The 135,827-nt window shown below is 48.5% G+C and overlaps 5 protein-coding genes across 17 annotated transcripts; 4 read left to right on the forward strand and 1 right to left on the reverse strand.

The window, feature by feature from the left end:
• Positions 1–11,594: 11,594 nt before the first annotated feature.
• RETREG2 (reticulophagy regulator family member 2) lies at positions 11,595–16,952 on the reverse strand. The gene is made up of 9 exons (XM_046643509.1): positions 16,578–16,952; positions 16,181–16,287; positions 15,457–15,487; positions 14,967–15,102; positions 14,496–14,580; positions 14,083–14,226; positions 13,832–13,926; positions 13,539–13,674; positions 11,595–13,339 (listed from the first exon to the last, which is right to left on the reverse strand). Exons 1-9 carry the CDS (start codon positions 16,850–16,852, stop codon positions 12,714–12,716), a joined length of 1,635 nt encoding a protein of 544 aa, XP_046499465.1. The 5' UTR covers positions 16,853–16,952; the 3' UTR covers positions 11,595–12,713.
• A 459-nt stretch (positions 16,953–17,411) lies between these two features.
• On the forward strand, positions 17,412–22,806 carry CNPPD1 (cyclin Pas1/PHO80 domain containing 1). 2 transcript variants are annotated; one of them, XM_046643510.1, is made up of 10 exons: positions 17,412–17,567; positions 17,914–18,206; positions 18,441–18,528; positions 18,960–19,068; positions 19,605–19,686; positions 19,851–19,971; positions 20,057–20,185; positions 20,753–20,814; positions 21,183–21,300; positions 21,536–22,806. In XM_046643510.1, the coding sequence occupies exons 3-10, from the start codon at positions 18,460–18,462 to the stop codon at positions 22,079–22,081; spliced, it is 1,236 nt and encodes a 411-aa protein (XP_046499466.1). In that variant the 5' UTR covers positions 17,412–17,567; positions 17,914–18,206; positions 18,441–18,459; the 3' UTR covers positions 22,082–22,806. The 2 variants fall into 2 exon arrangements, with proteins under 2 accessions (XP_046499466.1, XP_046499467.1); XM_046643511.1 differs by lacking the exon at positions 17,412–17,567 and having other exon boundaries at positions 17,720–18,206.
• Positions 22,807–22,952: 146 nt separating this feature from the next.
• SLC23A3 (solute carrier family 23 member 3) lies at positions 22,953–30,613 on the forward strand. Of its 6 annotated transcripts, XR_006885772.1 has the most exons (13): positions 22,953–24,568; positions 24,706–24,863; positions 24,979–25,076; positions 25,265–25,338; positions 25,530–25,711; positions 26,037–26,160; positions 26,312–26,426; positions 27,428–27,681; positions 28,173–28,278; positions 28,571–28,738; positions 29,222–29,416; positions 29,722–29,817; positions 29,912–29,931. XR_006885772.1 is itself a non-coding variant. In XM_046643504.1 (12 exons), the coding sequence occupies exons 1-12, from the start codon at positions 24,395–24,397 to the stop codon at positions 30,199–30,201; spliced, it is 1,839 nt and encodes a 612-aa protein (XP_046499460.1). In that variant the 5' UTR covers positions 22,953–24,394; the 3' UTR covers positions 30,202–30,613. The 6 variants fall into 6 exon arrangements, 5 of the variants coding, with proteins under 5 accessions (XP_046499460.1, XP_046499461.1, XP_046499462.1 ...); XM_046643504.1 differs by lacking the exon at positions 29,222–29,416 and having other exon boundaries at positions 29,912–30,613; XM_046643505.1 differs by lacking the exons at positions 29,222–29,416; positions 29,722–29,817 and having other exon boundaries at positions 29,912–30,613.
• A 686-nt stretch (positions 30,614–31,299) lies between these two features.
• On the forward strand, positions 31,300–107,281 carry NHEJ1 (non-homologous end joining factor 1). 7 transcript variants are annotated; one of them, XM_046644919.1, is made up of 8 exons: positions 31,300–31,402; positions 33,798–33,977; positions 34,409–34,621; positions 41,329–41,467; positions 42,061–42,119; positions 105,273–105,390; positions 105,972–106,090; positions 106,573–107,280. In XM_046644919.1, exons 2-8 carry the CDS (start codon positions 33,798–33,800, stop codon positions 106,645–106,647), a joined length of 903 nt encoding a protein of 300 aa, XP_046500875.1. In that variant the 5' UTR covers positions 31,300–31,402; the 3' UTR covers positions 106,648–107,280. The 7 variants fall into 7 exon arrangements, with proteins under 7 accessions (XP_046500875.1, XP_046500872.1, XP_046500871.1 ...); XM_046644916.1 differs by having other exon boundaries at positions 33,694–33,977; positions 106,573–107,278; XM_046644915.1 differs by having other exon boundaries at positions 33,751–33,977; positions 106,573–107,277.
• A 12,429-nt stretch (positions 107,282–119,710) lies between these two features.
• IHH (Indian hedgehog signaling molecule) lies at positions 119,711–126,194 on the forward strand. Its single transcript, XM_046644506.1, has 3 exons — positions 119,711–120,396; positions 122,855–123,116; positions 124,843–126,194. The coding sequence occupies exons 1-3, from the start codon at positions 120,085–120,087 to the stop codon at positions 125,499–125,501; spliced, it is 1,233 nt and encodes a 410-aa protein (XP_046500462.1). The 5' UTR covers positions 119,711–120,084; the 3' UTR covers positions 125,502–126,194.
• Positions 126,195–135,827: the final 9,633 nt, after the last annotated feature.

The following is a 135,827-nucleotide window of genomic DNA, read 5'->3' on the forward strand; positions in this document are numbered from 1 at the left end:
TGTTTTTAATTTTAAATTACCTTCAGGGCTTTATAAATGCTTTGATTTTGTCTTAATATACAACTGTCAGATTTTAAATCATTCTTTTCATGTGAAACCATAATCATTTAGTTTCAAGAATTTTATTTATTCATTTTTTTCTCTCTCTACATTCATCTGTGGCTTTAGAATTGTAGGCTTCCAGTTTGGGGAACCTTGTCTGGAGCAGACTAAACAAAGATAAATACTGCCTCTCTCCCCACGCCCACTCCACGGATGCTCAGATGACCAAAGGCTTAGAGCACCATAAAAATAGTCTTTGGAGCTGTCTCTTGAGCATGAGCCAGAACGTTTGAACTGCCGTAACAGGCTTGCCTCAGAGACCCCCGGACCACTAGAGAGAGTGAAGCCCTCACAGTCTCTCTTTTCTCACACAAAACATTTCCTGACTGATGGGTTATAGTCCTGTGTGGATCGACAGCCCAGGAGCTTCCCAAAAGTTAAAAAGGGTGACAAACGACCCAAGTCACCACTCCCTCATAGGCAGTTTGGATGTAGGTTTCCTACTTCCTGAATAATGGATTAAGGAGAACACCAAGAGAAATCCAATAACATTTTCCACCTTAAACGAGCTGTGTCAGAAGATACCAATTAACAATTGAGCATTCTCTAGTCTCTCTTATTGTAGACCGAGAAAGTCTACGCAGACCTGCTGAGCAGCTTTGGGCTTTAGCAGTGGGTAACTGAGCAGCAGCCTCTCATTGGAACAGCAGAAATCGGCTCCTCTACAAATTAGCAGGTGCAATCACGGCCAGACACCTCTTATTTCAGCATCAGCAGGTTTGAAGCAGCAAGGATGCCAGCAAGGGCATCTTGGGCCCAGTTCTACTCGGATGTTTGTTTAGTGGTTTTTCTCCCCCCCAATCAACGCTATGAGACACAGTGCACACAGAAAGAGAAAGAAAAAACTGTTTTGTTAACTGTCCTGTCCTGCTCCTACTCATGTCTTAGTTTATTTAATCCCTCATGAAAACCTTTTGAAGTAGATACTATCTATTCCCATTTTGCAGAGAAGAAAACTGAGATGGAGAGAGATTCAGTTGCTTGCTTACAGAAATGGGATCTGGACTCAGATTTTTGTATTGCCTTAAGTCCCTTGTTCTTTCATTGTGCAACACAGCCTTCCCAAATTCTACTCTATAACCTCTTTAACAACTGGGAAGAGGAATTTAAGTGGTGGTTTTCTCAGAGGGATAGTGGAAAACCCCAAATCTCTCTGTGGGTTATCCATAACTGAACACCCCATCAGAGCAAGGTATTTCAATATCTGAGTGAGATGACCAGGGTGGGGAAGTTCTTTCTCTGGAGCTGGCTTCAGGTCTCAGGAGACAAGCACGGCTCTGCCTTCACTGAGGTCTGCCTTGCTCTCGCAGGTGTGTGATATGCAATCTCTGTGACAATACTCAGTCACTTGTCCTGGCTCTCCTGTGACCTAATTATAGACTCCTAGTTTGGACACATAGTTCAAATTCGTATGACTTCACAGGTTACACAGTGATTCCATATATATTTGGTTCAATTTGCTAAACATGAACCAAGCCTTGTCAGATCTTATGCTAGGGCCTGGGCACAGAGAGGGTGAATAGAGTGTGTTCTCTCCCCTCAAGTTGTTCAATGTCTAGTCCTGATGACACATAAACAACTAATTCAAAGTGAAAAGTGGCCTAATATAGTGGCTTTCAAACTTATTCAGCCTTGACTCACAGTGAGAAATATATCTTATTCTCACCGCAGTATACATATAAATGTAAAATAAATGCTATTTAAGGTCCACAAAATTGATTTCATGACCCACTAGTTTCATGACTCCCAGTTTGCAAACCACACTGTAATGGATGTATAGAGGCCAAGGGAACACAGAGAAGGGAGCCAGTAATGCCCAGGAGTGAGGCTGGGAGGGATAGTGAGAGTTCTCCAGGCAGACAAGATGCCGCAGGTGTTCCAGCCACAGGAAGGGCATGGCCAGAGCGCTGGAAATGTTCCAGATTATCCTTCCAAGTAGAACACAGAGGAGGTTGAGCGCCCAAGAGGCTAGGAGGGTGGAAAGGGACTTGCTGTTCAATATGGAGATCGAACACACTCATTTTATGTTTGCTCCCTTCTCAAACTCCACTAAAATAACCACAAAAAATAAAGAGAACAGAAGAAGAAAGAATACAAGGAGATATGACAAAAATGCTTTGGAAAATGGAAAGCTAAAGGGAGAGAGATGACTGGGGATCTGAGAAAGCTGAAACCTAAGTGGTAAACAACAAGGAGCAAGCCAGGTTGGACCACAGATGCTTGGAAAGGCTCAGGATGGAAGAAACAAGTACCTCTGAAGGTGGAATGGGAGGATGGGGCTGCAAACAGAAGGATGAACTTAAAATCTATAGAAGGAGCAGCTAGATTCCCAGACTCCTTCCTCTAACCTGGGCAGCCAGGTGACTGCCCTTCTCTCACCCCGGCAGAAGGCAGGAGGTGTACTCTCCAGGGAGTGAACCGGAGGGACTCTGGGTTTAGGGTCACCAGACGCAGCTGAAGGTGGAGAGGAGGAGGAAGCACAGCCTTGTGTCATCTGGCTGCTGGAGCCCTGGTAGCCGAGTTTATGCTCCCTGGGCTGGAGACGGCAGGATTCTTCTCGAGGGGAACAACCAGCCTGAGAGAAAACATCCATGGATATTGGCATTTGGGGTTCCCAACAAAATGATTGTCTCTGCCAAATTACCCTACAGGGAAGATGCCAACCAATGAGTCCCACCTGTGTCTAGAGACCATTCAATTGGACTTTAAGAGCTTCTGCTCAAATATGAAGGAGCAAACCAGGATTTGAGGGGAAGACCCTACCACAAAAGACAGAGACCAAAATAAAGTAACAAACGCAGGGTTGGGGAAGAACATGGACAATGCAGGGAACATAAAAATATAATTAATCAAACTATATTAATAATAATATAATAAATATAATGTATTAATGATGTTAATACAATATCTTCAGAGAGCAGATTTTTCATCTAACACACAAGAACAAGAAACTATAAAAAGGGATGGTCAGAAAACAAAGTGCTTAGAAATAAAAAGTAGAATCACAGAAATAAAAAATTCAGAAGAATGGTTGCAATGTAAAGTTGAGAAAATATTTTAGAAAATAGAACAAAAAAGACAAATAAGTGGAAAAATAGGAAAGAAAACATCAGAAAACTAACTTAGTCTTGAAGAAACACTAGTATTTGAAACACCAGTGGCTCAACTGGTTTCACCAGAGTGGAAAGTAGGGAAAAGTGTTCTTGGCTGAGAGAGATGCAAATGCAAAAGAATGATGGATGAGAATGGACAATTACAGGGGCTGGCCCCGTGGCCAAGTGGTTAAGTTCACACGCTCCACTTTGGCTGCCCAGGGTTTCAGGGGTTCGGATCCTGGGTGTGGACATGGCACCGCTTGTCAGGCCACGTTGAGGAGGCATCCCACATAGCACAACTAGCAGGACCCACAACTAAGATATACAACTATGTACTGGAGGGATTTGGGGAGATAAAGCAGAAAAAAAAAGAAGTTTGGCAACAGTTCTTAGCTCAGATGCCTGTCTTAAAAAAGAATGGACAATTACAAATACTTGTTGTCCTGTGATTGGAATATCAAATTAGAGGGGGGAAATGGGCAGAAACTGAACAGCCAGGTAACTTTTGTATTATTTTGAAACCTGTGCTTATAAATATCTATGTGGACGTAGTAAAGCTAGGATTCAAACTCAAGTCTTGATTCCAATTTTAGTATTATTTCCATATAGCCAGAAGGCAGTATAATTTAGATCGATAGTTCTCAACTAGGTGCAATCCTGCTTTGAGGGTAGATGGGAGTGTGCTACTGGCATCTAATGGGTAGGGGCCAAGGATGCTGCTAAACATTCTACAATAAACAGGACCGTCCTTATTGCCATCAACAAAGAATAATCTGGCTCATGATGTCAATAGTACATATAGTCACTCAATAGTTGAGAAACCCTGATGTAGATGAAATGTAAAACTGGAACTATTCTGAGTTCAAATCCCAGTGCCAATAATTACTAGCTGTTAGAGATTGACAGATCAGAGCAAGTGACTTCACCGGTGTTTCAGTATTTATTTTACATAAAACAATAATTTCTCTTTCAAGCAAAATGCTGAACATTTTAAAAAGTAAAATTTCCTACTATGTTTGAAAGACAAACATATTTGTATTAAATATATATACACATGTAACTAAATGTAAAAATGTAGGTTTCAAAAATGTGGTTGTTAAATATACGTTATTTTAATGTAAACTATTAGCATATAAAATTAATAACATATATTAAAGCAAAAAACTAAACACCAATGAAAATTAAAATGTAATAATAAATAATTGAAAATAAAATTATTTGCTCTTTTTAAAAATAGTGATTTAAAGAAAATATATAAAGGTGTCACTGTTAAGTTGTAAGTGTATTTTTTGTGCAGATTTTTCTAGCTACTGATAAAGTGCTTTCTGGTGTTACACTACTTAAGAATGTGAGATGGTTATAAATTTAACTGCAAGTGTAGTTTTCTGACTCTTTCTTGTTCGAATAATCTCATCTCTTATTTGATAACTATGAGATCTTTTTAAACAAACATTTTTGTTTCTCTAGGTGAATGTGATTTTTCTTCTTTAAATTTCTAGCAAGCTCTAGCTTTTATTTCAAATGGAACATTTCTGATTTGTTTCCACCTTCTTTAATTTCACTGAATATAGATTGAGATTCTGACGCAGAGAATCTATGTTAATTTTAATGTTGCCCTGTTCCTGAGTCTACTTGTTTAAAGTGTATTAGACTAGAGTAATTATTCTTGTAATAGAAGCTTGTTTTGTCTATTGACATTTTTCCCTCCTCTTGAAGTCTGTGGAATGCAACAATACTTTCTAAACAAATAAACTTTTGTGTGTTCAAACTTTGAATGCAGGGCCTGGCCCCATGGCCAAGTGGTTAAGTTCGTGCGCTCCGCTTTGGTGGCCCCGGGTTTTGCGGGTTCAGATCCTGGGTGTGAACATGGCACCACTCATCAGGCCATGCTGAGGTGGCGTCCCACATAGCACAAGCAGAGGCACTCACAACTAGAATATACAACTATGAACTGGGGGGCTTTGGGGAGAAAAAGAAGAAGAAAAAAGAAGAGGAAGAAGAAGATTTGCAACAGATGTTAGCTCAGGTGCCAATCTTTAAAGAAATTAAAAAATAAAAATAAAAAAATAAAAAATTTTGAATGCAGCTATGCCTCATTTATAGATGATTCAGAATTCAGATTTCTTTTCCTAATGCTGAAAGAACGGTTTTACCTCAACTAAAATTCTATTTTTGGTACTCTAAAATATGAGGATATGTGGGAATACCAGAATATTGGAAAACAGTACTGTAATTACAACCAGTCGTGTAACTCTGGCCAAGCCATTTTACCACACTAAACCTCAATTTCCTCATCTGTAAAATGGGTGGAAAAATGGGTTCCCACATCAAAGCATGGTAGTGAGATGACATAAAAAGGTGCAGGTAAAGCACTTAGATCTGTGACTGACATTCACTAAATAAACAAATGCATATTATTAGTTGTGCATATTATTAGTTATTACTAAATGCGTTCATTCCTCATGTGTTGATACATTATTTTTTCAAATATGTAGATTGTCAGTCCAAATCCTTTAATATAATTTCCGGATAAGCTTGATGTGATGGTTTTAAAACATGCCCACAAATTCTTTGCTACTTCTCCCTTCCAATGTGGGCTGGACTCAGTGACTTGCTTCTAATGAAGAAAACATGGTAGAAGTAATAGCATGTGACTTTTAATGCTAGGTCGTATGAAGAATTGACTTCCTTCTCGCTCTCTCTTGAATCGCCTGCTCTAGGGACGGTCGTTGTCGTTTTGTGATGACACTCAAGCAGCCACGGGGAGAGGTCAGTCTGATGACGAACAGGGCCCTTTTGCCAAGTGAGGAGTTGAGGCTTCTAGCCAGCTGCATGTGAGTGCGCCATTGTGGAAGCAGCTCCTCCGGCCCTGGTCAAGCCTTCAGATGGCTGCTGCCAGCCCCTGCTGATGTCTTCACTGCAGCCTCGTGGGAGGCCTCGGCCAGAAGAAGCACCCAGCTAAGCTGCTCCCAGATTCGATCCTCAGAAATAGTGTGGGATAATTGTTGTTTTAGGCTGCTAAGTTTTGGAGTAGTTTGTTATGCAGAAATAGATAATCAATACACTTTGGTATCAACACTTTTTATTGGTGTATAACACACATACAGAAATGTATACAGGTCAACAAATTTTCACAAATTCAACATTTCCAGATAACCAGCACCTAGATCAAGAAATGAAACATTACTAACCCCAGGAGACCCCTCCAGCCACTGCTTCCCCGCCACTATCTTGCCTTCTAACAATGTACTTTATACACACGGAATCATACATCATTTATTCTTTTGTGCCTAGTTTCTTTTAAGCAATATTTCTTGATGAGATTCATCCATATTTTTGTGCTTAACTGTAGTTTGTTCGTTCAATTTAGTTGTCTGAATATATTACAATGCATTTATCCCTTGAATAGCAAACTTCTGTGTGTTATATTTATTATATGTATTTCTTCCCAACATTTTGCCACATTTGCTTTACCATTCTCTCTCTCTCCACACACACACATCATATATTCACATACTCATTCTTATTTATTTACATTTCCAAACCATTTGACATAATTTGCAGAGAATATAACCTTTCACCTCTAAAATCTTCAGAATGTGTATCCTAAAAAAAATAAGGCTATTATATAACCAAAGTGAAATGATCAAATTAAAAAAATTGATCTTGATACGATCTTTTATCTAATACACAATCCATATTCAAATTTTACCAGTTGTCCCAATAGTGTCCTTTATAGTAACTTTTTTGTCCCACCCAGGATCCAATCCAACATCAAACCTTGTATTGATTGTCATGTCTCTTTGGTTTCCTTTTTTTTTTTTTTTAAAGATTTTATTTTTTCCTTTTTTCTCCCCAAAGCCCCCCAGTACATATTGTATATTCTTTGTTGCGGGTCCTTCTAGTTGTGGCATGTGGGACGCTGCCTCAGCGTGCTTTGATGAGCGGTGCCATGTCCGCGCCCAGGATTCGTACCAACGAAACACTGGGCCACCTGCAGCGCAGCGCGCGAACTTAACCACTCCACCACGGGGCCAGCCCCTGGTTTCCTTTTTAATCTTGAATAGTTCCTCAGCTTTTCATTATATTTTATGAAATTGATATTTTTGAAGTGCAGTCAACTTATTTTTTATACTTAAAAAGAAAAAACCCAGGGGCTGGCCCCGTGGCCGAGTGGTTAAGTTCGCACGCTCCGCTGCAGGCGTCCCAGTGTTTCATTGGTTCGAATCCTGGGCGCGGACATGGCACTGCTCGTCAGCCCACGCTGAGGCAGCGTCCCACATACCACAACTAGAAGAACCCACAACGAGAAATATACAACTATGTACTGGGGGGCTTTGGGGAGAAAAAGGAAAAAATAAAATCTTTAAAAAAAAAGAAAAAAAGAAAAAACCCAGGGGGCCGGCCCCGTGGCTGAGTGGTTAAGTTCGCATGCTCCACTGTGGCAGCCCAGGGTTTTGCTAGTTCAGATCCTGGGTGCAGACATGGCACCGCTCATCAGGCCATGCTGAGGCAGCGTCCCACATGCCACTACTAGAAGGACCAGCAACTAAAATATACAACTATGGGGGCTGTCCCGGTGATGCAGTGGTTAAGTGCACACGTTCCGCTTCGGCATCCCGGGGTTAGCCTGTTCCCATCCTGGGTGCAGATATGGCACCGCTTGGCAAGCTGTGCTGTGGCAGGCATCCCACATATTAAGTGGAGGAAGATGGGCATGGATGTTGGCTCAGGGCCAGTCTTCCTCAGCAAAAAGAGGAGGATTGGCAGCAGATGTTAGCTCAGGGCTAATCTTCCTAAAATAAATTAAATAAATAAATAAATAAAATATACAACTATGTACTGGGAAGATTTGTGGAGAAAAAGCGGAAAGAAAAAAAAAAGATTGGCAACAGTTATTAGGTGCCAATCTTTAAAAAAAAAGAAAAAGAAAAAAACCCAGACTTCTGTTAACATTATTCCATTTCTGCAGTCACAGTTTTTCCAAGCAAGCACTAATACACGTAATTGGATTTTTGATCAAACTATTTAGTTTAGTCTCCTTTAGTTCCCAAACCAGCAAATATGAACCTCCAAATCTAGATCATTTTCATCGCCTTTCATCCAGTCTCGGAACAAAGAGCTCACAAGTCTACCTGTGGGTTATTTTAGCTTAGCTGCCATCCACACTAGAACAACACCAAAGGCAAGATGTTTACTGTCAACAAGTACGTACCATCACCAAAATCTATTTACATTGGCTGCTTCGAAAGTTAGGACTGGTTACTCTAGTCCACCAATTCAGTTAGTCCAACAAACAGTTCTTGAGCATCTACTATGGGCCAGGCACTGTGCTGGCTCTGGGAATATTAAGATGATTAAGACATAGTCCCTGCCCTCAAGGATAAACAGGATAGTGGAGGCTATCCATATACACATACACAATACTTATATAGAGAGAATAAGATTCTAAGTGACACGTGGAAGAATAGAAGTATTGAGGGAGCTCTAGCAGAGCAGGTCTGATATGAGACGGGGCACAGGACATCAGGGAAACTTTTGTAGGTGAGGTGTGGCCTGAAGTCATGCTAAAAGACAAGTGAAGTGTTTGCCAAGTGGAGGGGTAGGGCATGCGTGTGGGGGTAGAGCAGGGGTGGGGAAGGGCGGCACAGCTGAGCAGAAGGAAGGACAAGCTGTTTAGGGTTTAATGCTGTAAAGAGCAAGATAGGGCAGGGCAGAGCTCAGAAGCTTTCTTTTTTTTCTTTTTTAAAGATTGGCACCTGAGCTAACAATTGCTGCCAATCTTCTTTTTTTTTTTCTCTTTCTGCTTTTTCTCCCCAAATCCCCCCAGTACATAGTTGTTTATTTTAGTTGTGCGTCCTTCTAGTTGTGTCATGTGGGATGCCGCCTCAACGTGCGTGGCCTGATGAGTGGTGCCATGTCCACGCCCAGGATCCGAACCAGTGAAACCCTGGGCTGCCATAATGGAGCGTGCGAACTTAACCACTCCGCCCCGGGGGTCAGCCTCTTAGAAGGCTTCTTAATCATATCAGGGAGCTCGAATGATGTCTTGTAGGAGGAGAGCCTTTGATTAATATTAAATAGCAGAAAGGTTATCAAATTTATAATTTTTAAATAATCTAACCAATTTGTCAGGCATGAATTTTATGTGGGGGCCAAGAATGTGGATGGGGAAACTGTTGCAGTGGGCCAGGTGACAGATGAGGAGGATGTGAATCAGGGCTGTGCTGGAGGTAATGGAATCAAAAAATAATTAGGACATCAAATTAGCAGAAGCTGGTGATTGGGTGTGGGATGAGGGAGACGCAGGCCTTCATAGCTGGTGGCGCCAGCAAGCAAGATGGAAAATACAGCAAAGAGCCTATCTGTTTAGGGGACGTAGGGGGTGGACTGCAGAGGTGGAAAGAGGGTGTGTTCAGTTTTTGGTGTGTTGAGCAGAAGGTACCCATGAGACATTCAAGTGGAAATGCCTACTTGGAAGTTCCGGGGAAGAAGCTAAGATTGAGAAGTCATTGGCATGTGAGTGGAAACTAAATGGGTGAACACATGAAATTGCCCAGGCAGAGTGTGAAGACAAGCGAGCCAGTGACAGACCCAGTGAAAAACCCACAGTAAAGGGAGCAGGTGGAGGTAGCCCATGGGGACTTTAGTTGGACACTAAAAGCAAAACAACATGGTCATATATTGTCCTTCCATGATGGAATTAACGATTCTTAGACTATGTCTTTGATCTTTGTACTTCTAAAGATCATTTAAGTCTACTCTGTTTTGCAACATCCCTTGACCAGAAAAATAATTTCTGCCTAGAACTATTAACCAAACTCTTAAAGATTTAACTTCTGTCCTCTGAAGTCCTAAAGATAAACTTCCAAAGTTTGAAGGGAGCTAATGTGACCCAACTTGGCTCTCTCTTCTTGGCTTAAACATCCTCAGTTCCTTCAACAGTTCCCCATATGACAATTTTCAGCCTTCATCCCTGGCGATCTTCTCCTGCGCACACTGCAATTTGTCACTTTGCCCACAAGCGTGGCAGGTCACCCTCTGGCAGTATTCTAACTTGTGCACAGTACGCTACAAGGATTAGCTTCCTTATTTTGGAAACTATTTCCAGTAATGCAGCCTGAAGTTAAGCTTATGGCAGCCACATCACACTATTATCTATCTGAGCATACAGTTAACTCCGGTGCACTGCCCTCTCCCCAACACACACATGTAACCAGCTCTTCTTCCCCCAGCCTGTACTTCTACAGTGGTTTTTGTTCAGCCTAAATGTAGGTTTCACATTTCTGCTCATTTTTCTTTCACTCATATGAAAAGCTTCCTTCACGTCCCTTTTATCGTGGGGTAGGAAATGGCCAGGACACCTGACACTGAAAAAAATTGTAGACAAACATGTAGGGACCATCAGACCAGGGTGAATGTCAAGAATGGACACTTATGGAACTCTAAACCTATTGTGAATGTTTTGATCCAACTACAGGCTTCTGGCTCTAGCTTCAAACTGCAAATTTAACAGATGAACTAAAGGTGGGGCACATGGCAGCCATTGTCTTTCTGATTGGTCAGTTTTACTGTTCTTGAGTAGCCTGTTTGTTTAGAACTGTTTTTCCATTCTCTTCTGAAGTCTCTAGATGATTAAAAGTTCATGCTTCTTTTCGGCAAAGGACAAGGCTTCAATCAACCCTGAAAGATCATCTCTAAGGCAAAGGTGAAACAAATGGAAAGGAAAACAACTCTCCCATGCTTAGGAAGGACGTGGCATAGAAGTCAGGCTCAAAGTCAGGTAGCATCACCATATGGTACGTCCGCCTGAAGGCCAAGGACATGAACTCATAAAGGAGCTCATCTGCTCAGTTCTGGGTTTTCTCTAATGTTGTTTTCCCCTAAAGAGCAAGGATTGCTGAGTCTACTTTGTGAAACTGAGATATAACTTGGTTCCCTATAGTTCCCACGTCCTTGAGCATCTTCCCATTTGTGCCCTATTAAGGGACAGAGGCTTCCTATTCCAGCGCAATTGCTGGAGCCAAACCACTTGAGTTTGGATATCAGCTCCACCATCCACTAGGACTGCGGCTTTCAGGAGAGTAAGCCTGTCTGTAAACTGGAGTTAACAGCATACACCTCAAGGTTGTGAGGGAAACATGAGTTAATAAATCACAATGTACTATGCATTCAGTGTTAGAGACTATTTCTTTAGCGTTTCTTGGCCCGAAATCAGTTCCGATTCAGGTATGGGTCCCACCTATTTGGTTCCCTCAGTACAGATAAACCAGGGCTGAGCGAGCTGTTAGCACACAGATGGCTAGGGACTTCTTAAGACAGTGTTAAGGTTGTAGGCAACATAGTAGAAACAATTGTTATGGCCCCAAATTTCTATTGATTGGGAAGACAAGGCAATTTCCTCCTGCATACACTTTATTCACACATGCTAAGTCTCACTAAACATATCACACTGTCAGGGAAGATGACTAAGGGGAGGTTAGGGCTATCAGGGCAATCCCTGCTTCTGGCCTTGTTTTGCACCAAGGTAAATCAACAGCCGGAGCAAGACTGGGAACAAGGAGGTAAGTCAGAGTGAGGGAGGACAGAGCAGTGTAGGGGCAGCTCGCAGTGAGGCAGGCAGGCAGGCAGGCAGCATTTCTAGCCAATCAACACTTTATTTTTCCAGTCAACACCTGCAGACATTACTGTCCACTCCCTGACCCTAGTAGGGGGTCCCACCACACTCGGAGCACCCACGGCCCAGAGAAGCGGGTCTCCTTATTCCTCCCTAAGATAGTAAGAAAGCCTCTCATCCCAACAAGGCAGAACTCCTGCTCACTGACGCAGTGCTGGTGCACGTGCTGTGGGATCCCTGCTCTTCTCCTGTATCATGAAAGGCAGGGATGAACTAGGGCAGGGTGCAGCGGAGGTTACACGGGCTACAGCGACCTAAGTGCGTAACTTTTGGCCTGACCCATCACCCCAGGTTTAGTCTGTACCTCCCAGGCAGGAGCCTCCCTAAAGCTCAGCCACAGCTGTGGAGGAGGGGCTGGCCAAGCATGGGGATTGAGCTGCTAAGGACAGGACACAGCAGGGAAATAAAGCAGAGAAGCGTGGGACAGGAGAGAAAAATGATAAAGTGCCTGAACTAAACAACCAAGTGGGACATGAGGACACAGCAGCACAGGTCCCTGAGGATAGGAGGAAAAAGAAAGGGATAGACCATCAGGACTTGGGACATAGTGGAATGAGAATAGAGATGAGGCAGGGAGGCAAGTGCAGGCCATGGGAAGGACTTCCGTAGCCCTGTTCACATCCACTAACCCAAACGTAAAATTATTTACAAACTTAAAACCAATCCCAGGTACTGTAGCAGGCCCGGGACAGCAGGCAGGCAGGCAGAGGGTGGACTGGCTACCCTGTGACAGCCAGCGTCCCCACATATTGTCCCTCCCAGTGTAGTAGGGAAAGAAGCAAACAGTGACAGCCCTAGCCAGGAAGCCCTCCTGTGCCTGCAACTCCTTCCCCCAGGGCTCACGGCTCTGCCACGGCCTGAGCCTCTTGGTCTGACTGTACCAGAGACAGGGTGTCGGGCCCCAGGGGTGGAGGGGGTGGAGCATCAGGGGGCTCTGGGGATGTCTCTGGCCCCAACCCCAGCTCCGCATTCAGCTGCTCCAGCTCCCCCTGATCCAGCAACTCGAAGTCCTCAGTGGTGAGTGCCTCTTCCTCCTCAGGGGCAGGCAGCGGCTGGGGCGAGTCCTGGGGAAGAGGTGGGAGCACTGAGGGGGAGGGGACCGGGTCACTTTCAGCAAGGCGAAGTAGGGGTGAGAGGGTGCTGGGCGGAGGGGTGAGGTCACCACCGGCTGCTTCGGGGCTCAGTGTCTCCACTGGTCCTCCAGGGGAGAGCTTCACTCCATCTGTGGGAGACCCTGCCCCATTGAAGTGCGTGTTCACAAAGTGAAGAGGGGACGAGAGCCGAAGCAAGGTTTCCTTGGCTGCCACATCTTCTTCCTCCTCCTCGGAGTCTAGGTCTTGCCTTGAGATGGCCTGAGGGGAGCCCAGCAGGTCTTCAGGAGGGGCCAGCTCTGTCTCCTCTCCCTCCCCCAGCTCACGGCTCAGGGCCTCCTCTGGCTCACTTGGCAAGCTCTGCTGGTCCAAATCTGTGCAGAAAACAGAGTCAGGAATAGGCCTGTTCTGAACATCCACAACAGGTCGATCAGTTCAAGGATGAGAACTCAGGATGTGGAATACTGGGCCAGGCCTCAGGTGTTATCTTTCAGGATGGGGGCAAGAACCAAAGAGCCCAGCCAGCACCCCACGACAGGAAACAGGAAGATCAAGAGGGGCTAAGGGACATACCCTCAGAGACATCAGTTAGTTGTGGAGTGGTGGCCCGGGATACAGAGAAGCCGCCACTCTCCAAAATAGAAGCCTCCTCATCAGACAGCTCGGAGTCTGTAATGGCCAAAGCCAATGCTGTTTTCTTCACATCCACCTGCAGGAAAAGCAGGACAGACACAACAGGCGAGGGGATAAGAGAACCCAGTTTCCAGAAGCCCCCCCCCCGCCGCCTCCTGCCCCTTGAGAACCTCTAAAGCACAGAGGTTCTCCCCCCACCTTCCACTTGACACCCCATCTCCCTTGGACCTCACCACCGGGGAGAAGCCAGCCAGCTCTGCCTCGCTTTCACTCTCTGTCTCCGCCAGTGGCTCATCACCTCCAGGGGGTGCATTCTTGCCCTGCCGTTCTAGAGAAGCAAGAGTGGCAGGGCAGTGACCAAGCAGGGACTGGGGTGGGGGTGCAAACATGGGCAAAGGACTGGAGAGTATCTAAGTTCCAGCGCATTGCATGAGCCATAAGCCAAGCCCCCCTCCCCTCACCCCCCATTACGGGAGCCCCTTACTTTTCTTGTCGTGTTTGTGATGTAGGGCATCAGCTTCCGCCTTCATGCTGTAGTCCAGCTGCATGAGCAGGGGCTCAAGGCGAGTGTACATCCGCTGGATGAGCTCATGATACACCACCAGGGGCCACAGCAGGATACTCAGCACTAGGGGTTAGAGGGGCCACTCAGAGCTCCGTATGCCTATTTCTTAAGAACCCTCATTCAACTGGTCCCTAAATAGGGCTGAAGGAAGACGAAGTCCTTTCTGGAGGCTGTGTCAACCTCCTCCCTCCACATCCACTGCCCTCCTCCCCAAAAAACCTCCCTAAATGGGTAACTGAGCAGAGAGAGAACTCTGCCCTCCCTTTGGTTCGGTCCAGGGAAAAGAGACAAGAACAGGGCTTTGGGAAGGGCAGGGGTTAGACCTTACTCACACACAATGTAGGAAATCATAATCCCCGGAACATAGTGTCCCAGCACAGCCAGCACAGCACAGGCAGAGCAGACGCGAGCACAGAACTGCAGAGAAGAGCAAAGGGTCTAAGAAGAACTGTGGGCTGAAGTATGCAGCCCACTCGGCTGGGTACGCCCTCCAGGAATGCAATGCCCAGTCTAGGCAAGAGAATGCTCAAGACCACCAGTTCAGGAAGTCTACAGCTGACACTGCCAAACACCTATAATTCACACTAGTCTGCCTTATCAGGAAACAGTGTAACAACATCAGAAGCTTATGCCCTGAGGTGAGCCTGCCTTCTGTCCCAGGCTACTAGCTATCAATGTGGCCTCAAGACAGCAGTAGGCCTTTTCCTTCGCTGTCTCCAACAAGGGAGTTCACACCACTGCCCCCACCCCCGACCTCTACTCCCCACAGTGCAGGAACTGTTGTACGACTCGGGGGAGGTTACCTGAGCCGGATTCTGCCTCTTGTACTGCAGCAGCTCCTGCAGGTGAATCTGGAAGGTGAGCCAGCTCTCAGCCAGGTATCTGCACAACTCGGGCACACTCAGCAGGTGCGGCCGGGCGCCTGACCCCGCACCCTCACTGGGGAGACATGACATGACCCCTGGAGGCCTCAGACACCAGCTTCCTAGGCATTCAAATCCCTCTTGAGAATGCCAATGAGATCTGCAGTCTAAGGAAGTGGACAACCCCACCTCCCAAAGGGAGGCTGTCCTGGTGCTGGGATGCAAAGCCCAGAGCTCCCAACCCTCTGCCCGCAAAGGAGCAGGCACACAGACACCTACACGGAACCTAGGACCAAGCTTGGCACCAGCCCACTCATACGCTGGAGTCTGTGCCTGCAGAAGCTGCAATGCTGCCCTGCACCGCGGTGACATCAGCACCAAAGCGAGACAGGGTTTGGGCATTCGTCTTCAAGAGGTGGCCTGCACTCACCTGTCAGAGTGTGGCTCCTCTGGGGTTGATGCTATAGAAAGAGAAGGGGTACACGTTACTGAGCGGTAGGGGTTCTGGGAGACAATCCCCAAGGCAGAAATAGGTGCTCCTCCTCGGTAGTCCCAGAGCACTTTCTTCAGATGCCAATCCCAGGAAACATTACGTTGTTACTGTTCCCTGGACAACTGTCTCCTTCTTTGGACTTTAGCCTTTTCAAACACAGGAACCACATCTTATCCACGTTTACATCCTAAACAACTCACACACAGCCTGCACCTAGTTGCTCCAAAACACCTATTCAGCAAATATACAGATAACAAGAAAAACAGCAAGAAGAGCTAATGTTCCCATCACATGTGAAGCCCCATCGTAACCACATAACGTGTGTTAACTCATTTAATCTCCACCTCCCTACGAAGTTAAGTTCTATTACCCTTGTTTTATAGATGAAGAAACCGAGGCAGAGACTGAGCGACTTTTACAAGCTCACACAGGTGGTAAGTGGCACAGCAGACAATGGAACCCAGACGATCTGGCTGCAGAGTTTCACAGTCACATTAATTTTGAGAAAGGGGCAATTCTCGATTTCCTAACTGGGAGAGTGGTGGTGCCTGGGAGGCAGGGGGCCTGCTGTCCACGCCCCTCGCCATTCAACCCAGCCAGTGGGGTCAGGCACAACGCAGGCGCACGATGGGACTTGCTGGATGAAGGAAATCGCACTCACCTGAGACATCAGGGAGGAAGCGAGGCTGCCAGAGATCCAGCAGAAAATAGGCCAAAAGGGAGATGCTGAGTAGGAAGATGGGCCGGAGGCACGATGAAGACAGCAACCTTCGGGAGAGACCGGGACCTCAGCGGGGAGTGGGTGAGACAGGATCCCGCATCCACCGCAAAAGGGGGAATAGCGCCCACGGATGGCGGAACGGGAACCTCCAGGCCGAACTCGGGGTCGAAAGTAGGCGAATGGGGCAAGCCAGGGGGAAAACAGCCTTTACAAACTGGGCGATGGGACCTTCCCCCAAGGCAGGTGTCAACTCCAGAAAGGGGACCGGGGCTCCCGGCCCCTCCCGCCCCCGCTCTCCCGCGCAGCCCGGCCCCGCCCCCTCCTCCGCGGCCGTTACCAGAAGAGGCCGTTGAGCGCGGCCGCCGTGACCAGGCTGTGCAGCGGCTTCTCCCACACCAGCAACCGCTGAGCCGCCGCCAGCACGGCCTCCCAGCCGCGGAGCCGCAGCCACAGCGCCGTGGCCAGGCGGCCCACCGCCTCGGCCGTGGCCGCCTCCTCCTCCGCCTCGCCGGTGGCCTCACTCATGCCGAGGCTCAAGCCCAGGCCCAGGCCGAGGCCCAGCCCCGGGCCCCCAGCTGCACCGCTGTTACCACCGCCACCGCCGCTCGCCATAGCCCCGCCGCAGCCGCCGCCCGAGCCCGCGAGGAGCCAGGGCTGCGCGGCCGCCGCCGGGGGCGCGTCAGGCGGAAGGGGGCGCACGCCGCGGAGAGCGCCGGCGAGGCAGCGGACGCGCGTCACGTGACGGCGGGGCGCCGACCCCGTCACGTGACGCGGCCCAACCGCCGGGATTGGGAGGCCCGCGCCTGCGCGCTGGGGGCTGCCAGGGACCTCCCCCCCGCTTCTACGCAGGTGTGTGTCCGGGCTGTTGAAGTAGTGACCCACGTCGGCGGCTGGGCTGTGTCTGGGTCAGCCTGGCGGAGGGATTGTGTCTCCGCGTTTCCCCACCCCAACCCGTTTTCTTCTCCCTGGATAGGCAGGGCGGCTAGGGAGTCTAGTGCTGGCCCGGTGTTCCCGGTGTGAATCGGACCCAAGGGGCTGGAAGGGGGCTTCCAGATGCCCAGTATCCCCGGTAGGATCGGCTTCTGCTCTGGAAGGGCGGCGGCCGTCCTATTACTCAACCCTCGACATACTGGTCCTCCCAGTTCCCTCCCCTCCGCGGATAAACAAACACCAGCGCGTGACTCGACAGACTCCAAAACAGCTTCGCAACTCAGAAAAACAACTTGGAAAAGTTGTTTGCTCCCCATCTCTTTTTGTAAACTTTACCGCCTCCACGTATCGGCGCTCCTTCCAATCCCTTGTTCCATCAGGAAATTGGGGTCGAGGGGTGAGTTTAAAAATAAAACCCTGCGTGTTTACTCTTTGCGGCGCATGTTAACACCATTTATTGAGGCTTACAACGTACCAGGCCCTTAATACTTTCTTGAGATCGTTTAATTTTTGCAATAACCCTACAAAATACGTAATTAGGTTTACATTTTCAAACTATACTAAAAGGAAGGTATACAGCCAAAAGTAAGTTTCCCTGCCACCTTGTCCACAGTTCACCCACTGTTAAGTTTCTCGTGTATCCTTTCCAAGGCTTTTTATGGACATTGCTCTGTGTGTGTTTATTGTTTATCTCCAACTCGCTGTCCGGCGTCTTTGTCTTACTGATATTAACATCTACACAGGTACGAAAGGTCAGCCCGGCTCGTTCGTCCTCAGTGCGGCATGGTCCCCTAGGAATCGTCCCCGTTTCGCAGACGAGGGCGCGGCGGGGCTCAGCTCCGTGACTCGCTGGGCTCAGGGCGGCCAGGAATTCGCGCGCGGCGCCTTCCCGGCGGTCGGGGCCGGCGGGCGGCAGGAAGTGCCGGGCGCTGACTCGCCGGCGACACCTCCGCGGCTTGTAAACGCGGGGCGGACGCGCGGCGCCGCATCCACACGGCCGGCGCCTTGCAGCCGGGTCTCCTCTCCACTCCGCGAGGTGAGCGCCCAGGCCTTCGAGCCCCACACCCGAAGCCCGGAGCCCCGCCCGGGGCGGAACAGGAAGAGGCGCCCGCCTGCTCGGGCCCCGCCTGCCGCCGCCGGCGCGAGGGGAGGGGGCTGCACTGGCCAGGGCGGCAGTGCGCGCGGGGAGGCCGGCGGGCAGGTGGACAGGCGGGCAGGAACGGCTCCGCGGTGCCCCTACAACTCCTTTCCCTCCCTTCCACCTTCGCAGGGCGGTGGCTGGCGGCACGATGGACCTGGCCGGGCTCCTGCTGGACGAAGAAGGCACCTTCTCCCTCACCGGCTTCCAGGACTTCACGGTGAGCGCGCGGCCCGGCCTCCCCGCGCTTGGAGCCGGGACCCCGGGCGCTCCCCTCGGGGCCCGATCGCGGCTGCGAGCTCGCCTGACGGTTTTGCCCGAGAGCCGGGCGGCAGCCGCTCGAGCCTTGCCTACTCGAGGCCCTGGCTGTTTGGGCCCTGGGCGAGGAGCCGCGGGGTACAGAAATGGGGGTACGGGTGGCCAGCCGGGGCCCTTCTGGGAGAACCTCTCCTGGGGAGCCCTCAGTGGAGGAGGATTCCTCCCCGTGTGGACAAGCCGACACTGGCGAACAATCCACAGATCGCGGGGCTGGGTGGGGCGCGGGCCGGACTAGCAGTGAGGCGGGCCTCCTGCCCCACACCCCTCTCCTAGCCCGGAGCCGGGATCTCCATCATGCCCTTCACCCTCTATCCCCCTCCTGCCCTGTTTCAGTTCCTCCCGGGACACCAGAAGCTGAGTGCCCGGATCCGAAGGAGACTCTACTATGGCTGGGACTGGGAAGCTGATTGTAGCCTGGAGGAGCTCTCCAGCCCCGTGGCAGGTCCGACAGTGTTGTGTCTCTGGGCACGTGAGAAGCGTGAAAATGGGGTTGTCAGCAGTCGCCGCACTGACTCTAGGTGTACCCTCCCTGGGCTGTGCAGTTTCCTTGTAGCTAGTTGATTGGTAGTTGGTGTAAGCACTAGGTTTATATGTCACATTTTTTTTTAAACCCAAATGAGTGAAAAACATTGCTGTCTTACAAATCTGTATCACTTTTGATTTGTATACTAGAAACTTTTTGTTTTCTGAGGCTGTCACGTGTTTTCCAAATAAACATAGCAAGTTTATTTTCTTAAACGAGTAAGAGTGGAAGACAAATCCAGATAATTTCAGGCAACAGGAAAATAAGGAAGGAGCTGAAAGTCAAACTCAGAAGGGGCTTTCTGTCTCAGCGTGGGAGAATCTGATCTGTATTTTGCTACTGTGGTCCTGTCCCCAAGGCCTCCGATGGTGTAGATCTGCGTCTTCTGTTGATAGCAGTGGGGACTAGCTGGGGAGGGTTGTTGACTCACTCTGCCTTCCTTCTGCCCCCTGCAGACATTGCTGTGGAACTGCTCCAGAAGGCGGCCCCCAGCCCTATCCGCCGACTCCAGAAGAAATATGTAGCTCATGTGTCACGGTGAGCCCGGAATTGAGGGAGACAGGATGAGAGGGTTCAGCCTCTAGGGAGAGGGAAATAGTTATCTCTGAAGAGAAGATGTAAAGCCACAGGGATGAGCACCAGAAGAGTTACAACAGCCGAAAGACCCTTGGGTTTAATTACTGATCCTTTCCGCCATCCAGGGAGGCATGCATCTCCCCGTGTGCCATGATGCTGGCTCTGGTGTACATTGAGCGGCTCCGGCACCGAAACCCCGACTACCTACAGCACGTGTCGTCCTCTGACTTGTTCCTGATCTCCATGGTAAGACGCCCCCTCCCCTTCATCTCCCTGGTGAGCCAGGAGCCGGGTGTGAGCTCTACAGACACCACTTCTGCCTCCTCTGCAGATGGTGGCCAGTAAGTACCTGTACGATGAAGGGGAGGAGGAAGAGGTCTTCAATGATGAATGGGGAGCAGCGGGGGGTGTGGCCGTGCCCACTCTCAATGCCCTGGAGAGGGGCTTCCTGAGTGCCATGGTGAGTAGCTGTCCTTTCTCTTGCTCTGTTTCTCTGGCCCATCTTTTTGTTCCTTTCGCCTTTTTCTTTTCTTTCTCAACCTTCTGTTTGTTCGTTTCTCTTTCTGCGTATCCTCCTTGTGTCTTTCCTTATTAGCGTCTTCCCTTCCTAGCCCTTCTGCACTAACCACAGACCTTGGAGGTTCCTAGTGCCGTGAAGCCAGAAGTGGAGCATCCCCCACATTCCTCCAGGCCCAACAGGGCACGCTCTGAGTCAGAGCTCATCTTACGGGGTTCTGCTTATTTGCTTCCTAACTTTCCTTGTCTCTAGACTCTGAGCTCCCTATGGGCTTGGACCATTCTCAGAATTATTTTTTCCCGTTGCCCTTAATGGAGAGTATAGTGTGAAACCCGATATGTGGAGAGTAAATGAGTTAATACGTCAAAGCTCTTGGAACAGTGTCTGGCACAGAGTATGTGCTAAGTGTTAGCCGTAGTGGTGGTTACAGTTGCTCCTGCAGCTCCGGTTATTAAATGACTGTGGCTCGTACCTGGACCCAGTTTGGTGCCCTTCTCTTCCTACCCACAGGATTGGCGACTCTACACTGACCCTCGGGAGATCTTTGAGGTGCTGAGCTGGCTGGAGAGCTGGTAGGTTCTAGGAGTTGGGAAGAGAGGCTTGAGTGACTTGGGGGCTGAGGCCTAAAAAGAGGAGCCAGACAGAGATGAGGGCCTGTGTAATTGGGAGGTGGGAGGAGACAGGAAAGAGAATCGCCCAAGGTAGTGGTTCCCAAGCCTGGTTGCCCTCTTCATACTCATCTTTGGGAGGGTGGGAGAAGCTTATGGAAAATACAGATCTTGGGCTCATCCTCAGTTTCTGGATCAACAGGTAGCCTGGGAATCTGTGTATTTAAAAAGCTCCCTAGTCCTTTTGGTGGGTTCCAGGGGGAATGAAGGTGTCGTTGGGCCAGCTGCAGGAGAGTGGCAGACACTCCCTGTCTTTTCTCCCCTTCCAACAGTGTGGCTGAGCAGCAGGGACGGCGGCGGGGCTGGTACACCTACACAGACCTGTGTGTGCTGCTGGAGCAGCCGGCCTGGCAGCTGGCCCTGGGCTCCCTCTGCCAGCGGCTGGCAAAGGTGAGGAGGGGACAGGAAGAACAGGGGGCTTGAGTGGGCTGGTGTGTAGGGTGGGACGATGGAAAGCAGATGCTGAAAGGCTTAGGAGAAGGGGTTTGGGAGTAGATGGTGACAGAGAGCTCTGACTTGAACGCAGGTTTCTAGTGACAAGGGATGGGTGTGTTAAAGACAGACAGCAGCAGGTTTAGGGGGAAGGGTATTTGGGTACTGACCTTTCTGACCCTCTCTGCTACAGCTCTCCTGCCTGTTAGCCATGGCATATGTGAGCAGTGTGGCCCTGGCTGTGGCATCGGTGGCTGTAATACACCAGTCCTTGGGGCTGTCCTGCAGCCCTCCACCTGGCCCCCCCGACCTTGGACTGGCCTCCAGGTGCCTCTTGGAACCCTGTGTACCTTCTCCTGTGCCACAGTGCCTGCCGTGTCCTGCTAACGTCTCCAGCTGCCTGGGAGGCGATGTAGGGCTCCGTTCACTCTGGGGCAGTCTTCTGGCCTCACTGACTCCCCCCCCACCACCTCCCCCTGACCCTCCTGCCCCTCCCACTCTTTTCCATAACTGCCCCCTTTGCCAGAAGCCCCGGAGAGACTCCCCAACCTGCCATGCCTGCCACCACCTCAACCATACGATCCCCACTGGGCCCCCCAGCCCTTGGTACCACTCCCATGGCCTGGCTCCCCCCTGGTCCTGGAGCCCAATGCTCCCTCTGCTCCCACAGCCCCAGCAGTGTTCCCTTCTCAGCATCATGGAGCTGGCCCGTCTCAAGTCTTTCATTTTCCCAGGCTAGATAGGGCTCCAAGGAATGCATGAAGAGGACTTGGGTGTCTCTGAGAACCTGGAGGAGCAAAGCTTGATTTAGATCTTCTCTACCTCTCTGGGTCCTTGGCTGGTCCCCAGTCCTCCTGGGTGATGGAGCTTAAGGGGTTGTGGGACAGAGGACTGAAGGTCACTCACTCTCCTGGACTCAGTGGCTGGCTCCTTGGCCAGGGCAGTGGTGGTGCCTGGGAAAGTAGCAGCTCAGTGATCAGGGGCATGTCACAGCTGGGCAAAGGAGAAGCTGTGCTCTCTCCACCTCCCCTGGGCTCTGCTAGACTTTTGTTTTTGAGCTGCCTAGGATGGAAGGGTAATGGTGGGAGATGGGAGAATTGGGGCTACAGCGGCAGGGGGCATGGGGCTGGGGCGCGGGACGGACATTGACTGGGGTCTGTGTGATGTCCCTGGAGCAGGAGAGCTAGGGACTGATCTGGCCAAGGTGGTAATTGCAGAGGGAAGGGGGGAAACCCTCTCCACATCCGTCCCTTGGATGTCGTCTAAAGGAGCCGGGGACTGCCGGGACTTTCAGCCTTGCCCTTTTGTCTTCCAGCCTTCTCTTCTTAGTACCCAGCTCCCAGGCTTCCCTCTTTTCCGGTTCCTCCTGGGTATTTTCTTCACAGGCCTCTCTGGCCGCCGCTTTGTATCTGGGTTTTTCACGCTTTTGTAGAACTGACGTTTCAATAAACAGTTTGAGTTGGATGGCCTGGCCTTTTGTTCCACGGCAGCCCCTGAAGACCCTTCCCCATGTCTGCCTCTTCCTCCCGCCTCATCCCATCATCTGCAGTTCATCTTCCCTGAACCCATTTCAGGACTGCCCTGATTGATGGTCATAGGCTCCCATGTCAGACTTCCCCTCATCCCTGCTCCCAGCACCTTGGGGCCCTTAGCACTGCTTGACTTGGCTGCCATGGGACATGGATGGTGATTGTCCCATGCCTGGGGTTGCCCTGTCTGTCACAAGTTCTGGGTGAGCCCCATGCTTGTGGATCCTGAAGAACATCTGGAGGAGAGGCCAAGCTGAGCGTCCAGCAGAGCCCCAGGAGCTCACTGAGGACAAGCCCTGGGATGCCTCTCTCTAGCCTGACTTCCAATCCCGTCTGACACGTGGCGGCAGTCATTGTTGTTGAGAGACATCCAAGGCTGAGTTATTGGAAGAAGGAAAACATCCCAGGCCGCTGGAGTGAGGGTATTTGGGACTGCTTACGATGATCCACAGCAGTGGTGGTACTGCCCCCTGGGGGGCAATTTGGAGATTTACAGGGCATTTTTTTACACAAATTTGAGGGGACACTACTGGCCTTTGGCCAGCCTGGGCAGGATGCTAGACATCCTGAAATGCTCAGGACCCCCCTTACTATGAAGAATTTCCAAGACATCTGAATGACCCGCTGGACATCATGTATATAAAAAACCTGTTCATTGGAGCCAAGAACGATCTAAATTTTCACATGTAAACACAAGATAGTTTTTGCACCTTTTGAAGAAGACTCAGTTCAAGAGGAGTAAACCCCCATGCAGATTAAAGCTGTCCCCACTTTGTTCAGCACTGTATCAAGAACTTGTCCACTATCTGGAGCATCGGGTCACCAATGGCAGCACTGCCTGTGGCACAGGAGCCGCCAGGAAAGACCAGTGTCAGTTGGCATTGTAGCTGTCACAACCATGATGATTCTACATGTGGGAGTGGGCACTGGACTGCTTCATTGTCTTCTGGTTTACTTGGGCCCGAGCTTTCACATATTGAAATACCTGTTGTTATAAATTACTTTGATTTCTCCTTGATGTGACAATGAGGACATTACAGCAGTTGTGGTCACTGCTATTGTCATGCACGATGTAGGGATGTGACCCTTGCATTGTCTTTTGAAGTGTTCTGGGGCCTTGACCCTGAAAGGGTTGAGAACTATGGTGTGGGAGTGATAGTTGGAAGAGGCGCTGCTGAGGAGGGAATACAGTCTGTCAGATCTCCCCAGGCTACTTTATGGATCTCCTCCCCGGCCCCCCTACCCTGCTTTCCAGAGCTTGGAACAGGGGATCTAGATGGAGATTCTTGGGGAAAAGTGTCCAGAACACGACTCCCTGGTTAATGGGTGATGGAATTTGCACAAGAGCTGGGCAAAGGTGAAAGGGCCCTGTCCTGACCCCAATCCTCATCCCTTCGCTCCGCTTCATTGACACCCCACCCCCTCCGCACTCCAGGCAGCTAACTTCACCCAGACTCTGACCTCTTACTCTCTCTACTTAACTCTGGCCCAGGGCAGCCAAGACAACACAAAGGCAGGGCAGCATGAGCCGACCAGGCCCCCATCCCACCCAGCTGTGCTCCGAGGGCTCCCAGGATGCTCCCCTGCCACCGCCACCACCGCCACCACCACCTGCTGTCCCAAAGCCCTCTTCTCACTCTGGGGCCTCTCTGGGCGGGCCTCCTCCTTGGGGCCTCAGCTGCCTTCTGGCTCTGCAGGTAGGAGGCAAAGGTGCAGGAGTTGGTGCTGACCGAAGGGAGTGTTTGGGAGAGTGGGTGTGGCATGAAAAACCTTGCAGAAATAGGTATTTTTGTCTGTTTCTGAAGATTGCCCCTTCCCATTCCTCCACCTACAGCATATCTTGGTCCTGGCTTCTCTGCTCTGTGCCTCCCACCTGCTCCTGCTTCGAAGTCTCCCCCAAGGAGGACTTTCTTACTCTCCTGCCCAGCTCCTGGCCTCCAGCCTTTTCTCATGCGGTGTGTCTACTACCCTGCAAACTTGGATGGGCAGCAGGTGAGGGAGAACTCTCTGGAGAGAGAGGGATGGGGTCCCGGGGGTAGGAGAGGCTGGGGGAGTCCTTTTGGCTGTCACAGTTTTCCAGACCTGGCGGGGCCTGCTGTTCCTACAGGCTGCCTCTTGTCCAGGCTCCATCTTTAGAGTTCCTTGTCCCCGCTCTGGTGCTGACCAGCCAGAAGCTACCTTTGGCCATCCAGACACCTGGAAACTGTGAGCACAGAGCTAGGACACGGGGTGAGGGTGGGGTTGGGAGCGTACAAGTATAGGTGGGCGTGGAATTGCGATTGGGCAATGATGGGATTGGTGGGCACTGTGGGGCCTGGAGCCGTGCCAGGCACCAGCTAGGACTGAAGAGCAATGGGTCTTCATTTCCCTCCCTTCTCTCCAACTTTTCCCAGCCTCCCTCGTGCTGCGCCTGTGTAGGGGGCCTGGCTGCCCTGGCCTGGAGCCCTGGAACGCCTCTCTCCGAGAGGTGCGTGCCTAGAGAAGGGGAGCAGGAGGGCTAAGGTGGTGCCAGGATTGGGGAGGTTCTTGTTTCCATTTTGCAGGGACTAAGATGCTCTGGAGGAGGGACCCACCCCTGGAAGTAGTTACGAAGTCCAGGCTGAGGTCAACTCGATTGAGCAGACTGTCTTCTCTTTGTCCTCTTCTCCACTCCACCAGGTGTCCGGGGCCGTGGTGGTGTCTGGGCTGCTGCAGGGCATGCTGGGACTGCTGGGGGGTCCTGGCCACTTGTTCCCCCACTGTGGGCCCCTCGTGCTGGCCCCCAGCCTGGTTGTGGCAGGGCTCTCTGCCCACAGGGAGGTGGCCCTGTTCTGCTCCACGCACTGGGGCCTGGCTTTGCTGTACGTAGGTCCTGAGAGGCGTGGGGTGGTGACCAGTGGGGTGTGTGGGACTGGGGGAGGGCAGAGCTGCTGGCCCTACCTGATTTGGCAGCGATCCCAGCACGGACGACACTTTGTAGACTTGGAATCCAGGGCTTTTGCTGAGTTTGTTCCTCCCCCCTGATCTTCACTATCTCCCACTCACCCCCAAGGTGCTCTCCTTCCCCCTTCCACAGGCACCTTCTCCTCTGGAACCCCCTTGTATGGTAGTTTGCCACCCCCACCTCCGTTACCCCCCTCAGGATGCCTGCTGCCCCTTGCTCCTAAAGCTCCTGCTCTCTCCTAGGCTTATCCTGCTCATGGTGGTCTGCTCTCAGCACCTGGGCTCCTGCCAGTTACCCCCATGCCCCTGGAGGCCAGCCTCAACCTCAGCACCTCACACCCGCATCCCTGCCTTCCGGCTCCTCTCGGTAGGTGGGGTCAGGGCAGGCGCAGTTGAGGGTAGAAGGGCTGGCATAGAACACTCGCTCAGCCCCTACATTTTGGCTTCTGTCCCCCATCTCAGGCTGGCTGGGAAGGTTCTGGGGGAGGGATTCCTTCCGTCTCAGTCTCGCCCCTCAGGTGCTGATCCCGGTGGCCTGTGGGTGGATCGTCGCTGCCCTTCTGGGTCTCAGCGTCATCCCCCTGGAGCTGTCTGCCCCCTCCAAGGCACCCTGGTTTTGGTTGCCTCACCCAGGTGGGTCTTCTCCTAGTCTTCCATCCTCTCACTCAAATAAAGGTGTCTATTTCTTTAAACTCAAGATTTAATGAATTTCATTTCTGAGTTAAATCCCGTGTTTTCGCAAAACACACAGGAGAGAAATTGCTAGTCTGAGGGGCAATGCCAGCCCCTTATCACAGGTGTTTTATTTAATGTTAACAGACAGCTGCAGGCCCCACCACTCCCAACTGTCCTCCTCACCCAGTTTACACATTTATGTTACCTACTCCCACAAGGCATTTGGGTTAGTGACCTATGTATGAAGACTGCTTTTGAGACATTGTATATGAAATGTACTCATTCATCCACTTAATAAAGGTCTGTTGAGTGCTGATTATATGCTAGACATGTGACAGGGGACATAGTGATGAACATGACAAACATAGCACCTGTCCTCATGAAGTTTATAATCTGCTGGGGAATACAGATACTAATTAAACAGTAACCCAAGTAAATGTAAAATTGCACATGGTAAATGTAACAAAGGGGAGGTACACTGTGTGATGAGAGCTTATAATGGGGACTCTGACTTTATCAGAGAGGTCAGGAAAGGTATTCTTGAGGAAGTGATCTCTGAGCTGAGATGTGAGAGATGAGTAGGAGCTAATTGGGTGAAGGCAAGAGAGAAGAGCATTCTAGGTGGACAGAACAGCATATGCAAAGGCTCTGTGGTAGCCAGCAGCTCAGCAAGTACATGGGTCTGAAACAAGGCTAGTATATCTGGAGTGAAGGCAGTGAGGCAGAGTGTGGTGGGAGATGAGGCTAGAGAGAGAGAGAGGTAGAGATCAGATCAAAGAGGCCCTTTTAGACCATGGTAAAGGGATGGCTCTTTATCCTGAGAGTTTGGTGGTTTTGTCTCAAGACATTATCTTCAAAGACAAAGGAGCCTCTAGGGTTCTAGTGGCATAGGCCTTTGGAAGCAAGGGGATGCTCCAGACTTGAGTCTGGCCCCAAGGCAGCTCTTTCTCCCTCCCCAGCTGAGTGGGACTGGCCCTTGCTGACACCCAGGGCTCTGGCTGCAGGCATCTCCATGGCCTTGGCAGCCTCCACCAGCTCCCTGGGCTGCTACGCCCTGTGTGGCCGGCTGCTGCAGTTGCCTTCTCCACCTCCGCATGCCTGCAGCCGAGGGCTGAGCCTGGAGGGGCTGGGCAGTGTGCTGGCCGGGCTGTTGGGGAGCCCCATAGGCATTGCATCCAGCTTCCCCAACGTGGGCACAGTGAGTCTTGTCCAGGTAGGTGGACGGGGCGCCCATGGGGGAGTGAGTGCTGCAGGAGAGGGAAGGGCACTCACACTCGCTGGCCGCCAGCTGTGCCCAGTGCTCTGTCATGCTCTCCACAACAATGATCTCATTTAGGGAGGTGCCTAGAAGTGGTGAAGGGGCTAGGGGTGTGAGGAAGACACTAAGTCACTACAGAACGCCTTCTGTGCCTCTGGACACTGGACCAGGGCTGGGGTTCCAGTGAAGAACAAGTCAGATCAAGTCCCTAATCTCTTGCGGACAATTTAAGAAAAGTAAACAAGATAATTTCAGAGTGATAAGTGCTATTAAGAAAGCAAAGCAGGGTAACGGGATACTGGTTGGTAAAGAGGCCCCTTTAGGTGCAGTACCCTTGGAAGGGTAACATGTGAGTTGGGATCCAAATGATGAGAACGGCCAGCCAGACTAAACCCTTCAACAGCCCAGGAGGTGGCTGCATCTTCCAGTGTCTCCTCTTCACCTAGGCTGGATCTCGGCGAGTGGCCCACTTGGTGGGGCTGCTCTGCATGGCGCTTGGGCTCTCCCCAAGGCTGGCCCAGCTCCTCACCACCATCCCGCTGTCTGTGCTTGGTGAGTGGATATATCAGCAGGACTGGTGTTGAACCAGTACCCGCCAGCATGACCAACTGGTTTGTTGTGGCTGGCACCCTTCTTTCTGAATAGCTTCCCCGAAACATGGATATAAGCATGGGTCAGCTGCCCTCATTTTCTCAGCCCCATATCTTGGCCTCTTGACTAGGCTTCTGGCAGAATCAGAAATAAGCCTTTTAGTGGTCTCTCCATCACAACCTACCCTGCCCTGCCACACTCCCTGCTGTACCAGCCTTCTCTCAACCCCTTTGATTACTTCCATATGAGACAGGTGGGGTGCTGGGGGTGACCCAGGCCGTGGTTCTGTCTACTGGATTCTCCAGCTTCCACCTGGCTGACATTGACTCCGGGCGGAATGTCTTCATTGTTGGCTTCTCCATCTTCATGGCCTTGCTGCTACCAAGATGGCTTCAGGAAGCCCCAGTCCTCCTGAGCACAGGTGGGAGGCGTGGGGAAGGGAGGTGGAGTTGCTCAGTAGCAGGAAAGCAAGGGCTTGAGCTTCAGGCTCTCTGGACTCCAGGCCCCACACCCGTCTCTGGGCTTTGGTGTAAACAGTTGGCCCCTTGGGATACAAAGGTGCCTCCAGATGTTACAGTCTAGTAATAAAGAGATGACGTGTGAAGGAACAAACAGAAAAGGTTCAGATGAAGAGCTGTGGTGCTCAGTAGCGAGAGAGATGGCTTCTGTCTGAGATAATCCCGGTAAGGTTTAGGGAGAAAGTAACGTTGAGCTGGTCTGGAAGGATGGCAAGATGTAAACATATTTGGTGAGATGAAGGTCATTCCTGGCGGAGGAACCATCATAAACAAAGATATAGAAGTCAGAAATCATAGGGTTTGTCCTGGGAGCAGCAACAGGTAGCCTGTTAGCTCAGCTTAGCAAATAGCAGTGGTTCTCAACTGAGGATGATTTTGCCCCACAGGGAACATTTGGCAATGTCTGGAGACATTTTTGGCTGTTACAAACAGGGGAGTGGGGATTGTCATTGGCATTTAGTGGGCAGAGAGATGCTGCTAAACATCCTGCAATGCACAGGACAGTCCCCTTCAAACAAAGAATTACCTGGTCCAAGATGTCATAGTACTAAGATTGAGAAACCCAGGCTAGAGCATGGAAGGTAAGAAGTGGGGAATAAGGTTGGGGCTTTTAATACCAAACTTTCCAGAGATGGAGCCTTGAACTATCAAAGCCTAACTGGAGGTGCATGTGGATGCTCAGAAGACTGAGAATTGAGCAGGGATCCTGTGGGAAGGGCCTGGGTGTGGGAAATGGAGAACAGAGGGACAAAGGTAGGGGGATGGAATGACAACTCAGAAAGATCTGTTTTTAGTCCAAGACGTAGATTTAGAGCTAGAAGTATGAGACCTCTTGGCCTTGCATAGGATCAGAGTTCCCTTCCCGCCTGGCCCCAACCCCCTGTAGGCTGGAGCCCCTTGGATGTGTTACTGCACTCGTTGCTCACAGAGCCCATCTTCCTGGCTGGACTTTTGGGCTTCCTCCTGGAGAACACCATTCCTGGTAAGCTGAGGCCAGGCTCCAGCAGACTGGGGAGTGGCCAGGAAGTCATCACTCCCCCGGTTGGGCAGTAGCCTGACCAGCCTCTCTTTTGCAGGCACACGGCTTGAACGAGGCCTAGGTCAAGAGCTGCCATCTCATTTCGCTGCCCAAGAGGCATGGATGCCTAAGAAGTGCAGGGAGAAGGCTGCTCAAGAGTACGAGCTTCCTTTCCCCATCCAAAACCTGTGTCCCTGCATCCCCCAGCCCCTCCGTTGCCTCTGTCCGCTGCCTGAAGTCCCCGCGAAGGAGGAAGGAGGGCCCTCTGAGCCAGGAGAGACAGCTGACTTGCTGCCTAGCTTTGGGGAGCAGTGCCCAGGGTCTAGCAGAGAACTTAGGTCCCAGTAATTACTAGGACTCCTACTTGTGTCCTAGTTACTTTAGCCCTATTTCCCAGCTTGCTGGAGAGTCACCTCCCAGGCTCTGCTTTCTCCTAAGGAAAGGGTGTGTGTGTGTGTGTAAAACGGGCCACCTAAAGGTCTCATTTCCCCATAGGTGTGTTGCCTTCTCTTAATTGAGCCTAATGGTTCCAGAGCAGGGGCCATGATTTGATGGACCATGAATGAATGAATGAGATTTTGCCTGTGAACTATCTATACTTGAACCCCAGCATCCACTTAACAAATATTTATTGAGCACCTCCCATCTGCAAGGTCCTGGAACTACAGATATGGATGTGACAGGGTCCCTGTCCTCTCAGGGGACTTACCGTTTAAAAAGACTTATGTAATTACTAACTAGAATCCAAACCAGAAGGCAGTCTGTAATAAAGATTAAAACAATGCAAAGAGGAAGAAACAATTCATTCTGATTGGGGATAGCGGGAAAGGCTTTATGAAAGCAGCAGCACGGAGACTGGCCCTGACAAGAGCAGGATTTTCAGTGGTGGAAAATGGATGGGAAGAATTCTTCAGGCTCAGGTATCCAGCCTTAGCAAAACTGTAGGTGGTACAAAGCACAGATGAGCTGAGGGATTTCAAGCTTCTCAGGAGCATAAGTACAGGAGTGGAAGGAGGGAGAAAGGAGACAGGAGAGGCAGAGGATGAGGTCAAACCGTGGGATTTATGCCTGGGAGACTCATCTCTTAAACAACTCGAGCGCTGGTGAGGACCTGAGACATTATCTAGTGAAGGTCAATCCTCTCGTTTTATTTGGAAAAAAAAAAAAAGAGGTTGGACAGGTAGGGGGAGGGAAGGGAAGGGATTTGAGTTTGCCAAGTCCAAATCTGGGGACCCCTCTCCTGCACCTCGTGCTGCATTCTTTCTCCTCCGCAAGAGTGACTCTAAGGAGCGCCACGCGCCTCCTCCCTACCGGCAGGTCGCCCAGGCTCTCGTCTGGCTCTCCTGGCCGCGATGCGCCTCCAGGTCCCAGCGCTCCTTTAATCAGCTCAGGGGGCGCAGATGCCCCGCCCACACCGGCCCGGGCCCCGCCCCTGTGCCCCAAGACCCCGCCCCCCGTGGCAGGGAAATGCCAGTACTCTAGGCCTTTCGGTTTGCGCGGGCGGGCGGGCCTGCTGCGGAGAGAGTGGGAGCTCTCGCAGCCGCTCACGGTAGGTGGGGTCGGGCTCGAATAGGGGCCGAGGTGGGGACCGGACGGCGAGGAGCTGCCCGAACCCTGCGGACTGGCCCGGGCAGGGCGCTATCCCCACGCAGAGACCCGCGCGCGCCCTGGGTCCTGGGGCAGGCCTCCGTGGGTGGGCGGGGCTGCAAGGCCGCGCGTGCGCAGCCCGCCTCCCGGCGGCGGGGCGGGGTTTGCAAGGATGCTCTTTGGCGGCAGCAAGGAAGGAGCTGCTTGTGCGGTTTGTTATCTCCTGAGGCGTCCCGAGGTGCGCCTCAGTGCAGCCGCTGCTGTAGCAATGGAAAGGCGGACGGCGAAGGCCCTTCTAGCGAGAGCGGGTGGGGACTGGACGCCAGGCGGGGCTGCTGGGGTGGGGCTGTGGTCAAGGGAGCGAGGGTTCGCCCTTTTCCAGAGGGACGGGGCGTGGCCCAGCCTGGATGGCCGCTGGGGCCTGGCTGCCCTCTGCAGGATGGCGGAGGAACTGCGCTGAGCGGGGCTCTCGGTCGAGGGGCGGGAATTGGTGCAGACGCCGGTTCTCAGCGACCTCACCCCGCTGTTGGCCCTCGGCGCTCCCCACCTCCATGCAGGAATAATAAACGGGTGAATCTAGTTAACGTGAAGGTTAAAGGCGGCCTCGAAGGGAAAAAGAAAAAAGTGGGCTATAGAGGCCTCAGAGTCGACAGGACGTGTGTGGTGGGAGCAGCTAACCCCAGGTCTGGTGCTGAATGTCACAGACCTTTTTCTAAAACTCCTGCCCCGCCCCCAAAACAAGACAAAACAAAGTACAACCATACAGTTTGAGAGTCTTGAGCCTCAGGGCTTTGATGTGACAGGCTAGGATAATTAACCCAATTTTGGTGACTCTTAGAGTGCACACTGGGGAGTGCCTAATAGAGAAGGGCTTGGCGACTTCGCTTGCGTTTTGACCTTTGGCAGTGTGGAGCTCTGGTCCGGTGAGGACTAGCTTAATCATTCCAAGATCCTCTCTTCCCCGTAGGAACAGCACATGAGACTTGTGGCTGGTGACTCAAGTACTGCCATCCAGCAAACAGAGTTTTCAGACAGCAGCAAAGGAAAATCACAAAATATATTTATATTTCACCTGTCTAGTGACTGTACAAATTAAGTTGTGTTACAAGACTGCGCTTCAGAAACTATAGTTGGAAAAATAATGGCTTAGACTCAGATGGAATTGACTGGAGGAACAGAACCCTGCTAACCGTGTTAATGAAATTCAAGGAATTTCGTTATTTTCTTTATATTCTAAGATTTCCCCCCCACCTTCACTTTGTATTTATAGACTGAAATAGTGAAGGAAATTATATCACCTTTTTTGTAACTCACAGGAAAAATGATCAAAGTTCCTGTAAAGTAGGCATAGTTACTGAACATCCACTGGGTTATGGCTACAAATGTAGCTGCTGCAGGAGGACAGGTGGTTTCCAGGAGCGTTAGGATGTGCAACAGGGTCTGCTGTCGTTGGTGGCAGGACCTCGGGGTGGGCATGTGGGGGAGGATGGGAGTGGGAGTTAATTCACCGCCTCTCCCTCTGCCGTGCTGTGCTTGTATTCATGACTTCTTAGTCGATCAGGCTCTTCTTGAAATGGGATTTGGGGCTCTTCTGTTTGCTTCTGGACACAGAGTTTATTAGCTGTTTATTTGTGTGTCATTGATCCCTTTGAGAGTTTGTCCATAGCTGTGGACCTCTTCCCCCCAAATGGGTATACACATGTTTGCACAAATTTTGCATGTAATTCCGGAGGATTCACATGCATAGACTCTAGATTAAGAATCCCTGTCTTAGAGAATATATATATATTTATATATTTGAAATTCTGAGAGCTTCTAGAGTTTTGCTTTTAGATAACGATCAAATAATTTGAATTTCCTGCCCATGACACTTATGACTTATGATGTTTTATAAGACAAGAACTATTTCTTCTCTTCTAGAAGTTCTGGTAAAGGACAGCATTGACGGATTTATTAGGAATGCGATAAAGATGCAAGAAGAATGGTTTAGGTTTCCACGTTAAGTTCTATTATTAGAAAGCAGAAGTACTGATATCAATATGCTGAGGCTTAAACTCTATAGAAGAAAGGTTTTTTTGTGTCCTCTAGAAACTTAATGTGGAAAAGAAAACCCCTCTCAAAGTTATAAATAGATTTTTAGTGGCCAAGAGGTAGTAAGGTTGGTACTCAGCTGGTTATATGTGGGAGTGGGGGCTGGGGGGTGGGAGATGGGGGAGAGGGGTAGAGTGTAAATCCTTGCCTTCTGTTTACTAGGGAGGATTTTCACAAGACTTGTTTGATATAGACTGTCTGCATGGTGCCCCTCCCCAGGCCTACACTACCCTAGGGCACTTTGCTGAATGAAGACTCTCGTGCAGATGGAGGAACTGGAGCGAGGCCTGTTGATGCAGCCGTGGGCGTGGCTACAGCTTGACCAGAACTCCCTCTTGGCCAAGGCTTATATCATCACTAAGCAGGGCTATGCCTTGCTGGTTTCAGATCTGCAACACGTGTGGCATGAACAGGTGGACACCAGTGTGGTCAGCCAGCGAGCCAAGGTAAGTGTGAAGAGAAGTCTTGCTGTGGAGTGGAAGTGGATATAATTTCTTTCCTGGTGAGGGTCAGGGGACATTAACATCCACCACCTTGCTTGGTGGCAACTGCTAGGTTGCCAAGGAAGGTCGGATCCAGTTGAGACAATTCCGGTTAATGCCCTGCACTTCTCCCTGTAGCCCTGGGATCATTCCGTGGTTGTGAGCGTGTATGTTAGTTTCTGTACTGCATACGGTACAAGGTGGAATTGTGAAGTAGACCAGTTGATCACTCTCTTTTTGTTTTCTTTTTCCTGTGTTGATGTTTTTATCTTCCCTTCCCTTCCTCTCATGCCCACTGTCTTCATGTTAACTGGGAGTTTTTCTTTGCTGTGACTTACGAGGGAGTCAGTTTCCTTTAGCACCCTCACCCTTTACAACTCCTGCTGTCTTTTTAGGAGCTGAACAAGCGCCTGACTGCTCCTCCTGAGGCTTTTCTCTGTCATTTGGATGATCTGCTTCTCCCGTTGTTGAAGGACACTGCTGGCCCTGGCAAAGCCACCTTCTCCTGCGATCGTGTGGCAGAGGCGCTGGTACTGCGCGTGCGGAGTGAGCTCTCTGGTCTTCCTTTCTATTGGAATTTCCACTGCATCCTAGCTAGTCCTTCCCTGGTAAGTGCAATTCCAACATGGAATGGGGAAGGGGAATGCCAGCTGCTTTGAGATGAAGCTTTAGGTGTTCTTGGTTTTTTTTGTAGACTCTGTTTGAAATTCTTCTCCAATTAGAAAACTTTCCTTGGCTAGACAGAGGGCAGAAAGGATTCTTGACTGCTGCGTCCTTTCCTTGCAAAGGAGCAGACTTTGGGTCTACACACTTCATAGGTGTCTTCATTCATTACTTTATTTGTTCAGCATTTATTAAGCATCTATTATGGGCTAATTGTTGCGTGTCCAGATCTAAAACAATATAGCCTGTTCCTGGAGTTCATCATCTAGTGAGAAGACAGACAGGAAACAGGATAAAGTCTGGTAATTCTTTGATTGAGGTAAGCCCAGGATGATTGAGGATCCGAAAGACCTTTTTGAAGAGAGTTTCTGAGCTGAGTTTTGAAGATGAGTAGGAACTAATTGGGAGAAAATAGAGGTCATTCTAGGCGAGAGTGCAATTTTGAGAGGCGTGAAGATGTCTAAGCGTGGGGCAAGTCGGGGGACTTCGTGACCGCAGGGAGTCATGAGAAATGAGGCAGGGAGTGGCCGGATCTTGAAGGATTCTAATGAGTTTGGGTTTTATTTCAAAGGCAACAGGGATTCCTTGAAAGACTTCAAGCAGGGGTTTAACTTGATCCACTTTGTCATTTATCAAGATCAGTCTGGCAACAGCATAGAGCACGGACGACGGTTAGGTATCTTTCTGAACATTATCTCGTCGTTTAATCCTCACAACCATCCTGCAAGATAAGTAGTCTTATCCCCGTTTTTCAGAGTAGGAAACTGAGGTTGAAGGTAATTTGTCCAAAGTCATCCAGCTTATAAATGGATGAACTGGGGTTCAACTCCCAGAGAGGTCTGATTCAAGAGCCATTTTCAGGGACTAGGAGGATAGTGTCCTTTGTTTGTTACTCATTCTTGTGATAGTTTTTATTTAATCTTTTTTGAATGAGTAATTCATGCAAAAAGTAAACATATCAAACGTCCTCTAGGAGGATAACGTCGTAGAAACGTGTAGTTTTCTAGGCCTCCAGAGCTTTTATTAGAAATTAGTTGAGGGGCTGGCCTGGTGGCATAGTGGTTAAGTTTGCGCACTCTGCTTCCATGGCCTGGGTTCACGGGTTCGGATCCTGGGTGCAGACCTACACACCGTTCATCAAGCCACACTGTGAGGGCATCCCAGATACAAAATAGAGGAAGAGAGGAAGAGCACATATGTTACTCCAGGGCCAGTCTTCCTCACCAAAAGAAAGAAAGAAATTAGTTGAGAGTGGTCATTAAGAACCAGGTTGCAGGAGTTACTACTGCTGGTCCCTTCCACCCTTCTGTATAAACAGAGCCTGCTCCAGTCAGTAGCGTTAGAGGACGGAGGCTTCTGTGGGAGGCCTAAGGGTGTGGGTTTATCAGCAGAGGGGTCTGAAGATGTGTGGGCATCACTTCCTATCTCCCTTCTTTAGTCTCCCAGGGGTGATATGATGCTTTGGCATCAACGGGGTGGATGGAACCAAGTGCTTTTTGAGAAACTGTTCTCTGGTGTTTATTTTTGATCTGGAACCCCATAAAACCAGACTTGAGTGCTTGGAGAACTGCTTCCTATTCCTCTCTGAATTTCTAAGGCCCATCGACAGTGCTTAGCAGATAATAGTCACTCATGTTTATTGGTTTTAATTGAATTTCTTGTGAAATTTTCCATCCTGCTTTAGTTCCAGAATTTACCTATTTTGTTCAAAACCCTTGTAACCTTTTCCAAGGAACACCAGGGGGCACTGTTCCCTCAGTAATACTTTTTCTGGGACCAAAACATTCGGGCTGCCTTTGGGAAGCAAGTCTCGTTTTCCCTCGCACAGCCCTAGAAATTCCGAATGGTCACAGTGGGGAGGCGGTTCTCCTTGGGGGCTGCTGCGCTCTGATGGTTTTTTCCTTCGAAAGAATACGGGAAAGAACACTTGTATAATGATATTATGGTTGAAAATAATGCATAAAGAAAAAACTAGCTGTCCTAGGCACATTCCTCTAGTCGAGGAGCCGCAATGAGAAAAGAAACAACAGTGGTTAGCGTGGAATGAGTCTTGTTGGCGGTGGGGAGAATTTAGCGTTGAACAATGGATTAGCAATTATGCTTTAAGGTAAAATAAAATATTTATTATTGAGAAAGGAAGAGTGCCACCCCCAGGGAAACCCCTGACCCCGAGGAAGCTTTTCGAGCCAGTGGACACTGGCAAGGATGTAGGCGGTTACTATTTTAGGCTTGTGTGTGTGTCTGTGAGGTCACACAGTCATAATTTTTGTTTGTTACTCATTCTTGTAATAGTTTTTATTTCATTTTTTTTTTGAATGAGTAATTCATGCAAAAGGCAAACATTTCAAACAGCATTTAAGGGTGTACGGTTAAAAATAGGTCTTCCTTCTACCCCCTTTTCCAGGCCCTTATTTTCCTTCTCTAAAGCAACTACTGATATCAGCTTCTTGTGAATTCTTAAAGAAAGCTATATATAGATATGTATATACTCAGACAGTCAAAAACGTATCTGGGTATGTGTGTGTATTTTTGCAAAAGGCGGCATGCTATTCACACTGTTCACTACCTTGCTTTTTTCACCTAATTATAGAACTTAGAAAGCATTCATAGCAATATGTTGAGAAGACCTGCCTTAATAGTTTTTAATGGCGGCATAGCGTTTTACTTAATGAATACATCAACATGTATTTAATTGATGTGCTACTAGTCACCTAGGTTGTTTCTATTCTTTTGTTGTTGTGTATAGTGAATATCCTTGTATTTACTTTTCTATGTGTAAACGTGTGAGGAAATTCCTGGAAGTGGAATAGCTGATTCAAGGAGTATTTGCGTCTTTAATCTTGCTAATGTAATATTACCAAATTGTCTTCCGGAGCGGTTATGCAGTTTAACTCTGACTCGTCATACGGGAGAGTGGGAGAGTACCCGTTCCCCACGCTCTCTACAACGTGCTGGATTCACATTGCCAGTGTAATACTCTTAGGTCTCTGCAGGATATTGTGGGATATATACACCTTTGAGTCTCTGCCTTCTAACGCTGGGCCCGTTTCCACTTCTGGCCAACTTCTCTTCCTCTCTTCCTCCTTCCCACTGACTATTCTTTCTAGTATCTCACTTAATTCTTTTTTGTTGTTGCCGTCTTTGTTTTTTCTAATGTAATTTCTTGATATTCTGTACTTTGACTTTCACGTCTGTCACCTCTTTGGCCATTTTCTAATTCCTAGGAGTCACATCCAAAGCTTTTCTGTGGTGGAAAGAGCACAGGCTTTGGGATCAGCAGTCCTGAATTTGTAGCTCAGCTCCACCACTTTCACTACCTTGTATTACCTTGGATAAGTTACTGAATTTTTATGAGACTTGGTTTCTTTGTCTGTAAAATGGAGATACCAATCTTTACTATGGAGCTGTGAGCATTAAATAAGAGAATACATATAATATTACTTAATCTTAGCATTATAGTGGGCCTGTGAGAGCAAATATCCAACTCCATGATTTTTCTTTTTCTTGTTTTCATTTTTACTTTTTGCACAGAAGGATTCGCCCTGAGCTAACATCTCTTCCTATCTTCTTTTTTTTCCCCTCCCCAAAGCCCCAGTGCCTGGTTGTATATCCCGTGTTAAGTCCTTCTAGTTCTTCTGTGTGAGCTGCCGCCACAGCATGGCAACTGACAGATGGGTGGCGTGGTTTCATGCCCGGGAGATGAACCCGGGCCGCCCAAGTAGTGAGAGCACCGAACTTTAACCACTAGGCCATCAGGGCTGGCTCGCATAATTTTTCTTTTTTAAAAAAGACAAGGACCATGAGAGTCTTTGGGAGTAAGCCACTTTCACGTATAGGTGCTATCAGAGCCAGGACTAGAATCTAGCTCTCCTAACGCCCGGTCTGTTAATTCCTTTCACTGTCTTGCAACCTGATATGATTCATCTTGGGATTGATGACTGCCGTTCTGCTCTCCTGCCTGTGACTTGTGAGCATTTCTCTGAGAAATCTGAAGATGTTGGAGGAAATTGTAAATAGCTTTTCCTCTGGAGAAGATTGGCAACTCTTGCTTCGATATCCACCCACTGCCTGAGCTCCTCAGCTGTTGTGAGCTTTTTGAGGGCAGAGGCCTATAGGGCCAGAGCATGGATTGGGCACACAGTAGGTCTTTGTTGAGTTAATTGCTGAACTGAATCTCTTTATACATTGCCATGTGTAAATGAAGAGGGGGTGTCCCTGACCTCCTAAAACACGTCAAGATTTTCCCTTGTGGTGTCTGTGGATTTGCTATGAAATCCATTACTTCAGCCGCAATGCCTTGTTCTAATTAACTAATCTGAGTTAGTGTCTATCTAACTTTGAAATGAGTTATACTCCATTGATTCAGAGTGGTATAACCCAATCCTGTGAAATTATTTGAGAAATATTTACTGATAAAAAGCTTTTTTGCTATATAGACATTGGAGTCTGATGGATAATTTCAGGTGCTTAGTATGGCATTAAGTAGACTTGGCATCGATTAAAAACAGTTTCTGAGGCCAGCCTGGTGGCGCAGTGGTTAAGTTCGCACATTCTGCTTCTCGGTAGCCTGGGGTTCGCTGGTTAGGATCCTGGGTGCAGACATGGCACCGCTTGGCAAGCCATGCTGTGGTAGGTGACCCACATATAAAGTAGAGGAAGATGAGCATGGATGTTAGCTCAGGGCCAGTCTTCCTCAGCAAAAAGAGGAGGATTGGCAGCAGATGTTAGCTCAGGGCTAATCTTCACCAAAAAAAAGAAAAAAAAAACCCAAAAAGCAACAGTTTCTAATCATGTTTTGTGTTGTTATATTTACCACCACTCAAAGAAATTGCTATTAAGGTGGCCTCCCAGGGAGAGGCTGGTTATTAACTTCAGGAGTTTCTGTTATTTGAAGGCTGTCGCCAGATGGACCGTGATGCTGCTTGGGCAGCAAATACAGTTACTTTCACTTCTACCCACCAAACATTGACTTGCTTTCATACAGGTATTCACCTGTTTTTCCTCCTGATCTACCTTGAACAGGACCAAACTTAAAACAATTCCTGGGAAAGACGGTTGGGTCCAGAACAGATAAATTTTCTGGAAGCAGAACTTCTGCCACGTTCTGAACAGCACTAAGAACCTGATCTGGAGACAGTACCAGGTTGCCACGTGCTGTGTGACAGAAAGAGGTGGCCGGTGGCTATAGCTGGACTTGATTTCTTGCCTTCCACTCTGCTCCAGTTCCCCGGCATCTCTTGGGTCCTAGTGCTGGTACAAAAGCTGCTGCCACTAGCCCTTAACCTCCCCCCATACCCCCACACCCAGTCGTTTCTAATCTGTGCTTACAGAAATGTGGAAAAAAAGTCCTTTCCTCTCAGTTTGAGCCACCATACAATTGAAGTTGTTAGTAGTAAGTTTTACTAGACAATTAATGGCAAACAAAAACATAGAAGTCTAAAGAGCCCAGACGTCTGATCCTGATCCAGATGAGTCTGGCTTGCACATCTTATGGGGCACTCCAGCAGCATCTTTTCCTCCCTTCAAGCCTGTGTGGGGTATCTTGTCTAAAAGTTCTCCTTTTTAGGTCTAGGGCGAGGGTTGGCGTACCATGGCCAATGGGCCAAATCTGGCTTGCTGCCTGTTTTTGTAAAGTTATCTTGGAGCCCAGCTGCCCTCATTGATGACATGTTGTCTATGGCTGCTTTCATGCCACAACAGCAGTCGAGTATTGCGACCAGGACTGTATGGCCCACGGAACTGAAAATGTTCACTATCTAGCTCTTCCCGAAAGAGTTTGCTGACCTCTGATCTAGGGCATTTCTTTAGTGCCTCCTTTCGTTCTTCTCCTTGGGGGAAGGGAGAGGAACTCTGATCACATCCCCTAGCCACAAATAGATTATCAACTTCATTTTCTTTGACAGGCTAATGGACACCTTGTTATAGGTGAATTAAATGATTATCCTGTATAGCTGTACATTCTTATCACCCTGGCCGCACCTGCAGTATGGCTGTGCTTGCATCCTTCTTTCCGCCCTTTAAGAGCAAGATGTGCATGTGTGTGTGGGGAGGTGATTAGTTCCTTCCTAGGCTGGCCTCTTGGTGACTGGCTTGCTTCTATGATAACAATGACCTTAGACTTTGCTGTGTTTGTGGGAACAGATTGACCCTCTGGGCTGATGCTGGGCTGTCATCAGCCCTGAAAAGGCTCTTACTTGGTGTCTGGGTCTAATTCGACTTTCAGAGCTCTCTGCTTTCTGTTGATTTTCGTCTTCTGTTATACTCCAGCTGGCATACTGTGTTTTAACCATGCCTACTTTCTTGGAGATCTTCTGCTTTTGTCTCCCCGTCTCTGCTCTGAGAGTTGAGTCAACACTGTCCTCAATCACCTGTATCACCTCCTTCTCTTTAAATCACCCTCTGGCTTATCTATTCATGTGGGTTCTCCTTTACTCTTCTCCTCCTTTCATCTGTGCCATGAAGAAAATCCTTGAGCTTCGTCCTTTACTTATTTCATTGTTATATTTGTATTTACATTCATGTAAATGGATTGCTTGCCTATGAAACTACGAATTCCTGTGAAAACATTTATTCCTCAGTATTTCTTCTAGTTCCTAATATAGGGAGTGCTTTGTAAGTGTCTGTTGGCTAATTAATGTCTCCTCCTTGAAAGGTTTCCCAGCATTTGGTTCGTCCTTTGATGGGCATGAGTCTGGCATTGCAGTGCCAAGCGAGGGAGCTGGCAACACTGCTTCACATGAAAGATCTAGAGATCCAGGACTACCAGGAGAGTGGGGCTGTGCTGAGCCGAGGTGAGCGGACATTCTTTGGGGAGTTGGGTGGGGAGGGGTACAGATGGTCAGAGGGCCACAGAAAAGGCATTAGAGAGGTGCTTCCCCGGGCAGGGCTGCTCACTGACCAGGAACTGGATACTTGATACTGGGACACTTCTCTCTGCCTCAGGGACCTGGTTGGCACCTGAGGGGCCTCTAGAAGCTGTAACTGAGTCCAGACATGCCCTAGGCAATGGCAAGGAAAGACTTGGGAAAGGGGCCAACGGCAACACGAAATTGTATGAGGGCGACACCACTTGGGACTTTAGGAAGCCACATAGCTCCCACTTCAGAATAAAAGTTCAGTCTGACCTTTGTCTTTGTGAGGGGAAAACCTCCTGGAGCACGTGCTGCCCCCGACCCCGTCATTTGCTGCTCATCGCCCTCTCTTCCTCCTCTTTGCCCGCATGCTCTCAACCCTTCTTCTCCCGCTGGACTAGGTGCCTCTGGGTGTCGTATCTTTACCCTCTCTTTCAAGCTGTTCTGTTCTTGCCTCTGCTCCCTTTCCATCTCACAGGTAGGAAGCTCATGCTAAGACTCGCATGTCTTCTCTTTCTCCCTTCTTATTACAGATCGGTTGAAGACAGAGCCATTTGAAGAAAATTCCTTCTTGGAACGATTTATGGTAGAGGTAGAGTATTTATTTCCTTTCTCTTATGCAACTTTCCTTTCCTTCGTCTTTCCAGGTGCCTGAGTGGTGACTTGCATTTTAGGTGTCAGGTTGCTTGCATGGTTGGGAAGCCCTTTTGTTGTAAAAGCTCCCTGTAGAAAATCTGTAAAAGTTTGAGATGTAAACATCTCTGTCCAAGAACCTAGGAATTTCATTTGGAATCCTCTAACCTTGGAAAGTGTAGTTGACCAGTTGCTAAATTTTGGCCTGTTGAGATCTGATCACAGGTCTGGATTGTGGAGCAGGGGGATAGTCATTATTTCTTGTCCAGGCCCCTTCAGCATCCCGCAGTAGAGGAAGGTGAAGAGCTCAGGGCTACCATTTGGGGACTGTCTTGTGGGCACAGTAGGCTGTGGAAAATCACAGTGTTTGTACAAGGGGCCTGGCAAGGGCATGAATGGGGAGTAGATAATTGTGGCCTGTCAGAAGCTCCTGCCTAGGTTTCCCTTCTAAGGATTGAGCTTGGCCAAAAGAAACATCTATTAAATGCCAAACTGGGGGAGTATTAATAATAGTGACCTTTGATAATACCAGTCAATATTGATCTTCTCCTTCTCTAACTCTTCTGGGACTTGTTGGTTGCACAGTAAGTACCCTAGTATTATTGCTCTATTTTCTAATTATACATGTTACCCAAGTTGGTACTTTATTATGTAAATAAATAATGCTATTATAATATTGTGTTATGTATAGATTATTCATATTTCTGTCTTGTCTTCTAGGCTAATTTGTAAACTGCTTGTGGACAGGGATGTGACTCATATGTCTTTTGAACCTGAAATTAGTACTTTTCACAGGGCTGGGCATCAAGCAGGTGTTCTTGGCTTGGAACCTCTGTTCTGCCTCTGTGCACTGGCTGAGCAATGACCCCAGAGTGCTTGGGGTCGTAACACTAAGCAAAAAATTGCGAGCTGAGTGCTCAGTCCGTCTGCTGAAGCAATTGTGACTTGGAGAAGAAGGAAAGGATGTTTTGTTAAGCCCTGAAGCAGAATAGGTTTCAAGTCTTTAAGGGGAAAAAGAGACCATTAAACCTAGACTTGTAACAGAGATTTCCTAGGCCATTTTTCTCCCAGATGGCTTCCCCAGTCTATAAGTTTGGGCATTAAGGAGGTTAACATAGGCTGACATAGTAGTTTGGATGGCTAAAGTAGGATGACATGCTAGTTCCCTGCCTCAGCCACCTAGATAAACAATGCAAGGCGTATTCTTAGCCTGACAGAGAAGTCCCTTCCTGATCTAGTACCTGAGAACCTATCCAGCTTGGTTTCTTGACATTTTTCTTGATGTGCTTTATCCTTCAGCCATATAGAATGACTTTGAATTGCCAGAAATGCTGTTTTCTCTAGCCTTTATATCTTTGCAGGCATTGTTCCCCTTATCTAGAATGCCCAATGCCCTGGCCTTATCTATCTTATAAACTTCTATTAATCTTTCAAGTGGCAGCCTCAGCTTCTTTGGGAGACCTTTCCAGACTCTCCTTGTAAAGATAATCTTTCTTCTCTGCTACTATAGTACCTTGGTTCCTACCTCTGTTTTACCACCTATAATTTTGTAGTATTACTGTTTGTATGTCTGCAACACTGTGTCTTTCTCTTCCACTGATCTGTGGGCTGTTTGAGGTCAGGGACCATGTTGAATGCATTTCTATATCCCCAGCACTGAATATAGTGCCTAGGAGTAGTAGCTTCTCGGTAAATTTGTGGGTGAATATGTGGATAAGTCTATGCCAGGGAAATTTTAGGAAAATCGTGGCACTGTGGCCTGTGGATACAATGTTGCTTGTTAGACCTATATTTGGGGTCTTTTAGTTATTCTCCTGGTTTATTCTTTGGATAAATCACTTCTCTCAGAGCCTCTATTTTCTCATTTATAAAATTGGAGGCTCATCTCTTCTAAGCCATTGGGGTGGGAGGAACCCTGCAGAATTGAATGAGAAAGCATATAGAATGTAGGTGCTAGCCCGGGAAGGGTATTGGTATTTGGAAACCAACTACTTTAAAAATACCTGTCCTTGGGGCTGGCCTGGTGGTATAGTGGTTAAGTTCATGTACTCTGCTTCGGTGCCCAGAGTTCATGGGTTTGGATCCCAGGCAGAGACCTACACACGGCTCATCAAGCCATGCTATTGTGGAGTCCCACATACGAAATAGAGGAAGATTGGCACAGATGTTGTCTCAAGGACAATTTTCCTTAAGCAAAAAGAGGAAGATTGGCAATGGCTGTTAGCTCAGGGCCAATCTTCCTCACCAAAAAAAAAAAAAAAAAAAAGGAATACTGGTCCTTTAGGTTCTAGGTGGATCACACCCGAGCTACATAGGCTTGTAGAATTTTTTTATATCTGGAAAGGATCTGAGAGATGGGTAGTTGTAGATTTCCATTTCATAGATTAAGGAATTGGGCCTCAGAGAGGTTAAGTGACATGCTAAGGTCATGGAGGGTGGCTGTTATGTTATGTCCCCCTACAGTTCTTGTCTAGGATTATCCATATTTTATTATGCTGCTTTAACTTGTGGTACACACGGATTAGAGGAGAGTTAAGGGCTAGGATATTGTGGAATTCTTGTGACCTCTGGGGTCATTGCACTGTCCTTTGGGATCACTGAATGTCCTGTGGAGCTGCTAGAACTGCAAGATTTCCTAGTGGGACTGCAGAATTTTTTATGGCCACTGCATCTTTGCAGTTACTCTGCTTGCCTGGGGTCCTACAAACAGGACACAGAAGGGTCATGGGGTCACCCAAGACTGAGCTGGAAGGATGTGCCATCAAAATAAGCAACATCGGAAGATAAACAAACCGGGGACAGAGAGCTCGGGATGAAGGTACGGGGGGGCCAGGGCTGATGTCAGAGGGCCATGCGGTCAGAGCCGGGGGTCTGTTTTTCCTAGTTCTTGTTGGGACTATTGCTAGGCAAGAGGCCATAGGGGTAGGGACAGAGGACAGGGGGACAGGGAGGTTTCTAGGATCCCAAGGCCAGGAAGAATGTTTAAGGATTGAATAGGGGTTACTTCTCCATATTTAGTCCTTTTGCTTTTCCTCTCCACGTAAGAGCCTCTTTCTCTTTTACAGGGAGCCCAAGGGGGCCGTTCGATAGTGGCCTATCTAGAGGGGAAGTACTGGCAATGTCGGTTCAAGTCAGCTGATGGGGTGGCTGCTGGCATGATCCTCATAGAGGCAAGATCCCCTTAAAGAGCATTTCCTAAGGCTGGGGGCTGAAAGGCACCATTAGGAGGGGAAGACGAGTTAGGGAATTGGCGAACATTATTGCATAGCCGTAGGAACTGTGTTAGAGAGGAAGTTTAGGACGAGTGGGCTGGCATGGCCCACTCTCAGTCTAGTCCACTGGAGGGAGTTCCTTCCCGTGGCCCTGTCCGTGCCTCCTTCTCTCCATCTGGTTGCCATCAGGCTGTGCGGCTGCTGGCGGGCTCTTTATTTATTTATCCCAGTGTAATGGGGTGAGGAGGGAGCTGGCCTAAGGCTGGCATTCCGAGGCCATGCCGCTGAGCCACAGGCGGTTTGCATGGGTGTGTGAGTCACTGGGGCTGCATGCTGCTCAAACCAGACGCGGCCAGGCTCAGGGACAGCAGGCAGCCCAAAATAGAGCCCCGCCCTCTGCAGCTGGCAACCCCTGGCTAAGAATCAGCCCTTGACACCAAAACCTGGGCAGTTGTGCGAAGTTGGCTTTCTTGGGGAGGGGGCCCTTAACAGACAGAGAGATTTTGCAGTTCTCTCCTGTATCTTCAGAGAGGAGTATTCAGCATAGCAATCACACCCATGGCTGCATTCTGAATGCCTTGTGAGACTTAAATTAATCTGTTCGGTATCATACCTTAACCAGTTTCTATTATCTACTTATAGTTATATAACCGTAGTTAATGTTGATTTGACTCAGCATCCTAAATGTAGCCATGGCCTTTGTGTCCTGTCTAGTTTTTGTTACTGTCTTCATCCCCTGTCTGGTCGCATCCTGATTCTAGAGCAGCTCCTTGGAGCTATGAAGATATTCATTGCTGCTCTTAGGAAGCTAGAGGTTATATCAAAGACATCTGGGGAAGATGGGGAGTCCTTTAACCTGAAAGTTGCTGTCCTGGTAAGTTCGTTCATAGACAGCTTCCACGTGGTTTCCTTGGTTGGCTTTCCATTCTTTACCTGCCCCTTAAATGTTAGTGTTACCCAGGTTTGTGTCCTTGATCGTCTCACCCTTCAATGTCTTTCTCTCTGGGTCATCTCATCCAGACCCAGCTTCAACTATCACTAGTACACCACTGAGCCCCAATTTTATATCTCTATCATGTGTCCAGCCATATTTCTTTCGGTACATTTGACATTTCCACCTGGATGTCCCACATGCAACACCCTAAACGTGTCCAAAATTAATCATCTACTCCCCCCAGCCTATTTCTCTTCTTATATTCCTTCTCTTGGGGAAGTATACCATTATCCATTCAGTTTTCTAGGCTAGAAACTTGGGAGTTACCCACTTTTCTCTTGGTCCTTACTTCCAAAGCCTAACTTGTCAGCTGTCTTTTGAATCGGCTCTTCTTCTCTATTCCAGCTTCCGTTGCCTTAGATTGGCCACCCCACTCTCTTTTTTGGTTTGACCATGCAACAGCCTCCTGATTTGTCTCCCAGTCAGTCCTTATTTCCCTCCAGCTGACCTTGCAGTTAAATCAGAGTGGCCTCTTTGAAACAGAAACAGAAACTTGATTGCTTAAAGTCCTTCAATGGTTCCCTGTTGCCTACAGGATGAAGTTCAAACTCCTGGCGTGCCACACAAGATCCTTGATGATTTGGTCCTACTGACCTCTTCGGTCTTATCCCTCTCTGCCATAGCACTGAAGTGCTGACGGCTTCCTGTCCATACATCCCTTGACCAATTTGCCTGTAGTCCCTGTCTCTTGTTCTCCTAGCAGACTCCTGTTCAACTTTCCCAACTCTTCACAGGCATCATCCCTTTTGTGAGTTTTCTATGACAATTTTTCCTTTCCTCAGTCTGCTCTCTTTCTTCCAGGCATAGGTACTCTCTCCTGCTGTTCCCACAGCTCCCTGTACATACCTCCGCCATAGTATTTGTTGGAAGGGAAGATACAGAAATGAAAAGGAAGGATGGGGAGGCAGGGGACAATTGAGTTGGCTAATCCTTGCCAGTTTAGCTTTTTCCTTTATAATGCTTAATTCCTTCTCCTCGATATACTTTCTTTTTATGTGGCTTCCACACCACAATACTCTCCTGTTTTTCTTCCTATTCACGGGGTGCTCCTTGGAATCTTTTGCTGGTTCTTCTTCTCCCTTACCTCTTAATATTGGAGTGCCCCAGGACTCAGTCCTTGATGCTCATATCTTTTTTCACTCGTTCCGTTAGTGATCTCATCCCATGGCTCGAAATACCATCTTGTTGATGAATCCCACATTTAACCTTTATTCCTAGACCTTGCCCCCAAACTCTGGACTGCCTGCTCAGCATTTCCACATGGACGTCTGATCGAGTCTCAGACTCAACATGTCCAAAACTGAACTCCTAATCTTACTCCCAAATTTGCTTTTCCAACAACCTCCTCCCACGTTAGTTGATGGAAGCTTCATCCTTTCTCTTGCTGGGGCCACAAACCTTGGAGTCATCCTTGACTTCTGTCTTTCTCTCACATTCTACATCTCATCCATCAGGAAATCTTGTTGGCTCTACCTTCAAAATATACCTGTAATTTCATCTCTGCTGCCCCCACTGTGGTCTGAGCCATCATCTCTTTCCTGCACTATTGTGATAGCCTCCGTCCTAGTGTCCCTGCTGCTACCTGTGCCCCTTCTGGCCCATCTCTGACGAAGTGATCTTATTGAAACACAGATCACACCGCGATATTGCCCTGCTCAGTGCTCTTCGCTGGCTTCACATTTCCTTATAGAGTAAAACCCAAAGACCTTACGATGGCCTATAAAACCCTCCATGGTCTGGACCTTGTTACCTTTCTGATCTCCTCTCCGCCTACTGTCTCCCTCCCTTGCTCCTCTGCAGCACCCTGGCCTCTTGCTGGTTTTCTAATGCTCTAGGCATCACCTGCCTTTAGGCCTTTATGCTGCCTGTTCCCTCTGCCTGGAATGTTCTTTCTTCAAATATTTGTGTGGCCAACTCCCTCACTTCCTTTATTTCTGTATTAGTTGTCTATTGCTGTGTAACAAATTACTCCAAAGCTTAGTGTCTTAAAACAACCGACATTTATTATCTCACACAGCTTTGGAGGGTCGGGAATCTAGAAGCAGCTTAGATGGGTGATTCTGGCTCAGGGTCTCTAAGTTGCAGTCAAGATGTCGGCTGGGAATTCAGTCATTGTGAGGGGCTGGAGAATTCACTTCCAAGCTCTCTCATGTGGCTGTCGGCAGGAGGTGCCACTTTCTTGCCATGTGTCCTCTCCATAGTGCTGTTCACGTGACATGGCCTTGGCTTCCTCTAGAGCAAGTGATCCAAGACGGAGAGACCAAGCCAGAGACCACAGTGGAAGCTGCAGTCTTTCTAACCTCATCTCAGAAGTGACACCCCATCACTATCTTGCTATATTCTCTTCATCAGAAGTGAGTCACTATCCAGGCCACACTCAAGGGGAGGGTAATTAAGAGCCACCTCTTAAGAGGAGGTGTGTCCAAAAAATGTGTGGACATATCTGCATGGACTACAATCATGGCCTTGTTCAAATGTCACCTTCTCAGTGGTTTACCCTGACGAGCCTATTTGAAACTGTGAGCCACATCCCTGCCCTTCTGCACCTGGCACTCCCATTTCACTTTACCAAACTCTGCTTTTCATTTTTTCCATAGCAGTTATCTTCCAACGTATTACTGTAAAACTTACTTATTTTATTATGTTTGTTGTTTATAGTCTGTCTCCCTCTGGCTAGGATGTGTGAGCTCAGCCAGGACAAGGATGTATGTTCGGTGCATTGGATTATCCAAAGTGTCTAGAACAGTGCCTCCCACATAGGGGACACTCAGTAAATATTTCTCGGGTGGATGAAAATCATATCCTCCCACTCCTCTTTGTTTTCCCTGTATTATGACTGGGCCATGAAATCATCACCTGTTGGTGGCCTCAGACTGAGACAGCCTACTGTGAATAGATGAGTAGCCTAGGGAGAGGACCACTGTTGGAGTGCCATCCTCCACCTGCCTCGTTTCTGTGACACTTAGTTTACTGGAAGATGGTCCCATCTTTGCGATGAAGTACAAATCTTGAATCTTTTATTATTGAGAGACCCTAGCAGCTCTTTTTTAGGCCCAGTTAAGAAATTAAATGTCTCAAAAACGAAAGGAATAGGAACCTAACAAAATCCTGGAAAGCACGTTAGTCATAGAGCCAAGTAAGTTGTTAAGTTCCTCCTTTGCTCGGTCTTTCCTCTCTCTGGGCTCTGCTTCCACCGTTCGAAGGGCGGCTCCCCTACCGTACGTCTGTTGTTCGATATGTAGAGGAGGACAGAGATTCAGAACATGTTTTTCGGTGTCCCTCATGGGCATCAGAAAGAAGGATAAGTCTAGAAGCATGAGAGTGGCCTCCCTACCGTTGTGTGTCAGTTCTCGGATCTAGAGAAACTCGCAGTTAATTCCTTCTTCCAGTATTCAGCATGGCGCACGTGCCCTGTGCCAGGTTCTCTGAGCGTATGAGGTATGACAGTAGTGTCATCAGAGAGCTCACTGTGCTTACTGAATGATAATAGGGGCCAGAGGCGTGGAGGGGTGGAAAAAAGCTTCCTGTAAAAGGCAGGATTCCAATGTTTTTTTTAGGTTTTGCTAGGGAACTACATGGAAGGCATTTTAGGTGGGAAGCCCACGGGCGAAGGATATAAAATAAGAATAAGAGTGGGTGAGGATTAGTAGGAAATAAGGTTAGTAAGATAATAACTTGATGCTAGGTTGTGAGCAGCCTTAAATGCTGGCCTGGAAGATTGGTGCTTTTGTTCCAAGGGGAAATGTGTTTCAGCTTTTGTCTGCCTGTAATCCATTGATTTGCCCATTCCAGTCCGTTTATTAACCTCCATCATTACATGCAGTGATTCTCAAACGGGCAAGTCTCCCAGGAAGGAGATGGGGCGCTTCCTTCTCGCGGTTATTAATTACCGTTGTAGATAGTGGGGAAGCAGTGAAAGTTTTGGAGCACTGACATCTGAAAGTGATCTTTTGGGAAGATTAGTCTGTCAGTGGTATGCCTGTGTGATCTGAAGAATAGTGGTGCCATTGACAGACTAGGAAAATCATGGGTGGGGCTGCTTTAAATCTAATCTTGGGCATATAAAAGAATGGTTTTCCTTATTTAAAACACAAATCCACCAGTATTTGAGCTCTGGAATGAGACTCTCCAGGGAGGAAGGGGTGGCTGCACGTGTTTCTCAACTATATTCTTCTGAATTTTGTCCTCTCTTGGGGGCTTTCTCACTGTGATTCCTGTAGTCACCATTGAGCCCTGCTACCGGGGGTCCCCTCTTCTTTTATTTTTGGCCCGAGAATGCATAAAAAGGCTTCTTTCTTTGTTTTCCTTTTACAAAGCTTTCTGAGGGCTTATACTTTTTTTTTTTTTTTTAATTTTTTTTAAATTTTTTCCTTTTTCTCCCCAAAGCCCCCCGGTACATAGTTGTGCATTCTTCGTTGTGGGTTCCTCTAGTTGTGGCATGTGGGACGCTGCCTCAGCGTGGTCTGACGAGCAGTGCCATGTCCGCGCCCAGGATTCAAACCGACGAAACACTGGGCCGCCTGCAGCGGAGCGCGCGAACTTAACCACTCGGCCACGGGGCCAGCCCCTGAGGGCTTATACTTTTAACAGGATAGTTGTGAAAAATCTGAGGGAAAACAGAAAGGAAATCAATATAGAAAATACAAAAAAGATAAAATTACTCATTTCCAAAAGATTTCTGATTCTGGAAATCCCAATAGTGAAGGACTGTTATCATATTCCAAATTCTCTTATCCTAAAAAAACTCAAAACTAGGTGTTACGAACTCAAGATGCCTGTAGGGGGTAGGCATATAACATAAATATGTGTATCAGCCTGGATAACAGACAACAGAGATTTCTAGAGGCCGGTGGAAAACTAAATTGTGGATGCTCCCTGTATCTAGACCCAGGTAGGCCAGCACAGTTTAACACATGCTGCTCCAGGCAGGTGTGTATCTTACTTCATTTAAAGGAAGTTACCAACTCTTCTAAAATGAGAACTTTTGCCTTTTCTGTTTAGCCTCACTACATCTGCTGTTAGTCTCTCATTTGGTTTTAATCTCCAGTCTGAGAAATTCACTTAGTTCAGAACTGAGTTGCGAGGTGCTGATGTTTGATGCCTTATTTCTGGTGAGTGATTGAGCCCTTTTAGGCCTAACCTAGAAGCTTCATATACCGCTGGACCAGTTTGCCATGATTCCCACAGGTGAGTCTCTCTCCTCTTCCAAAGGGTTTCATAAGAGTCCATTCATTACGGTGTGACCATTTAACCATGCCTTAGCTTACAAAAAAATCGATGGCTTAGCTATAAAGGTAATTTAAAAACATAAGATGAAGATTTTTTTCAGTACATGTTGGCTTCAAATTGATTATAGGACATACAAGTGGGAATGTTCAGGAAAGAGTTAAAAAAATAGGGTTGAAAAAAGAACTTGTAGAAATAGATTTGGGACCCTTCTTCAAAGGAGTAGTGTTTGAAGGCATGAGAATGGGTGCATCTTTTGCTGGGAAGAGCATGGAGAAAAGAAAAGAACAAAAGTCTGGTGATTGAGATTTGGGGCAACGCCACAATTGGAAGGAGATGTCGGAGCCAGTGAAGGAAGTGTGGGTGAGGTGGGAAGAGAATCTAGATAGAGGAGTAAATTAGCCAAGAAAGGGCAACTAACAGTTATCAAGGACATACTGTGCCCGTGCTAGACACAGAGGTAAGTGCTTTATCTAAGTTTTGACGTTAATCCTTACAACAAACCTGTGAGGTTGGTGATATGATCCTCGTTTTAAAGACAAAGAAGCAGAGACTCAAGGCTCAGCAATTTGCTTCAGGTCACTCAGCTGACTTACTTGTGTTTGTCTCTACTCAAATCCCGTGCTCTTCCCGTCCCCAAGGAGGGTGATCCGCAGCGCCACGTGCAGGAGAAAATCAGAGGGAAAGGGTGACTGCCTGAGTGCCTGGGGAAGGAGCAGCGGGCAGGTCACGGTCTTGGCAATATCAGCGGATTGCAGGCAGCTACAGAAGGATGAATTGATAAGGCCGTGGAGACAATGAGTGTAGGACTCCCATCAGAGAAGTTTCACAACGGAAAGGAAGTGAGTTAGCTGGAGAGCTAGAAGTGGCTTCAATAAAACCCTTTTTTAAGATGGGAATACACACAGATGTTTGACAGCAAAGGGGAAAAGGAGGGGAAAGGAGAGATTTCTGCTGGAGAAGGGACGGTGATCGTGTGAAAGCAGGGGCCTGCGGAGCTGAGCGAAGTGCAAGGATGAGCCCTTCATCTGGGGTTTGTGGGTGGCCTGAAGGCACTGGTGATATTTTGAAGAGAGATGACTTGATTTCTGCCTGTGTCCATCCCCTTTCCCCAGGCAATGTAGCCTTTTCATCCAAGAATTTTTATGTCCTTTCCAAGGGCATTGAATTCGCCTTGCTTAAAAAGAGGATCAGATGGTTACATGACTTCTCTGTTATGACAGAAATAGTGAAAGGGACAGAAGTAGAAGGATAAGCAATATTCTTTCCCTCTTCTGAACTCCCACGACTCTTGGTATCTTTCCTGTGTCACTGATCACGTTGGCCTTGTATTGTAGGAATTTCTATACTTATCTTCCCCTGTTAGGTTATAAACTCCTGAAGTGCAGAACTGTCTTGCTCATTTTATTTCCTCTTCTGAACCTACCGCAGTGCCTTGTAGATAGGCGGTTCACAATAATGAGTGGTTGTAGCTTAAAGGTCTTGGCATTCGAGGAGTCTCCCACGTTGGTAAAGGTTGTCTCTGGATATAGAAACGAAGAGAGAAAACAACAGTATCAAACAGCTTACTCTTAAGCTTTACCTGATCTGTTGGCTTCCTCACTTTGGCCTTATACTTAAAGTGTTCACTTACGGCCTGCACTTACGGGTGGTATTTCCTTTGGATGGGGGCTGCATTGAAAAGTGGGAGTTCTGCCGAGACTGAGTCCTAGAGCTCAGCAGCTTAGCTGTCCAGGGTTTAGGGAATGATGCTGCAGGATTCATCAGCATCCTTGTTATCTCCCATAAGGGGAGAAATTGCCACAAAGTGGCAGAGAGCATTTTTTTCATTCTGTGTAGGAGATCTTTGGTCTATTTGTTTTTCTGTTTGGAAATTTAAACTCTGTGTGGACAGTACTTATTAAGTACCAGTGAAAATGTTAAACATCGTGGAGTCATACTGAAAAGTGAAAACATGGTTTCTGCCCTTGAAAGATGGACTTCTGAGAGAGATTAGACCACTGGGATTTACACATATGCAAAAATATTCTAAATAGATAAAATGTATCTTACCTGAGACAAGGAAGAATAGATTGATTTGGGGAGGATCTGGGGTCCGTACCAGGCTACTTTGGGAAAGGTATTTGTGGAAGAGGCGAATCTTGAGCCAAGAGTCCAGAGGGATTTTGAATGGCGGATGGCTGCCAAAGGAAAGACACAGCTAAGTGCTATGTTCAGTCATACAATCTGAGAGGCGCTCCCTGGGTGCGGTGGTTCAAGGGAATCCTTCAAAAGCTCTTGGCATCCATTGCTCTTGTGCTTGAAGCTCAAGCACTTGTGATGCTGCACATTGTCCTCCAGAGAACCCCTCCCGGTTTGGTGTGAGTGAAGTTAGGAACGAGAGAAACTTGGAGACAGGATGCCAGTCCTGCTTGATCGAAAGAAGGAATAGTCAATCGTCTTAGCATATAGTTTTCTGCAGTCCCCCAGCAGTCAGGGGAAGAGCAGAGTGAAACTACTGAATTTAGTGGGTGCCTAAGGAAATGCAAATCTCAAACAGAGTACCCCCAAATTTGTGCTAACCTCTGATACTGAGATCAATTAGAATCAATATAAAATGGAGGAGATTTGCTATCTACAGAACTAACCCACCCAACTGTTTGTAAATAAATTGCTTATGAGACTAGGCTACAAATCTCCTCCAGGCGTAGGCTGGTACCTTAAGGAAGGAAATCATGGCATCTTATATCTTGTACAGAAGATTAGAGCCATAGACTTTATGAGCTGGAAGGGACTATCAGTCTAAGAATCTATCAAGCCTCTTTGTTTTACTTATGAGGAAATGAGGGCCCACAAAGGTAAAAGAACTCTTATGTAGACAATTAGTGGTAGATTTTGCACCAGGACTCAGAATTAGGTACCAGGACCCAGGGCTCTGAACTTCCAGTCCAGTATTCTTCCATCATGTCCATGGCCTTGTCACATGTTACACAGCTGTGGGCAGTAGGCAAGTCTGAGTCCTATTTGTGAGTGGGACAGAGACCTGATTTAAGAGAGAGGAAAGTGGTCCATAGCTGGAGAACTCTGCCCCAAGTACTGCCTTATTTCTTACTCCACATCCCTTTCTTCCATCTCTTGGTCTTGCACACCTCTAGGCTCTTATAAGCCATTTGAGAGAAACTGTTATATAATTAATTCATGAGATCTGAGGAGATGTACGAACAGAGGAGCAGGGTTGTATAGAATTCAAAAAAAAGAAAAGCCCAGGAATAACAATTTATTAACTTATCTAGCACAGTGCCACAGCAATGACAGAGTAGAATGAGGATGAATGTCTAGCTTTTTCCACGATGTGTGTGAACTACCCATAAAGTGATGTGCTGTTTTTTGCCCCTTTTCTGTGTCTAACAAGTAGCACTCTCAGCGTTTATTCAGCTTCCCAGGAAAAATCAGCTGAAGATCTATAGTCACTGGAATGGCATAGCCTCTAACTTATAAACTAATACATTGGCATTTTAATTTCTAAATTAGTTTCTTATGATTTTAGTTAGTGTCAGTCAATCTTCCAGAGTCTGATTATCCCTAAATTAACTAATGAGAACCAAGTTAGAGACTCTGGGCCTTTGATGACCCCTACAAAGTATTGATTCCCATGAGATGCTGCTTGAGCAGCCGCTTTGGGTATCTCCGTCCATGGATCTCTTTGCCTCCCCCAAGAGTTCTTAGTGAAAACACTGAGTCCTGGGGGCCCCTCTACCTCCATCCGAGAGCGTCAGGCTGGATTTAAAAGTATCACAGAAGTACTCGGAGTGCTTATCGGATGCTCTGTGCAATAGTGGACCTGACCGTGCAGCTCCTTTCATCGAACCTAACATGCACACTGAGAAATCCTCCCTCAGTCTGGGGCTTTGCCCAGCTGGATAAGCCCTTTGGATGGTCAGTGGGGGGTGTGGGAGTACTAACTCGGAGGGGGTCTCCCTCAGCACTCTCTGAACTCAGAGCTTCCCTTTCTTCGACCTCATCTGCAAGGGAAGGAGGGAGATATCGGTGCTCCTTTGCCCCTCTTTGTTTTGTCATGTCCATTTTAGGAAATTCAGTGCCAGAGGACTGCCCAGAGTTGTGTGCCCCTGATCTAGCGAGCCCTAACACCTCAGAGTCCGAGGGTTGGTTGGAGCTGTACTGGTCTGGTCAGAACCCCATGGTTCAGTGATGTCCAGACCAATAGCCCCTCTTGCCTCCAACTGCTTCTGAGCCTGCAAAGCCTGAATCAAATGACCATTGTACTAACCTCGTATCGGGGCTCAGAATGTCAGTTTTCAGCTTGTCCTCATATATAAATATAGGTCTCTCTAGATATAAAAAGTGAGAGTCTTTAAGTTGCTTTTTTTTTTTTTTCTATACCCCCTTTCATGGGGCAAGCTAATGAGATGCATATCATTAAAGACCCGATGTTTTGTGGGACGGAGCCTTTTAAACTGGATGTGCCTGGCTTAGTCATGGCAAATATTTACCAAAAAAAAAAAAAAAAAGGGACATACCATATAAAATTAGAGTTCTGAAAATAGTACTGAGAGAGGGAGAAAGAAAAAAAAAAAAAAAAAAAGAAAAAAACCGGGACAGAAAATACAGGCCAGTCTGTTTGGGGAAAAGGGAAAAAGAGATAAAATGAGAGAAACCTCGGCAGTAAAAACAGCATCTTGGTAAACAGACTATAAAAAAAATTGTGACCTGCTTTCTGGCAGCCCTGGCGGCTGTCGAGCGGGTAAAGGTGGCGGAGCTGGCGTCTGTGTGGACACACGGTGCCCGGGGCGCACGGCTCCCCTGGCCGCGCAGGGCGTTAAATTTAGCCACATAATGATGGGCCTGAGGACAGCCTCTTGTTGACCACACCATAATTACTGCTTCGCTTTATGAATTTTATTTTGCTTATTCTGTTTCCTCCTCCTTTGGCATGAAGGAGGCCTGGAGTGGGGGGAGCCCCACCCCCACACCCCTCCCCTTACTGGACAAATGAGTCTTCATAGAAACTTGGGTTCTTGGGCCATCGAGGTAAAGACTAAGCTCCCTTGATTAATCAGAGAGGGAGGGAGGTTTGCTGGTCCTCAAGGCTCTTGAATTATCATAGTCACATCAGAAATGGGACTGGCCAGCCCTGCTGCGCAGAGCTCTTGGACAACGTGTCCTGAAGGCTTCGGTCTTAGAAAGCACTTCATGTGAGGCTGAGAGGTGGACGCTTGCGCTCTGTCTATACCGCAAGGGCGAGGTCCCAGGTGGTGTTGGAGTTTTTGGTCTTTGGTTCTAAGCTCCCTAGCTGGCTACTTAGACGTTTAGTTTTGACAACATTCTGCCTCCGGAAGAGGTGCATTGTTTTCTACATGTTGGTCTTAGTGATAACTGGGTTCTTAAAGCTGAGGGTCTAATATAATCAAGGGGCTGTGCTCAGGTAGCATCAAAATGCGTGTTCAGAATGTCCTATTGAAACCTCAGCTATTGTTCTTCTTGGCACTTGGACAGATGCTCTCGGTTTTAGAGGTGAAATAGTGTAGTTTGCTAGAGCGTACTGTGGCCTTCGTCAGAGGGGTGCCCTGAGGCTTAGAGGTACCTGCAGCTCTGGGGAAGGGACCAGAAGCCCTTGGTCTCAGACCAAAAACACCATACTGGGAGAGAAAGTAGGCTGTAGAAAGGGCATCAGAGGAGTTGTATGGGCTAAGGTACTGGGTCATTGGGGGTGAAGTTCTTGAATGGTGACCTAGGCTGGCAGCTACCTATGGCCCCACAGTGGCCCTCCAGCTGAGGAAGTGGTGGAAAAGGAAAAGCAAACAGGGGTTGTGGTCAGGGTACTGGCTTGTCTGTCATTGGCCAGGACTGTCCTGTTTGTGTGTCAGGGGTGGTTGGGCTCCTCCCGAAGCCAGGCAAGAACGTGTCAAGGAAAGGCTTCTTGCAGCTCTTGTTTTCTCAAAACAAAGGAAACTCCTTGCATTGCTGGAAGTCGCGTGCTTGGATGCTGAGTTTGTTATTGCCTGATAACCTGGCCACCAACTCCTGCCCTCCTCTTCACCCCATACAGCCAGTGGCCTAGTGGGAGCAGCTTCCTGTTCCTCATCCCAGGCAGCAGATTCACTCTCTGTTGTACCCAGAAAGGGGAAAAACGAGGAGCTAGCCCTCCTACCCCCAGACCTATCTTCTTCTCTTCCCATGGAACCTTCTAGAACAGTGCTTTTCAAAGTAATCTGACACATGGTCTTACTGTGCATAACTAATATGTGACAAGTTCAACAATACTCAAACTCTTTCATACCCTCTTCATCGAGATGAGTCCTCGGAACATGTGTTTGATGTCATGGCAATGTCATGTTGCTATAAAAGTTTTTTAAATACTTCAGATTCAATTTCTATACTTACCTCACCATGGGCTGGTAACCAAGAGTTCACGGACCAGCACCAGTTTGCTGATCACACTTTGAATAGCATCGTTCTAGAACCTTAAGACCTAGTGAGTTTGAGCTAGTCCCTGTTGGACATAGAGGTCCTGTCCTAAACCTGATCAGTGGAGGCTGAGCAGACAAAGGAATTCTTAGGGAAATTTCAGGCAGTAAGAGACAATCTGATCTCAATTGCCAAGTCATGCCAGAGAGCTCCGACACTGAGGTGGAAGGTTGGACTAGACGATTAAAAGTTTCTTTCCCAGTGCTAAGGTTCTGTGATTCTAAGGTTAAATGGTGAGGCCAAGAGATAAAGTTAAGGGCCATGATGATTTTCCCGTAGAGTATTGATTCTAAGCCCTGAACTCTAGGTGACTCAATGAGGTGAAGAAAAAAAAGGAGTGGGCGTTCTTCGTGGAGTTCGTTTACGAGTCTGTCATTATCGTCTAGATATGAGGTCTGTCTTATACAGATCCGTCTTGTGTTTGGTCAGCATTATCTTAGTCTTCTGTTAGGAGACCACCAAATTGTTTCTAGAGGTTGAGAGATCTAAGATTGAGGAGAAAAGTAAATATTGGCAGAGTTGGTGGAATTCAAGTTAGAGATAAGAAATGGGCCCTGGATTAGAAATGTGGATTATTGGCAGGGCTACCTGACACCCTTGTTGGAGAGTGAGGGTAATACTCAACGCAGGAGGCTGGCAGCCCAGGTCCAGACAGCAGCTGGTTGGAAAGGACTTGCCACGCAGTCAGAGGTTTTCCTTTGCCAGAGAGAAAGTAATAGGGGACTGAGAGGAAAGGCTGTTCGGGAAGGAAGCCAAGAATTTAAAGGACTGGAGAGTTCCATGAGGAAGGGAGTGGGAACCTGCGGGGTCCCACCCTTGCTAAAGGACAGAAGGAAAAGAAGTGGGCCTGGTCTCTTCTTCTTTTCTCTTTTTAACACTGCACTGACCGCAGGGATCTGCAATCAGGAAAAGAAACCAGATAGAAGCTCCCGATTAAAGTAAATCTGGTCACATGTCCCTGCTTAAAACTATCGGAGGCTTCTTATTACCTTAGGATAAAGTCCAAACTCCTTAGTAAAACCATTAAGGCCTTTTATGATCTGGCCTTTACTTACCTCTTTAGCTCCAACTGCCACTCGCCTGCTAGGCCCCACTCACCCCCATCCACGCTCCCCACCTTCCATCCTAAATCTACACTTCAGGCTCAGTGAACTGATGTCAGTTCCTAGAGTCCATTATTCTCTCTCTATCTCTAGTCCTTGGCACATGCTGTTCCCTCTGGAAATCCCCTGCCACCACCAGCAGACCTTCTCACCCGGCTAACTCCTGTTTACTGTTTGCGTTTCAGTGAAGATTTCACTCCCTCTAGGGAGCTTTCCCGGCCCTCTGAGTTCAGGTCAGTTGCCCTTCTTATGTGGGGCTTTATTTGCTGTCTTAGGCCCCATCAGCACTGCATCGTTGTTGCTGGTTTTTCTGGCTCCCCCACCCCCCACTAGATGCTAAGTTCCCTGAGGACAGGGATGTTATCCATCTTATGTAACCCGTCTGATCCATTGGAAGCACTCCATGAATTTTGTGCTGCTATGTATTCTGCGCAGGATTTTTGCCTTTCTTATTTAATTTGATTCTCTTATAACTACCTGGTGAAAGGAGCAGGCTAAAATGAAAGAACAAATTTACATAAAATTTTTTTTTACCGCACTAGGGCCACTTCAGGACGACGAGATATGATGGATTGGCTCAGAGAAATTGAGTGACCCTGAGTCCTGCGAGTAATTGCAGTTGAAACCAGGAGCTCATCCTCGACTTTCTAGTACAGAGCTTTTTTCCACTCTCTCACACTCTCGTCTCCGAGGCTCTGTCCTAATGGAATGTTCTCGGGAAGGCAGCATGCTCAGAGAGTGAAAAGCATTCCTGTGACTCTTCTTGAGGCTGCACATTGAAACACTGGTCTGAAATTATAGAAAAATGGCCAAGCACCAAACTGGAGTGTCATCACCTGGAAAGTCAAAGGAAAATGTCAGGGCCTCGAAACATGGAAATGAGCTGAGACACCGTTAGAGGGGAAGCCTCGATCTTGGAGAAGGATCTGAGAAACGCTGATATTTTCAGCTGCCAGATGTTTTCCTTGGGGCCGCCCTGAGAAGAGGATAGCCAGTTGGGACCAGAATGGAACTAGGGGGAATATTTGCTGGCCCTCCGCCGGCTCTAGCAATTTCCCAGCCACTGAGCAAGGAGAGTGGATGAGCTAGAACCTTTAAGGCTGCCTCTCAGCCCTTTTTATCCTTCAGCTCTTGGGAGCTGGAGGGAACTGGTATCACCCAAATCAACGGAAACCTAATCTCTAGGCAGAGCTGGCCACAAGGCCAGGTTCAAAATTATCCCTGTGCCCTGGCCTTTGGGCAGGGACGAGCAGGCCTGGGTTCTCTCACCAGCAGCGATTAGTAAATTCTAGCCATACAGGACCCAGACGCTCTTTGTCCAGCAATGTTTTCCCAGTGTCTCCTGGGGAGTGATTCAGGGCCAAGGTGACAGTGGGTTTGGAGCCCAGATGAAAGGATCGCAGGGACCACAAGACAAGATCCCTTGTGTGGTGGCCGGCTGGAAGGAGGAGGGAGTGAGCGTGTGTGGAGGTCAGTGACGCAATTCCCCTGGCTCGCAGGGCTGGAGGAGGAGAGGCTCGCGGTGTGTCTCCTTATAAAGAGGCCCTAGCCACATGAAGCAGGGGGTGAAGGTGATCCCACTGTGAGTCACCCAGGAAGGGACGCCGTGTGCCCAGAGCCCAGAAGAGACGACTTGTGGATTTCCCACTCTTTCCTTCTACGATTGTATGCGTAACACAGGCTGCTCCCGTCACTCACGCTGCGCTGCCTCTCTTTCTGTCTTCCAGTCCCTTCTTCCTCCTCATTCTGCAGTATCCCTGATGTGTGTGGGCTTTCAGTCTATCAATTTCTTCTGGATTTCTAGAGTTGTTTTGCTTTTTTAATCTAAAGTTTTATATCTGTTGATTTCAAGAAACCCCAACCGTACTAATTGTGTTTGCCTTTGAGAAGATGGCCTGGTGGCTCCTTGCCAAGCTGGTTGTTCTTAGATTGTGTTTGCTTTCCTTGTTATCTTCAGCAAGGCAGGTATCATATCCTGGACTGGAATCCGAAGGGATTTGAGGGGCCCCTGGATCCGATTGCCCCTCGGTTGAAAGCAGCTCTCGTCTGGTCTTTATTGAGGTCTGGGACTGAAGGGAGCTCCGGGGAGTGTCCCTCTAATCAGCCAGCCACCAACCCCACACTGCCTTGTAATAAAACAGCTCTATATTTGTTCTGTTTATAGTCTCCTCTGTAATAATGCCACAGCCCTCACTGCTCTCTCTCTTTGGGGAGATTTTCTGGGTAATAGAAAATTTTGAAATGTTAAAGAGGGTTGTAGCCTCCAGTATGTTTTTATCTAGGATGTGTCTTAAGTTGGGAAGATGCCCAGGAAATCCAGGCAGCCAGTGAGTGCTCTGGGGAGGAGTGTGTTGTGGTGAGCGTCGTGTGTGTGTGTGTGTGTGTGTGTGTGTGTGTGTGTGTGTGTGAGACACTGTGGCTGTGAGGACAGGGTGTGAGGAGGGGAGGTGTGGGAGAAGCTGTGGGTACGTGCTGTGTGGTTGTCGTAGGTGTGGAGCGCCCTGCTCTCGTGGTGGCGGCAAGTGGAGAGTGTGGTTGGAATGGGGAGTGTGAGAGGTGTGCAAAGGAGCCAGTGCAATGATGGAAAACCCTGTTTTGGCAAATTTCAAAACTGTCAGGTATGTTGGATGGTGAGACCGAGAAGTTTAGCCTCAGAATGGAACCTTTTAAGGCTCACATTCCATTCATTCTTTTGACTGACGTCCCCTTTACTCTGGTCCCGAGCCTTTTCAGGCCTGGGCTCCACACAGTTCTGCTGACATTCCTTGTTCCTCCTTCCTTTTCCTTCCAAGGTTTCTCGTCTCCTTCTTTGTTGACCAGGAAGAAATCAGAGACAGACTGTTATGGAGGGGGGTGAGCAGAAAGCCACCTTGATCTCGGTTAGCAAGAAGGACCCTGGTGTCCCAGGCTGAGGGCTTGAAGTCCACCTATACGGTGAATACTGGGAGTTGTCCTTACCAGGCTCTTGCTAACAATTCTGATTCCTCATTTCCCCCTCCTCCCTCTCTACCTCTGCCTACCCCCACCCCCCGGATTCTATAAATACTTTATTATATGGCACTAGTAAAACTTCAAGTATTTCTTTTTATTAGAGCTACATAATATGGTAATTGTGTGACAGAACACAGCTCCGGTGAGCAGTCCCCACCCTCTTCCTAGGTGTGGCCTCTCACCACCTCGGCCTGGGCTAGGCCCACAGGCTTCTCTGTTCCTCCTGAGTGTGTGTGAGGGGGGCTGGGTTAGCATTTCAGACAGAGCTCAGGGGTCAAGGCCTTTGAGTAGGACCAGGCGGGAGGAGTAAAGTGTGTGAGTACAGCAGGAGTGTTACTACGAGCATTAATTCCCAACACTGCCTGAGGCCACTGAACCTGCCTTTCCCTTTTAATAATGTGGTCATGTGCCATAGATGTAGCTTGTGAACTTAGACCCAGGGCCAGGGGTGCATGGGTTTCTTTGGTCAACTCTGATTCACAGGACTGCTCCCTCATTTATTTATTTTTAATAACAGTCATCATTTGTTCTGATGTCTCCTGGGTTCAGAATCCGTAGGCGCTAGAAGAACCTTATTGCTCCTGTGTCTTGCCGCTCGGCTCTGGAACATCTTTCCTCTTAAACCAGAGTCGTTGGCCTCTGTGTCCACTAGTCTCACAGAAGGTGTGGGGCTGGAAACTCCACGGTCTGTAGATCTTTCACTGCTGTCACTGTGTGACCTGCTAACTGTGTATTTTGTTTCCTAAATGAGCCTTATTATTTGATTCTGGGTTTTGTCCAATGAGATCCGACTTGGAACCTTCCCTACCCGTCTGCTGTAGCTGTTGAACTGGGTCAGTCTGTCCCCACCAGTTCTTCTCTGCATTGAGTGGGACTCAGTTTCTGCATCCTTGCTCTGCAGAACTTGAGAAGTGGGGATTTCTGCCTTGGTAGCAGCTAACAGAGCCCTCAGTGCCAGGGACGTGGGGCACAATGTTTAGTCCTTTCTTAACTGCCCTTGTGTCCAGTGTTTGCGTAGGGGCCAACCCCAGTACTAGACTCCGCCACGCGCTCTTTACTCCCCATGGAGACGTATGGGCATATGCTCTTCCCACCTTTTGGGCCCAGCCAAGGCTAATATTAGACCTTCTAGCTGGGCTGCTGTTCCCGAAAGCCACAGGGTGTTGTTAATATTCATGTGACCGCAGAGGCTCATTAATATTCATGAGGTATCTGCAGTCTTCCTTTAGGCCCTTAGCTTGGAGAAAACAGGAATGATTAGAGTTTCTAGAACTTAAAACTAACCCTATTTCCTGGAGTCTCTTGAGGGGGAGGCAAACCTTAAGAGTAAATGTCTGGGCCAAGAGAAAAAGGAGTTTCCATGCCAATACCCTAAACTGGTCTGACAACTTAGTGGAGTGTGCTGGATGGCTGATGTTAATGTTATCATCCTCACCCAGTGTTTATTGAATGCTACTGGGTTTAGGTTCTTGTATGAGGTGCTGTAGGGGGTAGGAAACTAGCATTGTTAAATACTTGGTGAGTGTTGGGGATATAATGATAACTGACATGATTCCTGCCCCAGGAAGCATACGGAAGAGAAGGGGAGACAGCTGGGTGTACACATAACCCATAATCCAAGGTGAGAGGGTTTACTGGAGATATAGACAAAGTGCTGAGTAAGGACAAATGAGGAAGTCATTTTCTGTGGGGAAATTAGTGAACGATTCCCAGGAAGCTTTTGAAAGGAGGGTGGGTCTAAGGAAAGTAAAGTAGAATTTTCTGTGACTCCTTTGATAACCCTCAACAAGGCATAAAGCCCCACCTGGGCTCCCTGCTTACCAAGCTTGCCTGCTACTCCTTTTGTCAGATGCTTTGCTCTTCCAGTATCTTATTTTTTATTTATTTATTTTTTTGGTGAGGAAGATTGGCCCTGAGGTAACGTCTGTGCCAAGCTTCCTCTATTTCGTGCGTGGGACACCACCACAGCATGGCTTAACAGGCCGTGCTAGGTCCACACCCGGGATCCGAACCCATGAACCCCAGGCAGCCGAAGTGGAGTGCACGAACTCAACCACTACACCACCAGGCGCGCCCCCTCCAGTATCTTATTTAATAGAACTTCTTTCCTATAAAGTACCTGTCTACTTCCCAGATGGGAAGTTTCCCCCTTTTTTTTCTGAAAGATTTAGCTAGTGAGAGCTCCTGTGATCTAGAGTTTGGCCTAGTTTGAGTATTTCAGAAGAGGGACATAATTCCAGATTGTATAATTAAAATAAGAGCTTGAGAGCCTGAGGCCACCCTCCTTTCGTGTTTAGCATTAGCTGGCCTAGGATTTTGGTGTCTTGTTTGAAAGGTGCATGGGGTCCTAGTGCCCATAGGAAAATCAGAACAATAACAAAAGGGATGGAAACAGAATAATAAAAAAAAAATATCCAAAGAAAATGAGATTCTTTAATTCAGAGAGTAGACTGAGTGGTAAATCATTCTTTTAAATATGAAAAATTAGCACATGTAGGATGGTAAATAGCTTTTCTGCATTTCATTCAGGGTATTGCAGGAAAAGATGAACTTGAATTACAGCAGTAAGGACGTAGCTGAAGTAGAGAGAAGAATTTTTTTTTTACCTGACTCGAATGTTCCCAGGGAAGCTGAGGAAACTCCCTTCCTAGAATTCTTAAGATTCTTTCCCCAACGACAGGTGTAGCACAGTTCTGCTTGGAAACAATTGGGGAGCAAGATTAGGAGAGGGCATGGCTGGCCCTAAGATTCTGTGGTTAACTCTCTGTTCCCCTCGATTTACTGGCTCATGCTAGGACCTGACAGAAGCTTCTCTTTCTTCTACCAGATGACAATACTTTTTATGGAGCCCCACATATTTCCTGTGGTGACATTTGGGGAAAAACCTGTGTATAATTAAAGCTGTCACTCCTAGGCACCCTTCCACACTTCCTACTAAAGGCTTGTAAATCTTGAGGTCTGAGGAAGCTGACCTTGGAAGCTGGAATGCCGTTCCTAGAGTTAGGGCCAGGAATGGGTTTTAAGGAAAAGAACTTATCCATAAAGAATATGAGGAAGAAATAATATTAACAGTTCTTTTTCTATACACATTCGTTGTGCTATTCTGCATCTCCTTCCTCTCATATCCTCTTATATTTCTTCATTCTGTCTCTTTACAAAGTCTGTTTATATTTTTGTCTTGATCTTTGCTGTTCACACAGGTATTCTTTAAAATGAGCGAGAAATTACTAGGTCACTTCATGGATCAGGTCAATGATGCTAAAATGGGGGCTCCGTGAGAGTAGGTTCCTCGTATGTCTTATTTACCACGGTGCCTCCAGCTTGTGCCTGGTTCATCGTAGGTGCTACAGAAATATTTGTTAAATGGATGAACAAATGTTTATATTTGTGAGGTGAACTGACTTCTCAGTGAGCTTATTGCTCATTAGAATGTTTGCCCAGACCATAGTGAGGACCACAGGAATGGTGGAGCAGTGTAAAATGTCTAGGTCGTTGCTCATTGGATGACACTGCTCTCATTCTGCTGTTTGATGACAAAGGATCATGTCATTTGGTGCAAAATTAGAATTTCTACCTAAAACCAAGAAAATCAAAACAGTGTGATATGGCAATAATTTTTAAAATACATGGAATCTATTAAATGGAGGAAGGGCTTGTTGAGTATTCATAGTTCTCAAATCAGCACGACTCTTGGAGAATGGAATTCACAGACTAATGGCTGTTCAGACTGGAACTAAGAGACTGGCTAGTTGGAGTTCCTAAGACCTCTCTCCCGGGAAAGGGGCGAAGGGTGGAGTCTGGGATTCGCTCACTGCGCTCCATAGGAAGATTCTCTTTGGTGGAACTTATGGTTTCTCTTCTCTTGGATTCCATTCCTTTAGGGCTTATGATGAATTAAAGAAGGTGAATTTCAGGTCCAAACCAGTTTTAGGATCTGTTCTACTCAACTGTCAATAAGGGACAGCAGGTGGCGCCAAAACATTGCCCTACTTCTGGTGCTGGCTTGGGAAAAGACTGGAGATGGAGAGAGGGGAGTATTCTCTTTCGAACTGGGGAAGGGCGGGGGACTGGCTACCCAGGCCGTTGCTCAGGTAAGAAATGCTTGTGGGCTCTGTGTCTCCAGCTCCCCGTCACCCAGCATCTGAACCTCCAACGTCCGACTTTGGCAAGAGGATTGGCGGGGAGAGCGGGATCCCAGCAAATTAAAGAATGGAAGCAGAGCCTGTCCACTGTCTCTCCTTTAGGGCCTGATTCTACCAGATGCCATGGTTTCTGCGGCTCTCGCCTCACTTCTGTGAGCCTCTTTTTCTTTCCTGGGAACTTGTTTCTCTTTTTCGACGGATATCTATCTTAGGATATTTCTTGTTCCAGGACACTTTCCTTATGGATAGATTCCTTTTCTTCACTGGCCCCTGCCCCAGTTTCTCTGGGAGGCTGGGAGTGGGGTTATGGCGGTGGAGAATGGAGAACACGGCCCCTGGACGAACTTAAACTGGCGATGCTGGTTGGGAGAGCGGAGGAGGACGGGGAAGCTGGTTCGTGAGAGGCTCCTGGGTTCTGAGAAGGAAGCAGAGCACTGTCAGGGCTGAAGGACACGGAAGCGGAGAGTGAAAAGTCGCCTCAGGATCTGCCAGAACACAGAGGCTGGCTCGTTAGTCCTCGCTGGAGAGGGCACAGCTCCCCAGCCCTGACTGATTCCCACAGCCCAGTCGTTAGCTCTCTTCGAGTATTGTCCCTGACGCCCCTCACTTCCCCACTCCCCTCGCAAACCCGCCGGGCTGTCTCCAACCTTCATTCCTTGAGCTTGTTCCTGGGGCCTCCCCCTTCCCTGGGGCGGGTTTAAGGGCTGGGCGGAGCTGTCGGCCTGAATCCCCTGTGGCCCCTTTGGTTCCTGGTTCTATATATATCCCTGTCCTTCTCTGCACAAGGTTTGATACGGCTTTATGGGCATTTCCATCCGCTTCACAGGCGCAGCCATCACAGAGGCGTGTTTCACCCGAGAAACCTCAGCGGAGCCTGGCCTGTGGCGGACTCAGTCTGGCCCCTGAATCAAGGCTCTCTTCTCTTCCTGCCCTCCCCCGTCCCTCCGCCTCCATCTCCCCACTGCCTACCCCCAAGTGAATAACAGAGCTCTGGGGAGCCCTCAGCCTCATTGGCAGAGCGTTTTGGAACTCCGAGACTCATGGAGAATTCTTTAGTGTCTGTTTCTCCACGTTAGTTGGGGAAGGTGTGAACCCTGACTTCTGGTTTGGACACTGCTGTAATAGGGCAGTCGGGCATTCCTTGAAAAGAATGGAACCCAGTGGGTTCTGGCAGGTTCTCTTGAGGCATATGAAGAGAGAGAAGAAGAGCCATCATGAACTGAGGCCGGAGGAGCCAATGGGAGCCTACTGAGGAGGGTCAGGAGCAGAACTGGGTCATATGAGTTCAAAGTGATGAGGGGGCAGGGACTCAAGGCAAAGGATAGGAAAGAATACTCCCCCAGGGGACTCCCTTTTGGCTCAGTCTCTGGCCAGGAGATGAAATGGTGGAATCTGGTTTAGAAAGGGAAAGTTTGCATAAAATAAAGGGAAACTTGTTAAGCAGGCAGAATTTGCATGGGGAAGCAAGAGAACCTCCCTTCCCCATTTTAGGATGTCCAACATCCCAAATAATCAGAATAGCTACCATTTCTTTGTACTTATTGAGTGCCAGGCCCTCTGGCTGTAAATCTTGTTGTGACTCTTCACACCCCTTTTATGAGTTGGTGTTTTCCCATGGTACGGAGAGTGAAACTGAGATCCAGAGAATCTAAGTTGCCCAAATCACATCGCTAATAAATAAGTGATGAAGCCAGCTCTCAAGGCCAGTCAGCTAAATCCGAAGCCCGCGCTCTTTCTACTATACCCTGCTGCCCCGCTAAGGACCCCGTAAGAAGGTGACAGAGCTGATTCTGACTTAGTTTGTGGTCTGAATAAGGTTTAGTCTCTCTCCGTTATTTAAAAGTTCACATTTCCACATGGTTCTCTAAACCTGACACCTGTGTTTACTTGTGAGTTATCCTGACATTCTGGCTGATTCTCTGAGCCTGGGAATTCCCAGGGCACCAGGATGCTTGGCTGTGCCCCATATAGGATTGGCACATCTGTGTGTGCATCTCTTTGTTATTATGCAGCCGAGCTCAGGCAAGAAGCAGCTCACTGTTGTTGCGTAGAGGCCTCCATCCCCGACTTAGAGACATCAGTCCATTTGTGACTCTGCTGTCCAGAGTGGCCTGGCTAGGTATTTTCTTTTCCCTGCGATGTTTACTGTTCTTTCGTGGGATTTCAGATTTCCATGATGGCGGAAGGCTTGTAAAATGCAGGGGTGGGGAAGGGTTACTGTGGCAGGAGCCTGGGCCAGGCCAGGTCGAGCCAGCAGCACAGACAGCTTTTATAATGGTGTGCAGGGCTAGAAGGCTTGTAAAGGCGATGCAGGCAGATAGGGGGATAAATCATGCAAGCAGTGGGCAGGGTGGTGAGGCGAGGTTAGGAATTAACTTTGTGTTGGATGGAGCCCAGGTTGTGGGATGGGAAGAGAGGCCTCTCCTCTTTTCCTCTCCTCTCGGCTCTGTTCTTTGCCTCTCCTTTCTGTTGGCCCTATTCACTGCAGGCTGTGACATGTTTGCCCCAGCCCTTCCTGTCCCTGCTCCAAGTTGCTGAACTAAATCAACAAGGGAGAGGGTACCCCAGAGCAAAGGAAGAACGTACTCCATGCTTCTACCAATCAGACTGCTTTGTTTTATTGCAAGTATGGAATGGAACTGGCTGACCCCTTCCTTCTGATAGCCATATATGAGGGTGCCCATCCCTGGTTCCTTTCTGCTTGTTCTCACGTATTATGGCCTTTACCTGGAAAATGGATCTGAGTCCTTCGGGATCATAAAGAAAGCAGAAAATGCCCTTCTAGCTATTCTGAGATTGCCCGTCTTTGATGTACGGTCTCAGCCTGCCTGAGCCAGGATGTAGACCTTGACTGGCTTCTTTTGAGGGCTGAGGCAAATCCAGATAGCTTTGTTCAGGAATTATATTTGATGATGGCCTCTTTTTCTCTTGGAGTTTCTGTGTGTCATGTATGGAAATGAGGGAGCCGGGAGAAATGCAGAGAGAGGCCACGTGAGTGGTCAGAGTGGAGTTTGTGTATAAAAAGAAGTCAAGGCTACATTTTCTCTGAAGACTTATGTGTGTGTCTATAGTGGCTGAGTGTTAGGAGCTGGGTACTTATTGCAGGGACAGTGTTTATAAGCCTCTTCAGGCCCCAGTGATGTCTGTTATGATCTTCGTTTCTCCTTACAGCCCTTGTGTAGTGCTTTGTGGCTGATCAATGCATATTTTTGACTATCTGCTTAGGCTCTTGATTGGCACGAGCAACCAGTCCCCAGGCCCTCTTCTCCTGTGCCTCTCTTACCCTCCAACATCTCTCACCATAAGTTGTCCCTCTAATCATCACAGCTTTCAAGTGGATGGCTCAGCCCAAACTAAAGTCATTGACTGCATTTCTTCCTCCCCAGATCTGTAATAATAGCACTGCCACTTTTCTTTCTAATTAGGCCCTAATTGAAAACTGGTTGCATTTGGATTTTTCTTCTTCTGTTCTGCTTTTTAGTTCCAGTGGTGGAAAAACATTCATCTGAGGTTTGGGTTTTTCCTTTCTTCCCCCCTACTTTTTTTCTTCTCCTCCTCCTCTTTCTTCTTCTTCTACTTTTTTTTTTTTATATGGTGGGATTCTTTTGGAAAAGTTGTCTCCAGCCTGTTGGAGCCCCACTCGCAAACCCCAGCCTTCTCCTAGAAGACCGGGTCTTTTCAAGTGGTTTGCATTGAACACGTCGGAGGCCCCCAATGCCTGTGACAGTTTCTGTTAATTATAGAGGCTCTTTCCCCCTCTCACATTAGTCAAAGGAGTTTTGTGTGTTTTAACAGCGTTTTCCCTTGGCTTGAATAAGACTCTGTTCAGACATTTCCTTGGGCTGGTGAGTCGGCAGGACTCGCTGGTACCCGGTAGCAATGTTTCCTTATTTGCTTCTCTAGGGGCTTCAGAGATTACGGTGGAGAGATGCTTCCTAGTATGCTTGAAATTTAGTTGTTTCGGGATTACAGACATAGTTCTTACACAACCCAAAACTTCTGCAGTGTCTAGGCCTCGGATATAAAATAGATGTGCACTTGTGTGTGGAGATGTTCTCCAGGTCTGTGGGTCTCTTCTTGGTGCTTCACTCTGCTTGCAGCCATGTCCAGTCGCTGTGTAAGAGAGTCCCCTTCTGACCCGAGTGTTCTTAGGTTACATCAGAGCATTTCCGGGGACCCTGGCTTCCATTTTCTATTTCTTAGGCCTTCTAAGCATTATCTCTTATAGGCTTTTAGAGCACTTATGTTGCTGTCAATCTTTAATATTAAAGTGCCCTTCTGTCTTGAAGCCCCCAGGAATGACACTTTGCTTGCGTGGGCCAACGCATTCTGAATCGGAATCCACCCAGGCCAGTGATCTGCTTAGGGACGTCTCTGAGCGATTGGTCTACCAGTTTGCCTAGGATAGAGCGGGAGATCACGAAGTCATATTCAGCTAGAAAGCCTACGTGCGGCTGCAGTTTGCTGCATTTTGTTGAATTTAGGCAGCCTGCATTTAGTCTGGCAGGAGAGACTGGATCAGCAAGGTCTCCCAGATGGGGCTGTGGGGAGAACGTCAAGAGACCCTCCCAGGCACTGTGTCCTTGGACACGTCACTTCCATTGCTGGATGATAGTCACGTGCCCCGTCATGGGCTTTATTGTTTTCTCAGAGATTTACTTAGCGGTGAATTTCTCAAGAATACATTGATTTTGTTTGGATGAGAATGTTGTGGGAGGAAGGTCTTGAAGAGTGGTAGACCGATGAGTTCTGTTCAGAGCTTCTCCTGTGAGCTTTGGTGCTGAGAGTGAGGGGAGTGGACTTTTTTGAAGTATTAAATGGGTGACAGTCTTAATTATGGTAACTCTCATTTCCCTTTTTCTAGAAGGATGGGATCCTTGAAAATAATATCAATTCTGGCAGTAGCTTAATGGGTTTGGCGAGGAATCTTAGGCTCGTACAGGGAAGGTCAGCTAGCTCGGCTTCTCCAAGGCTTATAGAAGATGAAACTAAGACCTAAAGAGGGGGAGTCATTTACTGATGGGAAAGATGGGGGTGGAGCAAGGAGAGAATTCTTGTCTATGTTAGAAAAACAAAAGCCTTAGAGGCCCTGAGTGGCTGAACCTGGAGGCACCTCACTTCTCTGGAGCCCCTGAAGCAGGACAAAGTCATAGGAAGCACATTATGGAAATTCATAATGATGACATTTTCAAATAAGTTGTTGGGTCAGAACTCACGGAAGCCGGTGCCCCACCTGGAGTCCAAGTTCCCCCTTCTCTTTCCCTTTTCTCTCCTATCCATCTCCCCCTCCCCAATTCCCTTGGAGCCCGTGCTTCTGCACGTGTTTGCTGCACCAGATGCAAAACATCTTCCTGCCTTGTGACCACAGAGACTGCAGCGTTGGAAATTCTTCCTGAATTGCTGACATGGTTGTGCTGTAGATTGTTTATGTTTTATGACACACGTTTAACAATATAAACTGTGATATATTAAGGTAAAACATTGAACAAGGGAAGCAGAGTCGAAAGATACCAGTGACATGTGTTTGGTTCGCGCCGAGGAGGTAAAGGACTTTAACTTCATCTCCGCCTTCTTCATGTGACAGAAGTGACAGACGCTTGTCTGCCCCGTGCCCTCGAGGTGCAGGTGTAAACAGTGCACCACGTAAAGGCACGGGATCTTTCTGTGAAACTGGGCGACTGATTTCAGCAAAGTCTTCCCATGTCTCTTTCAAAGAATTTTTGTTTGGAATGCTTTCAGATTGTGATTCTTGGGAGCACAACTTGGGGGTAGGTCGTTGTCATGCCCTACTCTCTGGAGATTGGATCCAGACTCTTTATGCTCATTGTGCTTCATCATGAAAGTCCTGAGTGTTAGGAAGTCTAAGAGGGTGACGGTCTCAGAGGTTTGGCACAGAGCGAAGTTGCGCAGCGTCTGTGATGTCTGCTCCTGCAAGGCTGTGGGTTGCCGGAGATCAGCTTGCAGGGAAATGGTACTGAGGAGTCTTTCGTCCTCCTTCGTATCTGGACCTTTGGCAGCTGGGATTTTGGCTTTCGGGCCTCTCTCAGCGAGCTGGCCTCCCTGTTGTCCTGTAGTGAGGGTGGATTAGGTTGTGCCTCTAGGAAGCTTCTACCATACCAAGTTCAGGGGAAGCTCGGCTCTCCCTTCTGGTCCCTGGATTTGCTCTTGGAGAGACTACAGTTTTTTGGCCAGTTTGAAGTATAAAGGTGCACAGTTAGCTAGGATAGAGTTAATAAAAATATGGCTTATATCTGTGTGGTGTTTATGGTCAGCAGAGTGCTTCCATTACATTGTCTTTCAGTGTGGTCTTTGTGAATGAGGGCAGTGTTTTTCTCTTATTACCCCTATTTTATAGATGAGGAAACTGGGGTCCCTGAGTTCCCAAGCCTACATAGCAAGAGGGCTGCAGAGCCAAGACTCAAGCCGGGTCAGCTTAGATTGTTCCACTGGGTTAAGTTGGTCACCTGATCTTCTGCCTTATGACTCTTGGGTTGACCAAGGGCCAGAGTTCAAAAGGATAAGCTCCCCAGTGTTCTCCCCATTCAGCTTCAATCTCGGTTACATTTCTCACTATTTTTAGCAATTGTTTTTCTTCCTAACTCTTCCTTTTCCCTCTCTATCCCTGCTTCTCTGGCCCCCACTTTCAGAGACGGCCTTATTGGCTTTCCTAGAAATTCCTCTTGTAAGGCTTTTGGGAACTTTGACCTACCAGGAGTAACTACGTTTAAGAGAGTGTTTAAAATGTCTCCTGCCCCTCTTGTTCGTCCCCCACCCCCAGAGCGTGGCCTCGCCCCATCCTGCCATCGTGCTGGCCAAGCGCGTGGGGCAGCTGTGGTCAGTCCCATTTATAAAACTGGTAAATATGGGACCGGTTTCTGTCCCCTCCAAAGGTCAATATTTGTGCAGAGTTTAATTTTAACTTAACAAGCAGTTGTTTTCTGCAGCTGCCCTGGTGTGTTGTGTTGTGTGTGCTCTCCTTCCCCGTCTTGCCCCGACTGTGCGTCTGTGTGTGCGTGTATCTGTGTTCACACTGTGGACGTAGTTCTGATCTTCAGAATCTGCAGCCCGCAGGCTGGGCCAGGCCCTGTCTCAGGAAGGGCATTTGGGCTGAAGGGAGCGAGACAGAGGGCAGTGGGCCTAGCATGTGGAGACAACAGGGGACAGAGAACTACTTATCTTCGGTAATCCTAATGTCATCACCACATCTTCCCTTGCAGGAAAGATTCTAGAATGCAGCCTTTGAGAGAAGTGGTCCCCTCTTTTAAAATCTGCACTGTCCCCCTATTTTGCTTTCTAAAGAGTTAGTTAACCCCTTATCCTGGGTTCTGATTTTGGTAGCTGCTGCTTGAGTGAGGCGAGGGGACTACATTGGATAATCTCTTAAATTGTCTTCCCACTGTTTTGTTTTTTTAAAGATTGGCACCTGCGCTAACATCTGTTGCCAATCTTTTTTTTTTTTTTTCCCTTCTCCCCAGAGACCTCTGGTACATATGGTATGTTCTAGTTGTGAGTGCCTCTGGTTGTGCTATATGGGGTGGTGCCTCAACATGATCTGATGAGCAGTGCCATGTCCATGCCGAGGATCCGAACCCACGAAACCCTGGGCCGCCGAAGCAGAGTGTTCAAACTTCACTGCTCGGCCATGGGGCCGGCCCCTCCAACTTTTAATGTCCTAGGATTTTATGAAGAATAAAGCAGTGGACTCGCTATCAAGAGTTAACTCTATTCCAGTTTCTAGTTTTAAAATCCTTCAAGAACTGATTCTTGAGCTGGTCATTTTTTCCCTCTGGTCCTTAGGTAAGGGGACGTGACCTTTGTTCCTTATAAGGATTTTGGGCGAATGGATGAGATTTTATTTGAAAGAACTCTGAGCTGTTTAAACAAAGAGAAATACTTTAATACTAAGCTCATCTTACAGACCTGTGACCCCTTGCACAAGCTTTTAAGTTTTTTCTGCTTCCGAGCATGTCCCTGCCTTGGACAATTTAGTCCAACCGGCGATCAGCCCGGCTCCTCAGAGCACAGGATCTGAAGTGGAGGAGGAGCTCGGCCGTGCATGATGGGCTGTGGGCTCCAGCCACTGTGGCCGCCTCCTTGCTCTTCCTTGAGCACTCTAGATGTGTCTGCTGCCTCAGACCTTCGCACTGGCTGGTCCCTCTGCTACGAATGCTCTTTCCCCTGTTATCTGCATGTTTTTTCCTTCTCTTCCTTCAGGTCTTTTTTTCATATTCTGCCTTCTAGTTGAGGACTTCCTGGCCATCCTACCTAAAATTCCATCCCCACTTCCATCCACACTGCCGCCACCATTTTCCATCCTCTTTCCCTGCTCTCTTTTTCTCCTTTGCACTTATCCTTACCCAACATACCACCAGTTTTGCTTTTCTCTTGTGTTGTTTTTCTCCCCTGTGAAGGCATGGATTCTCCATGAGGGCAGAGATTTTGCCTGTGTGTTCATTGCTGTCCCCCTAATGCCCCAGTGCCTGGCACATGTAAGCTCTCAAAACGTGTTTGTTGAATATGTGGAAGGAAAGGAGGGAGGGAAGGAGAAGAGGGCTCCCGAAACTGATGGTTCTTCGTAGGGGGTACGGAAACCGTAGGACAGGTAGTCAGAATGATTTGGAGGCCTTTTCAAAATTTTCACACTCTTACCAAAAAAATTCTGATATGTACCCCCTCTACCTCAGAAGGGTGAAGAGTCATTGCATAATGACCTATAGTTGCTGATGAAAATATGGGGCATGCCTCATATGTGTTGCATGGAAAAAGGTTGAGAACCACTGTCCTAGGCAGCCTGACAGCCTGTCCCTCCTGGCCTGTGAGTTGCAGGCAGCCCTCCTGGATGCGAGGAGATTTGTTGTTTTTCTCCCCCTTCCCACTTTCCCCTACCTCCTACATACCCCCCACCCATGTCTCCTTGCCCCTCCCCTTTCCTTTATTCTCAGCCAGACACCCACCCGCCTCCAGCACTCAGAGGCTGCCTACTTTGTGAGTGGCTGTAGTTGGGACACAGAGAGCCCTTGACGGCAGCGAGCGCTTCTTGTGACATCAGCTCTGTGGCTTTAGGGGGAAGGCTGTGGCTCCGGGTCCCCAAGGGAGGGGGCTGTTTTTCTGTTCTTGATCGTTCACGTTGGTGCCCGTCTGACTTATAAACTTTAATGGCCAGTTTTAAAGGTTACTGCCATGGGGCACCTTTGTTGCCAGTTTTAGTTTTTTAATTTGGAAACTTTTTTCCCCTTGTGGTCTTGGGAGGAAAGATTTGGGGCCATTTGGGGCTGGGAATTGGTATTTGTGGGTGATGATGAGATAGCACAGCAGTATTCTGGTTCTGGCACCAATAACCAGAATCCCTGGCATCTTATCCGATGGTCCAAATGAACCCCAAAATGAGGAGAGGAAGACTGACATCGGGATGTAGAGTCTTGGGCAATATCAGTCAAGGATATAGAGGTTGGGAGCTGGTTGGGCTGTCTGAGAAGAATGGAAGCCAGAGTTGGGGCACTGAGAAAGCAAGGAGACTCCTCACTTTTATTCTGAGCCTCCTAACTCTTCCTTCGCCTCTGGTCCCAGTCCTTTGCTCTGAATATGGGCATCGTTGACAACGGTCAGGTTTAATTGGAATGGAGACAAGGCTTCAGATAGAGAATTGATAGTCGAGAATGTGGCTTGGTGGTGGCTGCCCCAGTGGAGCACAGATACAGAACCAACAGAGAAAGCTTCATCAAGTCTTTTTTGCTGTTGACCTTTGTGCTTTTATAAAACCACCACAACAACAGCTTTTCTCCACTCAGAATAACTTCACAAAGCCTCGCATGCCAAAAAATGGTCCTTGACCCATCTCAGAGTCATGTGCATTTCTAGGGGGAAAACAGTATTATAGAATGATGCTCAAATAATAACATCTTGGAATCAGAAGGGGTTATTTCTAGCACTCTAATAAAGCTATCATCCTCAGGACCTCTGTCGGAAACTGAGAATGTGGGGGACTTCAAATGTATTTGGTGGGTGCTAAAAAAGAATTTTTCGAAGTTTCCTTCTGAGCATGCCTCCTCCCTGGGTACTTTTCTTGTTGTGGAGCAGTCATACAAAAAAATGGGTAGATAACCTAACAAATAAACCCCAAGAAGTGGCAAGCATGCCAATCCATGGATGCTTAGACACTTACTCAAAGAGGTATGCTCTTTACTGGACTGTTGGCTGGTGTCCTTGATAACCAGAACCCAGATCTCCCCTCTTCGGTATTTGAGTCGGTTAGCCTGAACTCAGGATTTCACTTCAGGTGAACTTAAAGAATTCAGGAAAGGACGCCCGCCGTAGAAGGAAGGGATAGCTTAGCTCTCCGAGACATGCAGTACGAAGGCAGACCCTTCTGGACAGTTTTGATACCTTCCACAAGCCATGTAATACAAGGTCTTGGATTCAGATCTCACTCCTGGCTGTTCTTCCTGGGCTGGACAAAGCTGGATTCGCTCCTTGTTCCCTGTGTTGCAGGGCGGGGGAGGAGGTGTGGGGGTTGGCTCGGGGCTGGGCCACAATTAGTGACCTGGAAGCTGGGCTGGGCACCCAGAGGCTATAAATAGCAGACATGGAGCAGTCGCTGAGCGGACTCGAAGCCCAGCCAGACTAGCCGCGTTTCAAGTGGTCTGGGTGGGATTTTTTTTCTCTGTTAACCATTTGTACATCTGGTTTCCTCAGCGTTGGTGGGGGCGAAGGAGGAGGGTGGGGTTGTGAGCAGAAGCAGAAGTTCCTATGTGGAGTAGCTTCTTGGTTAGTATTACTGTGTGTATGTCTTGGAGCTTCTAGGGTCCTTAGGACTAGTGGGCATCCAGGAGTAAGACTTGTGTCTTAAGATAAGGTCTCAGAGGAGGACGTGTGGGCTGGGAAATGCTGAAGTCCTGCAGGCCTTTGTCACTAAGATATGGGGGGTGTTCCTGAAGAGGGAGAGAAGTGGAGTGTTACATGGAGCCCCTCAGTTACCTGGGAGTACACTGGGGCTGCTGCTCTCTCAGACCTCTATGAATCCGTCCCTCTGTTCCAGCCAAGCCTGTCTGCTCACCTTCCTCCTTACAGCCATTGCTGACGCTTGCTTCTCTGCACTTGTTTCTGTCATCTGCCCTGGATTTAAAGTCACAAGACTTTGATTCGAATTCCAATTCTCCCACTTACTCATTTGTCACTTGGACATATTATTTAAGCTCCCTGGGCTTCTGATTGATTCGTCTGTCAATGGGCAATTTTGACAGAATATACCCTAAGGTTCCTTCTAGCTTTTACAAACCCATAGATTGATTTCACTGAGTCCATTTCTAGTTTTCTTCTTCAAGAAGACAATTCACCTCTGCCAGGAAGGCTTCCCTGAGTTATAAGTTCAGTCTTATCTTCCTCTTACTTCACAGACCATTAGCAGTTACAGAAATAGTTTATCCTCTCTTCTCTGGCATATAGCATATGTTTCTTTGTGGCTGTTTTCTTGGTATTTTCACATATTTATATTTTGTCTCTTGGAGGAGATTACAAGTTCTTTGAAGCAGGAAACCACTTCTTCTCTATCTCTGCCACTCACAGCACTGCCTGTAATGGCGTAGGCACCACCGAAGCCCATAACTGCCCGAAAAGCAGGCAGGCAGACTTGGAATGGGATGGGAAATAGAAGAAGCGAGACATTTTCAGCAACCTCCACTTTGAGAGGCGTCTGTGTTACAGTCAAATGGGAAACAGCGAATGAGAATGCAGATGGGAGATTGCATGCCTTTTTTCCCCAAACCGTGAGGTCCCAGTCCCACGGCTTTGCTGATTCTCATTCTCCCTACTTTTCCTTCTTTCCTCTTCTCTCCAAGGTGCCTTTGCTAGGGGTGGGTCTGAATCAGTGGTTTTTTGGGACACTGATAGGACCGAGTGGGTGATGGTGAAGGGACTTCCTGTTCCAGGCATGGGCTCTTTGTGTTAGGTTTCAGTTCCTCTGGTTTCAGTAAGCCGTTTGTAGACCTCCCGTGTGCCTGAAGGTGAGGATCGTAACACTTGTTGATATCTGTGAAAATGTACATGGCGTTGTTTTCTGAGTCCAAGGAGAGCAGTGTCGCTCCTGGTTCCTTTCCTGTCCCAGTGCTTGGACCTTCCATCCCTGGTGTCATCCTTTCTCCTACTTTGAGCTCTTGGGACCAGGCTAAACAATTCCTCCCCTCTTAGGTGTTTACAGTCTCCCGGTGCGGCACAAGGTTATCGTGTGTAGTCTCAGACGTCACTTAGGCCATCTGCCCAGCTTAAGCCCCTGATCGCTCCTCTTTCATCCTTCCCTCCCCCACCCCAAGTCAATTATGTTACTCTTCCTAGAGCCCCCTCAGACTTATCTCTACAGTTTTGGTGCCAGAGCGCATGATACCAGGCCTGGGGACCGGGCGAGGCCTCCCTAGAACTGGGGGAAGGAGACCATTTCTCTGTCTTCAAGGCGGGATGCATGATCCCAAGGCATGAGCAAGGCATGATCCCAGCCTTGGGATCTGAGGCGAAATACTTACTTTTGTTGGTGTTATCTTTCTCTTGGTTCATTCATGTAATAAACATTTATCGAGCACCTATTATATACTGGCTTCTTTTCAGACACCAAGAATAGAATTCTATTTTATTAAACATAGCAGACATTTAAGTAATTACTGTTTGCAAGACATTATGTTAGAAGGTGGAGGCTCAAGAATAACTGAATCCAGAACTTTGCCCTCAAGGAGCTAACAACCCAGTGAAAAGATCAGACATGGAAATACTGAGCTACAAGGGAATGCAGAATGAAATGGGAGCAAATCCAGGTCCAAGTTATGTGCTTTGCAAGAAAAGAATAAAGAAGGTTTAATTCTGTCTTTTTGAAGGAGGTAGGGTTGTGGGCAGCAGGCAGGGACCAGGGGGAAGACTTTGAGAAAGAGAATGAATTTGAGCTGGACCTTGAAGGAGAAGAATTTCCCTAAGTAGAGAATGTGAAAAAGGATATTAGACAGAATGAATTACATTCATTCTTTCTCTCCAGAAATATTTTTTGAGAAAATAGGAAAAGGGCCTGTTAAACAGAACAGCACAGAGCAGTGTTTTTTCCTTCTTTGCATATCTCTGAGTGCCTACTGTGTGCCAGTCATGGTTCTAGAGACAGCGACAGAGCGGTAACCACAACACGGTCCTTGCTCTCATACAACTTATAGTCTAATGAGTTGTCAAAATGAATGTGGCAGTTTTTTCAGTCCCATCGCTGTTCATTCATATACTTCTTATTGTACTGAGTCCTTTGAACTAAAATAAATAATGTCTCTTAGTTCTCTGGGTATTGTCATGTCCTTATTTGGTGCCATCTACATCTTTCTAGATTGTTCTTCTTAGCCAGATCTTTGCCAGGTCAGTATCTGAGACCAGATTCTGCACAAACCTGAGAGAGTAGTGACGGTTGATACTTTTGGTAAACACCTCATGTCATTGGAAGATTATGAGGTGTCTTATATTTTAGTATCATTTTTATTTTACAACGTACTTTTGAATTCTTTGAAAATTGGTTATCTGTATAAGTAACATGGAAAATATTAAACTAGAAACTGTGATTAAACAGAATATCCCCTTCTCAATCAAGCGAGTGATCGGCACTCACTATGATCGTGTTTCCCCTCGCTGAACCTTCTCCATTTCTCTCAGTTACTGTGCCGATTCTCAGGGCCCATCTTCTGCCCAGCTGATGTGTGTTTCTGTTTTACCCATGGTGTCTTCATGGCTTCAGGCCATTTTAATTTGGTCAAGTTAAGCCTTTCTTCCCAAGTCTGCAATTGCCTTTGCCTCAATTCTAAGAGAGGCTGACAGTAGGAATGAATCCAAAATTCCATTCGTTTTATATTCACCACATCTGGGTTTCTTTCAGCATCATTTTTCCCCTTGAGAACATTTTCAAGGTCCTCCTAATTTTCTAGTGTGTGTTGTTTTTTTTTTTCAGGGGGAAGACTTCTGGAAGATTACTAAGAAGTTTCCAGGCCTGATTATCTAGTCTCAAGTCTATTTATGTATATCCCCCCTTCTCTACCACCTTCCCTAGTTAGGAAGGTCATTTTCCTTTCCTCTCTTCGTTTACTGTGTAAGCATCTTATTCCTGAGACATGAGTTGTGGGTGATGCGTATGCTCCATTCCCCTTTGTTTCCTAGGGAACCTTTGCTTCTCAGTGAGTAGTCTTGAGATATCTTGCCTTCTCTTGTAAGGGAGCACTCTAGGTAGAGAGAGCAGTAATTCGTTTTCATGTCTCTTAATTTCACTTCAGTAGCCACCTTAGTTCTGTCAGTTCTGGAGATCTCTAGCTAGATTTTTGCAGGTGTTAACACTATTCTCAACCACTAGGGGACACTCTGTTTCCCTTAGCTCTTTTGGCCTAATCTTGGGGAGAAATCTCCCTTTTCCTTTAGTCTCTGTCTTTGGTCCTGGGGCCGCCATGTTCAGCCCTGCAGGTTGTGCACTGCACAACCCAAGTGAGTCCCAGTCACGTAAAGTGTGATGCGCCTGGAGTTGTGCCATGCAGAGGCCCTGCCTTTAGTTTAACCAAGGAAATATCAGTATTTTCTTTTAAACTTAGGCAAAGCAGAACCCAAAATACCAAAACCAGAACCAAAATAAAAGTTTAGATAGGAATAAATTCTTTCCTACACTATCATTGCATTATTCACAGAGATAATGCAAGTTCTGTTAAACAGACAGACCCCTTACATATGTGTGCTCTGGGTCAGGCAGAGCTGGCTTTCAGTCCTGACTGTACCATTTGCTGGCTGTGCGACTTTGGTTGAACAAGTTATGCAGCTTGTCTACATGGGGGCTCTAAAGTCAAGTGGTCTGGGTTCAACCTGGGTCTGCCTGGTTACTAGCTGTGTGACTTTGAGAAAGTTACTTAACCTATCTGGCTTCAGTTTCTTTTTGTGTAAAATGGGCATTTTAATGCTCTCTATAGAGTTGTGAGAACTCAATAAGATGATATACTTAGCTGCTTTTCATAGTGCCTGGCACATAATAAACATTCAAAAGTACTGATTATGTGTGTAATTATTATTGTTCTTGTGTTTCTTTCCATTTAGCAATCAGTATATTTAATAAAGATGGCATCCATTTGGTTCAATGTTTATGCGTATACGTGAATTTGAATACAATTTTCATTCTTCTTCTTCTTTTTTTTTTTTTGAGGAAGATTAGCCCTGAGCTAACTGCTGCCAATCCTCGTCTTTTTTGCTGAGGAAGACTGGCCCTGAGCTAACATCTGTGCCCATCTTCCTCTACTTTCTCTGTGGGATGCCTACCACAGCATGGCTTGACTAGCAATGCCATGTCCGCACCCGGGATCCGAACCGGCAAACCCTGGGCTGCCAAAGCGGAATGTGTGCACTTAACCGCTGGGCCACTGGGCCAGCCCCCAGTTTTCATTATTCTTAAACTGACATTATCTTCCCCCACCAAAATAGACAAACAAAGCAAAAAGGAGTTCACATTGAAACAAGAATGAGATCCTCTTCTCCTACCAGTTGGCAAAAATTAAGACTGATTATTGTAGCTTTGGGAAGAGTATGGGGAACTGGGCATACTTGATACAATTTTAGTGGGAAGGTAGATTGATACTTTACTTTTGGAGGGCAATTTTTTAAGCAGTATCAGATATGGCCTTTAATCCAGAAGGTAGGTATGGAATGTGTAGAGTTGTTAACATGTGAAGGTACATGCACAAATATGTTCGAAGCAGCGTTGTTTATAATAGGGAAAATTGGAAACAGTTTAAATGCCCATTGTCATGTAAATATGAGAAAATTATGGTTTGTTTATACAATAAAGCCATTAGAAAGAATGCAGTAGACTTGTATATACCTTGAAAAGCTGACCATGATATACCATTAAGTGAAGAAAGCAAAATGCATAACAATATATGTAATGTGATCCCATTTTGGGGAAAAAACCCACCTCTGTATGTATATTGATATAAGAATAGAAAAAAGTCTGGGAGGATACACACCAAAGTGTTCACGGTGGTTACCTCTGAAGAGTGGGTCGGAGGTGCAGAGAGGGGGGCTTTGACTATGTGCTTCTGTAGTGTTTCAACTTGTGTTAACTGTAAACTTAAGTGTCAGTATGTTTTTTGTAATTTTTTTAAAAGGAAGAAAAATAAATGGATCAGTTTACTCAGCACCAATTCCTAGTCCTGAGAGAGTTCATTGCCGTTTCTTAGCTCGATGGCTTTAGTTTTCTGGGCTAGTTCATCCAGGGTCCTTTCCTCCACCTTGTCTGGCTGGGGGAGTCTCAGTCCCGCTGGGAATTTACATTCTAATTCTCTTCCGGGGGTAAATACTAGATCAGGTCCTCTGGCTTCTTGGCCGTATTTTATTCCTTCTTGAGAGCCACTCTGCCCCTCTTAGATCACCCTAATTTCTAGTCCTCTACTGAGGAAGGCACTTTCCTAATTGGTCCCAAGAATTCTACTTAGGGCTTTAGGCCTATCTGCACTAAGCTTCTACCTAACCCTTCTCGAAGGTTTCCTTCGCTCCTGCACCCTTGAAAACCCTGTTCTCGTCTCCTGATAGATGTGTGTCTCCTTGGTTGACTTCCTGATGTTAAGGTTGGTCCTGTTCTTTGGTGATGCTTAGAAAATTACCTTTTTGCTCTAGCCTAGTTCTAGCCTAGGGTGGGTAATTATAGTGTGACTCCTAGTAACGTGCCGTATTCCCGGCAGATTCTTGCCTTATGTCCACCTCCTTGCCAAAATAACAGAAGGCCTCCTTCTCCTCTTGTTTTGAAGATCGGTGTCCACTACACCCCCACCCTCTTAGTGGACCTCCAACTGGATTCCACCCTCCCATCTGAGGAACCCGTCTTGCACTTCCCCATTCTGTCCTCTTTTCCCACCCTTCCCCGGTTCCTGAACCCTTCCACTGTGCCTTCTGGAATTAATAGTCCATCACCACAAAATCTTCTTTGTCTTCAGTCTTTTCTCTGAGCATTCCTTTCTCCTTCTTGCTGAGAAAACTGGCTTTCCCCTGAGGACACTTCTTTGTCTGCAGGCCTCTCACATGGTGGCTCTTTCTTCTCCCAGAGTCCTCTTACCACTGAGTATGGAGGTGGGGTTCATGTGCTCCTTGTTTCTAATTGCTGCTTTCTGACCATTCTCCCTCCTCTTCCCTAAAAGCCCAGCCTTGAATCTCATGTCATCAGATGATATCATCCAGTACTCTTCCCTGTTGTAATGCACTCTGAGTCATTCCCTCGCATTTCTTGAGGACTTTAGCTCCTGACTCACTGCCACTTTCTCCAGTCTTCTCTCATGATCTTGACTTCTGCTCCATCTCATTCACTGGTTTCTCTGGACGTACTCTAGAGCAGAGGTTCTCAGCAAGGGGGAATTTTGCCCTTAGGGAATGTTTGGCAATGTCTGGAGACGTTTTTGGTTGTCATAACTCGAGAGGTACTACTGGCACCTAGTGTAGTGGGTAGCGTCCAGGGCTGCTGCTCATCATCCTGTGGTGCACAGGAGGCCCCATGACAAAGAACTGTCCAGCCCCAAGTGTCAGTAGCGCCGCTGTTTAGAAACTCTGCTCTGGAGCATACTCTAGACCTTGTCACTTGCAACAATTGCAACCCCTCCATGGTCTCAGTCATCCTACTTGCCAACCACTTCCTCCTCTTATTGTTCTAGCTCTCTTTCTCTACCTCGACTCAATATTCCTTGAATCCCACAGCGACCTGCAGTCCATTGATCTCAGCCTCCTCTTCATTGTCCTGACTGCTTTGATGCTCGGCTTCCCTTCCTCACCCAGCCTCTGTGGTCAATCATTATATTGCTTTCTTACGTGCACTCTTGATTCTGTTGTCCGTCTCTTGTGTTGTGTACCGTTAAACCTAACTTTTCTACCTCTTCCATACTTGCATATGCAGCCAAATGTAGTCAGAAGAAAACCATAACCACCATGCTGACTAGTTTCAGTTTAACTTCTTGACCATGAACCTCAAATGCACACTTAATACTGCCAGTCAATCATATTATAGTTCCCTAGTCTGTGCACTCTCCCATCATTCTAGATGACTATTTCACACCTTTTTCTCTCTCCTCAAGCCCCCATCACCTTAACCTTGCTTCCCGTCTCCTGGGGAAAAAAAGAAGAATCGAACAGAAGTGAACTTTAACAGGCGTACACCACCATTTCTACATTTCTGCTAACAGATATACCTTCATAAGCCGCCTTTCTACCTGTTTGCGTAGGTAAATTAGCTGTCTGCCTGTCTAAACACAGTCCCTCCATTGGTGCGTTAGATTCCACGTCACTTATCACGGAAATTGCTCCAGTAATTCTCCTCGCTCTCTAACTTTTTGCTTTCTACAGATTTATTGTATTAGCATATAGATGTGCTATTATTTTCCTTATCTTAAAAATCCTCCTCTTGATATCCTATTTTGCCCACTAGTTATGACCCTACTTCTTTGCCCCCTTTGCTGCAAAACTCCCTTCAAGAGTTGTCTATTTTCATTGTGTTCAATTTCTCTCTTCCAGTTCTCTCTTAAAACCACGTCAGTGGGGTGTTGACTCCCATCACTCTTGGAAAGGTCATGACTGACTTTCTCATTGGAAAAACCAATAGTTAGTCCTTGGTTCTCGTCTTACTTGGTCTACAAGCAGCCTTTGATACAGTTGGTTTCTCAGTCCTTGACACACTTTCTTCATTTGGCTTCCAGAGCTGTGCGCTTTCCTGGCTTTCTTTTCTGTTTCTTAGTGACTTCTTCACCATCTCCTTTGCTGATTCCTTCTCTTCTGCGCTACCTCCAGGCTCAGTCCTTGGTCCTCTTCCGTTCTCTACTGCATTCACTGTGTTGGTGATTGCATTCAATCTCATGGCTTTAAATACCATCTTTATGCCTATATCTCCAGCCCACATCTTCCCAAACCCCAGACTTATCTTTCCAACTGCTTGTTCAACATTTCCACTTGAAAGTCTAATAGACATCTCAAGCAATATATTCAAATTGAGCTGATTTTCCCCCCTCCCCAACACACATCTGCCAAGCATGCTCCTCCTATAACCTTCTCCTTCTCGGTTGGTGGCAACTCCATCCTTCTACTTGCTCGGGTTAATAAACTTAGAGCCATGTTTGACTCTTATCTTTCTCTCATACCTCACATCCAGTCCATCAGGAAATTCTCTTTGGCTCCTCTTTCAAAATAAATACAGACCCTGCCACTGCTTCTGCCACCTTGATCAGAGCCACCGTCGCTTCTTGCTTGGATGCCTGCAGTGGTCTTCTAACTGGTCTCCGTCCTTCCACCCTTGCTGTCCTACAGTCTCTTCTCACCTGGGAAGCTGGAGTGATCATTTAAAGTTCTAAGTCAGTTGATGCCACTTCTTTGCTCAAAACCTTGCAATGGATTCCCATGTCACTTCAAGTAAAAGCAGTCCTCACAATGGCTTACAAGGCCCTGTGTTATCTGACCCCCATAACCTCTCAGACCTCATCTCCTACAATCTCTCTCTCCCTTATTCACTCTAGACACACTGATCATCTTATTATTCTTTTAGTACACTGGGTACATCCCACCTTAGGCCTTTACACTAACTATTCCCTCTATTTCTAACTCTTGTCCCTCAGATATCCATGAGCGGAATCTCTCAGGTCCTTCAAATTTTTGCTCAAATGTCATTTCATCAAAGCCTACCTTGACCACCCTGTTTAAAATTTCGATCCACCCCTCCGTGCCTACACTCCCAACCCCTTACCCTACTGCTGCTCCTTTTCTTTTCTTTCCATAACACTTAGCATCCTCTAACATGCTATTTAATATTGGTGGTCTTTCACCAGTAAAATGTAAGTGCCACAAGGGCAGGAATTTTTGAATGATTTGTTCACTTTTGTGTCCCAATAGCCAAGAGCAATACCTGGAGCATAGTAGGCCCTCAAAAAATATCCATTGAATTAATATTCATCTAGTTTTAGGCATGACCATGGAGCACAGATTGTAGACAAGTTGAATCCAACAAGTAGTAATTTCATCTCTCTCTACACACCTTATATTTACAGACTCTTTCCAAGCTCATTGCCAGCTCTTCTGCTTCCTCAGGTATTCTCCCCCCTGGGGGACTAGTCTTGCAAAATTCTACCAACTTTATGCAATAAAAAATTCAAAGAGTTTAAAAAAAGACGTAAACAGCAAGAAGTAGATCCTCTCACTTTCCTCCTGCCCTGAATTATTTAGAAAGAAGGAAATCTTAGAACTCCATGCTTCCTTCTTCTCCAAGCGTCCCGCTCTCAGTTTGCGTCCTAGATTTCTGGGCTTCGGCAATCCAGTGTTAGGAAATATTTCTGGATGAGGCAGAACATGGGAGTCTCTACCTCTCTCCCCCAATCTAAGTTTTGGTTTGTTGACCCTCTTACTTTTTGCCAATTTTTCAAAGCTTCTCTTCGTAGACCCAACCCAGATGTAGTCTAATTGATACATTCACTGCTTCTCCCAGCTTTTATCTGGTTTTCTGCCTTCAGCACTCCTCATTGACCTCAGTGAAAATGTTTCTTACTTCCTGTCTACCTTGAAACCTGCCCCTTAGCTCTTCCTAGTTCTTATGGTGATGGTACCTCACTGCTTGCATTCATAGCAGTGCCCATATTCTTCCTCTCTTAACTAGATCCCAGGCTGTTAAGAATTTGATCGAGAAACTGATCCTTTCTATCAATGATGCTGTCCTTATTCTCTGTTGGCTCTCATCGTTGTGGTAAGGCTCTTCTTGACCCAGGTCAGGCCTGGGCACAAGGAATGGACAGAGGCTAAAGAGATTGTATGGAGGATGAGGTGGGCAGGGGACAGCTAGTAAGTGACCATTAGATGTAAAGCGTGGTATTATATTGGCTAGAAACACATGCTAAGAGCGGGTCGTGAGGTCTTTGAACAGCCAGGACTCTCAGTGAAAGAGACACTCCTCACAACCTGGAGAGCTGGCCTCTCGGGCTGGAAATCTACTCACTGCATGGTCTCTTTTTATCAATTATTTTATTCCTTTCCCTTCTCTGCTTTATTCTCCCACAGATCATACAAAAGCTGCCCCGGTGGTTAGACTCAATGGAAGTGGGAAAGGAAGAAAGCTGATGTGGCCAAGGGTTTCCTTAGCCTTTCTCCCATATCCACGGCCCACCTTCCCTTTCTAGGAAGGGACCGCTACAGCCCTTGACATCCCTTGGTCAGTCTTTTTCTTAGATCCTGCCTTAGGTGCCCTTTTCTGGCTAGTGGCCTCTGGGGTGGAGTGTGTGTGAGGGGCTTGCTATTCCCTGGGGTGGGAATAAAATTCCTCTCCCCCTCTTCCTCTGTTTTGTGGATTGGAGGGCCAAAGCCTTGACAGATGATGTTTTATTATCAGCAGGTGTTCAGATGCCCTGTAACCAGAGCCTGGATGTGGTCCTTCCTTCATCCCCTCACCTGGAGATGAACCCTGGAGAAGCTCTTCCTTCCCGAGGGTCAGCCTGGTGTCAGAGCTGCTGCCCTTGCCTCCTAAGTGAGCCTGAGGGTATAGCAAACTCAGTGGGAATCTTAAACCCACAGGGTTATGGCTTCCTGCAAGGACCTAGGGATTGTACCAGTGCGGAAACTAAATTAGGTGACCAGGGCCTTCTCTCCTCCTCAGTGAAACTTAGATCCAAAAGAATGTGAGATGTGCCACAGCTAGAAATGATCTGGACGTTTCAGAGAACCTGGCTATCGCCAGGAGAGAGGATAAGAGTGCAGAAATCTGGGCCAGGGCACTAGAAGTCTCAGAATGGAGCTTTTAGCCTCAAGCCTGATCATATCCATTTAGGAAAATTTCCTCCTAATCAGGCCTGTCTCCACTCCTCTCCAGATTCACACCTCTGTCTTTCTCCGGCCCCCTTCTCCTCCCACCCACTCACCTCCCCAGAAGGCGACCACCCTCCTGTGTTGAGATCTGACTTGAGGTGTGCCTTTTAGCCTCCACTTTTTTCTCCCTCTACTCTGTCTTTTTCTGGTATCTCTTTCATGCCTCATTAGGCCTGTTTAATTTCCCATAGGCACTTGGTTTTAGAGTCATCACTGGACAATTTTAAGTCACATCCCTCCATCGCTATCCCAGCCATGGGTTAGGCAGGGCCCTGTTGTGAATGAGGATTTTGAGTTCAACTGGTGGCACATAATTCAGACCTTCTTGCCTTTCTGGAAAGTGACTTCGCATCCAGAATTTTTTCTAGAACCTCAGACTCCCTGGAATCCTTACCCTTCTTTAAACTCAGAGTCCAGGGGGGCCAGGCACTGGTACAGGGTCTGGAGAGCATGTCCCTCAGTGGGCTTGCTGTGCTTGGACTGTGGCAGTCACTGTGGATATTGTATTAAATAATTTTCACTTTTTCGTTCGGATATTTGATTTGATTTGGTTTTCGCTATGTCTTTTAAGATGTTTTGACTATAAAATATTTAATACATACAAAAGAAAATATGACATGTATAAAGTGTAAAGGATAATAAAACAAACCCCGTGTCCCCACTTCTCACTGCATCTTTAAACAGTTGAATGGCATTCAGCCACTGTCCCGCACTTCTTTCCTCTTGGCTCCGTGGGATTAAAAACCGTGGGAAGAGCAGCTGGGGAGCCCCGGGGGTCATTCTGTTCCCTTCTCCACAGAAGTGGCCCCAGGCCTACGCCTGTCTGGTGGGAGTCTAGGCGTTGACTGTCGGTGTTATTTCTAACAGCAAAGCTGTTCAGGACACAGTTTATCGTCCTCAGTTTTCTTCCCCTCAATAAAGTAGAATATCTATTTAAGACACGTTTTCCAAGAGGACCTCGGACAGCTTTGGTTTCTTCTTCTGCCATTTATGTCTCCCTCTGGCCCTTGCCCTCCTTAAACCTAAAGATCTACGATGATTCAGATCGTCCCACGACTTCTTCATTGATTTGTCATCCTGCTCCACGTCGTCTGGCTCCTGCAAGCCCACTGTGTAGAGATAAACTGCCCGGGTTTGCGGCCTCGTTTAGCCACCTGGGCAGAGGAAATGCAGCTTCCCCTCCTCCCTGAGGCATTTGACATTATTCGTATCTTCTACGGCGGATCCCAGCAGCTGTGGGCTCTACAGAATTAAGGTTGTACACACTCCGAACTGGCAGGGAATGTATCATCCGGTAGGGTGTTAATGTACACAAATATACACAGTATGTTATACACAGGTCTCAGTCAGCTCATTTGTGTAAAGTGTTAACTCATGCAATTATTATGCAATTAATTGTGAGGAAGAAAATCCCCTCAATTGCCTTAAGGAACTTTACTGAAAAGGCATAGGGAGCTCTCTCAGGACCTAATTTCAGGATGCCTCACCAGCCTCCCAGGAACTAGAAAGGTAGCTTCTTTCTCTGGGATCTCAAGCTCGCTCATGGCTGCCCCTCACAGCCAACCAGCTGGCTAGTTTGTTTCTGCTTCTACAGACTATTGACTGACACGTGGCTTTGGCTCGCCTTGTCGCTACCTCTGACTGGCTCTATGTGGCCTTTCTAACTAAGCATCCACTGTTATCCAATGAGAGTCTTTACAGGAGGGTTTTTTACCCTGGGGTCCACGGATCCCTTGAGAACCCATGCTTAGAATTCAAGATTTCATGAATTGGATGGGGTAAAAATTGCATTTTTATTTTCATTAACCCATAACTGAAATTTAGGATTTCCTTCTATTATAAATGTAAGCAAAAGCCACCATGGCATTAGCAGCTTCTGTGACTTTGTCACCAACAGAAATCAGATTTTTCATAACATTTTATAGTTGCTGCAGATATCATGAAATATAGTTTATGCTCATCACTATTTGAAATTACGGTGATTTTTAAACCCACTACTAGATCTCGTAATTTAACATGGTAATAAAGAAGCAGATATATATTATGTTACACATTTGGGATTTTTAACATTTGAATGGCATTTTAATTAATTGGTTTCCTTTGTAATCTTATATATTTTATTTTATGCATTTAAGAAGGATTCCCAGCCTTCACCAGACTGCAGAGGAGTCCATGGCACACAGAAAAAGCTAAGAATCCACGCTCTCTGGCTTTGGGGTCACATAGCTGATGGAGAGAATCTGATTGGTCTAGAGATTGAGTTCTCTTGGGTCAGGTGTCCATCCTTGGTCTAATTAGCTGGGTCCAGGGGATCAGGGTCACAGGATCCCCTCGTCCTGCTCTTTCAAGGGGGCCTGTGGGTGAATAGGACGTACTTCCAAAGAAGGGAGCTTATTGGAGCTGGCCACCTTAATTTACCTTGTAGCCATTTGTCTTTGATACAGAGAACGGTTTTCTTCCACAGTCACGTTGTACCATCCATTTGGAAAATATGTGCTATTGATCATCAGAGGAACCAGGCAGTAGAGTGTGGATAGGGCAATATGAATCCAAAAGGAGCCCTACTGATGGTGCTAAGTAGCATCATGTTAGTATGGTAAGAAAACACAGTTAGTGATTGGAATAATAGCAACGTTTTGATGTTGAATGAAAACAGTGTTTTCCCTCCCCCATCTCCCGGATCATGGATCCTGGTAGAGCCACTCTTTCCATACTCATTTTCTCCTAATTATAGGTTGTTCCTGTTCAACGTGTCATGGATGGGTCAATGTATTCATCTAGGCAGTGCAAAGTCCCTACACCAGGAGAACAACATGAAATTTACCACCTGCTCAAAGAGGGGTGAAGGAGATTAACACTGAGGACGTGCGTTCTTCTAACCTGGGGCTGACTTAGGAATTTGAGTGCGGAGATTTCCAGAGAATCTCACTTTCCTTGGACAGTCTCACGCAGATTTCCCTGCAAAACCAACCTCATCCCCCACGTGACACTGTTTCTTCAGCTTTCCTACAGTCGCATCATTAATTCTGATGGATCTGGCAGCGCTGGTTTGGGCTGGGGGCTCTTAATTGGCTGGTTCCTGTGGATTTCCCTCCTGTTTTCAACTCAATGTGCTGTTCTGATTTAGTGGACACACCTTTACCCCAGCCCGACCCTCCAGACCCACCCGTGGTGTGGCTTGTTTGCCTCCAGTGCAGATAAGGGCAGGGAGTTTGGGGGCGGGGCTAGGAAAGCGCAGCCGAGGATGAAAGCTCCTGCCTCCTTCCTGCTGCTCTCTCAAAGCAGGCTATGCTTAGGCCTGTGCCGTAGAACTGAACATATTTTGCCGAACCTGCAATCATTCATTTATTTCTTTGGACCTAGAACAATCTGGCTCAGAGAATGTGCCAAGTAAGTGATTCTTGAATGAATAAATGTATTTGTTTATGTGTCTTGAGACTTTTGTCTTGATTCTGCTTTTGGGACATTATCTCCTGCTATGAAGCAAAGATTTATTCCATATGTATGTGTGTGTAAACATGCACACATACACACCCTTGTTCATTTAATAAAGAACTCGAAGCAGCTTTGAGGATTATCCTTTGACTTGTATTATCTCCCAGTCCTGGAAAACAGGACTGTTTTCTCTTGGCCTATCCCGGAGAGCTGCAGTAGAGTATATTTACTGGAGTCTAATTCAGTATCCCTAGACCTCAGGCTGGCTTGAGCAGGAAGCAGCCTTTGGGATAAGGTCCAGCTCAATGGCAGAGAAGCTCAAACTATGGGGAGCCGTCATCTGAGAATCTCAGGGCACTGAATTGAAAGGTGCTGAGGGCTCAGCACTCCAGGGGTAGCTGTTCCTTCTCTGTGGGGCTTAGGGAGACTCTTGCCTCCCTATCCCCACCTCTCACCCCATCCCCTATCCAAGCCAGTATTCCCTTGCCCGATACCAACCTTTCTTGCTCTTAGAATGCTGTTAGGAACCGCGTTAGAAGGAAAGGACTTGCAGAAATGGCCCTGAGCTTGTGCTGTTTGCCCTAGCTTCAACGCTACTGGGCCGTGGGCATGGGAATCTAGGACTGCAAAAGGGAAAACCAAGAAGTCCCCAGAGTTCCAGCCTCCTTCTTTTTGGACTCAGTGAGAGGTTGGCAGCCAAGGGCTCATATCTTCCTGGGCTGGTCAGAAGAGAGTCCTCAGCCAGGATTGGGATAAACTTCCATCCCAAAGCTCTGCAGCAAATAGAGACTGTAGGCTCCATGAGGGCAGTGGCCATGTCTGAACCCCAAGCTGAATTCCCAGCACATGCTTCAGAGCCTGGCACACAGCAGATACTCAGGAAATATGTGCTGAATGACCCTGAACTCCAGGAGCTCACAGCCTAGTGGGGGAGACAGGAAACAAGTACACAAATAAATAATTGAAAATTGTTATAATTGTTTTGAGGAAAAAGAACAGTGCTCTAAGAGCAAATACTTTAGGTGATATGGTCATGGAGGGCAGAAGAAGTGACATTTAAACCGAGATCTGAAAGATAAGGAGTTACCAGCTGCTTGAAAAGTAGGGGGAGAGAGAGGAGATGCCCATAAGCCCCTGCCATTAGCCGTAATGCTGAGGTGGAAGTCTGCATGCCTGTTATCTAGACTCTTGTAGGCGATTTGTCGAAAAAAGAAGGGTCTACTGTTGATTCATAGCTAGTCTGGTCACCACTACCCCCACCCCACGCCATTCCTTCCATATCCAGCTTTGTTTTATAATGCCTTAGACCTGGTGTCGCTGACGGAACTGAAAGGCTCCAGTGTGCGCCTGGCCCTGAAGAACAATGATTTGTTTCTGTGTCTGACTCCCCAACCAGACTACGAGCTCCTTGAAGGCAGTGAACGCTGTCTTATCCTTAGCACACAGCACGCTCTCTGACATACTCAACGGTGTTGTTTCATGATTGAATTAATAATAGCAGTTAATATTTATTGAGTGCTTTCTATGTGCCTGGCAGTGTAGTGAGCATGTCACATGCATTATCTCATTTAATCCTCATAATAACTCTATAATGCAGGTATTATTATTATTCCCGTTATACAATTACAGAAACTAAGGCTTAGGAAGATAAAGTAATGGACTTGGGATTTGAGTGGAAGCAATTCAAATCCAGAGCCCACACTACTTTGCCGAATTGAAGTGCTTCTTCTGGTTGCTTCACGTGGCTGAGATTGCCCGGAACTCTCAAGGGCATGGAATTAATATGTTATATACATTATCTCATTTAACAATCCTCACAAGAACCTTCGCTGATAGGGATTAGTTTACTCATTTTATAGAGAGAAGATCGAGGTTCGGAGAGAGTATGTCACTTGGCCAAGATCATAAAATGAATATGTAAGTGGTGGACTTATTTTCAGAGCTGGGCCCATGTGACTCCAGATGCCGTGCTCTGTCCCCATTCTCTGCTAACTCCAGTCACCCAGTCACCCAGGAATCTGCTCCACTGACTGTGTTCAAGTCCATTAAAGGTTGTCCAGACCTGTTAGGAGCTGAGAGTCTGTTCCTAAAGAGGGAACTGAGTGGAGAACAGGCAGAGGAGAGTGGGGTAGTAGAGACTTTCTTATCCTTTTAAAAAATTTAGATAAAATCCGCATATCATAACATTTACTAAAAAGAGTACAGTTCAGTGGTTTTATAATATTCACAAGGCTGTGCAACCATAACTACCATCTAATTCCAGAACCTTTTCATCACCTCAAAAAGAAAGCCTGGACCCATTTAGTCATTCTCCGTTCCCTCCTTCCCCCAGCTGTTAGGAATTACTAATCTACTTTCTGTCTCTGTGTGGATTTGCCTGTTCTGAGTATTTCATAGAAATGGAATCATACAGGATGTGGTCTTTTGTGTCTAGCTTCTTTCACATAACATTGTTTTCAGGGTTCATCTGCTGAAGCAAGATTCAGTACTTCATTCCTTTTTATGGCAGATTAATATGCCATTATATGGATATACCACATTTTGTTTATCTGTTGATCAGTTGATAGACAGTTGGGTTATTTCTACTTTTGAGTTATTATAAATAATGCTGCTATGAACATTCCTGTGGAAGTGTTTGTATGACATGTATTTTCAATTCTCTTGGACGTAAAACTAGGAATGCAATTGCTGGGTCATATAGTAACTCTATGTTTAACTTTTTGAAGAACTGCCAAATTGTTTTTCATAGTGGTTTATCTTTTATTAGTAAACTTTTTAAAGCAAAGTATAAGTTGCGTACCAAAAAGTGCCATACAACTTGAAGCATTATTGAAACATAAGCATACAACTTGAAGAATTATTACAAAATGAACATAGCTGTGTAATCAGTACCCAAATCGAGAACTGGAAAATTCCCTGTACTCAGTACCTACCCCCTCCAAAGAGTAACCACTATCCTGACTTCTAATGTGACAGATTAATTTTGCCTGTTTTGAACTTCATGTAAATGGAACCATGTGGTATACATTCTTTTGTGTCTGACTTCTGTCACTCAACAAAGTGTTCATGAAATTTATCCATGTCGTTGTGTGTAGCAGTACTTTGCTAATTTTCATTTCTGTATAAGACTTCATCGTAAGACGGTGCCACGATTGATCCATGCTTTTATGTTGGATATATACACACGAGTGGAATGGTCGTTTCAGAGTTACGCATATGTTTAGACTTAGTAGATACTGCCAAACAGTTTTCCAGAGTGACCATGTCAGTATACTCACAGAAGCAGTATGTGCAAGTTCTGGTTATACCACATCCTTGTCAACACTTGTGTTGTCTACCTTTTTCCTTTTGGCCCTTATACAGAATATGTAGTGGTATCCTGTTGTGGTTTGAACTTCCCTAATGACTAATGAGGTTTTGTACATTTTCATGTAACTATTGGTTATTTAGATATGACCAAGCCCTTTGTCAGTTTTCTCTTGGGTTATTGGTCTTTTTCTTATTGAATTTTAAGAGTTCTTCACATATTTTGGAAACAAGTCCTTTGTTGGTTATGTAAATTGCAAATATTTTCTCCCACTCTATAGCTTGCTTTTTTGCTCTCTTAATTGTCTTTTAGTGAATGGGTGTTCCTAATTTTAATGTAGTCCAATTTATCAGTCTTTTCTTTTATGATTTGTGTCCTATTAAGAAATCTTTACCTACCTAAAGTCATGAAGATGAGGCCCCTATCACAAGGGGGTGTGTGTGTGCGCGCGCGTGTGTGTGTGTATGTGTGCGAGTGTGTGGGGGGAGGTGGGGCATCACCCTACAGAGTAAGACTTTGTGGGGTGGAGAGGACCCTGTGTCACCCTATAGGGAGCAGGCAGCAGGCGGCGTGGGGGCAGGGAGCCCATGAGATCACAGCCGCCACAGGCTGTGTTCCCAGCTGTCAAGCGTGTAATCTGGAGTGAAAGGGAATCCCTTTGGTGGTAGAGGTCCTACAGAGAATACTGCCGGGTCCTCTAAATCACCTCTGCCCTGCAGACCCAGCTGACTGTCCTCTCTTCTCCGCTAAAACGGGAAAAAATCAAGTATGCGCTCCCGCGTACTGCTCGTGGCACAGGGCAGGGATGGAGGGCGCCTGGAGCAGGATGCCTGCCTTAGAGCTCTGATTTTCTTTTTGCTATTAAACCTGATGCTTTTTTCTTCCTGATTTCTACCACGTTGTTTCATTTCCATTTGGAAAAGAATGGTGAGATGGCCGGATTTGAGGCACGTGCTAAACTGTCCTTCAGACTGGTTGTCTCCCTGATCGGCTGGTCGGAGCCCCTCCCTGAGCTGGAGCCCACAGGAGCTGCTTGTTCTCCTTGGAGAAGCAGAGGGAGCAGAGAAAAGAAGGAATGAGAGTTGCTACTGCACTTTCTGAGGGGCTCTGAGGATTTGTCCCCCCCAGGAAACCACTTTCGTCCCCCCAGCCCGTTGGCTGCTTGTTAGTCGCTCCCCAGACTAGAAAGCCACGGTTTGTACTGGGGCTGGGTGGGGCTTCAGGGGCAGTTTAGGCTCTGGCCCTCCAAAGGGGAGGGGGTGGTTATGAAGCAAGCAAAGGGTCACAGCTTAGGCTGTACCATTTGCTTGTCACCTTGAGAAGTTCCACCTTGTCTAGCAAAACCTCCTTTCAGAGGCAGCCACCACAAAGGGCTCTTATGAGAGCAGAGGCCCCTGCCCCCACCTTCACTTCCACTCCCTTTCCCATTATTTTTCTTTTGGGGCAGAGCTGAGGGGCCTTCCTGCTATGACTTTGAGGGGCTGTACTTATTTTAAAAGGAGATTTAGAGTCTAGAGTCTCCCCATAGCAGAGAATCACTTTTTTGATTTTCCAGTCCCATTGGAAGATGCTCAAGGCGTTAAGTAAGGCTTTCCTTCTCTGGAGGGAATTTTGTCTTTTCCCTCTATCAGCCTCTTGGGCTGTTTGGAGATTTAAGAAAGGAGGTGAGAGCTAGCTTTTAGTATGACTAGACCTCATAAGAGGGACCCAGCCTCTGTCTGGGGAGGGGGCTGTGGGGGTGGGAGGGAGAAATGGATATCTCACCGGGCAATTCTGGGAGGCGTTACACTGAGGAGGTGCAAGGGTGTGTTCTGGAGTTTGGCTCCCTGGGTCTCTTCCTTCCCGCTTCTGCTACTTTCTAGCTGGGGCCTTGGTCAAGTTCCTTAACCTCTCAGAGCCTTTGTTTTCTCATGTCCAGAATGAGAATGATTTTAGTGCGTAGCTGATGGAGATTAATTGAGATAACTCATTAACATGCCTAGTCTAGTACACCTCGAAAGCATTCCAAAATGTTAATCTTACTAATATTAGTCAAGCCTTCTATTTGGACCTCTCTTTATAGTCTTTCTTCCCGTCTCCCTTCTCTTCTGACAATGCAGTTCAGGGAGCTGGTTAGGCCTCAAGCAGACCCAGAAAAATCTGAATAATCTAAGTAGAACTGGACTTTATCTTGAACTGTTTGGAACTCTGTACCTATCTTATCTCCAGAATATTTCCAGCACCATGAGAGAGAGTGAGGCAGCCAAATTATCCCATTTTGAAGGGCAGCCACAAAGAAGGGGATTTGGTGATTTGACTAGATTGCATCCTTGCATGCTTGAGAGTACGGATGTATGCATGCATCCATTCTCCCACCTTGTTTTTAAAAGGGAGGAAGGACAAGACGGACTGTAATTAATTTGCAAGGTCCCAGACACAAGATTAAGTTCGGGCTTCTCGGTGTTTTTCCTTTAGCAGAGTGCAGCGCTGGTGGGTGGGTGCTCGGGGGCCAGAGGCTGACGGGAGAGCGCGGTGAGGTCAGCAGTGGCAGGGCGGAATGGTTGGGGGCTTTGTGCGGCACAGACCCAAACAAAGCTAAACCAGACCAAACACGGGAGCAGCGTGAGCTGTCTCGTCGACTGCACATGGGATCTTCAAGGGCAGCGTGCCTCGTGTACTTGGGCTACTGTGTTCTCTCCCCAATCACCAAGGTTTGTGATCAGTGAACTGAGGGAACGCAGAGGAGTCTTCTGTGCAGGACAAAACAGAGGGACCCCTCAGGCTTGGATCTTGCCTGACACTCAGAAACAGCTCATCCAAGTGAGCCGCTGTGGAAAGATCTGAAGTGGGAGAAGGGAGGGTGAGCTGGTTGTCTTTTTAAAACCTGGGCGCCACCACCATATCTCTTTTCTCTGTCTTAGTCACATTTCTTCTCTCAGATTCTGAAGAAACTGTGAGATTAATCCCATCAAGAACCATTTGGCTGTTAACCATTTGGATGACATGCCTACCTGTAGATTATGTTTCTCTCCTTTCCACAGAGCCTTTATTGAGCATATATTGTTTTAAAATGGAAATGGCACAGCAGAGCCTCTTGCACAAGTCACATTAGGGAGCAGGAAATGGTGGTGGGAAAGGGTGCCTGGGTGAAGCGTTGGACCAGTTGGGCTCCGAGGAATACTTTTGCTAAAACTTTTTGAGGAGCCAGCTGTTAGTGCTTTGTGTGCTTTTTAGCTTGACGCTCCACTATTATATCCACCCCCCAAAAAGGGTGAGGCGAGGGAAAATGAAACCTTGGCCTCTTGGGTGGGTCCTGAACATTGGGAGAGTGAGGGAGAAATTGAGAAGCCACAAGAGCAGCTTTGAGGAAATAAGGGGACATAGTATATACTGAGCAGGAGTCAACCTTTACAAATGTTACCTCATGTAATCCTTCTGTCAGTCTCACAAAAGTGGGTATTGGTCTCATTTTCCTGGTGAGGGAGCAGCACTGAAAGAGGTTAGTAACATAGCTGCTAACTGGCAAAGCCAGGACTGAAGCCAGGACCTTCTGATACAAAAGCCACGTGGCCTTAGTCCTTCCCAGAGTCTGAGGAGGGGCTTATATGGCGATGGTGGACAGTGACCTGCCCACAGGTTACGGCTAGGATTTCCGTGACTGTATCTCTGCTCTGTCTGGGCTTTGATTAGTCACTGAATTTTCAGAAGGTCGTGTGCTTCGGGATGCAGTGGGGAAAGGTTAATCATTGGGTCAGACCCTGGCCTCTCTGCGCACAACAGCATTAGGGCATTTCGTGGGCCTCCTTGGCACTGGACTGGGGCCAGGCAAGAAAAGTCTCAGTGTGTCTCAAAAAGGGGAGGGACAGACATTTCTTGGGTACTTGTTGTACTCTCTCATTTAATCCTTTTTTGAGGTGGTGTTAGTTTCAGTCCCTCCGCCCATCTTTCCACCCCATCTCTGTCTCTCTCAAAATAAGACATTGATTAAGTATAATAACTTGCCCAAAGTGTCACAGCAACAAATAGGAGACCTCAGGTACAAATTCAAGTCTTCAAGACTCTACAGACAGAACTTAAAGCTTGTTTCTAGTTCTTTTTTTTTTTTCTAGGAGTTTTTTTTCCTTATTCCTGGATAGTCTTGCTTCCTCCTCTTTGAGTGAGAAGCCACTTTCCGCTTTCTCCTTTTAAACCTTGATACTTCCCTTGGGCAGTGGGTTCACCCTTCCTTCTGACTCTCACCCTGACTGTCAAAACTGGGTCTACGTTGCAGGGCCCCAGGCCATCTCAAGTTATCTTTGATTAAGGGATTTTATTTGAGGTTAATGGCTCATCCCTCTGTAACATCTGCCTTATGCCCTACAGTGGTGTTATCCTTGACTCCTCTCACGTCCTCCACCCAATCCATCAGCAAATCCTGTTGGCCATACCTTCAAATAGATCCAGAATCTGATCACTCTCACCACCTCCACTGCTATCACCCTGGTCCAAGTAGCATCATCTCCCGCCTGGTTATTGTGACAGCCTGCTAGCTGATCTGCCCACTTCTTCTCTTGTCCCTCTGCACTCAGAGAGATCCCTTTACACTGTAAATCAGATCTTTTCGCTCTTCTGTTTATGAGCTCTAGTGGCTTCCCATCTTACAGAATAAAAGCTAATGCTATCTCACGATTTCAAATCAACACACAGATACATGTGGATACCGCCCATGTTCTTCCTCTGATGTAGGGTGACCATCTAATTTATCATCCAAATTGGGACACTTGCAAGAGAGAAAGGGAGCTTTGTTAAAAAACAACAATAAGCATAACCTGGGACCGACCCAGGCAAACTGGGAATCTGGTCACTTGACCCAGATAGCCATACAGATCATTCTCTCTTCCCTTTAGGTCTTTTTAAAATGTCACTCTCTCAGTGAGGGTTTCTTTGACCTCTGTTTAAAATTGCAGTGCATCCATGCCCCATCCCATAAAGCCTGTGCTGATTTATTTTCCTCCATGGTGCCGTCACCATCTGATGTTCTGTGTGTTTGAATTAGCTATGTATTTGTTGTTGGTCTCCCCTCTCTAGAATGCAAACTTCAAGAGGGCAGGGGATGTTTATCTCTTTTGTTCAATATCCTATATCCCCAGCATCTAAATCATCCTGAGCACCATAGGTGGTCAGTAAATATTTGTTGAATGGATGGATTGGGGGGGGGGGGTTCTATTTCTTGAAGAGTCTTTCTCATTAAAGTCCCCTTCCTAAACCATTTTTCTCATTCGTCTCTTTGAGAGCTTAGAAGAGTATAACTGCTCCTCCCGCTAAGAGGAGCTAATGATGAAAATTACCGTGATTTCCTAGACTGAGACTTGGGCTCCCTAGGGAAGGAAGTTTGTATCCAGTACCGGCAGAGTTTACCAGATTTCAAGAGGGAGGAGAGAAATTCTTACCCTTAGGAAGTCGCATGTTGGGGGCCCTGCCCTGCGGGTGTGATATTGTGCCGGTCAGTGTCAGGGCCTGAGGGCTGTGCCAGCTTCTGGAGCTGGTGCCAGAACCAAAGACCTGCTCATGGCTGATGCTGGGGAGCTCCAGTTTGCTCATTTCCCTTTTTCTTCTATTAAATCTGTACGCTCAGCCTGTGGGCCCCTGTTGAGTAGGGTAAGCAGTACTTTTCTTTACCCAGGACTCTAAAGGTTTCTTTTCTGAAACAGCCTCAGAGGAAAGGAGGGATGAGATGGAGGTGAAGGGTGGGAGTGAGAAAAGATCAGATTTCTTAGTTCTAGTGGGAAGTGGCAGTTGTGATCTCTCCAACAGATCCTGTTGGGGTCCAAGAGTAGGAGGGAGTCTTGGAATTTCTGGACCACTAGGAATGAGTTTTAGACCTGATGAAGATGGAAGCTATCACAAAGAGGGGAGTTTGGGCCCTAGGACCAGTAGGGGCTGCACTGGGACAAGAGGGGAAATGAAACGCCCTCTAGGATTTCTGTAAGTTTGGTTTTCCTAAAGCTTCTGATATGGCCGTAGAGCAGGGCCAGAGTCCTACTGAACTGGAGATGGGAGAGTAATATAGCTCTTGTGACCATTGAAAAGTCACAGTACCAGTGGTGAGTGGTGAAGAGGTACGAAAAGAGTTTGCACGAATGTAGCTGAGAGCCTGAACAGGGAAACTAGAGGAAGCTTCTGATGCCTCGTTGTTGTATTAATAATAGTTGGGAGTAAGGAAGCCTTGGCAAGCAGTTGTACAGTGGAGAAAGCTACTTGGTGAAACAAGAGGAAATTCGCACGGGCGGATCCTTAATTCAGAAAAGGAAGCCCTTTGCAAGCTGGTGGGTGTGCATTTCGCCTTCTAGTCTCATTTCCCGGGAGACCCGTCCGCGCGTCCCCTTCTCACACCTTGTGCCTCAGATACTTCCAACATGTTCAAAGTCTGAAACCTTGCACGGCTTGACTTGATGGCACCACCTCCGAAGCTTTCTGCAGGATTCTCAGTCAGAATTCGTCCCTTTCTTCTTCTCTGGGTTCCTAACACCCTGTGTTTATAACTCTGCTGGTGCATAATGCTTGGGGGAAAAACCCATATATCTGCACTTTTCCCAATGTGAATATAAACTCTCTGAGGCGGGGCCTCTGCCTTACTTGTCTTTGTACTAGCTCGTCTTGTTCTGAGGAGGGAAGGACGGGTGCCTCCATCTCCCCTCCCCCAGTCCTGCAGTGCCTGGCACACAGTAGAATCTCGGTCACTCTCTCGCTGAGTAGAATTGATTCTAGGTTAATCAAACGAACACATTATACAGTAGACTGACCTGTCTCTTCTTCCCTCCTCGCCCTGGGCAGTGACCCGCTTGGTGGCTGGTACACCTTGCTCCTGGCTCAGTCCTACTTACAGCAGAGCATTCCTGTTTGCTTTTCCTCATCCTGCCTCCAGCCTTTTCCCTTTGATCTCTGCCACCCGCCCCACTCGCCCCTGCCATTGTCCTGCCCAGGAGCTAACCGTTTCTCCTTGCCACGCTCAGGCCTCTCCACCTCTCTTCCCTAGCATATTCTGAGCACGATGCCCAAGGAATCAGGGATGACGGGGAAGCTAGAATAAAGTAAAGGCATGGCCTCTTAGCCCCTGGGCTTCCAGTTAGGGCCTGCTGCCTCCTTTTTGTCTGCTCACCTGTTTCTTGTCACCTGAGGGACCTTGTTCCTGAGCTGGATGTGGATATCGTCAGATGATCTGTGGTGTGAGGGATTAAGGATTATAATCCTGGGAAAGGCTGTATTGCCTTTTGACTAAAATTCTGCTGTTCAGAGAAGAAAATAGGGTCATCATTCTATGAGTGGGCCCCGAAGCCACACTGTCTGGATTCTAATCCTGCTCCACCACTTACTAGCTGTGGCTACATCAGTAAGATGGGGTTATACTGTTGCCTGCCCTGTTGAGTCATTCACAAACAGTCATTGAGCCTACAATGGGCGAGGTTGTTCTAGGTGCCAGGGAAACAGCAGTGCATAAGACAAAAATGGGTTAATGCATTTAAATACTTAGAACCGTGTCAGGCACATAGTAAACATGCAGCAAATGTCGCAGTATTCTCTTCCCAGTACCTTTCTGAGAACAGCTTCTCAGGTGGGATAAGCTTTGGCAGCAGCCTCAGGACCAGGCCTCTCTGAGAATGGGGGGCTGGAGGGTGGGCTAATCCGTCCTTTCTAGATTTGGGCTTAGGTTCAAGACAGCACTGGCTTTAGTGGCCTTTCATTGCTGGCCCTTCGTTTTCAGACTGAATACATGAGCCGGCTAAAGATCACCCTGGGAAATTTACGAGTCTGTTTAGTTCCATAGAAAGGGCAGGAAGAGGTGACCCTGGACTGCCGAGATTCTGCCCAGCCCATTTGTACAAACAGCACAGCGCCTACCCAGCCATGTATGGATGACCCCAAGAGAGGCCACGTCTCTTGAGCAACGTGAAGGGAGGTGCTAGATTCATGAGCTATAAGGAAGAAAGACAGGTTTTGGCTGCTCCACTATCAGGCTCTCTGGCTGTAGAGGGCCTTCTGCTGGAGGAGGTGGCTTAGAGCTTGGAGAGCTGAACCAAGGGAGGAGAGCGGGGTGAGGTGGAGGTGTGCGGCCTCATCGTTTGCCTTCCCTGTTTCCGTTCGTTCCTCGGGGAATGCTGCTGAAGAGGGCTGAACTCCTAGTTGTGATTACTGCCCAGAAGTAAAGTTTGGACTCAAGCCTCCTGATTCATTGTCTGTGGTTTCCAGTGAAAGTTCAAAACTGATAACGTCTTTATGGGGATAGAGTTGGAGTAGAAATGTATGTTTCCTGGGGATCAATGAGTTTTTCAGCTACCACCATACTTAGGGAAAGGTAACTGGATCATCTTGACTATGGTTCAGCAACTACTTCGCTGCTTCTCCCACCTTCTCTCTTCCATCCTTTTCCCACAATAGGTTTTCAGAAATGAACACCCTGGGCCAGCCCAGTGGCACAGTGGTTAAGTTCGCACATTCCGCTTCGGTGGCCTGGGGTTTGCCAGTTCAGATCCCGGGTGTGGACCTATGCACTGCTTGTCAAGCCATGCTGTTGCAGGCGTCCCACATATAAAATAGAGGAAGATGGGCATAGATGTTAGCTCAGGGCCAGTCTTCCTCAGCAAAAAGAGGAGGATTGGCAGCAGATGTTAGCTCAGGACTAATCTTCCTCAAAAAAAAAAAAAAGAAATGAACACCCTTATACCCCAGAGAAAGTGCCCTTGACAAGAGATATGGGTCAATCTAGGATTCTTGGGTTGGTTCCCATATGAGCTGCTGGCATGGCTTCCCTTGGAGACGGCTGAGAACTGTGACGATTTGCATGCATGGGGACAAATGAAGTCGTTCTGGGCCCTTTCCAAGATTCTGAAGTGCAGCCAGGTTTGGGACCACTGGACACCATACTCGTTCATCTCATTTGTATTGCACTCTCTTCAGTCTTGGCCAGTATTTCAGCTCAGTTCAGCTGAGAATATGAAACTTGAACTGGGCAAAGCATTTTGCTGTGGATTTACATCCACAGTTCATTCCATGGTGAAGGAAACAGATAAATATAGTATGATTATAGCAGTGTTTTGCAACTTTTTTTTTCATTATTTCATTTCATTTTCATTATCATTTCAAAGGCTCCCTAAGGAACCTTTTATTTTTTTCTTAATCACCCCCCCAAGGAAATTTTAATTCTACAGATTACCAAAATTATGTTTATGTTTATGTATTTCTGTGCTTTTACTTTAAAGAGTAAGACTTTTTTCATCCTTCAAGAACCAGTTTTCAGGGGCTGGCCCTGTGGCCAAGTGGTTAAGGTTCCCTGCACTCGGCTTTGGCAGCCCGGGTTCACAGGTGTGGACCTGCTCCACTCATTAGCCATGCTGTGGAGGCATCTCACATACAAAGTAGAGGAAGATTGTCATGGATGTCAGCTCAGAGCTAATCTTCAAGAAAAAAAAAAAAGGAGAGAGATTGTCAGCAGATGTTAGCTCAGGGCGAATCTTCCTCCAACGCTTTGTAAACTTTGTTTCTTCCATCTCCTCTGACTGAACATCACAACTTCATAATTTTTTCTTGTCTTTCAATTCCCATTTCGCGCTCTCTGCCCCATCCTGGATTTCATCCTTTTTCTCTCTCTAATATTTAGAATATTTGGAAGTTTATAAATGAATTTAATTAAAATAGTAATCTGTACAGCTTAGGGACAACTTAGGGAAGATAATTTCCTAAAACTGTCCCCTAAGAGGTCATCCCTGTGGAAGGAGGAGCCTAGAGACCTATGGGGTATTCATGGGAAAACATAATAGACCTCAGTATTGGGGGAAATAAAGATACGCATTTGGAGTTACCTTTCAGAGGAGATGCCTCCCAAGAGGTCTTTATATTGGTCCCAACAGGCTTGGATATGGATGCCCCATATTGGAGCTAACTCTTTTTTTTAGGGAAATGTTTCATTATTTTATTATTATTATTTTATTGAGGTTGTAATGGTTTATAACATTGTGAAATTTCAGATGTACATTATTATTTATCAGTTTCTGTATAGACTGCATCGTGCTCACCACCAATAGTCTAATTTTTATCCGTCACCCTATATATGTGCCCCTTTACCCCTTTCGCCCACCCCCCGACCCTTTCCCCTGGTAACCACTAATCTCTTCCCTTTGTCCATGTGTTTGTTTATTTTCCACATATGAGTGGAATCACACGGTGTTTGTCTTTCTCAGTCTGGCTTATTTCACTTAACATACTACCCTCAAGGTCCATCCATGTTGTTGCAAGTGGGACAATTTTTGTCTTCTTCTGGATCCAGCTTCTTTATATAAATTCTTTTGGGGTTGATGCCAGTTCTGCCAGTGGAATATCAAGTCACTTTTCTCTGGCCGTTCAGTGTAACCAATGACAGCATTTCCTGTCCCCTATAGAAACTACCAGAGGCATGCAGTGTTGGTGATGGGAGACCCTTTGTCACGAACCTACAGAATCTGTATTTGGCAGTCACCAGACGAGAGGTCCAAGTGAGACAGGAGCATCAAGGCACTGGTGAGTGGTCGCAGGGGTACTTGTCTCCCTGAGCTTAGGGTTAGGGTCTAGGTTTGTGATGTCCAATACAGTAGCTCTAGCTGCTTGTGACTATTTAAGTTTAAAGTAATAAAAATGAAATAAAATGAAAAATTCATTTCTTCATTTGCTCTAGCCCCATTTCAAGTGCTCAACAGCTACATGTGACGAGCGGCTACCAAGTTAGTGCAGATATAGAACATTTCCATCATTGCAGACAGTTCTGTTAGAACTGGTCTAGGTGCTAAGGAGAATTAGTGGAAGAACCAGGAGAAAGATTAATCTCCCTGCCTGAGACATGTCAGGAAACGTGTAGAATAACAGTTGTCTATTTTGAGTCCAGGAAACTCTTGTCTTACCTGGTGAAAGTGGGCCCGGGGGATCGTCACAGTAGAAACAGGGCTTTCCGAAAGCCAGCTGGAAGTTGGATTTGTGGCTGCTTCTGCCTACTTACATGTTAGAACCAAACCCTGGCCTGTTATCAAAATGCTTGGTAAATGCCAGCGTCTTTCTGGTAAGAAGAAGGCATTTATCACTATCCTCCCTGATCTTTCTGATGTCAGGAGAGCCTCAGACCTCAAGCAGCGCCTCCCCGCAAGGACCTGATAGCCAACTTCTGAACCAGCCCGAAGAGCCGGACTCCTCAGCACCATCCCTCCCAGCGCCAGAGAAAAAGCCCACAGTGAGTCCTGAGCAGCTTCCTGGATGGCATTCTGAGAGCTGGCGGAGTCTGCACCGACAGCCACCAAGCCAGTGGTCCCTGGAATTGCCACCTAGTTGATACCGCCTTAACAATATTGGGGGCTGTTTGTCACCAGGCTTCCGCATGGTGGATTTCCAGATGGAGAGTCATGGTTTTCACATCTTCCCATGCTGTCTCCTCTACAGTTCTTGTGCTGAATGATGGACCTTGACTCCTTTTCTACCTTATCCCACCTCCGGTGATGGTCTCCAAGGCTCTTCCCTGGGGAAGAAGGGATGCACATGTCTCCTGCATAGCATCTCATATAGCATTCACTGCCTGACATAGACTTCAGAACACCCGTGTCAGCCCCTTCAAGAAGGCCTCACCCTAGCCAGAGCCATGGGACGAAGGAAGTTCCTTTCCTAACTTAACTGGAACTGTTGAAAACCTCTATTAACGTGGGTTACTTTTTTTTCTAGGGTACTTCAGGCCCCATGCAGAGACTTCAGCTGTCAAAGGCCAAGAGGAAGAAGCTAAGGGGGCTCTTCAGTTAACCTGTCACTTTCTCAGCTGCTGAAGATGGAGTTGGAGAATAGTGTCACCTTGAAAGGAATTCCGTGGCAGCCGTCTATCTGACACAGTTATACAGTCAGAGGCCCCACTGAAGGAGCCAGACAACTGAAGTTCATGTTGACAGGCACCTGAATGGGTACCGTTAACCGAGGGAATCTTGGCTCCAGCCCCCTGGGCTTTGGCCTTCCCTATCCAATTGGAAGCCAGTCTCTGGGAATCCCATGTTCTCCTCCTTTTGGTGGAGGTTCTCTAGACACCATGGACTTTAGGTATATAGGGCAAGTCAGCAAAAAGGCACAACCTGCTTAGGAAGCCTTGGCTACCTCTCTCAAGAGTCCCTAGCCAGTCCCAGGGGCTCCTCAGAGACCCTCTTCTCTCTTTAGCATGGAATAAAAACCACTCACCTCCCCTTGCTTTTGAGAGCGCTTATTCTGTGGAACACATAACCCACTGCACTTTGCTGGGCCCCACCCCACTGTCTTCTCTGGATGAAACCTGAGCCCTCAGTCCAGTCCTTCAGTCGTTATGCTTCTCTGAGGTGGCCGGTGCCGAGCTTTTGTTTGGGAACTTCGTCCTGAAAACTCTCTCCATGGTGGGCACAGGGCAGAACAGGTGGCTGCTCTCTCCTTTGTCCAACTTGATGTGGGTTTTTTGGTGTGTTACCAAGGCATAGATGATAGGTTAAACCACAGTAGGGGATTAAAATGAGAAAGAGCTCAAGCACTAGGACCAAGGTAGTTTCCCACTGGAGTGGGAGAAAAATGAATTTTACTTTCCCCTCCTTCACTCCACTTCAAATAACATGGTAACTAGAAGAACTAGGAAAGACAGGATGACAGGGAACAGGAAATGGCCACACGAGTTCTCTGGGATGACAGAATTGACCTGTAGAATGAATCGTGCTTAGCGAGAGAAAATGTAAAGGCTGTAGGATAGGCAGAGCCTTAGACAGTTGGAAAGTCAACTCTGACAAATCTAGCAAGACTTAGCAGACCAGTGTTGGCCAAGTCCCTTGGCCTTCTCCGTTAGGCTTTCCTCTCTAGGTAAGACCCTATGCGACATTACTTGGAGAGAGGAATTGTTAGGTGGAGGAAGGGGTCAAGGTCAGAACCCACAGAGGGCTTTTCTGCTTTATTTATGGATGATGGTCAAGTGCCTGCTCCTTCACATATTCTCTAGCTGGGACTAGTGTTTCTGTCCTCATGTCAAGTCATGGGAGAGAGGACAATCCAAGCAGTAATAATGATCATAATAAGAACAACACAATGATAAAGTTCCTGAGCAGTTAGTGTATACTAGGTACTCTAATAAGCGCCTGACATTGAATCCTCACAGCATCACATGAGGAAGATACTGTTAAGCCACTTGGAAATGGAGGCTTGAGGTGATTAAGTGACTTACTTAAAGGTCACACAGCTAATGAGTAAGAGCCAGAATTTGCACCCAGACAGCTGAGTTCTTAACTGAGTTATATACATTACTGAAAACATTTTCCAGGAGCGATGTGAGGTCCTTCTCTCCCGTCTTCCACGGTAACATCCTTCTCCCATGACCTTGCCTCCTTTCAGGAGGATGTTCTTGTCTCCATTGGCTCTTCAGGGCAGGAGCCTTCGAGGACATCAGGACTGGGCCCCATGCCTTGCCTGCTGGCAGAGTCTGAAGGCTCCATCAGGGCTGATTCCCAGTTGCTGCTGGTAACTTTCTTTACCTCCAGACCACAGAGCCCCCGGGTGCACCCCATGGTCGTGACTGTCATCGAAGTGAATGAGGAACTATGTAAAAATCTATCAGATGGCTCCCTTGGTTCTTTAGTCTCTTTTCGGCATAATTTGATAGCCAGATTTCAGTATCAAGATATGAGACCACATGGAAAATGGCAAGACTTCCCCAGCAAGCAAGAAGATGGGTTCTTCACCCTGGATACTCTCTCTGCCCTAAGAGGACAGTCTCCAGAGCAGGCATTTTTAATCATAGGGGATCAGAGGTTTGTGAATCCCCCAAAATTGTAAGGACCATCCTAAAAGCATAACTTTTTTCATGTTCTCAAAAGGAATGTATCCTTTTTTAAAAGGTCGGGTAAGAATATGCCTAACGACCTTCCCACCCACTGCTCCCTTTCTCCCCAAAGGGGGCGGCCTCCATGGGGATCTTACCCCAACACATCCTTAGAGAAACATTGCTCCCAGAGGCCCTGCCTCCGGTGTTCTTGCCCCAAGCTCTTACCCCCCAAAGCTAGGAGTGGTTGAGAATCATTCATCCCAGGGCAACTCCAGGGAAATCCCTGCCTTGACAAATTGGCCCGGCCAGGCTGTATTCCAGCCCTGCCCCCTGGCTTGGGCCCCTCCCCAAGGCCCCCAGCCTGGCCCAACCCCCACTCCACATGCACATAAAAGGGTCGAATTCTCGTGGCTGCTCCATAAATTTTATTCCGTAAATATTAGTTTTCCCTGTGTTTAATAAAGCGGTGGCCCACCTCCCCGCCTCCCCGCCCGCTCCCCGGGGCCGGGGCTGGGGCCAGGGCTGGCTGGTGGGAGAAGGGACTCTTTCAATTGCTTTGGAGTATTTTTAGAAAAAAAAATAATATAAGGTGGTTTACACGAGCAAGCCAGCAAACCAGGAGCAGGACTAGGGACCTCGAGGAAGTTCCTGCAGGAACTTGACCTAAAAAGTAGAGAAATAGCGCCACCTAGGCTGCAAGGCCTACTTGGCCTTGCCGGCTTGCTCACCCCTCCCCCACAGTCAGCCAGGACAGGGCAGCTCTTTGCTGGAGGAGAAATCTTCATCCCTTAGCACTCCAGCTGAGCAGCACCTCCTGTGCTCAGGCCTCACCGAGGGCTTTCCCAGCAGCCCTTGAGGGCAGAGCCCGAGCTGGGTCCTGGAAAAGCCCACGGGGGTCATTCTCTTTTCTCCTGTCACCAGCCAGCTGGTCTCCCAGGTCAAGGAGTGTTTCCAAAGGGTAGCAAAGTTATTGAGAAGGGAGGGAGGAGCTTCTCATCTCTGTCTTCTCACTGAATCCTGAGGAGCGAGCTCTGGAATTCCTAGGCTGTAAGGTGGCAGAGAGAGACCCCTGCCCCTGTGCGCTAGACTGGGAAAGAATCTGTCGCTGTCAGACCAAGATCCTTCCAGGGGCCTGACGTGGTTCACCCACAGTGCGCACTTGCGGGAAGCACAGATGCTCGAACGCTCAGCCCTACTGCTGCTTAGTTTTATCCCGTGGAACATTTGAACTCTCCTTTCTTGCTTTCCCTTTCATTTAAACCTCCCATTCTCCGAAGCCCTCACCTCCTCCTTTGCCCTGGTCTGCTGGGAGGTGAGCTGGAGCCCTGTGTCATTCTCTGTGCCGAGATGGCAGGAGGAGGGGAATGGAAAAGGCCGCGCCTCTTCTTCTGGTCCTGGGTTTAGTCTCGTTCTTGACATTGTCACTGGGGACGACAGAGTGAGTGACATACTACAAGGAAGCCACCAAACTCAGAGCTCAAGACGCTTGGTTCCTAGTCCCTGTTCCCAGCATCGTAACTGTTGCTCACAGAATTGTAAAGGGTGACGCTAGGCACTTAGATACAGAGAGAAATGCCAAAGAGAAGGGAGCCCGCGCTGTGGAGGGAGGGTTTCCTTGCCTCTGTGACCTCCTGGGAGCTGATATATAGCACTCTTGTCCAGGGCTCCTTATCACTCTGTCTTCCTTCCCTGTTCTCTTGGACAGGGCCTCAGAAGATCCCACAGTGAGGGGAAACATCCCGAGGGGGGCAGGGCACGAGGTGCTTGTCTGTGTGAGGTGGAGGGACCTTAGGGACTCTCTGCTTGAGGAGCTCCCTCAGGTAGAGGTTTCTGTCTGTGCTCCCTCGTCCCAGACCCTTTGAGGAACGCTTTCTCAGCTCCTGAGACTTTGCTTTATGGTGGCCCCTATGCTTCCCCTCAATTCCGGGGCCTCATTTCTGTTCCCTGGCACGTAGGAAGTCATTAAGTAGCACCAACGCATTCTAGCAAAGGCTCAGTCCCTCCAAGCTGTGAAGTCCCACCTGCACTCAGTTTCTCTATCCTGGAGCCCAGCTGATTTTGCTCTGCTTTCCGCACTCCTGGACCCTTTGAGTCGGGGGCTAGCGTCTCAGCACCCAACTCTCATGGGTTCCTGGGAATCGGGGCCACCCCAGGGGAACCCGGAAGAGGCATTGAGAGAACTCCAGGGTGTGGGGCTCACACGGCCATTGACTCACCTGGGAAGACTGTGCCGGGATTACTTGTCCTGTTGGGCCAAGGGCCAGGAGTTAAAGGATCATTCAGTGCCACACTCCTCTTCCCTACCCTCACTTTGGGGCCAGGGTTAGAATTGGGGAGTAGGGTTTGGGGCCTGCTGGGAGTCCCTTCTGAGATCTGGGTGTTGTATTGACTTTTTCATATTGGCAGCTGGAAGGGGAAGCCCATCCCAGTACGGCATTGTTGTCTAACACAGTTAATCAGATCCTATAATCCTGCTGTGGAAATATTGGGCCTCACTCAAAACAATAGAGACCAAGAATATTGTGGTTAAATTTCAACCAACTGCCTCCCTGGCCTGTTTGCCTAACCCCTACCCCCCTCTCCCGGGCCAGAGTCCTCCTCGCTTTATGGACCCCTGATAGGATCGACAGCCGGTCAGAAATCGGTGATGGGAGAAGGGAGAACGGAGAAGGGAAGGGAAGTCCTCTTGCCTGGCTCTCCATCCTGCTTCTGCCCTCCCACCCCAGGCCTTGAAGGGTGAGCAGGGGTGGTGGAAGGAGCTGGAGCCGGTGGGGGAGCCCTGCAGGGTCTGGGTCTGTGTTCAGGGGTCAGGAGCAGTACTGATGGGAATCCCGGGCAGTAAGGAATCCCTTATTTAAGACAGAAAAAGACTGCTGCCAGGTGAGAAGGAAAAACTCCCGGCTTCATTTATTATTGCTGCCTGGCCCTTCTAGGGCACAAAGCAAGACCCTTTGGTCCTATGTCACATATGGGAGGAACAAGAAGGCACTGGTTAGGGGAGGGGAGTTGGTAATGAGGGTTTCTGTTTCATTAGTAACCTGATATAACAGCAATATAAATAATAATACTCTGATGATATGTGGGGGTGATACTGATATCTCAACTTGAGTGGTTCTCTGGTAGTGGTGATGTCCACTGTGTTGCTCTCTTTGATAGGTACGAATTAAATGTGACAGGATAATTTACATAATTAGAATAGCAGGACAGAGGGAATAGATAAGCTGTACAATGGCATTTTGAATCAAAAAAAAAATGCAGTGTCTGGATTGTGCTCGTGGGGAAAATTAGCATGGTGATCTGTTCAGCAAAAAGCAGAGAATGTTCCTCTTACAGACACTAGGGCACCTGGCTTGTGAAGCGGCCGACTTCAAGTTTGTACTTGGCCGTCATGCACCCCGGATGCACTGGGCACAAATTGCAGCCACCCTGCTTTTGGAGGTGTCGCCAGTCAATGAGGTGAAGCACGGTGAGGCCCCAGCTCCAGCACCGTGGACTATTGAACGGTCAAAGTGTATGTGCATATTTAAGATCTGAAGAATGAAAACAGCAGAACGGTGCCAAACGAAACTGTATTTCCTTAATCTGTTCTTATAGGGTGGGGTGGAGCAACAACAGACAGCACTCGATGTTTCTCACCTCGGGTGCTATGTGATAATTCAGGGACTGGCATGGCTCCTGCGGGTCATTCATCAAAGCCATTCTAAAGCAAGGACTGCTTGGTGGGAGCTGAGCTTCCCACCACAAAGACAGCTGGAAAATAGTTCCTGGAAACAAGAATCAAAGAGGTATGTATGCTTATGGGTAGGAATCTCAAAAATAACTTAATGGCGGTCATCAAATGGAATTGCAACAGGTATGAAACTGATATCAAAGTCATCTAAATATTTATGGAATATATTCCATAATTTCCATTCTAATATTCCATTCTAAATATTATGGAAAATATTTCGACAGTTAAACAACTTGGATAATTAATGGGAATAATTCAATGGGAAGAAAGACCCCCAGTGGAAGCCCCAAGGGGGTCTTTATGTGTAAACTTAACTGAGAATGGGCTATATTCCTAACCAGGAAGGAAGATATAAGAAACCAAATTGGTTGGTTACACCTTATGCTGAGCGTGGATTTGAACTGCAAATGGGAAAGTCCAACAGGAAAATTCCAGATCACTACAAAGGAATTCAAAAGAATGGCACCAGTTGTAGGAAATATGTTGGGAACGAGATAGAAAACCCGTATTCAACAAGAAACAGGAATAATTGAGCACACATTCTCTCAAATCGTATCTATATATTGGGGGCTTACTCACTAGCAACCCCACCAGCAGGGGCGTGATTCTACTTGCTGTGTGGCCACAAAAACATTTCTCCTGATTTCAAGAAGCCTACAATCCAAAGAGGATATTTAAAGGATCGATTTTTCCCCCCAAAGTTTTTTAAGTGTGTAAAGTAGAAAGTGAGGGCCACATCTATATGGAGCTTTTTTATAAAGTTGAAAAGAATTGTATGTATACTGTTTTGTTACCTGCTTTGACTTTGACTTAACTCTGTTGTGTCCATATTTACAAGTCAATACATAAATCTCTTTAAAGGGTAAATTATCTTCATTCTAAGCTTTATAAAAAGTTGGAAAAACACCCTCACGATCAGAAAGTAGAAAGTCAGGCTTACCCACTCCGTTTTCCCCCAGCTTCGTCTTTGATCACACCAGTCTCCTTACTGTTTCTCTAACAGGCAAGCACATCAGGGCCCTTTGCTCTATGCAGTTCCTTCTGCCTAGAATGCTCTTCCTCTAGCTATCTGCTTGGTTGAAGCCCTCGCTTCTTTCTTGGCTTAAATCGCACCTTCTCAATGAGGCCTTCGCGGATGACCCCACTTAACAGAACCGCCTGCCTCCTGACCTCACCCCCCCCCCCACAATGAGCCTATGCGCGCCCAGTCCTCTACCATTTTACATTTTGTGCTCATAGTCCTTCCTTATTCCCACCTAACACATTGTATATTTCACTTATTTTTATGTTTATTTTTAATTGTCTGTCTCCCCAATGCCTCCCCACTCAAATAAAACTCCGTAGGGGCAAGACTCTTTTTATTGTTCTCTCACATCGCAACCACCTCAAACAGCATCTGGCACTCAGTAGGTGCTCAAAAATACTTGTAGAGTGAATAAATGAAGGAAGATTATCACACACACCCCCCTCTACCCTGTTGAAGTGATTCTAGTTATAAATGAATGTAATTTTTTGTGGGGGCAGCCAGTCACAGAGTGGGAGTGGCGGTTAAATACCATTCTGTTTGCTATAACCATAAGAGAATGAATTTGTCATTTTGCAGAAACTGAGAATACAAGTTATTAAAAAGCAAGTGACTGTGTACCTTCTTGCTTGCTTTGGCTATCTGTCCCCAGGATCCTTAGGGTGCTGTCTCTTCCAAGAGAGATTGGTGAGAGGGTGTGGGTGGACGGTACAAACCCAGATACAGGAAGCCGACAGGCAGGTCAGGAGCATCCTTGAGTATTAAAAGAATGGTGCCCCCAGCCCCTTTATTGAACATTCACTGGACTGGTATTTTCCAAAATTCTCTTTAAAGCAACAAATTTCTTTCCAAATAGAGCCACTGGAGTGGAAATAAAGCCCATTAATTAGTAAATATATTATAATCCATATACGAAATATGTTTATATGTATGTCTTTCTGTCTGCAAGTGTCTTTCCATATATAAGAATTTCCCACAATCTTTAGTCTCTTTTGTGGAAAAAACACTCACTTGGTAAGTAATGCTGCCACCTTTTGCTACCTTTTCAAAGTCATCAAAGTGAGGCCTTTAATGCTTGAATCTCTCTGAAGTGCCTTGTAATGAGCTTATTGTTTGGGCAAAGGTAACTTGACATTCCCATTTCTAATCAATAGCCAGCTTTCAAAGCATTGTTAGCTTTGAGTGGCTCTAATTGGATCTCCAGGTGTGTTCTGGGCTGACCTGAAGCTTGGAAGACAGGCATGCTTCCATGTCTACACAGGAGCCAAACTTGGTGGAGTTGCTAACCTCTTCCAAAAATCAATAGTAGAAATCAGAATGATGCCAACCAGTTGGGGAAACAGTCAAATAGCGTATCCTCAGGGGATTGGCTGGAGGACACCCCCCCAAAATCCACGGATGCTCAAGTTCCTTATATAAAAGGGCGTAGTATTTGCATACAACCTACGCAATCCTCCTGTTTACTTTAAATCATCTCTAGATTACTTATAATACCTAATACAATGTAAATGCCATGTAAATAGTTGTTATACTGTATTGTTTAGGGAATAATGACAAGAAAAAGACGTCTGTAAACGTTCAGTACAGACGCAACCATCGTGGGCCTTTCCATCCGCAGCTGGTTGAATCTGAGGATGCAGAGCCCACAGATGCGGAGCGCCGACTGTAGGGGGGCTTAAAGCCCAAGAAGGTAACAAAGGAGCCCTAGATTTAGAGAGGAAGAGTGACTTGAACAGAGATCAACAACCTAGCACGCCTGCCCTAGGAATCACTCACCAAGGAACGGGATTATTGTGGAGTCAAACAGGCCTGAATTCCCACTCCAAGTGCCTCACTCGCCAGCTCTGAACCTCAGTTCCTCGTTGTAAAGTGGAGATAATGGTGTCAGCTTCCTAAGGTTTTTGTGAAGGTTACATGAGATAATATTAGGGTTTCTGCCCTTTACCAGATCCAAGTCAGCTCTTCATCATTGCGAGTGCCATGATCTCTGCTCACGCCACTGCCTTCTCCTGAACACCTTCTTCATTCTTTCAGTCATTCCTCTCCATCTTTCAGGACTGATTTCTTCTAAGAGGTCTAACCCAAGGCCAGTCGTTTCCTAATTCCATAGTCTTCTAGACCAAGTTCATCTTATCTATTAACCTGTCTAGCTTATAATGCATTATTCTGTGCTCATTTATGAGTGCCATTCACGGCTTTGTAACTGCCTTTTATTTTCATGACTTATCTTTAAGGTTAAATCGTACAACAACTTGAGGACAACAGCTGTCTTCTCCTTTTCTATTTGCATTCTCTACCCTTATGTGCCTCTTGTGCTAGAGTGCACAAGCTGGATGCTGCCTAGTAGACACAAGCAGGGCCTCCTAATCCCTACCACTGTCTTGGGACACACATACATGAGAATCCCGATGCTTTCCTCCGGGGGATCAGAGAACTGCTGCCACTGCTAGTGAGCGCAGCAGAGGATAAAAACAAATTGTACATAAGATTTGTACTTTAAAGCTTGTATTTTTAACCCGCTCAACAACCGTGCAAGGTAGGTGATATATTTTCATTTTAGAGATGAGGAAACTAAAATTCAGAGAAGTCAAGTGACTTGCCCAAGGCCATGCAGTAGAAGGTATCACAGTGTTCAGGCCACAGCTCTGCCAGCTCCAGGCCTAGTGCTCTTTCTCCTGAGCTAGGGCTGCTGTGCACTGAGTCATTGGAGGATATTTGAGTGACTGCATTCCTGAAACTTGTCCGGTTGTGGCTCGGCACCCATGGATTTAGAGCAAGATTGATCTGGTCAAGTGGCAGGATTTGGAGAAAAAAGACTAGTTGACTATAGAAATACAGACCTACACAGGAGATGTGTTTGTGTGAACATATATATGACTGTATCCCTGTAAGTGCACTATATTTGTACTATAGCATTAAATTTGAGATTAGCTAAAAATACTAACATGGTAAACGGATGTTTACCTAAACAGATGTTTAAATTATCAGCTTCTATGGGGTATTTTCCTCCCTCCCTTTCCTTCCTACCTATTTTTCCAACTTTCACTCTTGTAAGCAAAAAAGTAATCATATCATCCAAAGAAATAAATTTTACTTTGTTCTCTTCAAAATAGAGATGATCAAAGGGTAGAAGAGATCTAAAAGTGAGAGAAGAAAAGTGATTTTACCAACAGGCCCAGGGCTCAGGTGTGAGGGGCCCTGATCGGGTCTGTCACTGCTGCTCCAACCCCAGGCCATTGGTGCCTCCAGAGTGGCACACCTCAGTTCCTTAATGTACTGGTGGCAGGAGCCTGGCAGCAACTAGAAAGAAGAGCCAGGCTTTGTTGGATAGGTCAACGAACTGGCCCTGTTCAAAAGCTACCCTACATCTACTGAATAGCCGAGAACATAAACAGACAAGAAATGACCAAGGTTCTTAGGCCCCGACTTGGATTAAAAGTGCGCCAGGGTCACTGCTGTAGAAACGATGATGCTTCCAATCTCTGACTTCCTCTCCTCCTTCCTGCGCTGAAGGAGGTTGGACTGATGCTGATCGAAACTTGACATTCAGATTTTCAAGCGCCACTGTGTCCTGAGAAAAGAGTCTGGCTTTGGGGTAAAAAAGCTCCGGGTTCAAATCTTGCCTGTGGGACCACAGGCAAGTTACTTTATTTCTAGAACTTTAGAGTTGTAAAATGAGAATACTAATTGCTGTGCACAGGGGTTTGTTGTGAAGATTTTACGAAGTGCTTAAAGCAGCTATCATAGAGAAAAGCCTAGATGGATGTTACCCCCACTTCTTTTCCCAGGATACACCCTGATCACTGCTCCTAAATGAGCCGGGCTGAGGAGGGTCACACATTCTAAACCAGTGATGTTGCCCTGCTCTCCAGGCACCGGTGATGCCAAGCTACATCAGCACCGCATCAGCAATTCCTATGTGACACTGATCAGATCTTTACCAGAGATGTGTATTCAACAGGATCACCGTTGAAGAGGAGAAATGAGAGGAAGATTGTCAAAGCTAATATGTGGTTATCGATCAGAACTTCTGAGAGAATCTTAAATCATCTTTCATGTGGAGGAAAGAAGACTGAAAGTGGATTTAACAACTTTTATTCAACTCAAGACCATGCATACGGGATATCGGCAGGATGATGGCTCCAGTCACAAAGGCCAGAAAATGAGGAAGGGGAGTCAAATTTGCATTAGAGCGGGAGGAAGAAAGAAAGATTGAATTTAAGATGAAGCTTCTTTAGAAAATTCTTACAAAACCCCGGGATAGGTGACAATGGAAGCCTATGGGATTTTCTCTTGTGGAGCTCTGTGAAAACGGACAGCCCCTGTTCGTCTGGGCCAGGAGAGGTACTCACCTGGCTACGTAGTCTGCCCCAGAAATCTGAGCAGGAGGGGAGGTGGGTATGGCAGGGATAGTTCCTGAACCCTGGAAAACACAAGTTAAAGCACTTAAAATCTTTCAGCGAAAAGAAGCAACCTTAGAGTCATCTGTGACTGGGAGACGGAATCCGAATGCTCACGTAAGATCGAGCGGGGGAATGGGGCGCGCGGAGGAAGTACAGGCGAAGCGGAGGAAAAGACACAGGTCATTTTGTTTCCTAGTGAAAGACACCACTCCACTCCTGGTGGAACCATCCTAAATTCCCATCTGTGGGCCTCAGTTTCCTTTTCTGTAATACGAAGTGCTTGTGTTACGCATTCTCTTGGGTTCCTTCCAATTTTGAATTTGTGTTCGTGAAATTGATCCAGAGAAAATGTGAGGACATCTGTGAAAAGACACCTCAGTCCCAAACCCAGGCCGTCCCAGTGGGGTGAGTGGTGCACAGAGAGGCCAGCGCACCTGCACGGTGGAGGGCTGGGCACTGGGGTCAGACGGGGCAGGTAGGGGTTGAAATCTTCCCTGCTTGTCAGCCAGAGGCAAGTTACTTATCTTCTCTGAACTTCAAAATCTTCATTTGTAAAATGGGGATAATAATAGCTCATTTGAACTGAAATTAGAAAATGCGAGTAGAATACTTGGTACAGGAACATCTAATAGCTTCCATGTATCAGGCACATAAGTATCAATAAAACAGTACCTATTGCATTAATATTTTTGGAATAATAATTTTATACCTTTTTATTTCTCACCTTTTTATTTCTATCTATATTGAGTTTGTAGGATGTATGCAGCCAAATCATATAGTTGGTGGTGGTGGCGGCGTTTTTAACACACTTGCCTTTTCTTGTTTTAGCAGAGCGAATCCTAATTCACTCATCTTTCCTGAATGTCGTATTACAACACGCACGCCCCGTGTTGACTCCTCTAGCTGCCTCTATGTATTTGTATTCTCCTTTCTGGCTTGTAAAGTAGAACCAGGGGACTAAGCATTGAGCAGCTCCTGTGTGCTTTCAATGCTTAGTCCTTCAATGGTTTTGGCATCCTTAGCAATGGTTTCAATGGTTTTGGCATCCTTAGCAAGCCCCTGCCCTGAGCTCGCTGCGCCCCTCTTTGCCACGGTCAGTCGGGCTTTCTTCGGTATTCCGCTCATGTCACCATTTAGCTGTTCTTCTCTACACCTTGGCCTATTCCTTTGCAACTTCACCTTGCTCCTTTCAACAGTGTTTCCAACTCAACAATCCCTGTTTGACTCCTCTAAGCCTGGACGCCCAGCTCCCAGCTTCACACCCTGCGGCCGTGGGATGTGCACCGCGTTGATACAGAATTCAGCTCCGCCAAGCCGAGAGGGCGCGTCTCCTGGCCAGGGTGGGGCACCAGGTTAGGAGCGGCCTCCTGTCTTTTGGGTTCACTTTCCCGCAGGGGACACCGTAGGCGGCTGTGCGGTCCGGCCACTGCCCCCCGCCCCTCGCGTCCGGCCGCGCCGTGGGTTGCGGTCTCTGTGGGGGTGGCAGCTCCTGTCCGGGAGGTTTGCGCCTGGCGGGGCACCCCGGAGCCGCGGGGAGCCCAGGGGCGAGGCCAAGGCGGGGTGGGGCGCGTCCGGGCGGGGAGGGCAAACTCAGGCAGTGCAGGGGGCGCCGAGGGCGGCGGGCGGGCGGACGCGCGGCGGAGGAGCGAGCCGGACTAGGGCTGGCTAGTGCCGGGCCGCCCGCCCGAGGGGGAGGAGGCTGTGCTGCCCTTGCTGCAGGTTTGCTGTCGAGCGCACAGGAGGCAGGGACATGGGTAGGGTGCGGTCTGCGCGGGGCCCGAGCCCGGATCTCTTCCATTTCCCCTCTCACTCGGCCCCGGGCTGCGCCGCAGACGGCAGCAGCTCCCGCTCCGCCCGAGCCGCCTGACCGCCGGGCCGGGGCGCTAACCGCGGGACCCGCCAGCCCGTCGGCCCGGCCAGCCCAGCCCAGCCCGGCGGCCCGCAGCCCCGCCGCCCGCCGCCCCCCGCCGCCGCCGCGTTGCCAAAACAAACGGGCCGGCCTATTTATTGGCGGCCGGCGAGCCGGGCAGCTCAGAGTCGAGGCGCCGAGGGGGACAGCGCGCCGCCACCAGCCAGGGCCCCAGGCCCCCACCCCGCACCTGAGTCCCGCCGGCCCTGCGCCGCGCCGCGCAGCCCATGGCGCCCCCACCTGGAGCCCCCCGGAGCCACCCGGACGCCTGAGCCCTCGCAGCGCTCCCGTCGACTAGCCCACCCATCAGCCCACCAGGCGCCCTCGGCTGCCCCTCTCTCGGGCTCCCCGGCCATGTCTCCCGCCCGGCTCCGGCCCCGCCTGCGGTTCTGCCTGCTCCTGCTGCTGCTGCTGGTGCCGGCGGCGCGGGGCTGCGGGCCGGGCCGGGTGGTGGGCAGCCGCCGGCGGCCGCCGCGCAAGCTCGTGCCGCTCGCCTACAAGCAGTTCAGCCCCAACGTGCCCGAGAAGACCCTGGGCGCCAGCGGGCGCTATGAAGGCAAGATCGCGCGCAGCTCTGAGCGCTTCAAGGAGCTCACCCCCAACTACAATCCCGACATCATCTTCAAGGACGAGGAGAACACGGGCGCCGACCGCCTCATGACCCAGGTGAGCGCGACCCGCCCTGGTAAGGCGCCGCCGCCGAAGCACCGCCACCTGCCCGGCCCTACCCGCCCCCCTGGCACCTTTTCTCGACTGGCTGGCACGCCCCCTGGCACCTGCCCCTCTCGCCAAACCTCGCTGCCTCCTGTCCAAGATGGGCTGGCCAGGGGTCTCGGCGGGATTGTCGGCATCCCCGAGCCCGCCGGAGGCTGTGAGAAGAGCTCTCCGCTGCCAAGCGCCACAGCTCAGCCGATCGGCGGCGGCCTCTCTGCCCCGGAGTGCCGGCAGCTCAGGTCAGAGGCGGCACCCGGAGGTCCCTCGACCCGACTGCCTCCTGCGCCTCCGGGACCCACGCAGTCCCTCCCGGCCTAACCTTCCGCACAGCCGCGCCCCTTTCATTTCGAAGCCATTCGGCAGCCCTGAGCGAAGAAGCTCTGGGTGCGGAGGGCCCCACGCGCGCTCTTGGTTCGCTGCGCTGCCCCCTCCTGGAGCAGCTTCCTGGCTGGGTCTGGGGTTAAGGAACAGCGGGGAAGAGTTGAGCCGGGCGGCGGAGGTGGGAAAGGGAACTTGCTGGGCGAGCCCACGTGTCTGTCCCGAGAGCTGAATGGCGCAGCTGCGGTTGAAGGGTGGGGTGCCGGGGCCTTCGAGCGCTGGGACCGAACTTGGGGGATCCCTGGGCTTGGTGGCGGGGAGGTGGGGATTGGAAGAGAGGGGATGGGATGCAGAGGAAGGCAGGGAGCCGAGCTAACGCTAGTCTCCGCATGCTCGGAACAGGACTCGCGCTCAGCCCTAGCGCCAGGGTCGGGTGGGGTGGGGGGCAAACTTTCTTCCTTGCAGCCAGGTCCGCAAGGGAAAAGACCTACGCCCCCTTCCTCAGTGGTCTCCCGGGGCTCCCCCGCAGCAGGCAGCCTGCTTTCTAGATGCCTTAGGAAGAGCAGCTAGACCACGGCCCTCAGCATGCGCCCTGGCGCCGGGGCTGGCCGGCCCGTGTCGGGGCGAAGGTTGGCTGGTGGCCGGGCCGGGCCGGGCGCCGAGGAATGCAGATAAGGATCCGGGCCACGGGCTGGGCAATCATTGACAGCGCGCGCCCCGGCTCTGGACCCGAGGAGGGGGGTTGGGGAGAAGAGAGGGGCGGGGATCAGGGGCCCGCCGGGCCGACATAGGTGGGGGGCTAGAAGTCTGACGGCAAAGAACACGCGGAGCTCCCTCCCTGGACAGTGAGCGCCCCCAGCTAGACTGCTCGCCTGGGAAGATCGACCGGGCCTTGGGTTGTAGCCGCTGTTGGCTCCTGAGCGAACGAGTCCAAGGGTCTAAGGGGCCCGGGATCTGCAAGGTGGGGGTAGGTCGAGACGTGGGCTGCCCACACTTGGCGGCACCTTGCATCTCAGAATCAAGGACTGTGGTAGGGACCCCTCTCCCCTACGCCCCTCCCCCGAGTCAACTGCAGGGTCCCTTGGGCTCCAGGCACTTGGGGAGCCAGCATAGACAGATGATCTCTCCCGTCCTTCCCCCAGGGCGCGGCTCTACTCCCACCCCATGTGAGGCGGAGCGTGGAGCCGGCTGCCTGAGATCCGAGGCTCGTCTTCTCCTGTCCCTTCCCGCATAGGGGTAGGCGCAGAGGTTCTGAGGGCTCTGGGCTCAGGGAAGACCGTGCCCAGGATTATCAACCGCGCGCGCGCCCCTTGCAGCAAGAGACCTCCGCGTCGCCCTCCGCCGGCTAGGCCCGGCGCCAGCCTATCTACGAGCTCCTGGTTCCGGTGCTGCCGCGTCCTGGGCGCGCGTACGGGGCGGTTTTGGATCATAAGATAGTCCCAGCAGGAACGCTCTGTGGCGCCCGAGGGATCCACACAGCCCGGGATTCCCCTCCAACACACCCCCACGCTGCTGGAGCGCTCCGCACCTGCCGCGCCTCCGGGGCCGGTGTCCCCGGGCCTCAGCCCTGAGGCTACGGTGACACCTACTGGGCACCTCCGGCCTTACATGTCTAGCAGGCCAGCCGCAGGCAGTCGACTTCTCCACCAACCCCACCATCCAGGAAGCCGGCAGTCCCTGGTCCCTGGTGCCTCGGTGACACAGAGGAACACAGAGGAACTGGCTGGGGAAAGATGCAGCCGGGTCTGTGGAGGGATCGGTGCCCCGAGCAGGGGAGAGAGAACACAGTAGGGAGGGGCCGTTCATCAGAGAAGGGCGCCCCAAGGGTGCGAGGCTCAAGGCGCCCTCCAGATTTGTGGCGCCACCGTGCGGTCCAGGTCTCAGGGGCCGCCGGATGCTAGAATGGAAGGAAGCACCTTAGGGATCTACGTTCCTAAGAGAGAGGCACAGCGCGCCCTCCCCGGTTTCCCAACTCCAGGGCATGCAGTGGGAGAGTCCGAGGCCAGGCCGCGCCTCCCCCTGCGCTCCCCCTGAGCTCCCCCTGCGCACCAGCCAGCTCCTCCCCTTAACTCCGCGCGCTTTCCTCTCGCAGCGCTGCAAGGACCGCCTGAACTCGCTGGCCATCTCGGTAATGAACCAGTGGCCCGGAGTGAAGCTGCGAGTGACCGAGGGCTGGGACGAGGACGGCCACCACTCGGAGGAGTCGCTGCACTATGAGGGCCGCGCGGTGGACATCACCACGTCGGACCGCGACCGCAATAAGTACGGACTACTGGCGCGCTTGGCAGTGGAGGCCGGCTTCGACTGGGTGTATTACGAGTCTAAAGCCCACGTGCATTGCTCCGTCAAGTCTGGTGAGCCTCTGCCGGGGGGCTGGGCCCGGGGCCGGGGCCGCAGGGCGTGGGCAGGCGGCGCAGGGCCCGCTGGGGCCAAGAAGGTCAAGAGGCCGGCCGGGGGATGGAGGCGGGGACCCCGGGGAAGAGGACGTCAGCGGCGCTCCCCGTTGCTGCTAGTGACCACCTGCTCATCCCGTGCCTGGTAGTGACATGGCAGGAGCCTAGGGAGACAGGGCCCTGTCTCAGCTCACTGGGTTGCTGACCTGGTGGTCCACAATCCAGAGCCTGCCGCAGGAGGTGCAAGACAGAGCAAGCTGGACAGATGGAGGAAGCCAGGCCGGCAGAGACAGCCTCCCCACCCAGCGAGGTGCAGAACCGAGGCGGGTGGTGGGGCCAGGGGCCAGGGTGTGCCCAGACCCCAGCATGCCTGACCAGGAGCGAGGAGCCCCGAGGTTCAGAACCCACAGCCCGGCTGCAGGTCAGGCCCTTTAGGACACTATGTACGCTCCTCCCAGGGGGCGCAGGCGTCCCCAACCTCTCCCTCAGGGCCCTGAAGCTGGACATTTGGGGGCAAAGCCAGCCGTGAGGGCCAGAATAAACAGAGTGGACTTAATAAAGTGGATTTTCCCAGATTGGCCGCCTTGTTGATCAGAATTGGCAGGCACTGGGGCCTCGCCCCCTCCTTCAAATCTTGTCAGTGTCCCTGTCATCTACACTGAACCCAGTCATCGATGCTTCAAATGGTTCCTGTGTGACTGCCCGCCTGGCCCCAGCTGGCTGTGGGCTCAGCCTCCACGCTGGCACCATGCAGTAGTCACACTCGCAGACACGCACACTGAGACCAGGCCCGCTTTGTACTACTCCCATGCCGCTGGGCCCACAGTGGTCACCCCCCCCCCCCCCCGCCAGCACTCCCCTGCCAACCACATCTACTCCAAGTCACATCCCCCTCCACCTGCAAACACTGGCCCTATGCCAGCTCCCAGAGTGGCCACTTCCATTCATGACTCCTGACCCCCATACACATATCCCACCCACTGGTGCCACTGGGTCCTGTTCCCGCACAAGGACCCAGCACATGAACTGAAGGTGGTGATTTCGCCCTTGCCACTGAGCCACACCCTGGCCTGACCCTTCACTCTGAGCTTCCTCAGGAGTCTGCATTTGCCCCATGGCCCATCCTCCTCTTCTCTCACTTCTGTATAGACTCCAAGGGCCAGCTCTGGCACAGAACTTGGGGTGTCAGTCTGAGACCACTTTTTTGGGAGTGTCTGAGCAAAGGATGAGAAATAATGGGACATCCACACCCCAGAAGAGCTGAGTGATTGCCTTCTCCAGGAGGCTGCAGCCTTCTGGGTGTCAAGTCACAGCGGACCACTGCCCTGCTCAGCTCACCTCTGGCCTCTCCGGCTGGTTCACAGCATTGTCAGGAAGAGAGCAGACAGGGAGGGGGAGCTTCACCTGGCCTTCAGGAGGGCCCTTTCTCTCCCACTCACTGGGTCTTGGAACCACAATCATGCTTCTCTCATTAGCAAAGGATGAGACTGGGGAGGAGGGCAGCGGATGACGTCGTGGGCTAGGGTGGGTTTGAGGCTGCATGGGAAATGGGGGCAGGGGCCAGGATATGGTGATGGGGGGGCCCTCTGGGGGCAGGGGGGGCGCTCTGGCTGGGCTGGGGAGAGGTGCTGCATCTGGGAATCTGAGCTCCACAGCAGTAACACCTTCCTGTCCCTTCTTCCCACAGAGCACTCGGCAGCCGCAAAGACAGGTGGCTGCTTCCCTGCCGGAGCCCAGGTGCGCCTGGAGAGTGGGGCACGCGTGGCCTTGTCAGCTGTGAGGCCAGGAGACCGGGTGCTGGCCATGGGGGAGGATGGGAACCCCACCTTCAGTGACGTGCTCATTTTCCTGGATCGCGAGCCGGATAGGCTGAGGGCTTTCCAGGTCATCGAGACCCAGGACCCCCCACGCCGCCTGGCACTCACGCCTGCCCACCTGCTCTTCACCGCCAACAATCACTCAGAACCAGCGGCCCACTTCCGGGCCACGTTTGCCAGCCAAGTGCAGCCTGGCCAGTATGTGCTGGTGGCCGGGGTGCCAGGCCTGCAGCCTGCCCGAGTGGCAGCTGTCTCCACACATGTGGCCCTTGGGGCTTACGCCCCACTAACAAGGCACGGAACGCTGGTGGTGGAGGATGTGGTGGCCTCCTGCTTCGCAGCCGTGGCTGACCACCACCTGGCTCAGTTGGCCTTCTGGCCCCTGCGACTGTTTCACAGCTTAGCCTGGGGCAGCTGGACCCCGGGGGAGGGTGTGCACTGGTACCCCCAGCTGCTCTACCGCCTGGGACGGCTCTTGCTGGAAGAGGGCAGCTTCCACCCACTGGGCATGGCCGGGCCAGGGAGTTGAAAAGATCCCTCTGCTGCCCGTCTGGAACTGCCCAGCTGGATCCAAAGGCCTCCCTGCCAGGGCGCACCGGCCGTGGAAGGGACCTGAGCAGGGGGCACTGGTTCCTACCATCTCCTCCACCACAGAGATATACCGTTGAGACTTGACTGGGCAATGCCAGTGTCCCCCACCCCTGTCTTGGTGTAGTGTCTTGGTGTCTTGCAAGCTGAGCTGACGATGGGGGTGGTCTCTCCTTCTATCCTAGAGACCTCGAGGCTGGCACGGTGGGCCCCAGCACAGCCAGCTCTCACTACGATTTTTCATGGCTGCCGGCCCCAAGGGGGAGGACCCATTCCATCTGTCTTAGGCCCTCCTTCGGTGGGCTTACACCTCAGTTGATGCTGCTAGATTCCCTGGGAGCCAGCAGGGAGCTGGCTGGACTCAGTGCTGCCAGAACTGAGAAGGCTGCAGGGTGGGGCAGCCAGCCTGGCCATCCTGAGGCATGACCTTCCTCCCTGGCCACACTCCTCGGGACACATCCAGAGACTGTTGCTGTCAGTAGGCAGAGTTCTGTGCTCCAGCCACTGTGATCCTAGCGCCCGGGGCTGGGAGAGTAGGCTGAATGTCCTTCCCACCCCTGCCCAGGCTAAGCTCCCTCTTCTGCTGAACCACGACCCTGCCCCCTCCTCCAGTCAGTCTCCCCCACCTTATTTATTGGCGCGGAGGGGGAAGCCCATGGGAGACTTTTGGGGATGTTTTGGTCTTTTCTTCCTTTTGTAATAAAAATTATTTAAGTTGTTAGAGACGTAGGGTCCAGGACGCTGAGAGGGGCCAACACAGAGATAGTCTGGAGCCTGGGTGAGTGTGTCCAGGAGTGTGCTCTCCTTCTTGCAGGGACAAAACCTGCAGAGTTCCACCTCTTTGAGCCCTTTCTCATCCAGCAGCTCTGCAAAGTCCCAACAGAGCTGGGCTCTGGGCCAGGCAAGGCCTTTACATGCTGACCCCAAAGTTTGCGCCAAATGCCATTGGACCAGAAGAGAACTGCGGTAGCTCGTTCAGGGTCACTTCACTCATCTAGAACCAGCTCATTGTGCCCCAGTCACGGCGCTCTCTCTTCTTCCTCTGCTCTTTCTCAGGGCCTGGGTTTCTCATTCTTCACTGTGGATAATGGGCAGTGGTATGAAAAGAGTCTGTAGAATTCACACTCCTAGTGGCCGCTTCTGACTTCCTGGATAAGGCAGGGGTTCCTAACCTAGCAGTTCTCAACCTCGGAATCACCTGGGCGGCTTGTTCCAAAGTGATTCCTGGCCTTACTTCTAGGTTTCTGCTTTAATAGGTCCAGAGTGAGGCCCAGGAACTTATTTTTACAAACACCCAGAACATGGCAGATGGTCCATGGACCACACTTTGAGAAACACGCTTAGTCTAGAGAAGGCCCAGTTAGTTTATTGCCCAAACAGGAGGACTCCCTTCTTGATTTTCTCTTGGTCTCTCTGTCCCAAGGCAGGTTTTTCTATACTCACCACAGATCAGCTGAGATTCCCAGGCCCAATGGTACAATGGTTAAATTTTCAGGAATTTCAGGAGCCAGTTGAAACAGGTCATGGTGGCAGTATTTACACCATGGAAATTGGCGTATGCTACAAATTAGGGTTCCCCCCAGTGTGGAGAGCCAGAGGTAAGGCCCACTGCCCAGATTCTCTCCTCTTACAGAGATGACTTTGTGGGGGTGAATGCTCAGAGTCTTAGCCATCCCCCACCACCAGCAAGGAAAACTCCAGGGAAAACTTCCTTACCCTGGCAGCTGCCATCTGGGAGGAAATACACCCCCACAGGCTATAATGACAAGCTGCTATCACCTAACGAAGATTAACCATTGCCAGGCATTGTTCTAAGTGCTTTATATGTAGTAACCCATTTAATTTTCATAACAGTCTTATGTGGGGTACCCTTTCATAGTACCATTTTCCAGACAAGAACATGGAAGCACAGGGAAATTAAGTGACTTGCCTAAGATCACACAGCAAGTGACAGAAGCAGGATTTGAACCCATGCGTCTGGCTCTCGGGCCCACTGTTTTCAAGCACAAGGCTTTTCCGTTGGTGAACTTGGGTCCTTTCTGGGAGGCACTCTCAGTGACTCAGGCCTGGAAATCTGCTTTGTCAGCACATCTAGAGTGGACCCATCTCTCCGTGGCTGACTCTCATGGACCAGGCTCACAGGGCCCAGAATGTCCGTGAACTCATTTACAATGAGAAACATAAGGTCAAGGTCAAGATACTCTTGTCCTTTCATCTGCACATTCCCTGTAGATATTCTACTGGGAGAGAGAGAGAAAGAGGGAGGGAATGAGAGAGAGCTCTACCCTGTGGGGGGGCCTACCCGCCTCTCCTACTGGGCCTGGGCACACTCTGTCTTGCAGACACAGAGCCATTTGGTGTCCCCCGACCTTTCTATTCTCAATGGAACTCCCCAGGAAATACATTCATTCTTCAGACAAAGAAGGCTGCAAAGATTCAGAAAAAAATTTTGTTTGAATTCAGACCCTCAAAAGACCAACTTTAGGGTGGAGGTGGGGCCCTGCAGCTTTTCTGGGGATCCTGGGCGCAGATTTGAGGAAACTGTGTAAGTGGGGAGACAAGGAGACACAGCCTGGAAAGTCATCCTCCACCTCTGCAGCATGATGGCCCCAATCTCTCCCACCAGAACGGAGTTTGACCCTCCTCCATATGATGCTGAGGCCAGAGGAAGGCCAACGACGCTGCCCGGGCCCAGGCAGCTACTTACCCAACACTGGCCTCTCCTCCCAGGACCACGCTCAGCCCCCAAGGCTGCTGCATCCACATTTGTGATCTTCGTTCACCCTTCACTCATCGCTTACTGGACTCCCTGGAGTCGGGCACTGCACCAGAGTGGGGACAGAGGCGGTCCCTGTCTTCAGCGAACTCCTGGGTGGTAGGGAGCGGCGTAGGGAGATGGATGTCCACAACATGGGCTAAGTGCTGTGACTGACATCCTCAGAGGGGCTATGGGAGTGACAGGAAGAAGCTGGGAAGCAGGAAGACTTCCTGGAGGGGAGGATGCTGCAGGTAGGACAAAGAGGAGTTTGTGTGGCAGGTAAGTAAAGGAAGGGGATCCAGTCTGGGGACACAATAAGTGCCAAGGCTGGGAGGCTTGAGTGAGCCTGGGGCTCACCGTCGGGTCAGCACTGCAGAGCTGTTCTACTCATGTGGGCTTGGCAAAGCTGGGGTAGAGAGGTGGGCAGGAGTTTGATGACACAGATTCTTGAGTTCCAAGCACCTGGACTTTATCTTGAAGGCCTGGAGAGTGCCTGGGGGGTCGAAGTTGGGGAAGCTCACGACTAGATCGTTTCAGAAAGCTCACCAGCTGCAGCGCGGAGGACAGACAGAGAAGGCAGCCGTGGAAGCGGGCAGTTGTTTACTGGGGAGAGAACTTGGTGGCCTGGACTAAAGAGGTGGCTGTGGGGTCAGAAAGAAGGTGACGGACTGCAGACTTTTAGGCACTAGAATGGCAGGACAAGAAGCCAGTTCAGGTGAGCGGTGGGTGTGGGGAGAGGGCCCAAGTTGACCTCAGGTTTTAACTGTGAGATCTCGCTCTCCCATGCCAGAGCCCTTGACCTTGGCCCTTCTCTGGCCTCAGTATCTGCACCTGTAAGGGCGACGTCCCATATAGGTGTCATCTCTCCTCACTGCCCAAGGCTGGGCTACCTGAGTTCAAGGGACCCTCCAGGCTCCTGCTCTCTCTGTGCCCCTCTCCCCACTGGAAGTGCAGGGGGAGGAGACTCAGAGTAGCCTCTGATACCCCAGTCCAGGCAAATTGCAAGACCTGTGCCTAGGCCCGCAGGTCCTCAGGGAGAACTGGAGACAGGGAGACCTGGCGTGTCGAGGTCCAGGAGACAAAATGGGGAACGTCCTGGCTGTGAGGGCTCTGGAGCTGCCTGGGCAGACTGCCCTCAACACAGGGGCAATTGCTCCCTGGCTCCCCAACCTGTCTGTGCCGAGACCTCTCCTCAGGTCCCCATCTCTGAGCTGTCCTTGCAGCCTTTGTTTGGAAAGACCCAATCACCACTGGGCAGGGCTCTTCCAAAGCCATGTGGGCCTGCACTCTCCTCTCTCCCCCAACACACGCCTGAAGATGCTGCCTGCGGGATGGCTTCTGACAGCGACTGGCCCTGTGCTGGGAAGGGCTAAAATGAACACAACAATCCCTTAGGCAACCAACCCTGTTAGCACCCACAGCCCCAGTGTGGGAACCAGAAATAGGCACCCCTCCATTGGAAAAATGTAGTAAACACACCCCTCAGGAGATCCAACTAGAAGAGGCAACTCTTCTGGCCTGGCTCCAGGAGACAGAAAGTCCGTTTAGGGCAGAACCTCATTCCGGGTGCACTGTGGGACGTGCAGCCTGTCTGGATTTCAGCCTCCTTTGCCTGCCCAGCCTAGAGCCCTTGTGCAGTGTACAACTTGTACTACCTTATACAGTGGACCTGAAGGCCCTGGGCCTCTGCTACTGTCAGCCGATTCCACAAGTGATGAAAATTCAGAGAGAAGTTCCATACGGTGCCACATGGGATAAAGTATAGGGGGACTGCCTGGAAGTGGCTTTGAGCTGGGCCTTCAGCGTGTGAGTGGCTTGGGCAAGGGTAGGTGGAGGGATCATTGGGCGCAGATGTGTGGAGGGAGAGTGCAGGGCATGCTCAAGGACTGGGAGCCAGTGTGGCTGGTGCTAAAAGTGCCAGGAAGGGAGACTGCAAAATGGGAGTAGGAGAGGGGAAATGCTGTGCCCCAAAGAAGTCCAACTCTAGGAAGGGAGCCCGTGGGGGAGAGCACAGGCCCTGCTCCCCTCTCCAAGGGTGCCTTCACCATGGGGAAACAACCCTGGCAGGGGTTGGTGGCAGCAGCTTCCTCACCCTGTGCCCTCTGCCCCCTGTGTGGAATGCGCCTCCTGGGGCTCCGCCCCACGTCCCACACCCCAGCCTGGTTCTCAAAAGCCTCTTTGTTCCACTGGGCCACGCTGTGGCCAGCCTGGATCTGATAAGGCCAGGCCTGGCAGATAGAGGCCCCACCCTGCACTCAGCGCTGCCCCAAGGCACACCCAGGCCACCTCGCACGCACACATCGCATTCGCCCCAGTGAGGCACAGACACAGGGGGCTTCACACCCAGGCTGGGGTGGGCAAGCCTCAACTTTTGGGCTGGCCCCCTGCTGCAGTCCATTTAAGACCCCCTCTGATCACATGGGGAAGCAGGATAAGGGAATTAGTATCCCCATCTCAGAGATAAACACACTAAGGCTCCAAGAGGGAAAATGACTTGCCCACAGGTATTTCTTCTACACCTAGGAGCACCAGTTGTGCTAGTCGAGCTAGTTACATTATCTTTTAAAGGGGCCCAGGCCATGGCTGAGTGGCTGGGTTCGCGTGCTCTGCTTTGGTGGCCCAGGGTTCCACCTGTTCGGATCCTGGGTGCAGACATGTCACCCCTCATGAAGCCATGCTGAGGTGGTGTCCCACATAGAAGGACCTACAACTAGAATATATACAACTGTGTGCTAGGGGCCTTTGGAGGGAAGAAGAAAAAGAGGAAGATTGGCAACACATGTTAGCTCAGGGCCAATCTTTAAAAAAAACAAAAGACAAATTAAAAAAAAATTAAATCTACACTCTCTTTTAAGATCCTAACAGCCTGTGAAGTGGGGTCACTCCTAATTCCTACTTTGCAGAGAAGAAACTGAGGCCCAGAGAAGTGAAGTCACTTTCCCCAAATCACACAGTGGCAGAGTCCAGACAGCAACCCAGGCCCACTGCAGCAGCAAACTGAGGGAAGTGGGAACTGTTAATTTACCATCCCAGAAGAATGGGAGGAAGGCAGTCCCAGCCTCAATCTAAAAGATCTGATGGGGCTGGGGGTGGCCAAGAAGCTGTCAGGGAAGGTGGCCCTGGAAGAATAATGTTCTACATGCCGTCAGAGGATCGCATTTTGGTGGGAGCGGCAGTGGTTAAAATATGTCCACAAATTATTTGACACTCCTCTCCCTTTGAATCTGGCCTGAGGCTAGGTCAGAAAGGCCATGTAGCTTCTGCCCGGTTCTACCCTGAGATTTCCAAGCTGGAGAGGCTATAGATAGAGATTCCCATCATGGCCTAGCTGAGCTTTCAGCCAATAGCCGGCATCAACTCTCAGCCACGTGAGTGGACCGTCTTGGCTATCTAGCCCAATGGAGCCGTCAGATGGCTGCAGCCCTGGCCAATATCTGGATGGAATTGCATGAGAGACTTCAAGCGAGAAGTGCTTGACTAAGCCCTTCCTGAATTCCTGACCCGCAAAATCATAAGCAAGATAAAATGGTTGCTTCGAACCTTGAAGTTTTGGAGTAATTTCTTACACAGCAATAGCAACCAGGACAAAGGGCAAGGAGAGACTGGGAAGCTAGGAAAACATCTTCTGAGGCTTTCCAGAGACCTTTAACACAATTTTACACAAAAGCTCTTCAAAATGGAGCCTGCATGAGGCTAGAGGAAGTGTGGTGCCTCTTCATCTTCTAAGGGACGGCATGAGAAGACACATTGACCCGGAATGAACCTGGGGCAGGTAGAGAGGGGGACAGAGGGGAGGGTTGGATGAGCACAGCACTTCACACTCGGTTGACTGAAGGAATGTTATGTATCTGCTCTGGTGGCAGGATCTCTGATGATAGCAAACTCTGGGAGGAGTGAAGAGCCTTCTAGAAGGAAGGAAGCTCAAGGATCTGGGCTAGTGGGTAGCAAGGAGCTATACATGGCCAAGTGGAAGGAATGCTATTAGCGATTTTAAAAAGTCAAATGTTAGATGTTGAAGAAAGTGCTCAAAGGTTGAGGCCAGACCTAAGAAAGGGGCTGGACATTCCTGTGGACAGTGCTGGCCAGTTTTTCTCAGAGCGCCCCCACAAGCAGAAACTTGTATGACCTCAACAAGAAGGTCCATGAAAATGAGCCAGAAGTACCCTTTTGCCCTCACAAACTTCAGATATGTCCGCATTTGACTTCTGCGCACACCTCTGAATGCCCAACTCAAGAAAGCTCAGAGGAAAGTGGCCAGGCAGATAATAGGGAATGGGTGTGGCTTGGGGGAGTGGTTGGGAGTGTAGGGGTGGAAAGGTTACTGTGAGGACAGGTTTATTGGTTTTGAACTCTTAATCCTAGAGAAGCAAAAGATGGGTATGATCAAAATCTAATAAAGAGGAAAAAATAGAAACTTACAGTGGAGAATCCTGGCAGACACCACTTTAGCCAAGTGATCAAAGTTAACATCACCAATAATACACAGTGACACCGTGTACCCTCTGATATGATGCACTAAGAAGGGCATGTTACCCCTGTGTTATGCTTCCTAAAGATGCACACCTTACTCTAATCATAAGAAACAAACCCAGATTGAGGAACATTCTACAAAATAATTGACAGGACTCTTCAAAAGAGTCAAGGTCATGAAAGGCAAAGAAAGATTCAGGAAACACCCCAGTTGGGATCCTGGATTGGATACTTAAACCAAAAAAGGACATTAGTGGACAATCTTGTGAAATATACATAAATTCTGCACTTTTCTATTAGTACTATTGTAGCAAGGTTAATTTCTTAGTTTTGATAAATGTTCTATGGTTATGTAAGATGTTAACTTAAGGGGAAGCTGGGTAAAGTGTTTATGAGAACTCCCTGTACTATTTTTATGACTCTCTGTACATCTAAAATTAACTCAAAATTTTTAAAATGTAAAAAAAAATCTAAAAGACAGAATCTCATGGGCCAGTCAGGGGTGGGCTCCCTTATCATACATGAAGTCCAAGCCAATTTCCAAACCCAAGACAGGCCAGATGCACTGAGCCAGTGATCACGCTATGACACCTTCACTTGAGAGAGGAAAATAGATTGAAAAAAGTCAGAAATGGATTAGAAAAGGGCTTGAGGAATTAGACAGGATAGAAAGTCACAGAACAGTGGTGTTCTTCATTTATTCAGATCATATAATAAGCCAGGCACTGTGCTAAGTTCTTTAAATCTTTTATCTCACCTAAACCTTACAACCTTTGGTGTAGCTGTTAAGGTGTTCTCTGTCTACAGATGAGGAGACGGGTTTTATAGGAGACAAGGAACAATATCATAGAGCTGGGAGCTGGCGGGGTTAGGATTCAAATCCAGTCTGTTTTATTCCAGAACTGGTTCTCAACCACTCCACTCCACTGTCTTCTCAGGGATGTCCCTCATTCAGTTCATACCTCAGAGTTTCTGTGCTAGGGTGGGTGGGAGAAGAGGAGATAGAAGGCAGGAAGAATGGGATGGCCTAGGATGGGCTGGTCAGCCGGAGCTGTCCATGGTGCTGGCCAGGGATGCACGGAGCTGGCGAGCCTGCAGGAGATGGTGCAGGGAAGACAGCGGGGAGAGCTAACACAGAAGGAGCACACACAGAGTAAAGGAAAGAGCAGGTACACGTGATGACTGATCGTCCACCAATGAGGAGGAATTAGAGGGGGAGAGACTTCACGTTTTGGCTGGAAATAAATAACTGTACACAGTAGACGAGACACGGATTTGTCCTCGGGTCTGACTTACAACTAACACTATTCAGTGTAGCTTTGCTGACTGTTGAAATCTACAGCTGCTTTAGCGCCAGTTCATAAATAGTCACTGACTGAGTCCTCCACTGCTGTGGCTGCTCTCTCAGTCTCCTCCCTGCACCCCGTAGGCTTCCCCATGACCCAACAACTAAAGGGTGAAGGCCTGGCACAATGTGGGCTCTCAGAAGCCCACTCTGGCTCTAAGCCCAGTTGAAGTCCATTTCCAGAGGCCATGCTCCACACCTTACCAACTGTTAAGCGCTTTGAATACTACACATTTGTTCCCATTTTACAGGTAAGGAAAGTGAGGTTCTGGAACGTTTAACAACTTGCCTGAAAATGCTCAGCCATCAAACGCTAGAATCAGGACTTGAACTGTAATCTTATGGGATCAAGCTTCTTGTCCTTTTCTCTCCATCTCCCTACTGTTGGCCTGTGTGTCTATCTACCCTTTGGTGAGGATGATGAACAGAGGAAGAAAGTGATCTAGGGGGATCTGGGTTGGCACAGGAGAATGAGAAAACCTTATGGAGGTCCCAGGCAGAATGGAACACTTTCCTTTGAATTCTCTTGACATATGGCCATCTACCCCAAACCCCTGCCAACTGTGCCCTGGCTGCTTTCAGGCTGGAGGTGCCATCAATCTCTTAACACACTCTCCTCCACCTGCCAGCTGCTACAGGGGAACATGGCACTCTAATGCAGAGAATGCTCCATGCCTGCCCCCACATCAAGCCCTGAACCACCCGAGTGGCCCTCTTGGCTGAAGCCTCCTATCACTCTCCACCCCTCAGGCTTAGCTTAGAGGAGTTACTCCCCTAACTTCAGAGGTCAGGAGCACCTCCTCATCTCCCTCTTCTAGATTACGTACATCTTGGATGCAGACCTGATTTCAGGACCAACACTCAAAATGGAGTCAGAGTTTCAGGGGAAAGAAGGTAGGAGAGGGCCTTTCAAGTGCTGGAGCTGGGTTAACTTGCCATCTGGACAGCAGATCACCCTGGCATCTCCTTTTGTCTTTCTCCACCTTGGAGCAGCAAGGCAGCCTCCTTGGAGAAACAGGAGGAAGATGTGGAGAGGAGAACTTCCTGCCTCTCCAGTGTGCAGGAGAGGAGGGGACACAGAGGGCCTAGTGACTTATTTATAGGAACCTCTCATTTAGTGAGTGACCTTCCTCTGTGTGTGTGTGTGTGTGTGTGTATGTTCACCTTTGCTGATCGTCTACCATGTGTTAAGTTCTTTACACATGCCTGATCACTCATTCCCTACACCAGCCTTTTGATAATTATCCCCAGGTAACAGATGAGGAAACTGAGGCTCCGAGAGGTCATGTGACTTGCCCAAGGTCACATAGCCAATAAGTAGGAGAGTCAGGATTAATCTCAGGTCTGCCTGATTTCCTGGCCCACAATCTTCTCTATTGCAGCGGGAGGCAGGGAGGTGTGGGAAAAAAGCTTAGAAAAGATATTTGTGTGTGCTGAAGCCCAAGTCACTGGCTATGCTTTATTACCCCCATCTTCAGCTTCCAACCAGGAGGATTAGAATCTGTCTTCTACCCATCGTCCTTCCTCCCTCCTCTCACGTGCTGGTCTTCATCAATTTCCTGAATCACCACTCACTCTTGTTCACAGCCTTGAACCAAACAGCACCCACCTCCATTGTCTGTCTTGGATCCACAGAACATGTTGTCACGAGGACCCAGCACCCATTATCTCCCACAGGTTCTGGGCTCCTGAAA

Source organism: Equus quagga, chromosome 17 (assembly GCF_021613505.1).
Source record: "Equus quagga isolate Etosha38 chromosome 17, UCLA_HA_Equagga_1.0, whole genome shotgun sequence".
Classification (NCBI taxonomy): Eukaryota; Metazoa; Chordata; class Mammalia; order Perissodactyla; family Equidae; genus Equus; species Equus quagga.

Coding starts and splice junctions, on each gene's coding strand:
- NHEJ1 (XM_046644916.1), top strand. CDS start 33,780: ATGAAGACTCTCGTGCAGATGGAGGAACTGGAGCGAGGCCTGTTGATG. Junction 33,978..34,408: donor TGGTCAGCCAGCGAGCCAAG/GTAAGTGTGAAG, acceptor CTGTCTTTTTAG/GAGCTGAACAAGCGCCTGAC. Junction 41,468..42,060: donor TGGGGCTGTGCTGAGCCGAG/GTGAGCGGACAT, acceptor TTCTTATTACAG/ATCGGTTGAAGACAGAGCCA.
- RETREG2 (XM_046643509.1), bottom strand. CDS start 16,852: ATGGCGAGCGGCGGTGGCGGTGGTAACAGCGGTGCAGCTGGGGGCCCG. Junction 14,227..14,495: donor TATGATTTCCTACATTGTGT/GTGAGTAAGGTC, acceptor TCTAACCCCTAG/TGCTGAGTATCCTGCTGTGG. Junction 13,927..14,082: donor TCACAAACACGACAAGAAAA/GTAAGGGGCTCC, acceptor TTGCTTCTCTAG/AACGGCAGGGCAAGAATGCA.
- IHH (XM_046644506.1), top strand. CDS start 120,085: ATGTCTCCCGCCCGGCTCCGGCCCCGCCTGCGGTTCTGCCTGCTCCTG. Junction 120,397..122,854: donor CCGACCGCCTCATGACCCAG/GTGAGCGCGACC, acceptor TTCCTCTCGCAG/CGCTGCAAGGACCGCCTGAA. Junction 123,117..124,842: donor GCATTGCTCCGTCAAGTCTG/GTGAGCCTCTGC, acceptor TTCTTCCCACAG/AGCACTCGGCAGCCGCAAAG.
- CNPPD1 (XM_046643510.1), top strand. CDS start 18,460: ATGGACCTGGCCGGGCTCCTGCTGGACGAAGAAGGCACCTTCTCCCTC. Junction 18,529..18,959: donor CCGGCTTCCAGGACTTCACG/GTGAGCGCGCGG, acceptor GCCCTGTTTCAG/TTCCTCCCGGGACACCAGAA. Junction 19,069..19,604: donor GCTCTCCAGCCCCGTGGCAG/GTCCGACAGTGT, acceptor TGCCCCCTGCAG/ACATTGCTGTGGAACTGCTC.
- SLC23A3 (XM_046643504.1), top strand. CDS start 24,395: ATGAGCCGACCAGGCCCCCATCCCACCCAGCTGTGCTCCGAGGGCTCC. Junction 24,864..24,978: donor CAAACTTGGATGGGCAGCAG/GTGAGGGAGAAC, acceptor CTGTTCCTACAG/GCTGCCTCTTGTCCAGGCTC. Junction 26,427..27,427: donor GTTTTGGTTGCCTCACCCAG/GTGGGTCTTCTC, acceptor CTCCCTCCCCAG/CTGAGTGGGACTGGCCCTTG.